The sequence below is a fragment of the Scardinius erythrophthalmus genome (genome assembly GCF_964197995.2).
Source record: "Scardinius erythrophthalmus genome assembly, chromosome: 5".
Lineage (NCBI taxonomy): Eukaryota > Metazoa > Chordata > Actinopteri > Cypriniformes > Leuciscidae > Scardinius > Scardinius erythrophthalmus.
The window spans coordinates 22,690,265-22,819,975 of NC_138225.1; the positions used below are offsets into that span (position 1 = coordinate 22,690,265).

The 129,711-nt window shown below is 37.6% G+C and overlaps 10 protein-coding genes across 30 annotated transcripts; 3 read left to right on the plus strand and 7 right to left on the minus strand.

Moving 5' to 3' along the window:
- Nucleotides 1–21,066: 21,066 nt before the first annotated feature.
- Nucleotides 21,067–27,751, minus strand: LOC308690562 (putative global transcription activator SNF2L2). Of its 2 annotated transcripts, none has more exons than XM_081365108.1 (6): nt 27,289–27,751; nt 24,776–25,005; nt 24,512–24,617; nt 24,035–24,136; nt 23,271–23,403; nt 21,067–22,028 (listed from the first exon to the last, which is right to left on the minus strand). In XM_081365108.1, the coding sequence occupies exons 1-6, from the start codon at nt 27,370–27,372 to the stop codon at nt 21,886–21,888; spliced, it is 798 nt and encodes a 265-aa protein (XP_081221234.1). In that variant the 5' UTR covers nt 27,373–27,751; the 3' UTR covers nt 21,067–21,885. The 2 variants fall into 2 exon arrangements, with proteins under 2 accessions (XP_081221234.1, XP_081221235.1); XM_081365109.1 differs by lacking the exon at nt 27,289–27,751 and adding an exon at nt 26,815–26,926.
- Nucleotides 27,752–35,216: 7,465 nt separating this feature from the next.
- kank1b (KN motif and ankyrin repeat domains 1b) lies at nt 35,217–46,310 on the minus strand. 2 transcript variants are annotated; one of them, XM_081366217.1, is made up of 12 exons: nt 46,119–46,310; nt 44,280–44,372; nt 41,023–43,473; nt 40,842–40,928; nt 39,972–40,059; nt 39,673–39,801; nt 39,492–39,579; nt 38,560–38,779; nt 36,403–36,545; nt 36,109–36,309; nt 35,860–35,958; nt 35,217–35,752 (listed from the first exon to the last, which is right to left on the minus strand). In XM_081366217.1, the coding sequence occupies exons 2-12, from the start codon at nt 44,314–44,316 to the stop codon at nt 35,699–35,701; spliced, it is 3,597 nt and encodes a 1,198-aa protein (XP_081222343.1). In that variant the 5' UTR covers nt 44,317–44,372; nt 46,119–46,310; the 3' UTR covers nt 35,217–35,698. The 2 variants fall into 2 exon arrangements, with proteins under 2 accessions (XP_081222343.1, XP_081222344.1); XM_081366218.1 differs by lacking the exons at nt 44,280–44,372; nt 46,119–46,310 and adding an exon at nt 43,909–44,033.
- A 1,811-nt stretch (nt 46,311–48,121) lies between these two features.
- Nucleotides 48,122–65,464, minus strand: prkaa1 (protein kinase, AMP-activated, alpha 1 catalytic subunit). The gene is made up of 10 exons (XM_081366525.1): nt 65,267–65,464; nt 62,895–63,036; nt 59,466–59,559; nt 57,239–57,383; nt 57,062–57,149; nt 56,638–56,862; nt 56,357–56,506; nt 53,895–54,243; nt 52,291–52,417; nt 48,122–50,915 (listed from the first exon to the last, which is right to left on the minus strand). Exons 1-10 carry the CDS (start codon nt 65,361–65,363, stop codon nt 50,620–50,622), a joined length of 1,713 nt encoding a protein of 570 aa, XP_081222651.1. The 5' UTR covers nt 65,364–65,464; the 3' UTR covers nt 48,122–50,619.
- A 5,785-nt stretch (nt 65,465–71,249) lies between these two features.
- kyat1 (kynurenine aminotransferase 1) lies at nt 71,250–77,732 on the minus strand. Of its 3 annotated transcripts, XR_014030165.1 has the most exons (15): nt 77,675–77,732; nt 77,338–77,513; nt 77,172–77,230; nt 76,552–76,699; nt 76,291–76,440; nt 76,047–76,133; nt 75,833–75,958; nt 75,263–75,383; nt 75,107–75,183; nt 74,884–74,973; nt 74,611–74,797; nt 73,985–74,061; nt 73,802–73,888; nt 72,993–73,129; nt 71,250–71,892 (listed from the first exon to the last, which is right to left on the minus strand). XR_014030165.1 is itself a non-coding variant. In XM_081365139.1 (14 exons), the coding sequence occupies exons 2-14, from the start codon at nt 77,473–77,475 to the stop codon at nt 71,833–71,835; spliced, it is 1,407 nt and encodes a 468-aa protein (XP_081221265.1). In that variant the 5' UTR covers nt 77,476–77,513; nt 77,675–77,732; the 3' UTR covers nt 71,250–71,832. The 3 variants fall into 3 exon arrangements, 2 of the variants coding, with proteins under 2 accessions (XP_081221265.1, XP_081221266.1); XM_081365139.1 differs by lacking the exon at nt 72,993–73,129; XM_081365140.1 differs by lacking the exon at nt 72,993–73,129 and having other exon boundaries at nt 77,680–77,715.
- Nucleotides 77,733–78,243: 511 nt separating this feature from the next.
- surf6 (surfeit 6) lies at nt 78,244–80,345 on the minus strand. 2 transcript variants are annotated; one of them, XM_081365834.1, is made up of 5 exons: nt 80,074–80,345; nt 79,876–79,974; nt 79,492–79,686; nt 79,337–79,416; nt 78,244–79,123 (listed from the first exon to the last, which is right to left on the minus strand). In XM_081365834.1, the coding sequence occupies exons 2-5, from the start codon at nt 79,967–79,969 to the stop codon at nt 78,410–78,412; spliced, it is 1,083 nt and encodes a 360-aa protein (XP_081221960.1). In that variant the 5' UTR covers nt 79,970–79,974; nt 80,074–80,345; the 3' UTR covers nt 78,244–78,409. The 2 variants fall into 2 exon arrangements, with proteins under 2 accessions (XP_081221960.1, XP_081221961.1); XM_081365835.1 differs by having other exon boundaries at nt 79,876–79,996.
- On the plus strand, nt 80,322–82,550 carry surf1 (SURF1 cytochrome c oxidase assembly factor). 2 transcript variants are annotated; one of them, XM_081365836.1, is made up of 9 exons: nt 80,322–80,483; nt 80,619–80,697; nt 80,921–81,048; nt 81,127–81,209; nt 81,307–81,498; nt 81,591–81,663; nt 81,840–82,002; nt 82,134–82,215; nt 82,418–82,550. In XM_081365836.1, exons 1-9 carry the CDS (start codon nt 80,421–80,423, stop codon nt 82,482–82,484), a joined length of 930 nt encoding a protein of 309 aa, XP_081221962.1. In that variant the 5' UTR covers nt 80,322–80,420; the 3' UTR covers nt 82,485–82,550. The 2 variants fall into 2 exon arrangements, 1 of the variants encoding a protein (XP_081221962.1); XR_014030228.1 differs by having other exon boundaries at nt 80,334–80,483; nt 81,840–82,033.
- A 1,224-nt stretch (nt 82,551–83,774) lies between these two features.
- rpl7a (ribosomal protein L7a) lies at nt 83,775–87,747 on the minus strand. The gene is made up of 8 exons (XM_081365837.1): nt 87,644–87,747; nt 86,794–86,914; nt 86,430–86,579; nt 84,994–85,134; nt 84,731–84,810; nt 84,350–84,480; nt 84,071–84,140; nt 83,775–83,917 (listed from the first exon to the last, which is right to left on the minus strand). Exons 1-8 carry the CDS (start codon nt 87,644–87,646, stop codon nt 83,813–83,815), a joined length of 801 nt encoding a protein of 266 aa, XP_081221963.1. The 5' UTR covers nt 87,647–87,747; the 3' UTR covers nt 83,775–83,812.
- med22 (mediator complex subunit 22) lies at nt 87,696–92,282 on the plus strand. Of its 10 annotated transcripts, none has more exons than XM_081365838.1 (6): nt 87,696–87,806; nt 88,086–88,164; nt 88,774–88,934; nt 89,024–89,104; nt 89,810–90,018; nt 91,857–92,282. In XM_081365838.1, exons 3-6 carry the CDS (start codon nt 88,812–88,814, stop codon nt 92,026–92,028), a joined length of 585 nt encoding a protein of 194 aa, XP_081221964.1. In that variant the 5' UTR covers nt 87,696–87,806; nt 88,086–88,164; nt 88,774–88,811; the 3' UTR covers nt 92,029–92,282. The 10 variants fall into 10 exon arrangements, with proteins under 10 accessions (XP_081221964.1, XP_081221970.1, XP_081221971.1 ...); XM_081365842.1 differs by having other exon boundaries at nt 87,729–87,806; nt 88,083–88,164; nt 88,763–88,934; XM_081365841.1 differs by having other exon boundaries at nt 87,729–87,806; nt 88,083–88,164.
- A 428-nt stretch (nt 92,283–92,710) lies between these two features.
- Nucleotides 92,711–95,456, minus strand: cUnh9orf78 (chromosome Un C9orf78 homolog). Its single transcript, XM_081366912.1, has 9 exons — nt 95,199–95,456; nt 94,952–95,011; nt 94,741–94,792; nt 94,547–94,617; nt 94,377–94,454; nt 94,045–94,242; nt 93,784–93,920; nt 93,040–93,141; nt 92,711–92,946 (listed from the first exon to the last, which is right to left on the minus strand). Exons 1-9 carry the CDS (start codon nt 95,276–95,278, stop codon nt 92,852–92,854), a joined length of 873 nt encoding a protein of 290 aa, XP_081223038.1. The 5' UTR covers nt 95,279–95,456; the 3' UTR covers nt 92,711–92,851.
- Nucleotides 95,457–95,527: 71 nt separating this feature from the next.
- Nucleotides 95,528–118,954, plus strand: usp20 (ubiquitin specific peptidase 20). Of its 6 annotated transcripts, none has more exons than XR_014030277.1 (26): nt 95,528–95,830; nt 96,800–96,898; nt 96,984–97,037; nt 98,052–98,114; nt 98,267–98,401; nt 98,589–98,673; nt 99,530–99,599; nt 99,752–99,865; nt 100,024–100,102; nt 100,708–101,140; nt 102,178–102,324; nt 102,429–102,541; nt 105,300–105,472; nt 105,844–105,938; nt 106,079–106,112; nt 106,329–106,374; nt 106,460–106,640; nt 106,804–106,930; nt 109,799–109,968; nt 111,478–111,559; nt 111,847–111,955; nt 112,568–112,670; nt 114,326–114,360; nt 114,744–114,812; nt 114,926–115,084; nt 117,412–118,952. XR_014030277.1 is itself a non-coding variant. In XM_081367323.1 (25 exons), the coding sequence occupies exons 2-24, from the start codon at nt 96,818–96,820 to the stop codon at nt 115,078–115,080; spliced, it is 2,718 nt and encodes a 905-aa protein (XP_081223449.1). In that variant the 5' UTR covers nt 95,528–95,830; nt 96,800–96,817; the 3' UTR covers nt 115,081–115,084; nt 117,412–118,954. The 6 variants fall into 6 exon arrangements, 4 of the variants coding, with proteins under 4 accessions (XP_081223449.1, XP_081223448.1, XP_081223450.1 ...); XR_014030278.1 differs by having other exon boundaries at nt 95,718–95,830; nt 98,574–98,673; XM_081367323.1 differs by lacking the exon at nt 114,326–114,360 and having other exon boundaries at nt 117,412–118,954.
- The last annotated feature ends 10,757 nt before the right edge of the window (nt 118,955–129,711 follow it).

Sequence of the window (129,711 nt, forward strand, 5' to 3'; positions counted from 1 at the left end):
CATCCTCCTGGCTGTGGTCAGTTTCCTGCCACATATCAAGCACCAGCCTCATATAACCCCATGCACCCAGCCTATCCACTGCCAAACCAACCTTTGCCTGGTGTTTTGTCCTATGCTTTCCAGCCGGCATACCAGCCTCTCAATGTGCAGCCCCACCACCTGACATCAGCTGCCCCTCTAAACCAGCTAGTTCCTCCTATTGGCCCCCTGCAGTTAAACCATAGGAGGGTAGAAGGTCCTTCTTTCCCTGATCTCACAAGAGAGGATGAATGTCAGTACATGATGTTAAAGATGGCCCTATCCAACTTGTTAGATCCAAGAGAATCAGAGCAATATAAATACCACATCCTGTTGGATCATCTAAAGGTAGACCAGGCGAGGAGACTTGCTTTTGCTTATGTTTATGCCCCAGATCCTTACACTCAAGCTATACGAGCCCTACATGAGCGTTATGGTCAACCTAGACAGCTTGCTTTGAAGGAGCTCCGAACCATAATGGAGATGCCTGTTATTCGGACAGGTGATGGTACAGGCTTAGACCAATTTTCGCTCCGAGTGCAGGCATTAGTGGGCCTCCTTCAGTCCATGGGCCCTGAAGGTCTCTCTGAGCTTACCTGTGGCTCACATGTTGAGCGACTTCTAGAGAAGCTTCCCCATGAGCAGTTCTGCCAGTTTAAGAGATGGATATGTTTGAGTAGACCAGGTTCCCTTTCCTATAACCTCCTAGATTTTTCCAACTGGCTACAACAAGAAGCCCGCTGCCAGCCTAGGAGAGAAAGGTCATTTCAGCCTATCCGGCAGAGGCCTCCTCCACCTCCTCACCCATTAAGAGGTACAACCATATTCCATGGTGTTAAAACCTCCTCTCACATGACCTCCTCCAAAGCCCAAGTTCCCTCACCGAAAGTTATTCGGCCTCCTCCTAACAACTTGGCTGAATCCTATCCAGTGTGCGCTTACTGCAATTCTGCCGAACATCATGTCAGTAAGTGTGGTGATTTCCTCCAGCTCACCAAAGACCAGATAACTAATTGGATCAAGGAACAGAGACGTTGTTGGCGAGGTTTACGAGATCACTTTACAACCCAATGTGACCTGAAGGGACGCTGCAGCCAGTTCAATGGGAAACACCTACACATCCTATGCAACATGAACCAGAGGCAAGTGCAAAATCTATATCTTGACCACCCTAGTGACTGCAATAAAGTACTACTGAAGGTAGTTGAAGTGACCCTGCACAATGGAGACAGATCCTTAGATACTTATGCCATACTGGATGATGGGTCCGAAAGAACAATCCTCCTTTACCCTGCTGCCCAAACACTTCAGCTAAAAGGTAAATCTGAGAGTCTACAGCTGAGAACTGTGAGACAGGATGTTCAGACTCTTAATGGAGCTTCTGTATCCTTCACCCTTATTCCTAAAGTGCATCCTAATAAGTCCTATGTCATCAGTCAAGCCTTCACTGCTGAACAACTATCCTTGTCAGAACATTCTCACCCAGTGAAATTCCTCCAGCGGCGCTACTCACACCTCCGTCAGCTCCCTCTCAAACAGCTTAATAGAGTAAGACCACTTCTCCTTCTAGAGGCTGATCATACACACCTTATCATCCCAACGCAACCTGTCAAATTAGGCCCTCCTGGAACCCCTGTAGGAATCAAGACCTGGCTCGGCTGGACACTGCAGGGTCCTGCAAGAGATCTTTCTAGCTTACCTTCTACTTGTTCTCATTATATCTCCTTTAAATGCCCACCTGATGACATCCACCATATTGTTCAGAAACTATGGCAGATTGATGCGTTACCTCAGAGAAGCATGAATGCAGTGGTGCGGTCCAAACAGGATCAAGAGGCAATGCACCAGCTTGAGACCCAAACTATCAGAATACCTGTTGACGGCGTCCTACGATATGCGGCACCCCTCCTCCGTGTAGACCCCTGGCCCCCTCTGAAGGCCCCTAAGGAGGCAGTAATGTCCCGTCTCCGCAGCTGTGAAAGGCGACTTCTTCAAAATCCACAACAGGCAGAGACCTATACTGGCGAGATCCAGAAATTAGTTGATGCTGGATATGTCAAGTTGTCATCCTCTGAAATAGAAGATACTCCTGAGTCCTGGTTCATACCCCACCACAATGTGCATCACAATGGTAAAGATCGCATTGTGTTTGATTGTTCCTTCTCCTACCGAAATCAGTGTCTGAACTCACAGTTACTTCCTGGACCAATCCTCGGGCCTTCCCTCCTTGGAGTTTTGCTCCGTTTTAGGCAGCACAAGATTGCAATCAGTGGAGACATTAAATCAATGTTTCATCAGGTGCGCCTATTGCCCCAGGATAAACCTCTCCATGCGATTCCTCTGGCGTGACCTGGACTGTAAAGCTCCTCCAACTGTGTATGAATGGCAAGTCCTCCCCTTTGGCACAACCTCAAGCCCTTGCTGCACCATTTACATCCTTCAGAGGATCATCAAAGATGCTCAGGCAGATGAGTACATTCACAATTACATACACAGTAACTTCTACGTGGATAACTGTTTAAAGAGTTTCCCTACCCCAGAGGAAGCCAGAGATCTCCTTCATAGCCTTCGCACTACCCTCTCCTCTGGTGGCTTCGAAATCAGACAATGGGCCAGTAATGATCCTCAGGTCATCTGTCACCTACCTCCTGAAGCCAGGTCAAAACAAACAGGGCTCTGGTTATCACACCATCCTTCTCTTGATCCCTTAGAGTCTACTCTAGGCCTCCTCTGGAACTGCCATACAGATACTCTCAGATACAGGCACAGAGCCATTGAATCTACTACTCCAACTATGCGTCATATTTACAGAGTCCTTGCTAGCCAGTATGATCCTCTTGGCTATATCCTCCCTTACACCACAAGAGCCAAAATCATCGTCCAGCACTTATGGGGAAAGGCACGAGAATGGGATGACCCTAATCTCCCTCATGATCTCTTAGAAGCCTGGCTTTCATGGGAGAATGAACTCCCTAACCTCTCCACCATCACTTTGCCTTGCTGCCTCACACCTCATTCAGTAGACACCTCCTTAGCTACTCAAGACCTCCACATCTTCTGTGATGCATCAGAGAAGTCCTATGGTGCAGTTGCCTACATGCGCACAGAAGATGGTCAGCACCAAGGGAATGTGTCCTTCCTCATGGCAAGGTCCCGCGTTGCTCCCAAAAAACAACTATCCATTCCACAACTTGAATTATGTGCTGCCCTCATAGGAGCTCAGCTATTCAGTCCCCTCCAAACAGAGCTCACCCTCCGTATCAGAAAGACTATTCTGTGGACTGACTCTACCACTGTACTCCAATGGCTCACCTCTGACTCTTGCCGTTACAAAGTTTTCGTTGGAACCAGGGTAGCTGAGATTCAAGAGCTCACTAAAGGCCTGGAGTGGTGTTATGTGGATTCTAAGAACAACCCAGCGGACGACCTAACTAGAGGAAAGCTACTTGCTGAACTTAGTAGGCCCTGCAGGTGGAACCAAGGACCTGCCTTCATGTTCCAATCCCCCGAACTGTGGTCCACTAGCCCTGTTTTAGATCAATCTGATGACGCTGAAGAGTGCCGTAAGCCCAGTTTTTGTGGTGCTGTATCTCTCAGTCCATACCCTTCCATCCCTGACCCCAGTCAATTTGCCACCCTCCAAGATCTCCTTGACTGCATGGCTGCATCCCTTCATGGAGCAACAAAGCCTCCATCAGCAGAAACCTACCGTGAGTCAGAAACCGCCATCCTAAGACAAGCCCAGGTGGATTCCTTCAGGGATGATTTAGCCTGCCTTCAAACCCAAAAGCCCCTTCTTCCTTCAAGTCGTTTACTCTCCCTCGCCCCAGAGTTAGACCCAGCATCAGGGCTCATTCGAGTTGGCGGAAGGTTACGGCGAAGTAGTGATCTACCCCCTGATGCCATTCATCCAGTAGTCCTGGACCCTGCCCATCCAATCACAACGCTTATAATTAAGGATTGTGATGACCACTTACAACATCCTGGGCGAGAGAGGCTATTCGCTGAGTTAAGGAGGCGGTACTGGATCCTGAGGGGTCGTGAGGCAGTAAAAAAATATCAGCATAGGTGCCCGAAATGCCAACAGTTCCGAGCACATCCTATTATTCCCCAAATGGCGGACCTCCCTCCCGCTCGCCTTCGCCTTAACCTGTTAACCGTTGCCAGAGCGCGGGCGCACTGAAGCGGTTTTATTTATATATAGTTCAAAGTTACTATCAGATTTAATGTTATACCTTGACAAACTATACATCATTAAAAAGATATAAGACTCAAGTTTCAGAATTTGACCACTATTGTATTCTGAGAAGCTTATAGCGACAGTTATTTCTTAATTTGTGTCAGGAGTTATGAAATGAAAAAATGAGTCGATACCTTTGATATGAATTATGCGTGTCAGCCGCTTTCATTCATAAAAAAACTCCCGTGCCGTCGTCATGACAGCGATACACAAAACACCGTCCTTCTAGGCTTTAGCTCAAAAATGTGCAGATTTGGAGAAATATTGATATATTCTCATAGGTTTACATCAGATTTCTATAGACAGGAATAATATTTATTGAATTTATACCCAAATGCGTCGATGTAATCATTATGAGCGTTTGTATACTCTGTTAATGTGTTTTCAATTCATACCAAAAGCCTGAGGGCGCCCTCGCCGCCCTGTGCACAGTATTAGAACATGAAGAAGTGCCATAATCATGTGACAATCCAGGAAGCCTCGAACACACACACAGCCAGGGGCGTAGCAACCGGGGGGGACACGTCCCCCTCACTTTTAGAAACCGGTGATTCTGTCCCCCGCATTTTTTTTTTCGGACAAATGCACTGATTAAAACAATTTTTAATATAAAAATAAAAAATAACCAGGCAATCACCGAAAACGTGTGTGGATGGATGGATGGATGGATGCGTGTGGAGGAATGGATGATTCTGTTTTATTTCATTTGATGTAAGTGGCGATTGATAGCCTATAGTTGATAATAATATAGGCCTAATGTGCGCTGTCGAGGCTCGTGAAGTTATAACATTTTAGAAACAATATAGCCTAGTTAAGAAACAATATATAGCTAGGCTACACACGACCAGCTGTTTTCCTGAATGCCATCAAGATTGAAACCGTGACTGGTTTCATAACAGTTCAATAAACAAACAGTTAAAATTAACTTACAATAATTTTACTTGATGTACTCAAAAATGTACTCACTTACATTTTAGTCGCAATGACTGTTTTTGCTCTGTTTCATCAGCGAAAATAGTCCCAAACAAAGATCACAGCAGAACGCGCATCTCACAGCAACACTCGTTGCATTACTGAATGATTCAGCGTTTTGAACAAATCGGTTGAGTCAAAGATTCAATTACCCATTCATAAACTGCCTCATTCTGAATAAATCAGCCGTTTGAACGAATCGTTTGAATGAATGACTCAATGACTCGCTCATTAAGACGGTCGCCTGCCGCCTCCTACTGGCGGTTTAGTTTCATAAAGTATCATTCTTTTCAACATTCCTTATTTGTATATTCAAAAATATTTAAAATAATCTAATTTAATACAGTTATATTTTTTCAATGTAAATTATTTAATTTGATTGGTAACAGCCTAGTGTCTTATTATTTTAATTGAATATATTGATCAAATTTAAGAATTTAAAATGAAAGATGGAGCATAAAATTAGGGGGAAAATGCCTTTATAAAATGTACAAAAAAAATTGTGTTTTCAAACAGTGATGTAATGAAACATTGACAATTTAAGTTTGAAGGGAGTAAAGCCTCTGTTTAGGCTATAAGGAAATGTAATTTTGCCAAAAGAAGAACTTTTATTTTAAATAAATGTTCATTTTAAATCAGCCTACTTCAGTGTGATATGTTACCATAATTTGAATAATTTGATACCAGAATTTGAATAATTGTAATGTGATGATCAGATGCAGATATCTAAATCAGAGAATATCATCGGGCGGTTTGCGGGTGGATTATTTATTTTTAACAGTGGATTCGGGTGACTCAAAGTGCACCAGATTAATGAATTTATCTTTAAAATGTACAAAATTTTCTTCCGGGGGGGCATGCCCGCGGACCCCCCTAGAGGTACCAAGCTCCACCAACAAAAATAATGTGGGAAACACATTAGGGTATATGATGATCTACAAAAAAATAGCCTACACATTTAATTATCTTATTATTAAACATTATTAGGATTTTACCACCTCCGCCTCGTTTTGAGCCAGGAAAATGAACATCACCTTTGGGTCACGTCCATATGGTCACATACAGCTTTTGTCCCCCCCACTTTTATAATGGCTGCTACGCCCCTGCACACAGCTAACAACAGATCGCGCTGTAACATGGAGAAACAGTCGTTTTGAAGACAATAAACATGTTTGCTATGATATTTGAGTTACCTGTGTTTTTCAATCCATGCCAGGTATTTCCATAATAATAGATTATATTTATAATGTAATGCTAATCTATATAGAATCGTTGTGCAGAACAGTATTAGACATTCTCTGACAATAGTATATTTTCTGTCTGATTTTTTATCTGAAGCCAAATTAGATCACAGAAAATTATTTAAAATACTCGATTTGCTTTATAAAGTAAGTTTATAAGCACAAACATGGTTTTAATCTCATAAATTGTCATGTATTGATGGTGTGCTAAGCTAACATGCTAGCTAGCCCTAGGTGCACCTGCCACCTAGAAGTTATATTTTTTTTATTTTTTGAAAGCTTACTGAAATGTTTCTTTATTCAAGAAATGCATTAGATACAGTTTAAAATGTAAGGGTGAACTTTGAGAAAAGAAATTGGTGATTGAAAGTGAAACCATATGAATAGCCTGTGAATAGCCAGTCGTTAGTAACTATAATGCAGACAAAAGAAATGCATATTTACAGCCATAACCAGGCTGGAGAGGTGTGAATGTGTTCAGGGGGAGACTGAGACTGAATGGGGCTCGTTTGCGCCACAAAACAATAAAGACAATATACTGGATAGATGGTTAGAAGATGGCAATAAACATCAGAAGCATCTTAGCGTCAAATCAAAATAAGGTCACATGACATGGTCTTGAAAAACATTTCACTAAATACAGAGTTTTGGACTTACTATCTTAAGATTTTAAACATAAAATGTTTAGACATGTGGCATTAGCTGTAGTGCATTTCTAGATTGCTCCAGTGCCAACTTCAATTTTATTTTCATGAGGATATTTCATAAAAAATAATTTCTAATAACTTTACAAAACTTTGAAGCTATTTATAACAATTTTTGTCATTATGACAATAATTAATTCTACATTTACAATAAACTGCCAGGTGTCAGCTTTCAAATGAGATCATACTTGTGCTTTTAGTACAAAGGGTTCATGAACTGTATCTGTTTCAGTTTGGGTATGTCATTTCTTGGGATTTTTCAAAAGTGGGGTTGCAGCTTAACAGGTTAACACACCTCCATTCTATTCCACTGGGATGGATTGTTTTGGGCCCTATACAGTAAAGATTGGCAGACGAGCTGAGAAAAGGTGGGGAATAATTTTCAAATGTCTGACGACTAGGTGCGTGCATCTTGATCTACTCAGTCACATAAATACAGATTCCTTCCTGATGGCGCTCAGGCGCTTTATTGCTCGCAGAGGTAAACCATTTGAACTACTCTCTGACAGAGATACCAACTTCATTGGCGGTAAGAGAGAGTTACTAGATGCCTATCAATCCCTGACCCCTGACCTTCAGGAAGCTCTAGCTAAGCAGAGGATTTCCTTCAAATTCAATCCTCCATACGCACCTCACTTTGGTGGAACCTGGGAGCGTGAAATACGCTCCATCAAAATCGCTCTGGAGACTACCCTTGGTGCTCAAATTGTCAGTGAGGAGGTATTACGCACAGTAATGATTGAAATTGAAGGCATCTTAAATTCCAAACCCATAGGCTATGTGTCTTCTGACATTGCTGACCCTGACCCAGTGACCCCTAACTTGCTGCTGATGGGGCGGCATGATGCTTCCCTTCCTCTGGTTACATATCCAGACTCTGAGCTGCACAGTCGCCGTCAATGGCGTCACAGCCAGATCCTTTCTGATCATTTTTGGGCCCATTTCCTTCGAAATTATCTTCCCTCTCTCCAGTCCAGACAGAAGTGGTGCACAGATCATCCTAACCTACAACCTAACACTGCTGTTCTAATACTAGATCCTCAACTTCCCAGATCCCAATGGTCAGTGGGTAAGGTCATCTCCCTTCATTCCAGCAAGGATGGCCGTTGTAGGGTTGCTGATGTCCAAGTCAAGGACAGGACATATACAAGGCCCATTGCCCGCCTCATTCCTCTTCCTGCCCTGCCTGATCTCCCCTGATTGATCAAATTTGCTATACAAATTTGGGGGCGGCTGTTGAGAAGTTGTGTGTCCCTAAGCGTCAAGGTGCCAAGCATGTGCCACACCCCACTTAGCTTGTTAATTTTCCTATTAAGTTTAGCTCCACCCACCTAATCTCAAGCCAATTAGGACACTATCAGGCCTTATAAATTGCACCTGTGCCCACAGCACCTTCATTCTGGTGCACATGGATGCACTGTGCAGAGGACTGAGTTCTTCCTTTGTTTTTCCCTGCGTGTGTGTATTTGACCATGTAAGTGCTTTATTTGACACTTAAATATTATTCTGTATTAAGTTTATCCTAAATGTGTTTATTTTGCTGTATTTCCTGCTTAGGCATGTTCTTTAGTTATTTACATATGTATTTGAGAGTATATTATGAGTAGATGGCTTCATGTATTGTTTAAATTCCTTTATTTTCTGTGGATTCCATGTTATGTTTATTGTGAACTAAAACATTGTATTTCTGTTCTTGTAGAAACCACACGCTCACACATACACCCCTACATACACACCCATATCCAATACCTGATTTGGAAGGGAAATAAAAGACCTTAACATCAGAGTGACTAGACTGGACCTGTTTTTATTGACAGCCCCATTGGCTTCAAGCCAGCCACCTACACATCTCTCTCAATCCTCCTTTTCAGATTTATTAAGGTCGAATGTCATGCAAACTATAAACTATACTTCTAATCACAGGGCGAGCACTGTCGTTCCAACCACACAAGTTTGCCATGCTGTTTGCGAATGTTCGTTGGAACGACGGTTTTGGGAAACACCGACTGGAACTATGCTAATAACGACGGAACTTGCGACCATAGCTGGCTAACGATGCTTTTGGGAAACACACCCCAGAATGATCTTTTTTAAAAATCTAAAATAGCAGAAAGTTTAGGTGTTGGGTTAGGGGGATAGAATAATAAAAAAAAACATTACGCCTAAAGTCCCGATAAAACATGGAAACAACGTGTGTGTACTGGTTTGACATTATGAGTAGCCTACTTAAAGACCTTATACTGTAGTGTCCATTTGAGGTTTCAGGCAACATGTAGGGGACATGAGTCAAATCGCTAAATAAATACTAAACGATTTTTATTAAGAATGTAAAAATGCTGAAAGTTTTCTGTGATGGGTATAGGCTTAGGGTCTAGAAAAATGTCATTATCTCAGTATAAAAACAAATACGCCTATGGAATGTCCTCATAATGATAGGAGCAGAGGTGGACAAAGTAGGCTACACAATTTCCTTACTTGAGAGAAAGTACAGATACTACTGGTCGAATATTACTCCGTTACAAGTAAAAGTTTTAAAGACCGATTTTTAATTAAGTAAAAGAACAGAAGTGCTCATTTTTGAAAGTACTTAGGCCTATTAGTAAAAAGTAAATGTCAGTGCATTGTTTTATTATTGTTGCCTTGTTGTATGTAATAGTTACAGTACCTTATGCCTCTGAATATATGCCTGTCCACCTACCCTCATATCAATATCAAATTTATGTCTAGAAGACAGTTCCAGTAGTGGGATTGAATGTAAGATTGAATGAGTGCACTCAGTATCGTCCACAATGGTTTCGGACACCCAAATGGCTGTTCCCTCAAGTAGTATAGGCTACCCAATTTAAAGTTTTTTGGCTTTTAGTACAGTATGAATATGTTATCTTACTGTTATCTATGTTACCAACGTTGAAAATGAAAATCAAGCTGATGTCGGTTTCTGACGTCAAGTAAAGATACTCAAAAAGTGTACTTAAGAACAGTCCTCAAGTAAATGTTCTTTGTCCACCTCTGGATAGGAGTACCAACAGGCCTAAGGTGGTACAGTATGTAAATATAATTTAACAACACATGCACATATTCACGTTTTTTTGGGGGTCGGTTAATAGTCACATGACATGCTTAAACAAATCAAATATTTTATCTTTTTAGTAAGTGTTTTAATTTGATTTGTTAATTTTGTATGTTTTATGATTTAATTAATCATTTGCTTTTCTCAAAGCCCCTGCAGTTCCTTCCCAAACCCCAGTTTGGGAAAACTTGACGTAAGCACTTCATGTTGTTTCTTTCACTTTGTATTTTTATATCAATATAAAAAAATCCCATTCAAATGTTTTATTAAATGTTATAAACAAGTAAAAACAAAAATTATAAACTCAACTACAAATAAAGCAGGTGATCAGCAGCTAAAGCGCCAAATGGCCAAAAAAAGCAAATCTATAACCCCATTAGGTCTCAGATCTCCTTCATGCTTGTGGATATTCAAACTAAGTGAAATTATGTTGATTATTCTCCTCTTCATGATTTTTTTCCACTCCTTCCCTGCTGCACAACACATTGCACAAGGCAAAGAAATTGCATAAGTTCTCTTCATTTTGATGTCTCAGTTCCTTTTATTTACCTGTTTCTAATATCACCACACAATTGCATCATGAAATTCCATTTTCTTTCTATTACATGTGCTTTACCCATCTTGACCAAAATGTTTTAGAATGACTGCAAAAAAGTATAGGGTTCTGTCAGGTGCTTCATATTAAGAACCTTTAGGGGTTCCCATAACGGGGTTCCCATAATTTTATGGATTTCGTTTTATTTATTTTTGAATCACCTTGTATGATTCATTTAAATACTTTCTTCCCAGACATTTTGCATCTGAAAGGGAAACTCCTATGAATGCATATATGCAATATGGTTAGCCACAAATATAACTCTGCCTTTTCAGCACAAATTTTTCACTGCGTGTCTTTAGTAAATCCTGATTAACACGTTCCACCTGTTTTCACTCACAATACAATTTTCTTAATGGTTTCTGCAAAACTCTACACAAAAATACTCTCCTTTTACACAGGTTTAACCTGTGTATTCTTATTCTTAAAGGTGCTCCAAGCGATGTTGGGTGACGTCACTTCTTGTTGACGTTCGAAGTACTGTCAAACAAAACGGAGGCTAGCTCGACCCTCCCTTCTCCTCATCCCGTCCCCTCCCCCTCCCTTCCGTGCTTCCTGAAACAGAAATTTCCGATGTAAATTCGGGACTTTTCCCTCTTCTTTGCTATCTGTACATCGGAACGTCGTCTCTTTGGTCGTGTGTCGGCCATATCAAAATTCAAGAGAATATAATTCTGACGTTAGTCGTTGTCTAGTTTAGGACATCTCTCCTCTAGCTAACTTCCCTCTTCATGCTTCTTTCTCCTCCACTCCCCACACCCCCCTTCATGTGCACGCGCACTAACCCCCCAACCCCCAGCCCCAAATCATTCTTGTCGGTTATTGGCTGCAACTGGCCCAGTTTGTTTTTGTTGCCATTTGTGGAGCCTGGGCTGTCTACAGAGACCGCGTTTGGGGACAGGTAGCTAGCGGATAGTGAGGAGATGTTTGCTGTATGTGACAAAAAAAAATTTCAGCCTAAAAAACGAGTGACATCACTTAGAACACCACAGACACATAATATTATTAACTGAAGCATCACAGTGTGAACTAAAATAGCACATATTTATCCATGAGTAAACATTAAGTAGCAAAACTGATGACACACTAATCAGAATCTCAGAATAATATAAATAGGGCCACAGGTGACGTCACATCTGCCAGTTGGAGTGCCCATGATGATCTCCACCAGAGGGCACTCCTTCCGTCTCCTTTGCTACCTCATCGAGTAGGTACTTAATTTCAATAAGTACTTACTTAACGAGCGCTAAAAGAGTAGGTACTATACATAGACAGTAAAAGAAATGGACACAGCGACCCCATTGGAACTCAATTGAGACAAGTGAAGCCCGTTTTCAGCGATTTCTTAGCACTTCCTTTCCTGACGCGCAGACTCAAACCGAGCAAAGCGTTACACGGACCACGTGAGCAACCCGTCTGTCTTCTAGTAGCTGTGCCAAGAGAAATCTGAATCATTCCCTTCCGAATCTTGCAGAGACGGAGAGTGTGATTAGGAGCTGTCCATGAGCTTGGAGCAGGAGAAACTTTTGCTAAGTATTCTGATTAATTATATTGTCATTTTGCCTCCACGTCTCCCCGATTGCCCGCGAGCTTCTCCTCCCGTCCATACGGTAATCTCTCTAGTGTGCGACAGAGAGTCGCGTGGTTATGACGCAATCGTTAGCCTACTTTTACAAAAACTGCTTCTACGGGGCCATAACATAAGCTACAAGGTAATGGAGCATTTTATACATTGTCGTGTTTCTTTAGAAATAAAAAATGGACAAATGGAGTCTTCAAACGCCTCAGATGTAAAGTTATTCGCTGTCAAAGTGACGCCAAAATGAATGGAAGTCAATGGGATTGCTAACGCAAGTGAAGTTCTGCTACAAGATGGCGGCACCCGGTCGACTTCAACTTCCGGTCGACTTCCTTCCCGCTTGGTACTATATAGCCAGATCTCATTAAGTATGGATGCGATCCGACTTCAGCCATGTTGACGTTATCATGTGTTATCACACGCGTTATCACATGTCGACGCGTTATCACAAGCGCAACAACTTAAAAGATACAAACGACACGTCAATTCATCTATCTGTAATTATCTTGATATTGATGAAACTTGCTCATTTTGTAGTATTGTTGAAGAAACAGCTGCCCATTTATTTTGTGAATTCATTTAGGGTTGATTTAAGTTGTTATATTTTAAACCCTACTAATGTGACCCACAGTTTTATCCTTATAACGATATAATTTTTTATTAAGAAACCCCAAAATCGTCATCCCTTGAATATGTTGTTATATCCAAAAAATTTCTCCTTTAAGTTTTCCTCTTTTTCTTGTTGAATTTACCTCTCGTTTCATCCCCCAGGCTTATAAATTATTAAAAAAAATCATTATTTTTTACAACAATAAGAAACATGAATAAATTAGTAAAAGAACAAATAAAAGTAACCATCACAATAAAACAAATGCATATACAAGTCAACAACACTTGAAACAAAGCTTTACTCAAACTACAAGCATGTATTTACAGTCGTTGAACCCCACATCCTACTGCCATCTCAACCCAGAGGTTCCCATTCTGCAGCTTTATTCTGATGAATCAGCCGACCACCAGAGGTGAGCCGTGCCTTTGTGCCTGAGGTTGTTGCGTGATGTGTTGTGCTTCACAATCTGAGGCAATAAGGGCAGGTGGAGTGATGGAGGGTCTCTCTCATCCATGGCACCGTTTCCAGGATTCAGCTCTGGGCTCCTCGTCCTCAGTGCACACACCAGTCTGCTGACATTTCAGATCCTACAAAAATACACAACCATAATACAAAAGCAGTCATTTTAACAGCACAATGTCATTTGATTTCTGTATTAAAAGTAACACACTGTAAATGATCTTACTTTATATTTGAGTAAAATCCCTAAACCCCCCCCCCCCCCCCCCACACACACACACACACACACACACACACAAATGCAGCCATCATCTTCCTTTGCAGTTCCAAGAATCAAGAATCTGAAAAGTTTTGTAATATCTCTGTTTGAAATTACAATAATTAAAATAAACTACAACTTAATATTTACCTTAGAGACGTACGTGTGCTTACTGGAGCTCAAATCACAACTATACTACTGTCCTTTACACCTTCAACAGTTAAAAAGTTTAGGCTACTCTACAGTAGTTTAGCACATGCGATTTTAACACAAGGAACCATGTTTACACACATTTGAAAGCACCCACGTCACTGATCTCCCAACACATGACGCATATCTCCCGTGGCCTCTGGATAGAAAAGTATCCATCGGACGATCACTTGAAAATCTGGGCGGAGGCAGTAGGTCATCCGGGAACTTCTCGCCTACTCTTTTATGAATACTGATGTTTCGAACGTACTACTCCTTTCACGTACTGTTTTCTCCTACCATATAGTAGGAAGGCTTAATCGAAACGCACTATGAGTCTACGATCCGAATCTCGCAAGAATTAGTAGGCCTACGTCTCCCAGGTATCTCACCTATAGGCTACTCTTTTATGAATACTAAGGATTCTAACATACTTTTTCACTCACCTACTGCTTTTCCCATACTATATTGTAAGGAAGAATGCAGTTTCGAACGCAGCCATAGCCTGACTCATTATGTGTGATTACCCATATAGCAATAGTAGGCTTGTTTGAGATGAGCAAAATCTGCGCAGAATCGATCACCGGTGATCAGCGCGAGATGCATGCCGGTTAGAAATGTGTCCGCCTTGCTCTGATGTCATGCTGACGCATAGATATAAACACTAGATGTCGCCTTGGGGTTCTAAACATGCGTCAAAACCGCCGCCATCTTTGAACAGGGGTCTTGCCATATGAAGTAGCTAGGTAACGCTGCAATCTCCGCCTATACTTCGATTTTATGGATGATACCGGACTTTTGTGCTGCGTATGGATGTTCACACGAGCGAAATCTAAACCAGACAGCATGGGATTACATTTACTCTGTGGATGGTAGTAAAGTTGTTTTTTTATAAGTTCAGTGTACATTTCTCTGCTTGGAGGAAGAAAATGAACTGTGATTCTCGCACAGCTAATGAACTGTGAATATTCTTTAGATATTATTTGAAATAACTCTTGTGTTTAAAATGTACAATATGCAGGAGTTGATCCTCAATACCCATTTTTGGCTGCATGTGCTGTGTTGTTCCTAACTTTTGATTTTTTTACCGATTGTACTCAAACCTTTTAATAAAAAAAAAAACCAAAAAAAAACCTGTAAGTACAGTCCTAATAGTATGCTGGTCCTCTCCCTGTCAATCTTCAAACAGTAGCTACATCCATGATTATTATACATAGAATTCCGCAAATCTTATGTAGGCTATGTGTGCGTTTTGCACAAGGACAGTGGGCTCAAGGGCTTGTTTCTTTTCCTTGCAAACTGGGGATGGAGGTGTGGAAGGAGTCGAAGGACACTGAAATTTGTGAAAATGTCAACTGTTTAAAGCCTTTCTTTAAAGTGAATTTCGTTTTGTATAAATTGTATCTTAATTTTAATAAATTTTATTCATCAACAAATTGCTTGTTGATATAATCATGGAGGCGTCCGCGCGGTAACTTACTTATTGCACGTTAACTGGAGCGCATCTCATCCTAACTTAACGAAACTCAGCCTATGCCTCACACAGACATGAGAAATACATCAAATACACAAAGCTTAAATAGTCTTTAAACGAAATAATTTAAAACGAAAGAAAAAAGCTAGGCTACTCTCTGATTATGTAATCCATTATGTGCATTTCTCTCTCTAGGCGCGTTCACTACGGAGATGGCGATCGTCAACTTCATCTTTGCAGCCGAGTCGACACTGTCAGAAGTTTATTAATAAAAATCAATGCACGCGTCACCGGATTTACAAATGCACTTCTTGCTTGTTGCACGCACACATATTATGTCGAAATAACGAGATATTATGTTGAAATAACATTATTCTTAATAAAACATCTTTTAGAATATTTGATTGAATGCTGAATGTTGCGCTTGTTCAATTTAATAAAATAAAAAATTTAATTGTGATCATTAAAATAATTGAATATTAAATATTTAGTGGCCAAGTTTTGCTCATTTATATATGTATTATATAGCAATAGTTTATTCTAAGTTTACTCAAGTGGAAGAATGTGACTAATAAACGTAGGCCTACTAGCACTATGCATTATATTTTGAAAAAGAAGTAATTATCTTAATATCAAAACCTTAAATTTCCTCTGGACTCAATGATAAATACATGACTGACCGTTGGAACGAACCATAAAAACTAGAAAATCGCATTTCATGACGATTTATGGTGATTTTATTTCCGTTAGACCTTTGCCTACATTGACGCTGATGCATTAAAGAGGAGGGGCTCCCCTGTTCCAAGATGGCGGCTCTATTGACGCATTCGTTCCAATGAACTGCCGTATACAAGGCGACATCTAGTGTTTATATCTATGATGCTGACGTATGTCAAAAAAACTCTCGCGACCGCAAGGCGCACCTGTCGGATTCTGCAGTCGAGCGCAGTTGCTCTCCACCGACTGCGCTGATCAAAAGCATGATGGGAAACGACTTGCTGACGACACAGCTTAATGTTCATTGGTTTAAACAACCGTGATGTATCGTTCTCTTTTAAAATGTTTGATTTTAAAACTCTGATCATGTTTTATGAGTATACGTTATGTGTGAATATTCCCAAACTATCTGACAGTGCGATCTCTTTGGGTTATGCAATGTAAATTTTATTTTTAAAAAAATAATAATTAAACACATATGTCTGTATTAAATAAAAAAAGATTGATAAACATGTAGCCTATTTGGAATGGAATTAAATAAGTAGGCTACTTTGGGTGACTTGTTTATCATATTTATTTTCATATAAAAGCAACAGAACTTAAATTCCATCCAGTTTATTAGCAACACTGTGCACGAGCGTGAATCCCGCGATATCCATCTTTGATCTCACAGGTGCCAGATCCACTGCGAGAAGAGAGAACTGTCCGGCTTGCCTGCGCTTTTTTCACTCCTCCTCTAACTGCAGCCGCCTACTCTCGCATACATTTCAGGCGAGGCAAGGCGCATCTCAAACAAGCCTATTGTGTTGGCCCAGAATCCACGTTTACCAGATGTGGGCCGGATCTGGGCCGACACTATATTGTTGTCTGGGTGTGTGTGATTACCTTGTTTAGCTCTGCCTTTAAAAGTCCTGTGTTTCCACTCAATCTTTGCCGTGTCGTTTGTGTTCCTGTAGGTTTCCTTGTGTTATGGTTTTGACACTGCTTTGTTTTCCTGGATTTCCCTGTTTGTCTGTGTTTTGGACTCTGTTATCATTTGGATTGTTTTCCCTGTGGTTATTGACCCTCTGTTTTTTCAGATTTCGATTGGATTACCCTCAATAAAGATGCATTTGGATCTTCACCCGTGTGTCAGAGCAATGCTTTACATGTGTTTATGTGCTTTAGAAAATGCATCCTAACTGGAGAAAGAACTGAAAGAATCATCTACGGGTTTATACTTACACATACAGTGCAATTACAGTAAACAGTAGTACTTTGTATGAGGGAAATTTCACTACTTTATGTATAGGCTGCTGTAGAACGCTATAGATACACCCAAAATCTCTTAGTTTTAGCTAGGCTAGCTATAGGCAGAAAAAATATTTTGTCAGAAGACCAAGAAACTATACTGTAGTGCTATATACTGTAATGAGATATGGCTGAAGGTGCAGAGGATGCTGAATGTTTTTTTTTTTACTGTAATTGACAGTAGGTATACTGTATTCTGTATCATAGCGAGTTCATGCTTCATGTTCAATTTTATGGCATTTGAGCTTTTCTTTTCAAGTGCTTTGCATCAACCGTAAGATCATTTTACAGTACTGCAATTCATTTTCCCTAAAGCTCATTGTTGTATTTTATGGTTTATGCACTCTTTCATTTGTTGTATACTGTAATAGACATTGAGCTACAAACGTATTCCTAAATCATAGGAAGAGGTTTTTGTTACAGTGGTTTGAACTGATCTCACTAGTGTTCACTGCAGGAAAGTAGTTTGTGTATTTTTAGGTTTTGTTTGTCATCTGAGACCAAGTTTGATTCTGACAAAAGAGCGACTGTAAGTTTTGTTTGTTGGCGCCATCTAGTGGAATATTCTTCATCATTATACAAATAATTACAAATAATTGTTCGAAAAAAGCTGGTTTATAGCATGATATCATGGGAGTCTATTATGATTCCATAAAATTACTTAGTTCCATTTAGTTCCAGGTGCTGCAAAATATCAAAATAACCTTTATTTTTAAAAGTGCACCATTTTCCCCAAGACAAGACTATCATTTTTGGTCATAATGCTCTGTGACACTAAAATGACCTTACAAATATTAAATGCTTGATTAAATCACTAATGTGTTTAAATCATTATATGAACAGAGCAATGCAAATAGGCATTTTGGAAAAGTCTTTTTTTCCCCCCAAGGAATAACAAACTAAACACCCAACGTAAGTAACATATTTATGTCAACATTAGAAAAGGAGTAACTTTTGCATTTGAAGATGATGTACAGCTTATTTAAAAAAAATTCCCCCTTAATACATTTCAAATAAAAATGTACTACAACGTCCAAGCAACAGCTTCATTAAAACCTTTGGTTAATAAAACCTTATTAACAACTGCTGTAAATTGTACAATTAGGCTACTACAAATGTCTACAATGGCTCTAACAAACTCTACAAATAGCTAATTTATCCTCTGTGCTTCACCAGTTCTAACCTGAATTAATTGAAACCTTAAATTATTCTCTAGATTTTAATGACTTAACTCTATTGTACTCTGTTGTACAATTTGTACATCCACTGCTGTACAGCTCAGGTCATTAAGCAATAATACCAGACCAACATTTTGTAATTATATTACTAGCAGCCTGCTAACATCACTTTTGGCAGTGCCAATTAGCCTATTTCACAGTTCATGCAGGATAATAATTAGTTTGATTATTATATCCCAATAAGATAAAAAAAAAAAAAAAAAAAACTAAACCTACTAAATTAAAGTTTGCAGGTTTAGCTATAACAGTAGGCCTATAATTATTAAAAAATTTCAGCAAACATAATCAAATGTTATTTATGCCTCAGAGCAAATTAGATTGCCAAAAATATTTGTAATACATAACAAACATACTCAAATCAATTAATAAGAAAAATATTTTCTTACATAGAAATACTGCACACAAAACAATAAGTGGATATAATGTGTTCATATTGTAAAAAAAAATATTATTGGTTTAACTTAAAGTAATTTGAAGTAATTAAGCAAAATATGAGATTTTAATCAACAGAAACTCAAAATATTATGTTAAGTTGATAAAAAAAAAAATATATATATATTGTGTGTGTGTGTGTGTGTGTGTCTGTGTGTGAAATCATTACAATAATTTTAGGAGAGTCTTTGCATCCTGGTTCATGCATATTCTTCTTCTTGGACCTTTTCTAGGCTTACACATCATGCATGGTCTCTGCATTTAAAAAAAAAAAAAATTGATAATTTTTTAGTAAACAAGGTTAGCAACCCCCAACCCTGATTTGTTAAAACGGTGTCTTATTAAGGTTTTTAACCTAAAAACAACTGTTCTGAGATTATATTTCATGTCTTGCACAATACATAGAAAGTGAGGCCTAATTGCACATCTGCCCTGAAGTGTCACAGAGAAAAAATATTTTTTACAAAACTGTCAGTGTTTCCCATTATGTATCACAATAACCATGCACCGTTTCTGGCCATTGCACCGAAAAACAAAAAAAAATAGTCCTGTGTTAATAACCAATATCTGTCCTGGACTGTGCTTAAAATATGTGAGGGCCATCTTCTGTGCTTGTCAGCTTCAAATCAGTAACCAAATCAGCACTGAAACCATTTGAAGTGCATTAACTGCCAGATGAGAATACAAAGAGTGTTTGCATCAAAAGTGAAGATTACACATAAAATAAAGGCAATACAGTTAGATGCCTTATACAAATGCTATATTGACATATGCTCTGAGTGAGATTTACAACCAAGTGACAAACTCAATTCTCAATTTAGTTTTATAGGAGAGACTGTTATGAGAACTTAATATTATTAATCAATTTTTTATTATTTTCCTATCTTTTATGCTGAATAAAATTATCAATTTATAAAAAAACCTTAACAATATAATGTATAGTTTGCATCAATAATGATTAATAATAATGATGATCATACATATATTATTTATCATTACTGTCACTGATGCATTCTTAAATTAATTTAATACATTAATATTTTTTATTTTACTAATACAGTCCATGTAAAAATGAAATAAAAAATTGGCTACAAATACATTTTGACAATCACGAGTTTGAGGGTGTAGAACGTGTTCCAGTTGGTAACACTTTATTTTATTGGTCCCTTTTGAAGAGTATTAGTAGACTGGCTGCTTAATATCTGCTAACTCTTTATTGTGATGCTCCCTCAACAGACATTCTACTAACTATAAGTAACTTTGCAACTATATGTCAATTTATTCTAACCCTAACCCTATACCAGTCTAGTTAGTAGACATGGTGCAACGTAGTCAACAAAAATGTGTTAAAGGGGCCATCAAAATAAAGTGAAACCCTTCAGTTTACTGTAGAATAGTAAAATTTACTGTAATTATACTGCATGTGTAATTAGTATAAAACCCGCTGATGATTCTTTCAGTTCTCTCTTTTTAGGATTCATCTTCTAAAGCACAATCACCTTTGGCCCTATATTATCCTGAGCTTCTCTATGTGTGTCATCAGTTTTGCTATAATGTTTACTCATGGTTAAATGTATGCTATTTGAGTTCACATTGTGATGCTTGAGTTATGTTTGTGCTTTATGAATGAGATCATGGTTATATCTGTGGAAAAGGAGGGTATGTTGTGTAGATTTTTGCAGAAATCAAGAAATGTGTGTGAAAACAGTTGAAATGAATTAAACCTTTTGAGAAATGTGTCTTTGTTTTGAGAACTGAATGAATGGTTTGGGAAACTGTGCCAACTGAATCAGTTATAGTGTGTTAGCAATCGAGAAAAACTGTTAGAAAGCCAGATTACTAACAGGAACTCGTAGCGTATTGTTGTACTGCTTAAAGTTCACAGTTTATAAAACCTGCTTTGAAGAATCCGAAGTCTGCCGTAAAACAGCTTTTGATTACCGACAAAGCAAGAGAAGAAATTGAACCTCGTTAGGCCTGTGGTTTCATAAAAATGTTTATTTCAAGATGATGTCTCAAACCTTTTTGCCCTTTAACATCATATAAACCACATACATTTTCATGTCAGAATCTGTCCACAAACACACAACTCTGCCATCCATCATAAACTGAACACACAAGCGTTTATCATCAATAGGTGCCTCTCTTTGAGGGCAGTATCTGATCTGTCACCAAAGAATACATTGCCATTATGCCCCAAGGTCCTCTATGTACAGATAGTTACGATCCTGTGAAAACTTAAGAGAGATAAAGAGCTGCTGGATAAAAAAAATCGTAACTTTTTTTTTCTCAAAGATGTTGACAGGTAATGAAAGAAAGGGAAACGTACAAAGAGATGATGACCAAGTTCTCATAGTCACAAAAACCACAGATTAAAAATTCTCTGAAACAGAGACATAATAGCTTGCAAATTTAGCACAGCTTATCGCATCTTAAAAGATTGAATGTTTTTTTTTTTTTTTTTAATGATCATACAATATCATACCACCATTTCCCATCCTTGGGGGGAAAAAGAATGTTTTTTTATCATGATTTATCTATTTTGGGTTTATGATTTATTTACATTATATAAATGCATGAAAACAATGCCAATTTTAAATGCATCACTGCAGAAGCACTGCAATACTAATGTTGTTTTTAGAATAAAAAGGGTTTTATAAAGGTGTTGAAAGCAACCAATATAATGAGAGATCAAATTTGGAGCAAATCCTTGAGCGAAACATCAAGGAAAATTGGACTGAAATGGCCACACAATGTTCTTAAAATGGCATACAATATATGAGGCTGTCATTTGGGGTCTAATTCAATAGTCCTCTTGTGTTATTCTCACATTCTTGGCCAATGTCTTCATCACTGTTTGTGACCATCTCCTTTGGGCTGGAATTACTAGGATTGGTTTTATTTTTCTCCTTTTTTTTGTCCAGCTTGGGATTTGACGTCTCTGAAACAGAAGCATTTAAGACAAAAACATTTTTACTTACATGATACCTTAAACACTTTATCCTTAAAGGAACCATATGTAAGAAATGTATTTCAATTAATCATAAAATGGCCCTGATATGTCACTAGACATTAAGAAATCATGTTCATTTCAAATACTTATATCACTGACAACAGTAGTCCGGCCAGGATATTGTCATTAGAGTTCTCAACGGGTCGGGTCGGCCCGACAAACCCGACGGGACCCGCGGGTTCGGGTCGAAAATATAATCAAATGACTCGGGTCGGGTCGGACCTCGGGCTTAATCTTTTCCGCTCAGTAAAAAAACAAAAAACAAACATTTATTAATCATCGCTGCTGTTCACCGTAAAGAAAGTCTGGCTGCTGCGTGTAACGTGCATCATGGAGAGGGGCGGGGGCAGACCTGACGCCGCTGCGTGCACGCCTTTAGCCTGGAGAAGATGATGGAGTTGGTGAGAAGTAAACTTGCCGCAGGTGAATTCACCGTCGCTACTACAGCCTATTTATATATTTAAAGTTTATTGTTTCAGTTGTTTGTATTGTTAAAAGGCGTGAACATTAAAGGTTGATTTGAATTCCCATCTGCTGGTCATGATAATACGTGTATGAGAGAAAAAAAAATCCGACGCGGCATCGGGCCGCGGGCCGGGTTCGGGCAGATAATTCATGTTTATGTGTCGGGTTACATCGGGTCCGGGCTTTAAAAGCCACGGGTCGGGTCGGGTTGTAATTTTCAGGCCCGTTGAGAACTCTAATTGTCATTTAAAAAGTGAAGTTGCAGCCCTCAACTGATGTTGATGTTGTCATGTTGTGTTTTGGCCTGATGCTCCACCCTCCACCTATCTACCAATCACAAAGTCAGTAGTGTTTCGGCATCCGGGTTGCCAGCTCTGCTCTAGTTCCCACAGCTGCAGCTAGAAACGTTCCTGCTGGATCCTGCAGCCTATCTGGCAACCTCGAGTCAGGGGGAGGGGGAGGGGATACACCGCTCTACAGTCATTTGAAAGTGATTGCAGTACCAGTTTTGGCCACAATCTTGCATACGGTTCCTTTAATAATTTGAGTGATTTTGATTCAGAGTCGTAAAGAGAGACTATTTCAAGCATTTATGTTTTTTTGGTTTGCACTGATTATCATCTATTTGCACCCGTCAGAATTCAACATATTTTAATAAGCATTTTATCTCAATCTGGACAAGGCAAAGCATGCGTTTTGAATTACCCTCTAGATTAAAATGATGGCCACCAATTGCTTCACTGCTTCCGACAGCATCATTGTCTTCCTCACTGAGTTCCACTATTCGCTGTCTTGCACTTTCAAAAACAGACTTCAAAACAATGGAGTCTTCAAAGATCTAAGATATAGAGAGACATTTAACGATCTCGATACAATTCATCCGCTATATTCACTGATAGAAACAGTTTTTTGCCTTGCAAAAATATTCAGACCCATTTATCACACCTGTTAACTGCTAAAGTAATTGTTTTAATGTTTAATGTGAATATTGACAGCTAAAAAAGTGTTAAAGCGATAGTTCACCCAAAAATTCTGTCATCATTTACTCCCCTTCAAGTTATTCCAAACCTGTATACATTTCTTTGTTCTGTTGAACACAAAGGAAGATATTTTAAAGAAAGTTTGTAACCAGGCCACTTTGGGGCACCATTGACTTCCATTGAAAAAAAAATACTATGGAAGTCAACTGTTCCCACATTCTTTAAAATATCTTTCTTTGTGTTCAACAGAACAAAGAAATGTATACAGGTTTGGAACATAGATAGGTCAAAAGGTCATAGATACAGTAAATAATACATCTGTGTAAACTTCTGCTACATGAAAATACCAATGTGGTATTTTTAATCAAGTGAGAACATTTCAGGGTATAAATACTATTGCAATGCAGAGAAAATTCTAAAGATTTTGAAATGTTTTTAGAAAGTATTTTTAAAGGTTGAATGACCCAAGAACATGTTCTTCAGGCACACCTGAGATCCTTCCAGATTAAACGTCTGAGCGTTGTGACACATCTGCATGATATCCTTTTCCAGGTCTGCAATGCTCCTGTATTTGTGATTACGCACTCTCTCCTGCATTTAAACAAAACCAGGATCAATTCAAAGGAATTAGTTTAAGAGAGCAGAAGACAGAAACAAAAGTCATTCATAAATTTCCTGCTTTATCCATTTCAATGCAAACACCTACGGAACATTTAAAGTAATGACAAATTATTATTTTATTTTTTATCGAACCTGTAAAAATTCTGCCTCCTGCATATCACTCTAAAACCCAATCAGCAAAAACACACAACCTGTGTGACAGAAGCAAAATCAATGTGTTTCTTAATCTGAAAGAGGTGTCAGTGTGGAGATGAGAATGGGAAAAAGTGAAGAATGGTCTGGTGGAAAAGGGAGTGATGGAAGCAGAAGGTGAGATTTGTGTAATTGGTAACGATTCAAGTTCACCCTGATCCTCCTGAAGTCGACTGGCTTGCGGATGAGCTCGTAATACTCTGGCACCTCTTTTCTTGACGGCAGCTGGACAAAACCTTTACTGATCTGTCGGCCCAACCTGTATAACGGAGGTGTATTCAAGAAAAGGCACAAAAAAAGACCTGTTACGCATCATCGTACGCATCAACGCATTATCGTCAAGTTGTAGCGTCATGATTTATTTGTCATGAAATAAAAACAGAACAACCGATTAAGTCTGTGTGTTTAAGTACTGACGTGTCCTTGTAGTTGATGACCATGTCTACGATGGTGTTCATCTGTTTTGTGAGCTTGGGAGGGTTGGGGGGCAGCTTCTCGGCAGGAGGGCGGCCCCGTCGCTTTTTTACTTTCTCCACCACCTCCTGACCAGTCTCAGAGCCCTGGTTGCCTTGTTGATCGCTTTTTCGTTTCTTCAAGTTGCTTTCCTCCTCCATAACCTCAGACACTCCGTTTTGGATAGCCTGAGACTGAGGAGAAGACATGATCCATGGGAACACTGATGAGCACTACTGGGTGTGACAGAAATAGGGATTTGGACATGAACTAGAACTGAAAAGTATCCTCACTATGCACATTCTAAGATCAAAAATAAAATAATACCTTTAACTAAGAATTGTCTTGGTTCTCTTCAATAACCTGCTTAATGTTAGCCAGTTAACAAAAAAAGAGAAGTGATTTTTGGTTAAATTTTCTTTTAGATAAGGTTAACTTTATAAGTATGAACTAATAATGAATAATTAGTGGATTTAATAATCTAGGTGACTGTTAACTTACTGTTCATTGTAAATTCATGTTCTTCCATAATACATTTAATAAAGATGTATAAATTATGTATAAATGAACCAAAATTAATAAATAAAATGGCTGTTCATTCATGGTACCTAATGCATTAACAAATGCAAAGTAAATAGCTACTGAGTTACAGTTTAGGACATGATTTCTAAAATAGAGGATATAATGCATGTAAGGGACATTATTGTGCAAATTTTTATTAAATGCATGGCGCATGTGAATTTGCAACTACAGTTACAGTATATTCTTAAGACATATGGAGGGATTAATAATCATGGCAGAAGTTCATTTTAATTCCGTGTTTGGTTAGCTTTGTGCCATCAACATTATGCCATGGATTGCCACTAATAACACAGTTGAAAGATTTTCTGGCAATTCATGCACTATGAACATGTAGAAGTTTGCAGGAGTTAGGATATTTGCATTGGTGCATTTTAAACACTCTTAAAAATAGTTTCCAAAGGGGATTTTTGTTTTTTATTTATTTATATTTGCAGCGAATACCATAGATTAACTATTTTTGGTTAACCAAAAAAGTTTTCAGAACATGTTAATAATCTAAATAACCTTTTGTGTAATGGAAAGGTTCAATGTTAAAAGCTTCATCACTGAACCACAGCTGTGAATAAAATAATCTTTATTTTTAAGAGTGAATAATAATCAAACCAAGATAGTTCACATTAAATAACTAATCAGTTTAAATTAAACTTTCTGGCCTTTCATCCGACCACTTCCAGGTCCAAATTGACACAGATCATCATTATCTTGGCTGTACGTCTCACCAGGCAAGATGCCTTCAATCTTCAGTCCCCTCTAACCTCCTTTTAAATTTGATAAAGCATCACTTAGTTAGCAATATATTACGAGTTCTGTACAGCACACGGGTTTTGGGGGAGGCAAGAGATGCTGGTACACTGAACTTCACTCCCATTGTGAATGAAATGATTGAGGTGTACGACAATGCCCATCTCCGCCTGACATCACTTCACCATACACAGCGTCCAGTGAACGTGTTCCAGTAAACACGAGACGAGGCTCCACGCCGCCGCTTATGAACATGCACACGCCTCACGTGTGAGAATAAGCAAAAGCATAATTCACTGTGTGTGTGTGTGCGTGCGTGCGCGCGCGCTGCCGAGTCTGTGTTTTACACAAAGGCAATTAAAGTGTAGTGATATTCCTGCCGTAGCAAGTGCTGGCGCAGAGAGCATATGAGAGGGATGAAAATATGAATTCTGAGTATGACGCTATGCGGGCAGCGCCATCCATTGATGTCTACATCAAACACACACGCACACAGAACGCTCTCAAATACTTAAAATGCAAAGAAAGCAGACAAAACAATACGCAAATGTACTAAAGTGAGAGAACAGCCCCTCACAGTACGCGAGCATTTCATGCAAACATCCTCAACACGGGCGTAAGAGAAATGTGAAAGCGCGAGAGCGCAGAGAAACACACGGAAAGCATTTATTCACACGTACCCCAGGGGACCATGTGGAAGGAAGGAGGCCTAATAATCAACAGCATAATAATGGAATGCAGAATGCACACACACACACGCTTGCATGCACAGGCGCACAACTGAACCGCTGCACACAAAACATGCAGGGTGTTTGCAAAAAGCACATTCAGAAAAGTCTCTATTTGGTGCAACATGCAAAAAAAAAAAAAAAACCTTGTTACACTACACAAGCCTGTTCCCATAACCTCTAGAAAGAAAAAAAGAGGTGTCAGGACGCACACAACCGATTTGTCAGGGCAATGTTTTCCTTCAGCAGACACAGATCACACCTACACACACACACACACATTCTCTCTCTCACTTTCTGTCTGTGTGCCCATGTGCTGAAGCCTGGTGTGATTGTGTGCTCTATGCAGGAGAGAGAGCAAGTGAGAAGGAGAGAGAGAGAGGGTGAGAGAGTGAGTGAGAGAGAGAAAGCAAGAGGGCGATTTACCTGACTGTGGTCTCCAGGCTGGCTCCAGTCTGGAGGAGAGAGAATTAGCAAACCAGCATTGCAGCGCGCAGCCAGTCTCTTCATCAGCTGATCACTCAAAACGCACAGCCCAAAAGGGGGGCGAAAAGCGCCCAGCTTTTCATACACAAATCAATTGCCGTTAGGATGTTGAGAGAGAGGGAGAGAGAGAGAGAGCAGAAAGAAAGAGAGAGAGAGAAAGCAGAACTGCGAGAAGCCTTTCTGTTAGTTTGTCCCCGTGGAAAGGCCTGCAGCTCGTTTTCCTCTCTCTCTCCCCCCGCTCTCTCTCTCCTTTTCTCTCTCACTCACTGCATGTTTTAATATCGACTGTCGCAATCTGGTTTCTTTTCCTTTTTTCCTTTTCCCCTCTCCCTTTCTTTTATGCTCTTGTTCAGTCTTTTTTAAACGCCCCTCTGTTAAAAGAACCGGGCTCCATTTTTATGCTGTATGCAGATGGTTTTTTGCAAGCTTTTCTGACATCTTGTGAGGATTCCAGGGTAGTTAATATTGTGTTGCACACACTCTCAAACACACACACACACACACACACACACACACACACACACACACACACACACACACACACACACACTGGCTAATGGCATGTTTGTATCTGCGTCTGGTAGCTTTTAAAACATAAAAGAGCATAGAGATTCTGGTGAAATCATTTGGGGCTATAAATATTACCAGATAGTCTAAAACATAAAAGTTTCTGTCTGCTTCCCATTGAGAATTGAGACATTTAACTTATAAATTAGCTTCACATTGAGCTCAAAGTCATGCCCTACACTTAATTATTTGTATGCTGTATTATTGTAGGGGGTCAGCAGTGTCATATATAGAATTCTATTCTTGGTCAAATATGATCGGTTGATGTCAGACCTGAGAGGTGTAATGCTGTGCCTGAATTGGGACGGGTGTGAAAATGTGCTGAAAGGAGATGTTATGCATTTTTATTCACTCAAGTCTGTTTATTAATAACTAAATAAATAATAAGCAGTAGATAATTGAAAAAGACAAAACAGACCTTGAGATAAAGCTGATAAATTTGTGTCAGGGTCACATACACCAATAAAAAAAACTGATCACGTGTTTTGCATATTTCTACTAGAAATGAATCTTAACAGTATAGTATAACCGCAAATAAACTTTTTACAAGTATAGGTTATAATAGTAAGTAATATCCACTCTACATAATGTCATGTGCTATTTTGTAAACTGATTTTAAATTTATTATGAAAGTTCAGTTTAAAAAAATTGCCAACCTTTCCTATGAGGTGACATTGCCATCTGCCATCGGAGATCCCTGTATGGAGTCATATTCCTGCTTTTACTATTCTCCATCATTTTCATGAATGAAATGTGCCTCTCAAGTGTCCGTTTAAAATAAGATGCAGTTTTAAGATGCAACATTGTTCATGTATATTTGCCATGGCAACAGTTTCATTATAGAAGCCATTGTTTAATTAATCAAATAAGTTTATCACATGTAATCAAATATCTGACAAGCTTCTGAGAAGTATTTAAATGCTGTTTGACCATGGAAGAGCAGATCATTAGTGTGCTGTGGTATGATTACATGCTGTCATAATTTTACATTTCATATGCATGTTTTGCTATCAGGTCGACAAGGGCATTTCGGTAAAACATCTCAGGCGGTTACTATGGCAACACCACGTTTTACTGGCTGCAGACCGCACTGAGCTGTAATGCTATAGCATTTCATCACAAAACACAGACACACACTTTGTCGTACAGACACACTGAGCTGAACATTCTCAAACACAATGAGCCACTGAGCTACATAAAAATGAGCTAAAATCCACTAAAATGACCTAAAATAAGAGATGCAATGAAGTTAATGTAATTACATGCATGCATCTACAGTATATAAGTGATGTATCCTGCGTCTGTACTCCGACACAAAAACATGCATGTAAGACGTCATGTCACACAAAAGACAAAAAAGTAATCTTCTAACCTAACCTCAATTAATGCAGCCTTCTAAATTCATTTCTCACCACAAGATATTGTTTGCTGTCTTTTATCTGACAGCCATCTATTTTCCCTTTCAGTACAGCTGAACTGATTCTACATAACAAGCATTGAATATCATTTGTTATGCTCTCCTTATTCTTAAAGAAAAGTGGCCTTCATTTTGTGAAAAAATCTCTTTTATCATGTTAACAATTGCAAACATGATTGTCTAACCTAAAAAATGGGTGCAGACTGTCATTATGCAGCAGAACGCATTAATATCACATAGGATTTCATCTGAAAGATTAGTTCACACAATAATGAATAAAAAAAATCTTTCATCAGTTACTCACCTCATGTGGTTTCAAACCTGTAAGACTTTTTTTTCTGTGGAGCACAAAATAATTTGTTTTGAAAAATGTACTGGAGAATGCAGTTACAATGAATGGGGAATTAATCCTTCAAGCTACCATCTATCTATCTATCTATCTATCTATCTATCTATCTATCTATCTATCTATCTATCTATCTATCTATCTATCTATCTATCTATCTATCTATCTATCTATATAGGTAAAGTTCGGTTTGCGATTAACCTCTCCAAAGATGTGGTATGCGGGGTTAAAAAGAGTAGATCAGTCTAATGGCATAGGTTCACATTCACATCCAGACCAGTTTCTATAAAAAGCATTCTAAGCAACTGTATCAGTGTCTGGTGTGGGAGCTGCTCCCCTGTGAGCAGACACTAGCAGAGGCTGGTAAAATTAGCTCATCACCGGCTGTGCTAAGAAGGCCAGGTGTGTTTTCAAAAGTCACATGTCCTGTTCTTCGATCTACATTTTTTATTTTCATTTTCATTATAGTCAAGTCAAGTCACCTTCATTTATAGGCTAGCGCTTTTAACAATTCAGATGCTTCAAAAGCATGCTACAGTGATAATAGGAAATGAATGCAACTTATTGTTTTGGCTGTGGGCTACAGCAGCAGAAGAAAGTCATTGTCCAGCTTAAGTACGTTTTTAAACCAGCGGCGGTTTCTTCATTAGGGCGATCGGGCGACGCACCACCTAAGTGTGAAAGGGACTTTCTATCACTATCTCATTCAACCACAGAGTTACGCTAGCAGTCACTCACTGTTGTTCTGCCTCTGGATATAGTCCAATCAGCGCCGAGTCACGTTCTGTGGAGTACCGCCTCTTTTTGGGCGATTTCACTCTGGCTGAGAATCGCCCAGAGTCTTCCCATAGACTTACATTCAAAGATTTTTTTTTTCGAACTGCAGGCACTGCAATGCATTCTCTATGGGTTCCGGGAGGGCTCGCACTAACGTGCTTTCGTCATCATACGTAACCTTAAACTTGTGCAGCGATTGGTGGAAACAAATGTACCTCTATTAGTATTTAGCCATAAGCTGAAGTGACATCCAATAATTTCCTCAGTGCATAACTTACATTTCACGGACATATTCTCCATCTGTAAATGTTAGAAAGTCCAGTTTGCCGTCATGAGTGGGCGAGCTTTCTGCAAGCTATACTTCCGTGAACGAGCGCCCCCGCGTGCATGCGCGCCGAACAGACGGAGCGCAATAGAATAGTCTGAGCGCAATTATTCTGACTAATATACATTAGCACTAAATTATAAATATATTTAGCTAAAACATTTGTTGTTGAATATTTGTTGTTGTTGTTGGTGAACATAAATGTGCTAGATAATTTCAAACCTACCTGTGTATTTTTATGATATTAGCTTTTTTTTTTTTTGGTTTAGAAAATTTAACTACTTCTTTAAAAAACATTATTTTGTTTTTAGATTGTAATGTTGCAATGTTAGAATGTAATGTGATTCATTTGACCCCTTTTTTGGATAGACTGCAGATAGACAGCAAGGTTGCACTATGTTTGTTTTTATAACCTTCAATATAAACATTGTTTGTAGGACAATATCGATCAGGATATTAAATATTAAAAAAAAAAATACAGGTTTTTTTTTATTCAAATAGAAAAATAATAATTAAATACTCAGATTATACCATTTATGCCATTTAGCCCAAAAATTCAGATTTATTTGGCAATTGGCTATTTCCCAACCCTACCGGCTGAAGTTTTAGCTAAACTTTAGGCTTATGATAGCTACATTATTATCACTGTTAAATTGTTATTTAACAATAAGCCTACATTCAGTCCTGAATTAAAAATTCAGTTTGTTGTGCCCCCCCAAAAAATTTTAGCACCAGCCGCCACTGTTTTAAACGATTCATTTCCGTTGTAATCATTGGTTATTAACTTTGGGGCCGCTTACACAACAGCGTTTTCAATTGAAAACAGAAAACTTTTAATGCGTTTTGGACGTTTATTTACACGACAACGGCGTTTTGGTGACCTGAGAACTTTGTTTTAAACACGGCAGGCGTAACCGTAGCAAAAGTTATGCGTTTTAAAACGAAAACGCACTAGTGTAAACGTAGCAGCTAGTTCTTTCACAGTCTGCTCGGTAAGTTGGAACCCAATGCTCTCGAGCCAAAAAATGTGGTTTCAGTGAGTAGCCTACATATGGCTCGACGGTAGGAAAAATAAACCAATTTTTACAACGTTTTTTTTTTCTGTTTCTGCATTAATCAAAGTGTGTCGATTGGATTAAAAATCAACGTATCACATTTTAAATTGATGCCTGTTTGTCATGTATAGGCTAATAGCTACACCGACCAAACGTCTTCTGACATAAGTTCAAATTTCATTGGACAATGTGAAGTGGAATGGTGATTGGTGACATAAAATTACTTTATTATATTACTATTTTTGGTAATTATGCAGCAATAGTAGGCCTATATATATAATAGTATGTAGGCCTACAGTACCGGTCAAAAAATCTGGAGACATTACTATTTAAAAAAAAAAAGTTTTTAAAGAAGTATGCTCATAAAGTCTGCATTTATTTGATCAAAAATAGCCTACAGAAAAAAAAATTACAATGTAAAATAATGGTTTTCTTTTTTTAATATACTTTACAATATAATTTATTTCTGTGATGCAAAGCTGAATTTTCATCAGCCATTACTCCAGTTTTCAGTGTCACATGATCCTTCAAAAATCATTCTAATATGCTGATTTATTATCAATGTTATAAACAGTTATGCTGCTCAATATATATCTATATATATATATATATATATATATATTGGAACCTGTGATACTTTTTTCAGGATTCATTGTTGAATAAAAAATGTAAAAGAACATAATTTAATTCAAATGGAAATTATTCTTTAAGTCTTTACAATCACTTTTTATCAATTTAGCACATCCTTGCTGAATATAATTAGCCTATTCATTTCTTTCAAAAAAGAAAAGAAAAAGAAAATTACCCCAAACTTTTGAACAGTATATATATATATATATATTGATACAAAATATTTATATTTTAAATAAACGCTGTTCTTTTTTTAAAAGTTTTTATTCATCAAAGAATCCTGAAAAAAGTATTAAAGGTAAAAAGAAAGAAAATCATAATTTTAAATAATAATATATCACAATATTACAGTTTTTTTATGTATTAATCAAATAAATGTATGCTTGATGAGCAAAAGATACTTCTTTCAAAAGCATTAAAAATAGTAATGTGTCCAAACATTGACCGGTACCAATACTTACTTTGACCGGTAGGCTACACAATATATAGGCCTATATATGGGCCATTCCACCGAATGGGTGACATTTGCTTGTTGTAACTCTTAAAAATTAAACTTAATTTTTTGATTTTTTTCAACACTGAATCTAATACTCAAATATTTACCTATTCAAAATGTGTATTGGTCAATCTCAGGCTACTTTATTTAATTTTTTACAAGGTTTCTAAGCAGAAGATGGATGCATGTTTTCACAGTCCTGTTACCGAAACTCATGTGACATTTAAAAAGCATGTTTAAAAGCATGTCAATTATTCCTTTGTTTTCCCCACAAGAAAGTGTTTATTTTAAAGATATTGTTGGTTATATGTTCAAATAACTGATATTTGTGACAAAAAAAATCACTATATTAAGGCAAAGTGTATTTTAATAAAAAACACAAAGCCATTTTTTCATTTTAAAGAAGACCGAAGCCTCAAGTTTATAATTTTTTTTTTATAATTTAATTTATTAAACAATTGTATAAATGATGGACCAAACAAAACTGATAAAAAAAGTGGTTTAACTTTATTTTTTTAGAAAATAAATAAATAATAGTAACAGGAATGAACACTTGGTAACAGGAATGAACTATTTCATAACAGGAATGAGGAACAGGTAACAGGAATGAGTGTCCATATGTGTGTGCACGAGAGAGAGTGTACATGACTGTGTGTGCATTAGATTTCTATGTTGAAGTGATGTACTATATGCTAGTAGTACTTCACAGCAAAGGAGGTGGAAAGAGAAATAAAATTTACAGTATTAAATCATCAAAACAGAGGACTCTACTCACTCCTGTTACGTTAACTCACTCCTGTTATTTTTTCATATAAGTAACAGGACTGAAAGTAACAGGATTGAGTTTTTAAGCAAAAAGTTCTCAAATACATGACATATGGCCACATAGCATACATGCTAATAGCATGAGGACACTGAGCAAATTCTAGTAACTTAACAAAAGTTAATATCTTTAAAATAAACAAATACATTCTAAGAAATTATTTAGGTAACAGGATAGTATGTTGAGATTGACCTTCTCAGTCATAGTTACAATTTCATCAAATATACAGAAATTAAAATAAGAGGACTAACTTATGATCTTCCCATTGCCTTTAGAAGATCAAGATGATGCAATTTCCTGTTGAAAATGTGTCTTGTGGAATATTCCAAGTTTTTCAGAGGGGGGGATGTGTTAGGGTAACAGGACTGAGTGAAAACCCGGGGACATGACTAAAATGTGTATTTTATCTAAAATATTAGATAAAATATTTTTTTCTCATAAAAATAAACAAACATTTTAAATACATTGGATATTAAGTCATACAACAATCCCCAAAACTTAAGATTTCTGAAGGATTTTAATCATTATATTTCATGGCAAAGTTTAGAGACAGAGAGTGGGGACATGCAGAAAATGCTATTTTTTTGTGTTATATGTAGTTTTTATTAATGTTTTTAATTATAAATTTTATAATTTGTAGTTAGCTTAATATGCAGGACATTTTGCTTAATAATAAAATGTATTTTAGAGTTAATTTTCATGCAATTTTTTACATATGATGTTCTGGGGACATAAATGTCACCCATTCGGTGGAATGGCTCATATACCTTTTTCTCTTTACATTTGAGCCCCTGTAGATCTGCTGCTATAACACGCTACTTTGACCCCTTGTTATAACACTCCCCTTTCTCCCCTAATGTTTAATTACCAGCATAGACTGTAACAAACAGATGTTTACATGGTAATATTATGGTACCTGCTGTCGTTCACCGCATATGCAGGTGTTGAACTTGATGAAGACCTTCTTCATCAATGCCAAACAATATATTGCAGGTTTGTTTTTTTAATAATTGTAGGTAAATCCACTTCATCCAGCGCTCTTATTGTTCTCTGTTATTGTTAAAGTGTCCGTCTCACGGAGTGAGAAACAATTGAGTCCGTGATTGAGCTGTCCGAATGATTTAGACTGAAGCGCGAAACGATTCAGGTCCTTAACCAGTTTGTCCGATTCATTTGAAAAAAGAATAATACTAATAATAATTCATTCACGAATGATCACTGTTTTTTTTTTTGTTTTGTTTTTTTTTGACCCATATGTTATTCCAACTGTATTATGAATAATAATAACAATAATAATATTTTTGGCAAATTTGTTCCTCAGAGATGCAACATTTTTCACCTGCAGTTCAGCTTTTCGTCATTAGATGGCATAACTGTTCAGATCTAAAATACTACAAGATAAGTAATGCAATTTTTTAAATAAACACAAGGTGGTGATGTAAGCACATATTTATTTACGTATATATGAACATGATATTTACATTTAATTCATTTTTATAAAGAGTTGCTAAAATCTAGATTTTAGATATTGAAATGCATAGAACAAGTGTAATATATATTACAAGAAATTAAATCAAGCTTTTAAAAGTAAAATCAATTGTATACAGTATCATAAAATGCATACAATTTATATATTACCTAAAATGAAGACATAAAACTGTTCTGACATGCAGTTTCCTAAGTATAACAGTTGAATTTAAAATATAGGTTTTTATTAGTAAACTGCATAACATTTTTATATTTGAGAAAGATAACTGCCAACAGTTAGTGCACTGCATATTTAGAACTACGGCTCTCTTTAATATTACATTTGTTTGAAGAGATAATGTGTAATATTCATCTCAGTCATATGATTGAACAGGTTGTTCAGAGGGGATGTTTGAATAGATGAAGAGCGCATGGGAAAATGTCATATTAATCAGAAAAGCTTATGCGTGAAGCGGGTGGAGTCTTGCTTCGAGGGGATCCCTGTGGATGAGCATGAAAACAGTTGTGCTGCTAATTTGAGTAATTAATTGGTAACATAAAATGAAATGCTATGAGAGAGTACAGGCATAGATAAGAAAGAGTCATACCCTAGGTTGGCCCTTTGAGTAGTTGACATGGGCATAGAGGAGCATAGCAATGTCTTTGTGTCCGGCCTCCAGAGCTATAGACAGAGCAGTGCTCTCATCCTACCAGCACACAGACACAAAACATACCAAACAAACACACAGACACAAATGTCATAGACACATTTAAACAAGAACACACATTTAAATCACAAATGGGAAGAATAATACACATTCAATCTTTTCTGTCAGATAGCCCATGAGGTTACTCACATTGTCAGTCAGTGTGGCATCACAGCCTGGCTGGGCCAGTAAGAGTTTGACAATGTCAGCATGGCCGTGTTCACCAGCACACATCAGAGCGGTTGACCCCTCATCATCCTGGATGTTGACCTCTGCCCCCGCAGCCAGTAGAGCCCGGACCATATCAATACGCCCATGACTGACTGCTAGCATGAGAGCGGTCTGACCAGCCTGTGAAGAAAATAGGCCAGTAAGCACAAAAGAATACTCTTAGGGAGAAACAGTTTTCTTAGTTTAAATACTCATATAAACTGAGACAGATACCTGGCTGGCCTTGGCATTAACATCGCCTCTGCTGAAGAGTTCTCGCACCACCATCATGTCTTCTTTTGCTTCCACGGCAGCCAGGGAGGCAAGCATTATGGGAGTATAGCCAGCCTTATTCTGATGATCAATATTACACACTCCTGCATGAGAAGGAATCCAATTAAGTTTGTCCACAAAACATTAAAGGATCCATAATTTTAACCTTTTTTAACAATCGAGTGTCTCTTTATAGTTTATTTAAACTGTGCTCAAGAAACAGATGCATTTAACACTCTTTCTGTGTCTAGTCTCTGAAATCTTGGATAAACATTTATATTAAACAAACCACAACCATTCAGAGGGGCAGTACAATGTTTAAATGTTTTTTAAAGAAGTCTCTTATTCTCACCAAGACAACATTTATTTGTTCAAACATACAGTATGAACAGTAATATTCTGAAATATTATTACAATTTAAAATAACTGGGTATCACCTTATTTTAAAGTGTCATTGTTACATATGTTACATGTAGTTACTATAGTAATAACTATTACAAATTGCATGCAAATAACCCATGCAATGTAGTTACTTACAGGCACAATATGTAACAATATGTAAGTTTTTAGATTCAAATATCCCAAAATCACTAGAACAATGTTACATATTTTGTTAACTTGTGTACTTACATTATCCCAAACGTTTCCAACATTTTAAATCCAGAGAAATCTGCTATTTTAACCTGGACACAGACCATGTGTCACCTGTCAATGATGTCATATCCGCGCTACCCTTGATTTCCGTAGAAACCATGGAAACACCAAAGACGCTTTATGTTATGCGTTTTATTAGACAGGTGAGCAACTGTTTGGATACATTTATGAACAGAAAACTAATCATTGTTATATAGCTGAACACGGTTAGTCTTATTGTATCAATAGGTTGTTTTCTTGATTTACCACGACTCACAAGTACCATGTTTTTACCTCAGAGACACTATTTTGTCAAGTGGCTAACATAGCATAATCAGAAAGAGCTTTCTCCATTCTCTAAAATTAATTGCAAGTCATTTAGCAACAGAAGTCATCCAGTTTTTATTAATATGACATTCTAATATCGAACTAGATTACTACAGTGCAACAAGTCTGTTATACCCGCCACCAAGCTAACGCAAAAAGTAACATTATAACATAATTTCAACACACTCATTTATTTAGCCATGTAAAACAGCTCCGCTGGACTCAACCGGCATGTATCGCAGATGTCTTTCATTAGCATTCGCTCCAGCGGTCTCGTTCATATTGAATACATTAGCATCCATGAACATGATTTCTGCCCGAATCCGTTGGATTGCTTTCCGTCGGCTGTGGAGGAGAAGAGTCAAGACGACAATTCCCAAAATTCCACGCTCAGTCACGGCGTCATCAAGCTACGCCTTTGTTTTGAACAAGCAACCTCAAGAGGTGAAAATTACATATTGTGCCTTTAATATTACTCGGTACTTAAATGTATAATTACAGTGTAACAAAGACACCTTAAAACAAAGTGTAACCAATAACTGTGTTCTATTTTAATATATGTTAAAAACTAATTTATTCCTGTAATGGAAAGCTGTCTTTACTGTCACTTTTGATTAATTTAATCAATTAAAAACAACAAAAAAAAAAAAAAAAAACAAATACTGACCACAAACTTTTGATCGATAGAGTAATGTTTGGTTGTGAAATATTCAATGCAGATCCTGCAAGCATATTAGTAATACAGCTAAATTAAGGTATAGAGAAGTAACAAACAGAGAAGTTTAATCTGGTGTTCTACTTTACATTGGATTAATCAAGGATTATGTGTTAACCCACCTTATTTTTAATGTAACAGCAGCACAGCCATTTGTAAATTGAATGTGTCAGACTTCCGGTGTCATCTGCTTCCAGTTATTTGTAGCTGTTCAAAACAGCTTGTTATGCTGCTTGATATTGCAAAATGGTAATTCTTACCATATAATTTTAATATATTGTCATGGTTATAAACTCACTGGTTTGTAGCACAAATAGTTTTAGTGCACTTTGTTATTCTTCTAGTTATTTAACTATAGCGGCTAATGAATCAGAAGTCTCGAACATTCACAGGAAATAGCTTACTTCTGCACTGAAAAATAAGGTGGATAGGTTTCAGGGTACCTGCAGCAAGTAGAATCTTTACTACGCTGAAATTAGAGTGAGACACACTGTAGTGAAGGGCTGTGTTGCCATTTTGGTCAGCCATGTTGGCCACATAGCACAGCACATCTGGCGAGACATGGCGGCAAGCGAAGAGGAAGTCCTCCACCATCTGTGGACATGCCCTCTTCTGACTGGACACACAGAACCACTCCTGCTGCACTGTGCTTAGACAGGAGCGCTTTTGCAAAGACAAACAGATAAAATGCAGAAAAAACAAATCAAGAAGTTGGGTAGAGTATTCGTGTAAACTACATGGACACTTTCTAGACATACTATGCCAAGAACAAAATGACACCAAATAAATGAATGCAGGCGTCGCAAGCAGGCTTTTAACACAAACAAAATACAGCAACGCTATAATTTGAAACTTCCCAAAACCCACAGAGTACCGAACAATCTGATCTATATGCCAGTGGGTAATTATGGGAGGAGGAGAAGACTGAGTAAACATAGAAAACATCAACAACTGAGTTTTTTTCCGACTGTGAAATGCAGCGCCACAATACATCATAAACTAAGTTTGGTTTGCCCTTCTTTTGCTTTCCTGTTGTTGAGTTATATATTTTTGAACCTTGAGAATTCATTCCCACATGTTGTTGTTGTGTGTGACAAAGCGACTGGAAAAAATAGAAGCCACTAACAATGTAGGTGAAATGAATAATTACAAAGCAAAAGCCATGGAAACAAGCCTATTAAACAATAGTGATTCAAAGTATTGGAATCCATCTCTGATAATAAAGGACATAAAAAACACATTCATACAATATGCTGTAAATGTTACAGACACTTCTTAGAAAGCCTCTACTAAATGCAGAGTATAGAAAAATACACTGAAACAGTAAAAGAACTGACATTAAAAGACAGATCTCAGTTATTGTTCTGTAACTCACCAGTTCTCTGTTGGATAGGACCTTGCTACCATTAAGGTGAACCTCCAGAGTTTGGCAGGCAGAAAGCATCTTCTCACTAAATATATACCTATAGAGTAGAAAACAAATGTACCATGATAACTTTGGCTGAACAGTTTCATCTTGCACTGAAAAAACAAAACTTGTTATTATGAGCATGAACCTTTCGTTTCTTTTAGGAATCTTCACTTTATCTTTGGTGCTGCCCTCTTTCTCTCTCTTTTCTCTTTTTTTCTTTTCATTTTCAGAATCGCCACTCTCAGACAAGAGGTCCACAATACCTCTCTGTGTACTGTATATTGACAGACAGAGAGAGAGATGTACAATTAAATGTACAATGCATATAGCAAAGTATATTATTCAAAAAGACCAATCTGGTAAAAGAGCTCTAGCTCAACAAAACAATGCGACACTGAGCTGAATTTATTAGTAATTTAATAAATAATGAAAACTTTTATTTACCCTAGCGATGCAGTCGTAGGGTTCGTACTATCTGTGGTGCTTTTCCTTTTCATGATAGACCTAAGACAGCGGTCATCACTGGGTGAGCCTGAAGGAAATGGATGAAGGATAAAAACAAATTTGCATAGAGTTGATGTTCATCCCCCTTCTTTGGAACTAATATATATTAAGAAAAGAAGCTCTGTGGAAGGGAATCATCATATTTGCGGGTCCTTGACATGAAGAAGCTTGAAAACCCCAGAAAACATTCCCTGGCCCTGGTTTGTAATGACATCACCTAAGCACACACACACTTCTGTATACACCAAAAACACCTGCTAAAGACTCATTTTTTCTTTAATAAGGACTTCTGATAGACAAGCACTCCTGCCTTTCAGAAACCATGCACAGCGCAGGCTTCCAGTGTGGATGTTATTCATGTCTGTGTCTGCCACATACCAAAGGACATTAGAGAATTCCACAAACCAACAGCAGCCCAAATATTCTAAGTGTAGGGCTTATTCAGCCAAAAGACAAACCAGAGAGAGAGAGAGAGGGAGAGAGAGAGAAAGAGAGAGAGAGGGAGAGAGAGAGCGAGAGAGAGAGAGAGAGGGAGAGAGAGAGAGAGAGAGAGAGAGAGAGAGAGAGAGAGAGAGAGAGAGAGAGAGAGAGAGAGAGAGAGAGAGAGAGAGAGAGAGAGAGAGAGAGAGAGAGCTATTTTCACCTCCTGTTCAAATTCCACAGCAGAAAGATTGCTCTGAAAAAAGTCTCCTCTTTTCTGCTTATTTTTGTATCTTACATGCACTTCTTTGTCGGGTGGAGTCATTTCGACCAGGATGAAATACTTTTGCTTGCTAACTTGAGGTACCTTTGACACATGTAAATACAAACCATGAAGAGCAGCGGACATCTGCAATTCCATTTGATTCTTCTGTTTAACCATTGAAGTCTCATTTGATGACTGGCTTTGTGCAGTGACTGGAAATTAGAAAGAAAAAGCATAAAGCATCTAAATCTAAATTTGACCAAAAATGCTTTTAAAAGGTAGATACACAAATATACACATCCTTACCTTTAACTTGTTCATCTAAGTGACCGTGGGACTGGAGAGTGACCCCATGTTTTGACCCAGGGTGGCTGTCGGTTAACAGGTCCTGTTGTTCTTTAAGTAATTTCTGCATGCGATCTATATAATGATCAAGTCCAGGCTCAGTCTGCACAAACATCTGGCCCTCCGTGTCGCGTATCCTCCCGTCCCCCACTTCCACGCCGATGCTCCGTGTCTTGACCGGATCTGGTAGACGGGATGGACCACATGCAATGTTTCGTGTATGGAGACCAATGAGGATATTCTCATTGATATTTGCCATTCCGATACCAACATCTCGTGTTATCACATTAGGGACAGCAGAGGTGTTTGTGTCTCTACCTAAGCATGTTGTGGTTCCAACAGAGTGCATCTGAACAGCAGCCATTCGGTCGCAAACCTTCCCATCCCCAACCGCCAGAGATCGAGTGATCGTATGTGCTGTGTTGGTATGTCTTTCCCTGGTGAGTGTGTGCTTTGTGTTGGTGCTGGCTTCAGAGATACAGGCCTGCAAAGTGCTGGTGCTGCGCGAGACGGTGCAAAAGGCTGTGCTGGTACGCTGTGACAAAGTCTGTGGGATTGCCATTACACTAAAGTCAATGCTTCGCACTGGGTCAGTGACAGTTCCTTGGGAAATTAGCGATTTGACAGCTATGACATCCATGTCGACCGTGCAGTCACCACAGCCTACCGTTTTGTGGGAAATGTTCTTCTTCTTCTCAATTGTCTCCAAAGTAATTGTGGCAGTGTCACACATGTACATTGTTGTCCCAACACCTTGATTTCGTGTTGCTGCACGTTTGCTTCCAACACATTGATCTTTTTGCGTCACTCTTTGTCGTACTTCCCAATCTTCCATAGGTGTATCTGGGCCAGATGAAACAACCTTAACTTCCGGTTTGCAGGAGACTCCAACAGCAATGGAAATCTTCTCTAGTCCTCCCCCAACAGCAGAATGCACATGGTTGGTGTGGTTTCCAACCCCAAGGGTGCGAGTTCGCAACCCGGTCTGGGTTGCGACGCAGTTCACTTGTGGTTGTGCGGAGGAACTCTTGTCAGCATGGTTTCTTGCTTCTGCTTCCCGCAATTCACTTCTTAGCTTGCCCATTTCTGCCTTGAGCATTGCTTCTTTAAGCTCAGCCTCCAGTATCTGAACCCGGTCACTTAAATGTTGGATGGTTTGCTGTTGCAACTCTGTATCTGCTTCCTCGTTGGATACAACCCCCAGCATAGTCTCAGTGACACTGACAGCCACTGACTGAGTCTCAGGTTTTGCACCAACAGCAAAATCCTTACAAAAGTTTAATTTGTGTTGATGAATAACATCAACTTCATCAATGGACCTGTCATCTCCAACTGCAACAGATTTTTGATCTCTCGTCTCGAAGGCAGAGGATTCAAGACGTGCATCTTGGATCTTCCTTTCAAGCAGTTGCATTTCAACACTAAGCTGTTGAAAATCCGTCAGACCAGAGATGGCACCGTGCTCCCAACCCTCCATCGCTGGTTTGCTGCTAAAATCTTTGTCAATGATAGAGCCTGATTTTTGATCTTCATCTTGCCTCTTGACCAAGGCGGTCAGTTGTCTCTTTTCTTCCTGCAAAACAGAAATCTTCACCTGTAGGACAGGAATGGCCTTTACTTGTTCCTCCAGGTCCTTTAACCTTCGCAAAGCAGCTGCCATCTGATCCCTGACCATCTGCAGGTGGAGTGGGCTCACACCGCTCACTGGAGATGCTCGGCCAGAGCTTGAGGGGCTGATTTTAAGGGTGTTCCCCAATAACAAGGAACTTTGTCGGGGCTGGTCTAGGACTGTCATCTTAGCACCTTGATTTAGGGCACTCCAGCTTGTATACGGAGATAGGGTACCACTAGAGCCAAGACCACCAAAACTGGCCAGTCTACGCCGTGGCTGTGGTTCTGGAGGTCCTTGCTGCGACGAGCCTTTCTCGTGTTCCAAACGTTTGCATGTTTCCATCAAAGTTTTTTCCACTAGAGGATTTGGTTTGGTTGGGGTAGGATGTTGTGTGGCTGGGGCAGACGTCCCATCTACATACCTCTGAGAGGTGACTAGGTCTTGAGGGACCTCAGGTCTTGGACATGAGGATTTAGGTTTGGAATGGGGAAGTGGGGGTCTTCTTCTGTTGACAGAAGAAGAGGAAGAGGATGAAGACGGAGACGTTTTCTTGGCTTCATCACTGCTCACTGAGGACAAAGACTCTGAAGAATTCCAGTGTGTGGGGTTTAAGATGCGTTGCGACTCAGAGGCAGCGTTTGCCGCTCCGGGTCGCTTGTTAAAATGCAGCCGTCGAATGGTGTCACTTCGCTCAATATCATCCACGTATTTAACAAAGTCTAAGTCGAGCTGGTACCCGTATGGTGTATCGATGCTGAATGGGCTACTCTGAAAAGTGTCAGCAGTGATCTCACTCCAGTCTGTTTAAACAAAGAAAACCAAATTATTTTGGTAGAGGAGATTGGAGAGTTCATATTCAAAGTTCATATTTATAAAGTGAATGTCTACTTTTTTGTGAGTAAAACTGTTCAATAATAAGATAAAAATATACTTCCAAGCCAAGAACATGAAAATTTATGACTGTGGACTGTTTATAACTAACATGCCTAAAAACACTATTTAAAGTCACAGAATGAAACTGAGACGGAAAGAAAAAGACGAAAAATATTTCGAAATTCAGAATAAAATAGTACATACATATACTTCATATTCACAGTATTGCAGGCACATTTCAAGTCGTGACATTCTCAGCTTTCAAAATGTATCTGATCTCCATAAAAATATGCATTCTTTACTAAAAAAAAAAACTCAGCAGCAAATGTCTTTCAAAACAAAATAAGGCTTAACTTTCTTACCTGCAGATTAGAATTTTCACCAAAAAGAAAATGTTGTAGACAGGAAAAAAAGTTCTAGTAAAGTTTGTTCGCTTTCTCCTCTCTGCCCTTGTCTTACTCATTCTGCTCTCCGCTTCCAGGCCTTCAGTCTCTTATTTTGTTTCTCTCCTCCCACTGCTTTTTTATTCCCTTTCTCTTTCATCAACTCAAGCATTCAAAAACTTTTCTATTTAAAAGTAAAAAAAAAAAAAAACATGCCTTTACACTGAAAAAACTTCCAAATATAAATAAAGATATCCCCCTGCATTCAGAAACTGGGAGCATGCAAGTCAAAACCATTTTATTATAATTTATATGTAATTTAAGAAAACTGCAGAGTTGCTGATTCTTACCTTGTTGATTCAGGTGGAAGTGTGTTTTCTGAGTCATGGCAGCTTTTTATAGACGATACCAACACTAAAATGTCTTTCTCAGCCGTGGAAACACTAGAAAAAGCAAAAACAGACAAGAGCACATTAAACATATCACCTAAGACATGTTTAGCTGAGAAACTGTATTATACTACATCAAGGACACCGCTAATAATCTCAATTGTTATAATAACAACAATAAACTGGTACATTTAGGGTTGTGTTCAAATTGCTAATTTTATTCCATGTATCAATTTAAAATTTATGGCACTTGGATTTAAAAAAAAAATATATATATATATATATTTTGCATTTGGTTATTTGTGGTTAACAGATAAAAGTAAGGGAAACCTTTCAATCATGAACCTCACATGATTTATCTTTTCATATACTGCCCCCTACTGAAGATAAAGGTAAGCAGTCTCATGTAGATCTGCAATACACCACCTGAAAAAAGTGAGGCTGAAAAGCGAAGAAAAAAATTTGGATCTTTTGAATAAACTGGTTTGAATGAATCAAAACCTTTATATTATTTTAAAATATATAATTTTGTGTTACATGGAAAAAAGAAAGTCAAAAGGGTATGGAATGACATGAGGGTGCGTAACTCATGATTGATTTTTTTTTTCCTTTTATAAGACAAACTGTCCCTTTAATGCATAGTTTTTACAGTTTCTGCAGATGCAAGCAGGAGTTATAGCTTAGTGACACACAACAACAAGCAAAACCATGTGTGTCTGCCACATAATGTCAAAATTCCATCTGATTAAGGAAAGGAAGAGGGGGAGAAACCCTGCAAACCAGGAGAAGCTTACACTGTCACTGCAGACAGATATCTGAAACATGAGACCTGCATTGTGTCAGCTGAATTGCTTGGCAGTGAGAGGACATGGACACATCGACACAACACGCACGAACGGACACACACTGATCCATGAACACACACGTATATCTGATATGAACAAAGGCTTTAGGGCATAAAGTAAAACTGAGAATAACAACCAAGAAAATGATTGATGAAAAAGAGAAAAGGAGATTAATTATTTAGAAATATTTTTTTTGTTACAAATGTTTCGTTTTATTTGTTTTTTACTGCAGAATAACAAATATGACCTGAAATAACTACTAATTGATTAATAATTTGTGCATCTAATATACATATAATTAGCACAAAATGTCCTTTATTATAGTACAAAATATACTTAACAGACTATGGAAACACAAAAAAACAAAAATAAGTTTGATTACTAAATATAATCAAATGTCCATGTTGTTGACTGTTACGTACACTAACAGAACAACTAACATTTTCTATTTATTCCATATGTTGGATCCTTACATACAAACAAGGGATGTTTTGTTGGAATTCAATGAAAGAGGATAAACCAATCTGGTTAGGTTTACTGGAAATAGCATTCTCAAGATTTACTTCGTTATAAGAGGGAAATATATGTGTGCATTAATGGATATAATCTGCTCCTGGTACAGCCCAGTATATCTTCGGTTTACTGGATTACACACTGCCTGGAGACTAGCTGTACCACATCTTCAACAAATAGCACAGGCCATTAAACATTCTTGTAAACATAACTTGAAAAAAGTGTGCAATAACTAATAAAGTGTATTTTGGTAGCACTAATAAATACTCCACCTTAACTTGTTTTAAAACATTTCTATGAAACATTATTGTTATTTACATATGCTACATGTCATGTCTGCAGCAAAGTATTCTTTGACCGTCCAAAGTGACAACAAATGCAGTGAATGACATCAATAAGATATCATATCCACACTGTGCAGGTGAGTCTGTTGTTTACATACCAGAGCGAAGCGCAACTTCAGAGATGAACTACGTTTCTTCCGCGTTTACATCTGAACATTTTTGTTTATCTTGAAACAGTGCTCCCGTAATGAATGCTTAGCGTAAACAGCCAGTCCTGGAGTAACTTTACCATGCTGTTCTGCATGCGCATAGAGGAGTTGCTGCTTACGCCATGACGCACTACGGCAGGTGTGCAGTAAGCTAACGTTACTACTTTTCATTTTGCATGACATTTTGGAAAAGTGTTGAAAGTTATCTGGCATTTAAAACAAAACATTCAATAACACTTGAAGGGAAACAGATTATTACATATTTTGATTGTAGAGATAGAAGTTTATGTAATATTGTAAATATTAAAGCTGAATTTCATAAAGCTAAATTTTCAAAATCAAGACCATGCTATGTCAGCAATTGATATATATTCCAAACTTTTCAATTAAAAATAGAAAAATACTTTTATTTACAAATAATAAAGTTTGTAAGTCTGTTTTAACTTTATATTTATGTAATTATTATATATATATATATGTTTTTAGTATTATTTTTTAATATTAAATGTGTATTTGATGGCTCTATGTTTTGTATTTGTATTTTTGTATTGTATATTGTATTTTTTATTATTATTTATTTATTTATTTTATTTTTATGTGTACTATTTGTTTACGAACTGTGATGTTTGTATGTTTGTTAATTGAATTCTAATAAAAATAAAATAAAAAAAAGTTTACTACTTTTACTATTTTTTTTCTGCCATATAAAGAAAAAGTAAGAGTAGTTTGCTAGTTCCCTCTTGACTTATAACTGAATTTAATAGAAAATGAGGCGTGAAGTATGGGGGGGGGGGGGGATAAAATATTGAAAACAATTATACTAAACATAGGCTAAAATAACTACATGCATGGTTACAAGCCATTTATTTGATTTAAAATAGCAGTTTTTAATCAACAAAATTATTTAAATTCAGCCCAATACAGTAGCAGATCCTCTGCAAAAATTAAGGAGTTAGAAATCAGAAAATGTTCAGTAGGCTATCAGTTAACGCTGTTAATGACATATGTTCTTAAGATTAGAGCGACATCTCTTGGTCATGACAGATCCTATAAAAAAATTAAGGAGTTAGAAATCAGAAAAGGTTCATTATCAGTTAACGCTTATAACATATGTTTTCAAGATTACAGCGACCTCTGCTGGTAGTTTTTTTTTTTTTGAAGTATAGACCTGTATGTGCGCATAAGGGAGATGCCTACTTTTTACTCAAGTGAATATTTTTCAAAGTGGGGAGTTTAGAAAGTGAGAAAGTCATGTCTGTATATACTTGTAACTTATGTTCTGCAAAAGTCTACAGAAAAGCTACTGGGCTTGGGTATATACCGCACACACACAAGCGCTTTCATGTTTTATGGGGACTTTCCATAGACAAAATGATTTTTATACTGTACAAACTGTATATTCTATCCCCTAACCCTAAACCTGCCAATCACAGAAAACTTTCTGCATCCCATTCATTATATCATGTCCCTCCCTGTATGATTTATATATATATATATATATATATATATATATATATATATGAAGAGTTCAGATGCAAAAGCCTCTAAGTGCCATCTGAAATTTTCTTCTAGAATGATCATTTTTATGAAGTTCAGTAATTTCACTTAAATGGCAATGAAAATGACCTATTAATTGCCATTTAAGTGAAATCACTGAACTTAAATAAACAAGCATGATAAAAATGATCATTCTAGAAGAAAATTTCAGATGGCACTTAGAGGTTTTTGCATCTGAATATATATATATATATATTATATAAGTAATTCTAAGTTTAATATATTTTAATTTAATTAATATAATGTATTATTAATGTAATACTACTGTTATTAACTAATGTTGTGAAATATTACCCACATACAGTAATGTACATATTAGAGTGATATAATGAACTTTTTTTTTTTTTAAATAAATAGTCACAACATACACCATGTTTTCACAAGACACAGAACAATCCTGTCTTCGTGTATTATTTTATTAGGCAGTTGTATTTACAAATCATCTTTTTAATTGTAAATTATCAGTAATTTTCTGTAAATGTACATTGGCAAGCCTCTGTCAGGTGCATCTCTTCACAGATAATCAACATAAATGCAGTTAAGAGAAGTACATCAACAGATTTTCTAAACTTGTTTTCAAAGGCTGAAATTGTTCCCTAATGATAAGGAAGAGTAATCATTTGAATGAGACTACTGCGCGGGGAAATACATTTCGAAAGAAAGAAAAAAGGTAAAGGGGACAGCGCAAAACCAAACAATTTCTCTGGATTTGTCTTAAGCTGGCTTACAAAGCATAGATTGTCAAGTTTTAGCTTTAAAGTCTCATTGATAAAGAATTTGAAATGACAGTTGAAGTGCAGATTTGAACAAAAAAGACAATCTTTTTTTTTTTTAAATATATATATATATAGGAAACTAAACATGAACATGTAACAAATACGCAAGAATTCCATCAGTCAAATCAGAGATTTACAGGCCCATTTTTCCTTTTTCTTTTTGAGAATATGATGTTGCTGCATTTGTTAGGACCAATCAAGTTATCCTCATCAATCAAGTTATACTTTGTGGTAAGAATGTGCATTAAGACATTCTTCTTGCTTAAATCACATGACTTGTAAATGAGCTGTGCCAAACAAATAAAAGTATGAATTTATTGTTTAAAAACTATTAATTATATAATCAATTTGAACAGCTGGAGCTCCAGACAGGCAAATAAACTATTTAAAAACCATATTGTTTTCATTGCATTCTGTGGAACATAAAAAACTGATCTGAAGGAGGATTTCTCCAGTCAGTAAGCTCCTACGTAAATTTTTTTTTTTTATTCATGTTGACATGTTGACCTTTCTTTGTGGACTTACGATGGCACATGAAGCCACATGCATGTAGGAGGAGCTTTCCGATTTTCAGATCTTTCAGATTATGAATTCACACTGGCTTTCAAACACAGGAATAAGACAAAACTATGTGGCTCACTCAGCCACAGTTTGTCAATTATTTTTAAAGGATATCTGCATATATGAGTTAATACATAAACTCATTCATTGTGGTGATTAACTATATTGGACACCTCAGCGGCACTTATCTTTGTAGCCTACATTTAAAACAAAAAAACGAAAGAAAGCCAAAGAAAGCTAAAGAAGGGGGGTACAGAAACATTTGATTTAAGGAGTACTTAATGTTGAAGCAACCATTGTTTTGTAAAACAACTAAAATAATAGTAAAAAAAAAAAGTTTTTGATAAAGCAGTGTATGGAATAAAACATCTTACAGCGATATAATCAAACATTTCTTTAAAAAAAAAAAATCCAGTCCAATATCACAATTTCAGTACAATCTACAACCCCATTTAAAGCACTGAAAAACATAAATCTGAATGCATGTTTAAATTCTTTATATACTTAAATTTATGTAAAATGTGAGCGAATAGAAAAAAAGTCTAAGGTGTGACAAACAAACAAACAAAAATCTATGAAACAGAGGCAAGAACATTGCACTCCCTCAGGATAAATGGGTCTTACATTGGTCTCTTCCTTAAGAAAGGCTGACTTATCAAGTTGTCCCTTTGCGTTAAAGTGCCCACCATGTTAAATTGGCCCGTCCCAGCAGTGGCCCGCTATTTAAGTAGGCTCCTCTTAATCGAGTGCCCTTCCCAGTAGGCTGTGTCAATGGGATAACCAGTCATGACACTGGTCTACAAAAACTTGCAGGTAAAACTGTGCAAAAGCGCTTTGTCTCACTTGTCGGCCCACATGCCCACAAGGGCTCTTTCTCTATAGATCTCTTGGTCCACCAAGAATTGCAACAGCATTGTGTACAGTACAGCTAGCTCAGTGTATAACTCTATGCCTCACTCTCTGCAAGGAAATACTTGCTATAAAACCCGAAAAAGAATTGTAAAACCATCTCTAAAAGAGTATAGATACTATAAAGTGGCTTAGCAATCTTTCTGACACCTTGACTGTGGCACAAAAAACAACCTCCATCCTTTTCCCTTTTGCACCTTTTCTCAGTCCCCTTAAACAGGCTGATGCTGGCGACTGTACGGCCACAGACCATTCAGCTTGTTCATGCAAGTGGGATGCATGGAGTCATGAGTCTGTCTGCATGCTTATTGCTCTAAAGACACTGAGAGAGAAAAAGAGAGACAAAAGAATAGAGATAGGAGGACTGCTGTGGATGAAGACAGACATCTGAGGATGAAGAGGTAGAGAGTATTCTAGAAGAAAGAGAAATCAAGCCAGAGAGTGAGAAGGAAGACGAGAGAGAGAGAGAGAGAGAGAGAGAGAGAGAGAGAGAGAGAGAGAGAGAGAGAGAGAGAGAGAGAGAGAGAGAGAGAGAGAGAGAGAGAGAGAGAGAGAGAGAGAGAGAGAGAGAGAGAGAGAGAGAGAGAGAGAGAGAGAGAGAGAGAGAGAGAGAGAGAGAGAGAGAAAGGCATCAGAGGAACCACAAGTTATCGCGCTAGCAGCTTGATGAGGTTGGCGCACATCTCAAAGAACTCTATGGTGTGACTTCCCGGCCGGGGGAGGATCTCTCCCCCAGTGGAATCCACTGAGGAGGTAAGAGAAGAAGCCAGAGAGCTTTCCACCCCTTTCCCTCCAGATATCGGAGGTGTGGAGGGTGCGGACGCATCGCCCTTTGTTGCGTCCTCACATTCATTTTTCTCGTTCTTTAGGGTAGTCCGGTAGTTACCGACTGAGCCAGAGCGGTGAGGCGTGGCAGTCCCTGATTTTACTTCCATCATATCATCTGAAAGTAATAGAAGACATCAGATGGTGAAGTATGCAGAAAACACACCAGAACACACCACAACAGGGATGAGAATTGTAGGGAATTTTTCCTTTTAATGGTTCTGGTTCCATTTAGAACAGTTAATAAAACAATAAAAAAAAAAAAAAAAAAAAAAAAAAAAATTCTTAACATTTACAATTAGGGGTTGAATGACTTCAGACTTTTTTAATCTAAATTTATGCGATGAAAGTCAGGTCAACGTCGACTAGTCGCTGATGACGTCATGAATGAACAAATAAGCCTGAACCTCAAGCTGAGACTCGAACGCTGGTTGCCTTGTGCGCAGCTATGTCAAATGTGCACTGCTCTCAAGACTATTGCTCCTACATAACTAACAGCTTATTTTTTATCAGTTCTTTTGTCTTTGGGTTATATTTCTCACTTCTGCTCATTCTAAATCAGATACAGAAAAAGTAGCACAGTAAAGATTATTACATGTATATGAATGCATTAGTGAGAGAGCGATTGCATGTGAATTAATTCTTCCTGGCAGCGTCTCTAATAATAGTGAAGTTGTGGTTTTTAATTACTAAGATTATATGATAGAACTTTTCAGTTACTAAGCTATTTTATTGATAAATCACAGAACAGTGTTGACAAAAAATTTCAGATTACACAAATACAAACTAAATACAAACTGAATGTTTCTGTGTGCGAGTAACAATGCAGCATTAGTTTAGAACGGTGATTAACTCGCATGTACAATAAGCTGTGCATACATAAAACGTGCATTCACCTGATCAATTTTGAGCATCGAGATGGTATAATCAAACATGTATTGTGGAGGACTCTCGCAGTATGCATTTGTCATGTTGACTGTTGGAAATGGAGCGTAAAAGTGGACCTCAAATATTTATTATCCTGTAGCGCACTCTATAGGCCATGACGACATCAAGCTTAAAAGAGTCATGGCAGAGCATTAAAGTCAACTAGTCTGTGCAACCCCTATTTACAATAAGAAACTTTGTTTACCTAAGCAGTATGTTGCCAGATCATGAGATTTTAGCAGAATAGACATCAATCAGAAGTAAATTAAATATTTTATTTAAATTTTAATTTAATTTTAAGTTTCTTGCTTATGTAATTAACTACAACACCACAATGGCAATCCAATAATTGCTCCAACATATTAAGTAAAAATATTACATTTAAAAACATTTTATAAGATACCACTGACTACAAAACTCATAATGTTGTCTACTTTATGTACTTGTCTACTTTATGTAATTGTCTATTTTAAATTTTTTATTGGTTATTGGTAAATGAAAGCAGTTATAAACAAATAATAAAACTAAACACTTAATAAAATTACACATAAGAGTGACAATTTTACCATCTATGCTCCTGAAGTCTAGTAAATATGTCCTGCTGTCCACCTGGTAGAGCTGGAGGCTCATCTTTGTATGTATGCCAGTGACTGGGTTCTTCCTCCGCACTCGCAAGTAATAAGGATTCACTACCTATCAAACCAAAAAGGAAAAAAAAAAAGAGGAGAGTTAACAAATCTGACTGTAAAAGACATTCATATTTACCAGCATTTAACTTTAAAAAGGACTGTGCCGACAGGCTCATTGCACTGTAACATTTGAACTGTTTTGAGGAGGTCTGAATGGCATACTCCTGAACAGCAGTAAACACTGTTCAACTTGATAAGAGAGGCCGCTAAGAGATAATACAAAGAATGAACGCTCTTATAAACAAAGACGAAGGCCATTTCCGTCAAAAACTGATGACTCACTCAGTCAAACATGCTTGAACTTCAGCCAGTTGAATTAAGACACACAAACCATATAACGCCTTCAGCCACAGGCTAACATCAAAGAAGGTCTTTCTACGACGGCGGCAGATACATTACTTTGTCAGACAACATTTAATAGATATTCCTTTTATAGGATTTCCTCTTACTATAAACATAACTGACATAAAAAAAAAAAACAATCCTCTGTGATTTTGTTTCAACCATAGATGTCAACAGAGACCAGAATTCCACAGTGTACCTTTAATTTACACAATCATTCAAAAGTCTGAGGTTATTTTAAAAAACAATAATAATTTATTCAGCAAGGACCCACTAAATCGATCAAATGTGACAATAAAGACATTTAAAATGTTACAAAAGATTTCTATTTTAAATAAAATGCTGTTCTTTTGAGCTTTCTATTCATCAAACAATCCTGGAAAAAAATTATCAAATGCCATCACAGCAATAAATAAAACTTTTTTTAAAAAAATTACCAAAAACTGTTATTTTAAATTGTAAATGTAACATAACTACAGCCAAGATAAATGCAGCCAAGAGACAAATTTCAAAAAACTTATATGAACAAAATATGAAGATACCATACTGTAAAGTTTGTTGTTAACATTCTATTTGCTTACTCTGTAAGTTTGTGTGTGCGCGTGTGAGAAAGAGAGAAAGCGGTCAAGTCTTTTCTATTTATAGAATTTACCAGAAGCCCCAAAACTCTTTCCCACAAGGAAGAGATGGAATTTACCCTAAGATCATGAACCTCAGGAGGATAAGCAGAAAAAATGCATAGCAAGACATGCATTCGCTCCATTTATCTATTTTTACCACTCCTCCACCCTTTATTACTGCAATTTGTATATTCTGGCCTAAACGGACTAACAGTTTTTTTGTCTGGATGCAATTTATTCACATAATCTGTTCCAAAACATGGCATCGCCATATGACTTGCCTTAAAGGAATAGTTATGCTGGACACCACTGACTGTTATTGTATGACTTTTATTTCAGTTGAAAAGCTCAAAATAACTTCTTTTGAGTTCCGTAGAGGTCAGTCAGTCATAACAGGTTTAGGATGACATGACGGTAAATTATGACAACTTTCATTTTTGGGTGAACTATCCCTTTAAATGCTGCAGTGATCTGAGAATTCGGAGAAGTCCAAATCAAACCACATGCACAGATGCTTACCTTCCACTCATAATCCAGCTGCTTCATAGCACGACAGACCTCACTCATGATATCATTCGGTCTGCTCTGGCTACGGATTCCCAGGTGCCACTTTGCCCGCCGAACACCAAGATGCTTTGACTTTTGGGGGTTAAGCTCATCCAGCGTGTGTCGAGGACGCGGTTGAGACTCGGCCACTAGGAATGGCACTCTTTCAGGATGAATCTTAGCAGAGTGATGAGCGGGCAGATCGTCTAGAAAGCTGTCTGGGGGGCTGGAGGCCAAATAGAAGTCTTTGGCCTCACTCATAATGCGGCGGTTGTCTATGATCAAGTGATAGGCCACAGCAAGAGGATCCTGGTGATTGCGACTGCAAAACAGGGGAGGATAAATATTAGAAAAACTAACACATATATGAAACAACAACCAGAACCCATGTATTTGTACAAGGTTTTGACATGTGGTTTGTTGAAGTGCCTTTGCACAGAATCCATCTTTCCTCAGTGATAGTATCTGGTGATGTTGCGGTTGGTGTTCGTTTGGCACTTTCAGGGCCAGGAATTGCGTTTATTTTAAGAAATGATTTAGCTGGGAGGGAATGTTCAGGGAGAGAGTATTGTGGTAGCTCCACCGATAGTAGTATCTGTACCCATAAAATATGAGGTTGAAAAGGCAACGAAGAATTCCCTGATTTGTTTCCAGCTTGTGCAGTCATTTGATCAATGGCTAAACAACTATCTGAACATCAAGTTGTAGAGGTTCCACTAAATGATATCCTCTTTTCCTTGTCAGTTCAGGCAAACCAGAATCTAACGATGTGTTTGTGTCTGGAAGAATCTAGTGTAAAGCAATGATCGAATCTGTTAAAACACCTGAGGTTAATGTTCACTCCTGAGAATATTAGTTGTGCTGACCTTTCTAATGTTGATGGTTGTTCTCTAACCCCTTTTTTTACAGATCTCTCAAGAGGAGTTAATTACAGCACAAGACACACGACATTCTTAAGCCTTTATTTTCTGCAGCAAGGTCTAAGGAGGGATCCGACAATCATTCTGAATCGCATTTCCTTGAAGATGGTCGACTTTGTCAAAAGTAGGAAATTCTTTGATGGAACCTAAAACACAGATTGTAGTTCCCTTACACTTAGAGAACCTATATTGCAATTGGCTCATCAAGGACTTGCTGGTCATACCGGGGTCTGAAAAACGGATTATGCGAAAGTTTTCAGTTTTTAGAACAAGATTGACTGTGTTGGTCCTTTGCCACGGTCTAGGACTGGTCATCATTATCGTCTTACAATAATGTGCCAGACTACCCGTTATCCTGCAGCTTACCCATTAAGGTCCATCAATACTAATATCTTGAAAGCACTCACTAACTTGTCTATTTTTGGTATCCCAAAGCAATTCAATCTGATAAGGGTTCGAAGACAAGTATGTCGAGAGTTCTCAAAAGCCCTGCATCAACTTCAAGTTTCCCACAATATTTCTAGTGCTTACCATCCACAGAGTCGGGGGGCTCTTGAAAGGTTTCATCAAACCTTGAAATCTCTTAAGATCATATTGTGTGAAACTTGATACTGATTGGGAAGAGGGCCTGCCGTGGATGTTATTGGCTATACGAAGTAACCAAAGACAGCATTGGTTTTAATCCAAATGAACTGGTGTTTGGGCATACAGTATGATGACCTACTGCTATTTTAGCTGATGAATGGCAGACCTCAAAGCCTCCCGAAAATGTTGTAGACTACGTGAGTGGGTTTCGCTGTAGACTTTATGAGGCACAAGCTGTTGCTCAAAAGAAGTTGTGTAAATCTCAAACTAAAATGCAACAACTTTTTGGCAAAGTTTGCTTTTCAAGCTAAGTTTAAAGGACCTTACACTATAGCTAAGCGCCTTTCAGTTAATAATTATCTGCTGAATATTCTCAGGGGAAAGTAGATGGACGCCTTAACAACTCTGAAATTCTTACTGATTTGCCCTGTCATCTGTCTTATTTGGCAGAGAAAGAGAGGAATGACATTTTTTTGTTGGATTCATTGCAGAATCTTTTTGAGGAGAGGTGTTATGGCCCCATTTTCCACATTCTGCCTCCTGGGGACAGTATGGTGTTGAAATGTGATTGGCAGGACCTGTGGAAGACTTCATTGTTAATTGATTGATTTGTGGGTGGAGAGTATAAAAGTGTATGGTGTCCTTCTCAACAGTACTTCCTCTTAAGGAACTGTTCTCCGGAGAAGTCATTTGCGCCAACTTGCTGTTTTTTCTTTTGTTTAATGCTTATTGATGTTTGTCACTCCAATGGATTACTATTTTTCCTGTTATTGTTTAAACCTCTTGACATGGTGTTATTTTTGTAATAAATCATTTCTGCATAAATAAAGAATCTAATTCAAACAGTTTGTTTGTGAATGTGATCCTCTTTATGTGACGGTCAAGAACGAGTTGCCCATTACAGATTAAAATAAATAAATTAGCACAAACCTGTACAAGCAGTTGAGCACCTCCTCCTCAGTGCACTCAAACTTCTCACACACCTCCTTCAGCGCCTCCTCATCAATCATATTACTACTGTAAGCAGCGTCCTCCGGGAACAGATACTTGGGGAGATCTAGCTTGAACCACTCATCATCCCTGAGAATGGAGAGCAATGAACAGATAAAGAGAGATAATGTTGATTTGGACTTTTACAAATCTTACTCTCCACATCCTAATAGTTATGGAATTACTAAATGAAATAGACAGTGCTTGGTGTAGTTTCTGACCGGATCTCTTTGATGGTGGCTCTCTTCATGGGGTCCACTTGGAGCATGTGTTTCAAAAGGCTAATAACGGAGGGGTTCAGGTACTGAGGCGTGAAGAAGATTCCATCACAGATCTTCTTGAACAGTGTTGGCACGTGGTCGTCGTCAAACGGCAGCGTTCCGCACAACAGGGCATACAAAATCACTCCGCTGCTCCAGATGTCCACCTCAGGGCCTGCGTATAACCTGGATCAGAACAGCAAGATCCGTCAAGAGATAATCTGAATGAACTTTACAAAGCCATTTGAAACCGCACAGGGCATCATCTTAGAGGATGAGAGCAGGTTTTTGAGGAAATCATTTAAAAAAAAAAAAATATATATATATATATATATATAATAATTAAAAATAAAATAAAAATTACAGCCACAGAGTTAAAAAGTACCTTCCAGAGATGACTTCCGGAGCAGCATAATTAGGAGAGCCGCAACTCGTCCTCAAGAATTCTCCATCCGACATCATGTTTGACAAGCCTGCATGAGGAAAAGTCGAAGTCTGTATAGCTTATGATATAAACATTAAAACAACCACCATGTTTCACAAATATGAAGAGTTCACATACCAAAGTCTGCAATCTTGGCGTTCATGTGCGCATCCAGCAGGACATTCTCAGGCTTGAGGTCTCTGTGCACCACCATATGTCTGTGGCAGTAATCCACCCCTGAGATGATTTGCTGGAACAGCCGCCTGCTTTCCTTCTCATCCAACTGACCAGAGAGACAGGACCATGTATTATTTTAATATCTCCCATGTGGCCTAAACTGAACATTCTGCATTTAATGTTCCCCTGTTGCAACTTACTGTGCCGATTTCATGGACCCTGATATACACCACTGTTCAAATGTTTGGGGTTGGAAAGATTTTTTTATTTCTTATTAGTCTTATGTTCACCCAGGCTGCATTTATTTGATCAAAAATACAGTTAAAACTATATTATTGTGAAATATAATTACAATTATTATTATTTTTCTAGGATTCTTTGATAAATAGAAAAGTGTTTGCCGTGGAAACGAACAACAATGCCATAATGTGCTGAGTGACTTATGTGGACAAACTAATATTTGAGGAAATCTGTTTATAATAGATTATAAGGTTTGAACTTTTTGGTCCTATTGATTCAGTTGATTTGAATAAATGTCTATGGCTAACATATTTTAAGTGAACGCTTAAAGGGTTAGTTTACCCAAAATTTTTAATTCGGTCATTGATTACTCACCCTTATGTCATTTCAAACCCATAACACTTTCGTTCATCGTAGGAACACAAATTAAATCTGAGAGCTTTCTGTCTAGACTTCTACGCAAATACCACTTTGATGCTTCAAAAAGTTCATAAAAAGATCGTAAAACTAATCCATATGAATTGAGTGGTTTAGTCCAAATTTTTCTGAAGAGACACAAGTGCTTTATATGATGAACAGATTGAATTTAGGCTTTTATTCACATATAAACTTTGATCAGCGAACATAAACCGGAGCTTTGCTCAACCGAACCTGCTTGACGTGCGAGAACAAACCTCTTGCTGAAGCTCAAACGTGCTGCATAATACGTGAGAATGAACCTCATAGGTTTTTGCTGAAGCTCAGACTGATGTGTGAGTTGATGAATGTTTATATGTGAATAAAAGCCTAAATTCACACTGTTCATCATATAAAGTGATTGTGTGTCTTCAGAAAATTTGGACTAAACTGCTCAATTCATATGGATTAGTTTTACAATCTCTTTATGAAGTGTCAGTTGTGTAGCTGTCTTTGGAGGGACAGAAAGCTCTCAGATTTCAATTTCGTCAAAAAGATCTTCATTTGTGTTCTGAAGATGAACGGAAGTCTTATGGGTTGGAATGACATGATGGTGAGTAATTAATGACAGAATTTTCCTTTTTGTGGTGATCTAAGTATGTATTTGACCTGTTTTAGCGGCATTCATAGATTAACTAATTCAAATAGTGGGATATAAAGACTGCCTCCGGGGTCGAGGGGGGGTTACACTAGTCTGTTGCAAAATTTCCATTTCACCATTGATGGAGTTGGTCATTGCCCACATCCCTAGATTGTACTTCCTCTTTCAGCAGAACTATGATGCTTTAGCAATTACAGTGGCATTTAATCTCTCACTTCCTGCTGGACTCTGCTTTGCAAAACTGAAATGCTTGAATTATAAGATGATATAATTTCAAAAAAGTAAATGTTTTTTTTTTTCACTGTATACGCTGATTTCACGCAGCCGCCATTTTGAAATCGAAAGTGAGGCTCCGGTGGGAAAAACCCCGGAAGTAAAGATAAACAACAATGGCTTTGGACTACCAACCTAAAGCTGCTGCCGCGATTTACACTTTTGGATGTTAATATCCAATATAGGATATTTATATAGTTCATTCCTGCTTCTTTTTTTACTTTCTGAATAATATAAAAAAAATATTTTATTTATAAATGAATTTCACTGTATATAGTCTAAAGTATGAAAGAAATGTATGTACAGTTATAGAATTGACAAAACATCATTAAACACGACAATACGCCATCGCATTCACGACTCTCCTATGATTAAAGGCGACACTTCCGGTTTTCTTCCCACCGGAGCCTCGCTTTCGATTTCAAAATAACGGCTGCGTGAAATCAGCGTATTGCATTTTTTACTACACTTAGGTGGCATCACTGATGGAGGTTCTCCAGTGACAGCACAAAAGACTCAACTATACAACAATTAAATGAACAGTTGATTGTTTTTATCATCAATATAAGCAATTCATTTTCCAGTCTTAATCATAACCTACAAATTAAAAAGCTGTACCTTTCCATTTTTACAGATGTAGTCGAAGAGTTCTCCTCCTGAAACATATTCCATTACCATGAAGATGTCTGTTGGTGTGCTGATGACTTGGTAACTGCCAAACAAAACACAACAACAACAAAAAAGCTGAAATTTGTAAAGAATACATGTGTTTGCTTCTGCAGTCACAGCAAAATTCATCTGAATGATGAAAACATCTGAAATGTAAATGTAAAGCTTTTAAGATCTACAACACTCTAAACAAGAAAACACATTTCCTTTCTTGTACTGGTTGAGTGATGAATTTAGGCATATTTTAACAGTTAGGTTTTTAATGCTAGATTGCATTAGTAATGCTAGATTGTACACTTACTATTTTTTTATGTGTGTATATTTACTGAATAATAAAATAAAATAAACAATAAACTATTCACTATTCATTTTTATGGAAAATGTCAATGAATCCCTAATGGTTTTGGAGCAAGTCTGGATAGCTTCGACACTTCCTTGTATTATCTGGCCAGGGTAAAGGTATGTGTCTTTATTATTGACACTGACCTAAAAATAAAACATCAACAGACAAACAGCTCACACGTAAATACACAGACCAAAATCAAGGAGACAGACAGAAAAAAAATGTTCAGAACATGAAAGACAAAGATTTTCTGATTCTCTATAATGGGAGGAAATGAAAATCCTCCCTTCTCTTTTCCATCCACTTTAATTCTGTGACTGCCTTGCCTCATTCCATGCCACAAAAGAAAAAAGAGGAAAAATAGAAGCATGGTCACCAGAGAAGCAAAACCAGTCTACAGATGCTGGGTCTCATTCACACGCACATCAAGTTTGTTCCTCTTTTACTTATGACTCTGGGATAGATATACATAAAAAATAAAATAAACTCAAAATGATTATCTGTAGGCCAAATAGGTGCGCATTCTAGCCCCTAAATAAAATACTGCATTATCTGTGAATTAGAATTCAGAGGGAATGAATCTGCCAGAGAAACAGAAATGCGTTTGGTGATTTTTCATTGCAGGGGAAACGAGAGAAAGGGAATGAAGGGAAAAAATGATCAATTTGAGAAAAACAAATCCGCTAAAGCCTCTAAATCAAGGGAAGAGATACACAGACACTAACTTTATCTGCCGATACAATTGAGAAAAAAAAGAAAAACTCTGCCAAATAATGCTGTTAACTTTACAGGGAACCCTCTCATTTGGTAGCCTGGCAAGCCAGACCTACATCAAGATGTTAGGTCTGGAAACTCACCATAGTCACGGCTCAATCCGAGGGGCGGGATAAACGGCTGTCTTTCAAATTCCCTCTGCACGCAATAGGACAGCGCTTCAACCAACCAGAGCGTTTTCCCTACAGCGGAGCTAGTTGATAGATTCAACTTTTGCCATATATCTGACGAACACATCTTCCTTTTTTTAAGAATGACTTAAGTGCCGTTCTTTGCTCTTTTCTCAAAGAAAAACTTAACTCCAAGTCCTCCAGAGTCGCGGCCAAAGCCGATTCGAAAGACCGTTGTTCTCCATCAGCAGCCGTCATTCTTTGTTTTCAAGTGGCAGCCAGGTAACCGTCGCAACTCTGTCGTCATATGTTAAGCCCGCCCCGCCTACTCTATACACGACGTGATTGGCCTGACCCAATTTGGGTTTTTGTAGCTAGAAGGTTTATTGAGAGTGTCTAGACTACCCTGGCTGCGAAATACATTTTGCTGCCGCTAGGGTGCATCTAGATTTCTAGGCTACTCATTTGGTAACTTGCTATAATATTAGAGGTTAGAATTAGCCCAAACTATTATATTGAACTGGTATTTATTTTCATATATAATAATTACACTCAAATAAAAACAGTTGCACATAAGGTAGTTTTTATAAATACTTAAATTTACAATTCATTACGAAATTCAAACAATAAACACCGTTTTGGCACTTGTAAATTTGACGTGACAGATTGCTGACAGATCTCAGTTCAAGCGGCACGTGAACAGATCATCTGTTACTCTTTACTACTAGTTAACAGTAAAAACACACAAATGATCAATAGGTCATTTGAAAGATACAGTTCAACTTACCGAAATTTCATAAAATCGATCGATCAGTGTTTTTCACCCACAGAAAGAGGTCCATAAAACAGCTGGAGAACAATACGACATGTAACATTACATTTACCTCAGGAAAGCCATTTAATTACCATAGCATGTTAGTTGGACTTAAAATTTTGCTAAATATGATAATATTTCATATTTATTATATTTATATCTATATCATTAAAGTATTATAACGTTGTTATTATAAAAAAAAACGCATTATATTTCATTTGAGATGTTATATTTAACCTTTAATAATAATAACAGCTGACAGGGCTCTGTACGTTTACAGCATTAGGTGAAATATTTTGTTTTGGAGAAAAATTAACATAACACATTAACGTATATACTGTACCTAATATTTATCCAAAGGAATCGATATTGAATCAAGATCAGAATCAAATCACAAGAATTGAATTGAAATTGTGAAATTTGTGTCAAGCAATAATAAAAACAGTAGCATACCAGTCATTGTTGTCACTAAACTTAATAAAATTCAGTTTAGTTACCAAATGTTTGACAAACACAATACACTTTTTTTTTTTTTTTTTACACATCCCCCCAATCCCAATCCACCCATTTTGTATTATGTTATGTTACATTTTCACTGTTTACAAAGGCAGGGCCTGCCATCTTGTCTTTTTGGCCTGTTGTTTCTGATTGCACTTTAACCCCAAGGAGGAAATCCAGATCAAATCCCAGAAGGGAAATCAAAACAAAATAAAGTTAAAACTTGACCATATCGCCCAGCCCTACTTTTTGATGTTTATGCATGTTGCTATATCCTATATTAAGTGGAAGAAAAGACTTGCTCCACGCTGCCATCTGAACTAAGGCAATACAGCAATCTGTCAAGTCACATTTAAGAGCGTCAAAACCCCATTTGTTGTTTGAATTTTGTGATAAAATGGACAGAATCTGAAAGCTAAGACTGTTTCTTATCAGAAGTAACAGAGCACAACGCTTTTTGCGGGTGAATTATAACCGCAACAAATTATGTTTGGTGTAGGGAAATACCATGTACCTGACAACCCTGGCTTAAACCAAGGGTGATTCATAGAGACAAAAAGATTCCTGCTTTAACGTTGATATTTTCGAACTGTTTATGCGTTATTAACAGCCTTAGACAGGCTAGAATTCAATGCAAGATATTTCTTCACACACAGTATGAGTTGACACGTTTTTTCCGCCCCCTTTTGATTGACAGGATATAAGCAGCTCTGATCATCGACTGTTTTTAAAAAAAATCGACCGATAGTGAAAATAATTGCTTTTATTGGCCCGGTACATCGGTGCATCCCTGATCAAGGGTACACGTTCTTAACAAATAGGTCATGGATGTTACTCACAGTTTGATTATATGCGGGTGGCGGAAGAGTTTGAGGTTCTGGATCTCACGTCGAATCTTCCCCACCACATCCAGACTGCGAATCTTCTGCCGGTTTAGAATCTTTACCGCCACCTGGTGCTTGGTCAACTCATGCTGGCCAACTGCACAGACAGATAGAAGGTCAATGAAAAATATACAATAAAATTCACAATGTATTTATGAAAAAGACTTCAATGTAGAAGCAACTGTCCTATCAATCTTTAAAGAAGATCTTCTAGAATAACCCATTTACTCTAACTCAAAATCAATGCCGGTGGGTTGCATGTCTCTTCTGAGAAGGAAAAATATTTTTTTTTTGTAAATAATAAAATGCAACCAACCATGTAATCATGCATAGTTACAATGTAAAAAAAGAGAGCAAAAAGCATTTCCTGTATATTTTTTGCTGTTGCTGTCCAAATTGTACAAACTCATCTGTCAATATAATACTAGCCCAATACTTTAATTCACCCAGTGTTTGTGCCATGCTGGTAAATCACTAGTTTGCTGTTGTTTACATAGTAGGTCCATTTTACTTGTCAGCCTAATCAGTTTTCAGATTGTTAAGCCAATGTTGCTTATGCTAATAAAAAAAAAGAAAAAAAAAGAAAAGTTTTTTATATATTAGATACAACTTTGGTACTGCCCTGGGTTGAGGATAAATGACACTAAAATACTGTCAAACTGCTGAAAAGCAGAATGTGTGATGTAAAGGAGTCAACAACTTTGAAGCGTGCATTAACATTACAGTGCCAGTAATGTGTAAAGTGCGCCGCATCTATTAAATGTGTCCATGTACTGTTTTTATATGGACAAATGCCTTGCAAACCAGCTTCTGATAAGGCTGGATTTTTCTGCATTAGTAAGTTCTGTAAGCTGTACATTGAAGTTTGAACTGTTCCCAGAAGCTGTATATGGTTTCAGTCAACTTGCAACATTTAAAACAGCCTGCCTGCTTTAACTAGACTGCTCTAGTTATGCATTAACACAACACCCAGTCATGCAGAGGGAACTGTGTGTGTGAGTGTCCTAGACCCCGTAGCCCTAACAGAGCACTATTAGTAGTTTCCATGTTTTGTCAGCAATGTACATGTATCAACTTCTCTGTTTCCCAAAGACCCTTATTTATGAAATATTCGCCTTAAACAACATACTTCCTTTCTTGAAAGGTTGGCATCATGTATTGCCCCACACAATACAGTAAGATTCATTGACGATTCAATAATTGCATTGCTCTGAGGGGCACAACAAGCTGGAAGCCATGATTTACTATTTTCTCACTGTTGTTCAGCAGGCATTTCATTATTGCATCAGACTTTGTGGGGGGGGGGGACATGATTGAGAAAGAATGGGATTTTAGAAATGCCATCAACTGCTGAGTGCTTCTGGGCAAGGTTAGTCATAAGTAGGGTTACAAATATTTAAACTAATCTGTTGATTCTGTCTTCAATTAAACAGATTTAAAAATAAATTATTTTAGAGAAAGTTTGTTCATCCTGCCTGCTGTTGTCCTTCAAACAGTGTGCAAACTAAATAATTTATGTAGGCTGTTATACATGTGAAAATAATGGTTTAAAATATACACATTCCATTCTAAAGCTTGAGCACCACAATAGAGTCAAACGAAATAAAAGATGCATATTACCCATAGATATGCGTTGTTCGCTACTATAAAGTCACGTGACTGGCGGATGATTTCCCTGCGCAGGAGTGATTAAACCATAATAAATTTCGTTATCTATTATTATCGATTAGTTGTTGCAGCCCTATATATAAGATAAACCTAGCCTGACTAATACGAATGTCATTAACCTGGCAGGAATATACAGTAGGCTACATTCTGGATTAATTAAGTTACAAAAACACGATCATTTTAATTCATCTTACTCACAGCATGCAAACTGAGTTTTGACAAATAACTAATTTCTCTCGTCATGTTGACAGACTTTCTGAAAGCTGCATCTGCGGTTGGCGTTTGGCCTGTGCACGAGCGCATCCATCAGTCCCCACCAACTGCAACTTCAGAGCACTAATAATCACTCCATAAACCGTGAAGCTAACCATGTTAGCTGCGACCAATCCATCTACAAACCAGAAACCACACAAACACAAACGCATGCGTGCGACTATTCAGAAAACAACGGAAGCATCGATCGGCTGACACTATCAACAGCGACAAACGCAGAGAGCTCCGTTGTTTAGGCTAATGTTTGTTTCATGACTAACGTTACACTGTTATTAGCCAACAAGTGCTGCTGCTGCTGCTTTAGCCGCATTTAAAGACTCGACCATCTCGTTTAGCTTTACCGTCTTTACTACAGCAATAACCCAAAACATCTGGGACAGTTTTACCTTTGACTTTTCCAAACGTTCCCACTCCTAGCGTGTCTCCAAGAATATAATGTCCAATTTTCACCCTGCCTTCATGTTTCTGTTTGTCCGTCGCCATCTTCGCTCTGTCTGAGGCCCTACCTGAGAGAGGCGGCAGCGGGACGGGGACGGGAGGGAGCGGCGTCTCTACTGACAACTACCGGTACAGCAGAGCGCGCCAAAATACCCAGCTCCAAACACTTGGATTAATGTTGAAGACATTATTACAAAATGTTAACTAATTATAATTATTAAAATAAACGATTTAATTATTATTATTATTATTATTATTATTATTATTATTGATATTATTATAGCTGGAATAAGTGATTAACTGTCTGGCAACATTTGCTTTTTTTACTGAGGGATTCCAAAGATGTAGGTTCTTTTGAGATAATCACAAACAATAAATAAATAAACCCACCATAAAATGTCCTGAAAAAATAAATTAAAAAAATTGGGTAAAAAAACAACAACAACAACAACAACAACAACAAAAAACACAACTTTACTCAAACGTTTTATTTGGTTCCCAAAATAACCAAATGGGGACCATAACATTCAGTGTTTTCTGGGATGTGTGTGTGTGTGTGTGTGTGTGTATACATACATATTTCTTGTTAATATCTTGCATTACTCTTGCAAGACCAATATGCTAGCCCACTGAATGTTATAGATATAAGTGATTTAATAACAAGCCTTAAAAGGCATTCAGACATTAATTCTTTGGAGGAGTTAAAGACGATTAAATCTTGATTTGTTGCCACGTCTGGGAAAAGATAATGATGACGGTAATCACAAAGATGACACCAATAATGATGGCAGCAACATTTAGGTGTCGAGCTGTCCTGCCATAAGACCGTGCCGATGCGTAGTCTCCAAGCAGTCTGCTGTCCCTGGCCTGACACACATGAAACGTATATTACTTTAAGGTATTTGAAAAGCAGCAGGAAAATTATATATTGAAATAGGCCTATATGTTTTACTTACCTTTATTGAGTTGTAAAATGCTCCAAACCCAAGGCAGCATGGGTTACAGAAGTGAAGATTGAATGTGGAAAAAACTATATCATCATTGAGTTTTTGCTCAGGCATGGACAGTATCACTGGCTGAGCAGCGCAGACTCTATTGTCCTGCATCGGGATCCCGCCAGCTGCTGGGTAGTTCTGCATCGCCATGTCAATTCAAGGACAACAAGTTGCTCACAGTGAGGTCTGTAAGTGTTCAGCTTTCTTTTATAAAGAGCTCCAACTGGTATGTGTGTGTGTGTGTGTGTGTGTGTGTTTTGCAGTTTTAAGGAACATTGGGTGGAGATAAAGTGAAGTTTCCCCAAAAACATTGTCTCAGAGTAGCTGATCTTTGTGTGTGTGTGTGTGTGTGTGATGCTTTCATTTTTGGCTGAACTATCTCTTTGAAAAAATACTTAATGTTTTTGACACAACACACCAACAAAAATGTTGTTTATACACAAATATTTTCTATGTGTGTAATGTATAAACATCTTTGTTGGCACTGAATTTTTTTTTTCAACAATGGTCAGTGGTTCCACACAATGGAAACATGTTATCTCTACTCAAATACTCAGTGTAAAATGAACTTAAACTCAACTAAACTTAGACATGTCCAAACTTGATTGAATCAAATATTTTTGAGGCAAACTGTTTAGTGTAAATTCCATTGTTTGGTGAAAATATGTGTCAGTAAAGTATCTGCACGGAAAAGATTTTTTTTTCTTTACATATATGTTTTAGGAGTTGATGTTAAGAGTTGACAAACAGAAGATAATTTTAATGTCAGTAGTACTTATGTAGGATAAAAATAAAATGATTTTTTAAATAAAAAAAGTATAATATCTAATTTATATTTAGTACACATGAATGAATTACAATAGTGTTTACCTGGGTTTTTAACAGTAATTGCACTGTATTACATAATTACAGTACCATGTAGTTATACCTTTGGAATGTCTCACAGTGTGATCCAGCCCCATGCAAAGTATGATGGGAAGTAGAAATCCTGTTCCTAGTTTCTAATGCTATACTTTAACACAACAAAAAATCATTAATTTAATCTAAACACAAATCTATAGAAGTAAATTGGTTGAACAAGATAAAATTAAGTTGTGATAACATCCTGAAAGAATTTAAAGAATTTTTAACTTGTTTTGTCTTAAAACATTTTTTTAGTGTGTTTAGCTGCTGTGTCAGTGTTGTGGGTGTGATCAATGCAGCACATATTAATTTTGTAATTGTAATTGGTAAAAAAAAAAAAAAAAATTGTACAGCACAATTTGTCAGGTTCCATGTGAACACATTATTTGAACAGTTTAAAATAAGAAAAAAAAGTCACAAAGTAATTTTTTTGATCTCCATGCAAAGTAAACCCATGCATGAGTTTAGTAAGTAAAGTAAAATGTAAATGTAAAATGTAAGTTAAATGTATTTTTTTTTAAGAAAAAGGAATTGTACTTCCCAAATACATTCTTCACTACAAGTATCACTTCCCAAATACAATTTTATGTTTCCTGTGGTAATGTTTCTATTTGGCAATACTGATGGGAATTTGACAGTTTTTAGAAACAACTCGAACAATTAAGGCAGTCTGCTTTACTTATTATATGCAAGCATTTAGTGTGCAAAAAAATGACCACAGAGGAGTATGTTTAAATTTAAAATTTATTTTTATTAAGATTCAACAGTAAGTGCGCACATCTAACAGGCAAAAAGCTCAATGAGGGCTCAACCACGAAAAATTTTAAAAAAGGAAGGAAAAGTTCACCACTCCAAAAGTAAAAATAAATACACAACAGGTGACATTTTGAGTCCGATGGCTCTTCATCAAATTTGTTTTATTACAATTACGCTGCAATCAATATAGTGTGTTCTTTATTTAAAACAAATCAGTGTGTGACAATGACACTTTATTGCGTCCTCCTGCAGCAATGAACATATTTATGTAAATGGTGACAGTGCCTAGATCGTCTATAAAAAAAAATGTTTTACATGCAAATGCATGAGGTAGTTTGGCATATTTTATAAGAAAATTTGCTGAACATAATACTTACATTGAGTAGGCTGTTGATAAACAGTTTAACATTAAAAGAAATCTATTAATGTGTCATTTGTAACTTGGAGTGGAGCCAGACATTAATAACAGGCAGTGTTGCAGTTTAAAGTATAATCCAAATGGCAGCAATTATATGCCAACATGATGACAAACAACAGCAAATGAGAACATGACAATCAAAGGACAACAATGCTTAACCGACTAAAAAGATTCCACCCACTATTCTGTTTTTGAGCCCAAAATTGAATGAATGAATTTTATTCTTTTTTTCTTTTTCTTCTTCAGAACATGATCATTAAATTAATACATGATATTGAATATTATCAAGGCAGCAATGATTCTCAATTGCACATTCAATGACATTCATTAGTTCACTCCGCCTTGCCAAGAAAAACACAAAAGTTGTGAGAAATCAAGAATAATAAAAAAAAACACGACATGAAATACAATACTTAGAATTCCCAAAAAAGTATTTTCTTCACTGATCAGTCAGAATGACAATTTGACAGATGTGATAAGTTGTTGTGATGAACACAAAGGATATATTTCACCTTAGAGTAGAAAGTACATGGATTATTTTTCATGTCGTGATTTACTAGGTCTTGATTTACAACAACTATTGTGCTTTTTTTCTGGGTGAGTTGGAGTGAACTGCGGCCCTATCAGAGTCTCATGAATGTGCACCGTGCACAGAAGAAGAAAGGCCAAAGTCAGGATTTTCGGTAAATAATACATTAAATTCCGGTTTGTTTTTTACTAAACCCTATCATATACCCCAGAATATTTGAAACACATGAAACATCGGACCATACTATGATCCTTTTGAGTCTTTTTTTTAAAAGCTTGATTCGGGTCACAATATTCGCTGCCATTATATGTACGAGTGCGATCAGGACTTTTTTTTTTTGTTATTTCTTCTTTTGTGGTCCGATAAAGAAAGAATGGCATATGGCATTAGAACAACACCAGTAAATGATGACTTCATTTTCATTTTAGGGGTGAACTATCCCTAACCCTAATAACAAATGCTTTTTAAACTAGATGTACCGCATCGCGGTACAAAATATGACCGCCGCTCAGGCCTGCACTGGCTTTCCACAAAAATAAATGACGTGGAGTAATTTGGCTGTATTGCGTGTTTATGTATATACCTAAAAAAAGTAATAGTATGTGCATGTCTGTCTGTGTGTGTGTGTGTGTGTGTGTGTGTGTGTATGTGTGTGTGTGTTTGTGTATGTGTGTGTCTGTGTGTGTGTGTGTGTGTCTGTGCGTGTATGTATGTGTGCGTACATGTGTGCGCGTGTGTGTTTGTGTGTGTGTGTCTGTGCATGTGGATTTGTATGTGTGTGTATGGGTGTGTGTCTGTGCGTGTGGATGTCAGTGTGTGTGCATGCTTGCGTTTCTTTGTATTCCTGCATGTGTGTGTGTGACAGTATCATCCTAAACCAGCAACCCTTCGCTCAACAGCACCATCTACAGGCCGATGAGTGTACAGTCACTAAATGTGCACATAAATGAATTTATTTTATACCCCCCCATGGATGAAATTCTACAAAACTTAGCAGAGGATACCCCCAGAGGATGTCAAGTTAATCATACACATGAAATATGGTGCAGTTCTGAACATCTCCACTGAAGATAGGGGCGATTAAAGCAGAATAATATTGCATTTTCATTTTTTATGGGAGGGGCGCAAATCACAAATGAGTGATTATGGGCTAGGTTGATGTGGGCCCTTAAGAGCAACATACCATAAAAATTTCTTCATCCTCGTTGCCACGGTTCAGGTAGTTATTTAGGAAAAACTGCATTTTTTTGGGTTTGGGGGGGCCCAGCGCGGGGGGGGGAGTGGCCCCCGGGGACCAAACGAAATTTTTCCGTAGAAGTCTAGTGGGGCTACATGCCCACCAAATTTCATGTTCCCCGGTGCTTCGGTGTCCCTGGTATCGTTGACGAAAAATTTACGGGGGCCCCAGCTCAGGGGGGGAAGTGGCAAACGAAATGAAATTTTTCCGTAAAAGTCTAGTAGACCAACATACCATAAAAATTTCTTCATCCTCGGTGCCACGGTTCAGGTAGTTATTTAGGAAAAACTGCATTTTTTGGGGTTTGGGGGGGCCCAGCGCGGGGGGGGAGTGGCCCCCGGGGACCAAACGAAATTTTGCCTTAGAAGTCTAGTGGGGCTACATGCCCACCAAATTTCATGTTCCCCGGTGCTTCAGTGTCCCTGGTATCGTTGACAAAAAATTTACGGGGGCCCCAGCGCGGGGGGGGGAAGTGGCCCCCGGGGACCAAACGAAATTTTTCCTTAGAAGTCTAGTGGGGCTACATGCCCACCAAATTTCATGTTCCCCGGTGCTTCAGTGTCCCTGGTATCGTTGACAAAAAATTTACGGGGGCCCCAGCGCGGGGGGGGGAAGTGGCCCCCGGGGACCAAACGAAATTTTTCCTTAGAAGTCTAGTGGGGCTACATGCCCACCAAATTTCATGTTCCCCGGTGCTTCGGTGTCCCTGGTATCGTTCACGAAAAATTTACGGGGGCCCCAGCGCGGGGGGGGAAGTGGCCCCCGGGGACCAAACGAAATTTTTCCGTAAAAGTCTAGTAGACCAACATACCATAAAAATTTCTTCATCCTCGGTGCCACGGTTCAGGTAGTTATTTAGGAAAAACTGCATTTTTTGGGGTTTGGGGGGGCCCAGCGCGGGGGGGGAGTGGCCCCCGGGGACCAAACGAAATTTTTCCTTAGAAGTCTAGTGGGGCTACATGCCCACCAAATTTCATGTTCCCAGGTGCTTCGGTGTCCCTGGTATCGTTGACGAAAAATTTACAGGGGCCCCAGCGCGGGGGGGGGGGGGGGGGGAGTGGCCCCCGGGGACCAAATGAAATTTTTCCGTAAAAGTCTAGTAGACGAACATACCATAAAAATTTCTTCATCCTCGGTGCCACGGTTCAGGTAGTTATTTAGGAAAAACTGCATTTTTTGGGGTTTGGGGGGGCCCAGCGCGGGGGGGGAGTGGCCCCCGGGGACCAAACGAAATTTTGCCTTAGAAGTCTAGTGGGGCTACATGCCCACCAAATTTCATGTTCCCCGGTGCTTCAGTGTCCCTGGTATCGTTGACAAAAAATTTACGGGGGCCCCAGCGCGGGGGGGGGAAGTGGCCCCCGGGGACCAAACGAAATTTTTCCTTAGAAGTCTAGTGGGGCTACATGCCCACCAAATTTCATGTTCCCCGGTGTTTCGGTGTCCCTGGTATCGTTGACGAAAAATTCAGTAAGGTGACGGAAAAAAAAAAAAAAAAAAACTTTGACAATCCCTATATGACCGCTTTCGCTAGCTACGCTAGCGGCGGTCATAATAACTATTCATATCCCAAACTGCTACCAGTCTCATTTTAGCTTTGCTATGTCTTTACAAAAAAATCGAGCGATCACTTGCTTCTCACATTGTTTGAAGGCCTATACTGTCAAGATTTTGAATTTTCATTTGCTTTCACTCCACTGCCTCAGGATGTCCTCTGCTGCTTGCAGAGTAGAGTCCTCCTAGAAAATATGAATGAAATAATATAAAACAACATCTTAACAAGGTGAACTACAGATCACAATGGCATTCACTTTTCCTGCAATAATGTATGATTCACCTATATAAAGCAACCTATTTTGGATCTAAAATTATAAGGGCTGTCAAAATTAAAGAGCAACTTGCAGGTAAAAAAAAAATCTAAATGAATATATAACCGTGTATGAAAATACCATATGAAAAGATAATGCAGGATTTAAAATGTTTTAAAACGACATAATGACACCAATTTAGTAGATAAAGTGAGCGTTTCTTTGACTGCTCGTACAAGCCGCTTTTTTTTCAACATCGCGTCATTTTACGTCACACGAGGGAGACGTGTGCTGTGCTCTGCCGCAGCTCAGTGCAGAGTAGGTTGGTATTCAGTAAGAGCGGTCGTGAGACAGTGTGTTTTCAGTAATTTTTGTATTTCAATTTATCATCGTCATGGTAAATGTATGTGTTTGTGGAGCTTGCAAAAACTCCAGCCTGTCAGGACATCGAGTCCACCGGTTTCCTAACAGGAAAAAGGACGGTGCTATCTTTCGTGCCTGGGTGCGGGTTGTGCAGGTGAAGAGACGGGATTTCTCTTCCGCGTCGGCTTCGGAAAACGCGGTCGTGTGTAGCGTTCACTTCAGATCGGATGATTATCGTCCCGGCGATATGAAGGAGTTCAACATGGGATACCGAAGTAAGAACCGGGTGAGACTCAGAGCTAGTGCGGTTCCTTCAGTGCACGCATCTTCGGGTTCTCCCGCTGGATGTAGGCGCGAGCACAACATCAACTGGCAAACGCAATGTAAGCGGAACGAAACTGAGCTAACAGTTACTCGTTATTGTGTTTGTGTGGACCGTTTATCAGTTTGGACCAGTGCAGCGCGAGCCTGATCAAGCAACACTAGCCTAACTGCGAGGTAAATAAAGAGTTCGCCACTGAAGTAATAACATCGCTGCGAGATCTAGTGAGAAATATTCACATTTCTCCGTTATTAACGAATCAAACAGCGCTGACGTGAAAACCAGGAATAAACATTGTGCAATGAATGAACGAACTATCCAGTGTCCACAGATCAGCAACATTCACCATGGCTTTACTGTAGTAACATTAACTGCAACCATGGAAGTTTGGCATTTTCCACTAAGGCCCAGTATGCATCCACCTCCCTGTAACACTGACTTTCCTCAGCTGTAAACATTGCCTCGCATTTCCCACACAAGCACCTGTGGAACAAAAAATGTATCATGAATAAATATCTCTCTGTCTCTCCATGAGAAACTGCTAAGTTATATCACGTAACGTTAGTCTGGGCGGATATTAATGAGCATGACAAACGCCTGATCAAAGCTTAGTTTCTGTTATTGTAAGTTCCAATATGTTCTGTCTAACATTAATCCTGGCCTGTCCCTGCTCTCTTGGCAGCCTAGCAGGCTCATAATTGTATGGCTGTGGTCCGTAAACAATTTCCTCAGCGTCCGAAATGTCATTGCAATCCATATTTCCCTGTTGTGTGAATCGACCGCTCTCCCTCGTGCTACGTCACGACTCTCGCCCGTCACGCCCATTTTCAGATGCGGAAGTAAAATTTTCTCACAAAAACGACTCCAGAAGCCACTGTAGCATATTTATAATTTTTTTTAAAAGAAAATCTAGTTCCTACATTATTTTTCTATTCATTGACTTGTTGGGTATTCTAACCTGCAAGTTGCTCTGAGTTGATTAAAAAAAAAGAAAACTTAAAAAAACTAGTCATGGTGATAAATAAACTTGATAACAGTCTCTAAAGCATAAAATTGGCATCCCATAAAACATTGACATCCCAAATAATTAAGCAATTTTATTTCTAAAATGCCTATTTCAAATGATTTCATGTTTCATTTCTGTTTTAAAAATACCTTTACGAAGCAGAATCTGATGTATTTCTGGAATTCTTCTCTGTGTTCCGGGCTGTAGAATGCAGACACAGGGATGGTTGCCAGTCCCTATTCAGAAGTGAAGAACTTGCTTTAATAATTTTAAACATATTTTGCTATATAGATTATTAAAGATTTTATAACAGTAAATACTCATGCTTGTACCTTCTCTTTGATGAGCCATTTCACAAATCTGTAGTCATAGAGTTCATCTTTAGTACTAGGGTCAGTAAGGTTGATATCTTAAAGAAAAACATTTAAAATCAAAAAGCAATAGTCATAGTCATGTCAAAACATGAATTGCTTTCACAGAGTGTAGCCTTGTTGTACTTAGATTTCTTATAATATGAGGATTCCTCTAATCATGGAAAACCTGGAAATATCTAAACATTTTAAACGTACAGGCCTGGGAATGTATAAAATCTTTAAAAATAATAATAATAATAATCTGTATAAAATTATAGAAATATTCTAGAATGTATATTTATTTATAATTATGCATATTGTATATTTTATTTTATTATATTTTATATACATTTATATTTGTATATTTTATTTTATTATTACTGGAAAAGACAATAAAATGAAAGAACACTGCAATAAATAAATAAATAAACAAATAAATTAACAAGCTCAAAAAGATAATTTTCAGAACAAAATAAACATGAAATCTACTCATCTCAGGCAGATGGATCGGGAATTCACAGATGTGAAAATTGTATTTCTATAATCCATATTTAAATCTGAGTTCCTGTTTTAATACTTTGTTCTTCACTTTCTCTGTTACTTACTAAGTTTTGAGATATCTGCAATCATGAAGTATCCTCCCTGGGGCAGAATAGGTTTTAGGCCAACGCTCTTCAGACAATCTGCCAGTCTCAGTCGCTTTTCATGAAGATGGAGGGGTAACTGGAGGAAATAGCTGTCCTCGGTTCCAAATAAATCATATTCCCTCTGAAAACCTACTGCTACGGCTTCCTTAAGAAACAATAATTGACAATGTCAGTCCACTGAAAATAAAATGACACAAACTTTATATTTAAAACACAGGAGCATTGTTTTACCTGGGCAGCTGTAGCACAGTGGTACACTGAGTTCTGATGGACGGTTTTTAAGTGCTTTAGGATATGCCCTGATCCCATTGCCCAACCTACCTACATTAAAATAAAGTAATGTGATGACCAAAAAAAGAGATAATCTAAAATAATCTACTGCTGAGGCACTTTCAGCCAGCCAAAGACAATTGATATAGCAAAAAACAAACCCTGTTGAATTTGACCAGCTCACCTTCCACCCTGTGGCACTGAAAGTCTTGCCAGCACTCCCGATGGTGACAGTGCGTTCCCACATACCTGGCAGACTGGCTGTCAAAAAAAAGTTATTTTTCTTTAAAAGTCCACAAAACTGTGATATATTGCATTATTCGCACAGTTCTGCTCTTACCGATCTTCACATGTTTTGTTCCATCATATGTGAGCCACTCGTACACCTCGTCGCTGATGCAAATGACATCATGTTTAATGCATAAGTCAGCAATCACCTGAAGTTCCTCCTGCTGATAGACCTGCAAGAAACCAGTTAGGGTTAGGCTGAGCATATAGGCATGTGTATCTGTGGCTAACCTTAAAAACCTTTCAGCTCAGTTTCAGCTTCAGCTCTGAATGATCGGAATTTAAATTTGTATATAAATTACACTACCATTTTGGGGTCAGTTTAAAAAAAAATACTGCAGCATACAGTAAAGGCATTTCTATTTCAAATAAATTATGTTCTTCTGCACTTTCTATTCATCAAAGAATCATGAATTGTTATTTTATTTTGTAGTCTCTATCAAAATATTAAGTCAACAGTCAATATCTCAGTCAACACGCCACACACACAACCAACCTAAACCTAGGTTACCTGCTTAACCCTCCGATTTCTTGACAGATTTCGTGAAATTCGCTTGTTAAAAAATATATTGGATAAAGCATAAGGATGGGTAAAATTGTCTTCTGTTTGTTGGTGACTCACCTTGCCAAGAGGGTTATTAGGAGTGTTAATGACAATGGCTTTGGTACGAGGACTAAATTTACTCGCCAACTCTTCAGGAGACAACACCCAGTCAGCACTGGATAAAGCAGGACCACAGCCTTCCCTCTGTCATTACACATCAAGTATTATTCAAAAGAAACATGTTAATCTCAGATCAAGTTGACAGATCTTGTCACATGATGTAAGAACATACTGGTTTAAGGGGCACATATATAGCTGTTCCTCCCGCCATCTTTACCATTGGCTGATAACAGTCAAAGAATGGCTCCACAATTATCACCTGCTCATGAAAAGGAAAAAAGGGGCATTCTGATATCACACATGAACATAAGGAACAGACATTGAGTGACTTTTTTTATTCTCTACTAACAATGTATCGCAGTATAAAATTTATAATTTTATGAACATGAACATTGCCTTGACAATGATAACTTTACCTCATCACCCTCATCAATAAGAGCCTGGAAAGTGCAGAAAAGTGCTTGATATGCTCCAACAGAAACCAAGATATCCTCCATTGGGTCTATTTCCCGGCCAACAATCCTACTAAAGAACTTGGCCAGGATCTTCACAAGATTTGGGTGGCCCTGTATGACAGCATGTTGTTAGACTCTTTAACAAAGCTTTACTAATATACTTATATTAGGCAGCAGTTGTACATTTAGTAAACAATCAAATCGTTCCTTCTAATATCTTACAAAAGCACGTGTGTACTGGTGCATGGGGAAACCTCCATTCAGTGCTTTGCAGAAGGCTTCCTGAATGAAGCTAGGAGGGGGGAAATCAGGAAACCCTTGACCCAGGTTCACAGCCTTATAATCGGCAGCCAGTTGAGTGAATTCAACCCTACACAAAAGGAATACCATGGATTTTAAAACATAAAAATGAATTTACTTTACTTCAATATGTGGGATGCAGAACGGTAAGGTAGAAAAGATTTATCATTACTGTAACCAGATAATTACACAGCTCCCTTTAATACTATAGCGCCATCTTGCGACTCAAAACTGTTATTGCGACTACCAAATATAAAAATGGAGGACAGTACTTTGAATATTTATTATAAGCATAAAACCTTTAAATATATATAATATAATAAACACTATAAGTGTAACTACATTTTAAATATATATAAGAATATTTTGCAGTGTTTGTTGTTGCTTGACCAATTCTTTTTCTACGTAAGATAATATAATAACTTAATATTTATGTCCATGTATTTCCTTGTTTAGTAAATGCCGAGTTGTAAGCCGAATGTACAGCACTATGGATACAGTCTTATACTTTCACTTGCTTTATAGGCTACGAAACTACTTACCATATATTTTTGTCAATTCCTTCAATCCTTCTCGCGTGCAATTTACGATACATTTTGCCCTGCATGATAAATCAGAAAAGAATGTAATAAGACAAAACGTTTTCACATTACACCACTAAACCACAACATGATCAGGAATACCGATCGAGCGTAAAACGTCTCCTACCTTCTCATGAAAACCTGCGATTGCTAATCTGTTTGACAGCAAAGGTCCAGTTACCGCCGTTCTTCTCCACATGCAGTTTTCTAATAACTTGACTGCAGGTTTTCTAAAGCCGTAAATCAGTAACTCCCAGTAACACATTAGAATCAGGCCACATCTCTAGCAACTGAACTGTCAACCTGAAAAGGACGTGCAGTCAATGATTCAGTGACATGACAGTATAGTCTTGTCTTTGGGATTGAGAGATTCAAGAGACAAACGAAACAACGATAATGTGGTAAATATCGATTTAACTCTGTATTCTAAAAACTAATGCATTGCACAAAACTTTGTTTCTCACCAAACCTTGATTGTTTACTTCCCCCAGCTATTAAAGACGTCACACATTTACTTCTTCGAGCCAATGAACCTGCGAAAAGAGCTCCTCCTCCAGTGAGGAGACTTCCCTTAAAGGGAGATATGGGAAGTAGATAGGACATCTTCAAAATATCGTCTTTTGTGTTGAGCAGAAGAAATAAATTCGTACAGGTTGGGAACAACTTGAAAATGAGTAAATGAGAACAGAATTTTCACCGCTGTAAGCGGGGCCAGTGACTGCTAGCACTAACGCTGTCAACATAAACATTGTAATTTGTAATGATCATTCTTAATGTACAATGTTTAAACACACAAAATGAGAACAAAAGAGTAAAAAAAAAAAAGCATTTTTTTCTTTTCTCTTGCTTGTTTCCCAATCTAGCATTCTAATAATCCTTGCATAGCACACCATGAATAGTGTTGGCTCTGTGACAATTTGCTTGTACCTCTACTGTAGTCACTTTGGAAAAAAAGTGTCTGCTAAATCAATAAATGCAAATGTAGATAAAAGTCTCCAACCTTGGCTTGGCAGAATAATAAAGACACAAAATATGGACACAAATTCTCTTTATAAAGATAAACTCTTAAAAGTGACAACAGATACAAACAATTTCTTCACATTGAAATTTTGTGAAAAATTTGTACATTTTTTATGTCTCTTTCGGTCCAAAGCACAAGGCAAAGTCCCCCCCCCCATTCCGCCTTTCACCCTTTCTGCCTATAAGTCAACCTTCTTGAGATCCCCAGGCAGCACACGACCCTTTTTTCTTGCCCTCTGTTTGCGTTTCTCTATCTTGGCATCCTTGCGTTGCTTAATATTCCTTTTCCTCTTGTCTTGTCTCTTTTGCATTTTCTCCACAACTTGCTGGCTCCTCTTTGTCCACTTCTTTTTCTTCTGAGTTTTCATTTTCTCCTTCTTCTTCAATGATTTGTGCAAGAGTTCCTCATTGTCTTTGATCTTCATACCTTCGGCTTTGTAGAGCACATTGGTCCACCTCATCTTCTCTTCCTCTTTTTCTGCTTTGCTTTCATCCTTCTCCCTAAGCTGCTCCAGGTAATCTTTCCTCGCCTCAATGCGTGTTAAAAGCTGCTTGTAATTCTTACCAGTGAGCGGAGTCAGCATTCCTTTCACTTTCCTTTTTTGTTTTTTCAGGATCAGCTTTGTTCCTTTGTCCACATAGTCTTCTCCAACATCCATCTTATTGAAGACGATGGAGCTCTGCTCCTTTTTGGCAGGCGTGCTCGATGTTGAGGTGACTTGCAGTTGAGGTTTTGCTGTTTCTTTGTCATCTTCTCCTGCCTGCAATGCTGCGGCATCTGCTAACTTTTTAATTCGAAACGCTTTCCTTTTCCTCTTACGACGCTCCCTTTCTTGTTTTCGTTTTTCTCGTTTTTTCTTTACCTCCTCCGAGGAAGGATCTTTAGGAGTGCCCTGAAAAAAAGCACATATGAATATTTGGCTTCAAATCTCCTAAATGTGTAATATAATACATTTCTTATTTTATTCATGTAATACAATTTCTCTGACCCGTAGAAAACATATGCTCTTAAGTAAAGAGATTCAGCATTTTAACACTTAATATCCCTCTGACAGACATGGCATTTTCTTCCGTTTTTAATCTTTTAGTCCAACTGGAGCATGTACCTGTCCACGAGACTCCTCAATCTTCTGGTGGAGCCTCTGACGAAGAATGTCTACTGCATTAAATTCCTGTGATGTTCCACCTAACAGGGATGATTCAGTTCAAATAAAGTATTCTGAATGAACTAATATTCTCTCTTTACAAACCGCTTTTTTACCCTCAGTCTTCTTTTGTGTCTCTGAAATCCCATTCTGAACATTTTTTCTCTGAGCTGGAGGTACTGCAGGCTGAGTGCTCTTTGAAACTGGTTTATTGTTGCTTGCATTCATATTATCTCCTTTTGTTGGCTTTTGCTTGTTCTTTTTCTTCTTTGGAGGCGCACCATCTTTAACCACACTGCCTTGGAATGGAACTAAAAGGGGATTAATACAAATTTAATAATTATAATTATTAACAAAAAGATTATTTTGTGCTTCTTCTTGAAAATTAAAACTTTGCATGAATAAATAAATAAACCAACAGTAACAATTTCACCACTGCTGCAGGTGACTATTCAATATTAATAATCCATTAATGTGCAATTAACAATGCAGAACATTACCATAGGGTCTTTTCTTTGGCTCCTTGTTCTGAGACACACATACTTTACGTGTCAACTTCTCCAGGTAATCATACTTCGCAGCAAGGCTGGCCATGATTCCTATTACAAACACACAAACAAACTAATAAATAACAAATACATCAATTAATAAATGTAGTAAGCGTATCATTATGCGTTTAACTTGTTCGAAATATTTACCTCGCACAATAAAAATAAACGTCGAAATTTCACCGCACAACTTCGTTCTGTGATGTTTTAACTGTGTTTCATCAACTGGAGAATAAATATAAAGGCATTTTACCTCCCTATAATTACACACACTGAATCGGATAGAAGCCTTCAAATGTGGACTGAATGCGACAGCCCTAATAACTTCACCAAATGTGTATTCAGAAACATGCCGCACGTGTTTTTGATGTTGCGCATGCGCATGGTGGTTCAGAATCCCCGGAAATGGTTACATTGAAAGCATTCCCCTCAAGCACAAGCCATGTTATGTAGTCGACCTGACAGATGCTGTTTAGGTTACAACAATCCCAGCTATCATGAGCAGTTTTAGATTAATGCTGATGTTCTCTCATAATACATTTAAGATCATTCGAGGAAGTGTAAGTTCATTTTCATTTTTTACCCCACCTCATAAAGCAGATTTCCATTAAAACAATGTTTATTTACTATCAAAATGTTTGTAATTTATTCTTGACAGTTAAAGTGTAACGTTAGTTCATTTGTTCTTTTCTCAGATTCTCATCTCACCCAAGAGGACGCTGTTTGTGACGCGACAGGGTTTATTCAGACGGCAGGATGCCCCAGTGCTCCGGTGTAATTCTCTTTACAAAATTCTTAATTCTCAATAGACTACCGTTCAAAACATTTTTTTCTTTTCTTTTTTTTTTTTTTTTTTTTTTTTTAAATAACTGTGTTCTATTGGAATTTATTTAAAATATAGCATCATTACTCCAGTCATGATCCTTCAGAAATCATTCTAATATGCTGCAAAAAAACTTCTGATTTAAATTTTTTTTTTTTTTACATTTTTTTATAGGTAACCTATCCAGATTTATTCAGCGCTCAAGTTCCACTGTTGCGGGAACAAATAAAGGAGAAGACTCCTTCCTGAAGTGGTTACTCTTGTTAATACCTGCCACCACCTTTGGCCTTGGAACATGGCAGGTACGTGCATGAGGGTGGTGTTTATCTGTAAAAAAATAAAATCAAAACTAAAACTGCAATTAGCTTTTGATTTTGTAGTTAAAACGCAGAGAGTGGAAGTTGGAGCTGATCCGTGATCTTAAGAGCCTGACGACTTCAGAGCCTATCCCGCTGCCTGTAGAGTGAGTCTGTGCCTTCTCCACATCTGAGTGCCATACTCTCCAGTGTTATTAAGCTTAGACGTTGTGATGAAGTGCTAATGTAATCTGTGTGTGACAGTTCTATGGAAATCAAACAGCTGGAGTACAGGCGAGTGAAGGTGCGTGGGCGTTTTGATCACTCAAAAGAGCTGTATGTCCTGCCGCGCTCCCCTGTGGACCCTGAGAGAGAGACCCGTGAGGCAGGCAGGATTTCCTCCAGCGCTGAGAGCGGAGCTAATGTCATTACTCCATTCTACTGCACTGATCTGGGGTAAAAACACAATCAATTTAGATTCCACTGAATTATGTACACTTGCCTTGCACTCTAATATGGGTGTAACAACTTTCTGGATCAATTTTTAGGATCACTATCTTGGTAAACAGAGGTTATGTACCCAAAGCTAAGATCAGACCAGAAACCAGGATGAAGGGACAGGTAATAATGTCTTCATTAATCTCTACTGAATCAAATCCATGCATAAACATGATCAACTCACATCAGGGTCTTACTGGATTCATTTTTCTCTGAGACTTTAGTTTTTTTATTTACTATATAATCTTAATCTTTTTACATGTTAAATAATTTTTGAGGTTGTTTATATTTTCTAAAAGGTGACTGAGGATGTGGATCTTGTTGGCGTGGTGCGTTTAACCGAGCAGCGGAAACCATTTGTCCCTCAAAACAATGTGAAGGCAAATAGTTGGCACTATCGGGATCTGGAGGCCATGGCGAATGTCACTGGTGCTGAGGAGATCTTCATTGATGCTGTGTTTGGTTAGAGCTGCTCTTAATATACCAGCTTTTGGTGAATATCTAGTATAAACCCATAAAACGTTTTGCCCAGTGATCACATCAATTGTAATGAATGTAAGTCAGTTAAAATCTTTTTCTATTCTTTCATTCAGAGTGCACAATACCTGGTGGGCCAATAGGAGGGCAGACAAGAGTGGCGTTGAGAAATGAACACATGCAATATGTCATCACATGGTTTGTTAAACACATTTTTACTCATTCATTGTCATGCCTCAAAACATGCCTTACTAGTCTGGATTGCTAAATGGACAGTCCTCATGCATTACCCTTGAATTGAAAAAGAAACAAAATTGCTTTAAAATTATTTAGGAACTATTTGATTGAGGTGAACCGTTTTTTGTTAACAACTGAATATTTGTATTATTTTTTTTTTTAGGTATGGACTGTGTGCTGCCACCTCCTACATGTGGTATGCAAAATTCATCAAGCGTATTGCTTTATAAAAAATGTCAGCACTTTGCCCTTGTGGAATATTCACTGTAGAATAATAAAGCTCTTTTAATGTTGAACCCAATACTGTTAATAAATATGTGGATCTGTTGTCTGATAAAATAATTAAAAAAACCTTCATGCTATGATACAGAGGTTACAATGGGGAATTATCAACCAGGGGGCCTCAGCAAACTTCAAAGGAGGCCACAGGATAAAACAAAATTCTGTAAACTGAAATACATTTTTATTTTGAAAAACAGTAAGAATCACAATTTTTTTTTTTATCAAAACAAAACTTTGTTTGTTAATAAAAAGTCCAGCAGGAATTCTGGAGTAAGTAGGTATGCAACTGCTCTTGCGGTACTTTGATGTCATACACTGTTTGGACTATGCAGCGCCGCTTCAAGTCAACCACAGATATTATGTTAGCCAATAAGGACATTTAACCTTCTGGTGCTCTTCATGTGGCAGTCAAAAAAATTTTTTTTTAAATTAAATGTACTATATTGTTTTGTATTTTTAGTGGATTTTACTGTACAAAATTATATGTATGCAGCAGTTATAATCCATTTATTCACTGAGCATAAACTTAATTTCCAACTTAAACTTTTATGAATTTTAAATGCTTTGGAGCACAGACTTAAGTTTAACAAAGTCTCTTTTTGAAGATGACACTTGGCAGAATATTCCTGAAGTGAATTTTTTTTAAGTGAACTTAAGGTTATAGAATTTTACATTTATGATAAATTCACAATACTATTTTATGAAATTTACCATCCAAAACACGTTACTCAAACTGCAAGAAAAATCAAGCCATAAATCTAAACTAGTTGAGTTTCAAATTTGAGCTTGATATTTCAAAGAATGAGCTTTCAGCAAGATTGTTTGCACAGTACCAAAAGCTTCCACTAGATGAAATTAGATTCCCATTCATTTCCAATGCAGTACTAGTGACTTTCAGAATAACCTTTTTAATCATGTCCATGATTGTGTTCACATAACCTTTACCAAGGTTTGTACCATTCTGATAAAGTAAAAATTCAGTCAAATTATCAAAGAGCACCAGAGGGCTATTTATGGACATTAATGGGATGCCCTTGAGTATAAATACTGAAACCTATTTTTTACAGTCTGTGGTTGAAACCCAGCTCTATATGGTGGTTTAATTTAAATAAAACATTTTTAGAGATTTGTATAAAGGTTATACAAATTTGTATAAATAGTACCTGAAATCATTCAGTTGAATGTATCGACTAAGATGAAATATTGAAAGTTTAAAAAGAACAAGCCAAACAAGATACTTGTGTGAACATTTTTATTTATTAAACAAGATGGGAACTCAACCCAGTTTAGTAGCCAGCTCCTTGGCCTTTGCCTTCTCGATTTTAGCAATGCGAGCAGTTGACTTGGAACCCAGGACATTGCCTCCCCAGTGACGACGGATCTGAAGAGAGAATTGAAATGGGAGAAAGAAATTAGACTCAGAAATCAGTTAGCAGAAAGCAATTTGGTTATACAAAGTTAAATAAGTTAACTGAAAATAAAAGTGTAGTGTATTCGTTTCAGCAATTGCAACCACAGCAGGAAACAAACTGACCTCCTCGTATCTGTCATTGTAGTTGGTCTTGATCGCTTCCACCAGTTTAGCAAGAGCTGCTTTGTCTTCACTAAAGAGTGGGAGAGAAGGACAGAAACAAAACATTAACCCCAAAGGTCATGTCCATAATGCCCAAATTAGTGAGAAACTGCAAATCACTTTGCTCAGGGTTAAAAAGCTCTTTGAAACCACATGGTTGTTCAGTTGAAGAAATTCAGACATCATAGCAATAGGATGTGCAGCACAGGAAAGTCAAACATGAATGTGTGTGTTACTCACGGGTTTGTCTGTGTGAAGGCAACAGAAGTGCAGGTCTTTCTGTGCACAAGTCTGCCCAGTCTGGCCTTGCCCTTGACAATGCAGTATGGGACACCCATCTTACGGCACAGAGCAGGCAAGAACACCACCAGCTACGGATGACAAATTAAACCAATTAATAATCGACAACAATCCCCACATATACAAAATCAAGCCAGAAGCCAAAACAAATTGTTACAGAAATGCTCCTGAGAGACATTGAGTGGTTGTTGCTCAGGGTTAAAAAGCTCGTATTTTTAATCTTCATTTTGAATTCAGGTGAAGAAATTCAAGACATCATTGCAGACAACCACAACAATTTATGACAATGTCCATTCTGTACAAAAAGAAAGAGAAACACACCTCAATGGGATCCACATCGTGTGCAATAACGACCAGCTGTGCCTTCTTGCTCTCCACTAGTGTGGTCACTGTGTTCACACCTGAGAAATAACGAGAGAATTTAAAAAAATATATATTTATAGCACTGGACAAAGGGAGGTCTTGAAGTCAAAAAGGTTGAGAACAACTGATGGATGCCATGTACAAATGACAAACTCATAACTCAGGATTTTTTTTTTTAACCTTTCAGTGTCTTGAAGGAAAAGACACTTGAAAAGACCCACCTGCACGGAGGACTGGTGGCCTCTTAGTGGGCACGTCTCCCTTTCCAGCTGCCTTCTGTTCAGCACGAGCCAGCAGTCTCTGTTTCTTCTCCTGCTTGGTCTCTGGCCTGTACTTGTGGGCCAGCTTGAACAGCTGGGTAGCTACAGAAAGTTACATTTAAACAATTTTAAGTGTAAACGTAAAAGCCAGTTTAGTTTTTCAGCAATCAATTCTTGCATCAATGCCAGGTCCCTTTAAGCTTACAACTTAGGACAAACTTAAGCCAACACTAATTTTAAAGTACAATTCCTAGGCAGCATTATATAACATACTACAGTGCATCAGTGATCTTGGTGGAAACTGTCATCAACTTTTCAGATAGCAAATATTCTTCACATCATCTGCACATCCACAAAAAGTCAAATGCCACAAGTCTAATAAAACATTTAGAGGACGATCAATGTAGTTTTTACTGATTACCTGGTTGAACTATTGGTTCTTTGTTATACTTTTTTTTAAATTTAATTCCCTCCAAGATAAACAATGAGACTTGAAAGTTACATTCAAATTGGATAGTTCAAAAAATTAAAAAATAAAACAAAGTCAGTGATTACTCACCCTCTTGTCGTTCCAAACCCGTAAGACTTTCGTACATCTTCAGAACACAAATTAAGATCTTTTTAATGAAATCTGAGACTGTTCTGTCCCACCATTGACAGCCTATACAACTACTTTCCAGTCCCAGAAAGGCTATAAAGACAACATTGAAGTAATCCTTGTGATTTTATTGGTTTTCCCTCAATTCTATTAAGCGAAGCGAGTGCTGTTTGCGCCAACCTTTTTCACACCATCTACAAAATATTATCTCCAACGCGCGTTCACACAACATCTGCTCTCACATCGACATGCATGTGGTGCTCTTGTGAACGTGTAGGAGATGAATATTTTGTAAAAGTAGTGAATTGTGCTTTTTGCGCAAACAAAAGGACTCTTGTTGCTTCATAAAATTGAGGTTAAACCACTGGAGGCACATGGATTAACTTAATGTCTTTACTACCTTTCTGGGGCTTGATAGTGGTCATTGCATAGAGCGTCAATGGAGGAACAGAAATCTCTCAGATTTCATTAAGATCTTCATTTGTGTTTTAAAGATAAATGAAAATCTTACAGGTTTGGAATGACATGAGCAAGTAAAAGACAGAATTAAAATTTTTGGGTGAACTATCCCTTTAATCATATTGTGAAATATTTATATTATCAGGGTTAATTCATTGTTAATTTTCTAGTCAAGCACTTTTACACTAAGCAGAAATTTTCCTTCACATTACAGATTAAAAACTAATTAATCTTACCAGCACATTTTCCATTTTTAGTTATCGTATCGGCAAAATCCACGATCGTCGGCCTCTACATGCATTGTTGTACAGACAGCATCAGAATGTCAAAAGAGACTCACCAGTCTGGCGGTCCAGAGCCTGGGTGAACTGGTTGATCGCAGGGGGAACCTTCAGACGCTTGTAGAGAATAGCCCGCTGCCTCTGTAGCCGGACATAACGTGGCCATTTCACAAATCGGGTCAGATCACGCTTCGGCTGGATGTCCTGACCTGAAGATTAAAGCGCATGACTTTCATTTGCAATAAATGGCAAAATTGTCTATTGATATCCAGACATTTGTGCATCAGCGATCTTGGTGGGAGATTGTCAGCATTACTGTTAAGATAGCAAATATTCATTACATCATCTGCACTTATTTGACTGTCTCACACTTCAAGCGACTGTGTGGACTCAAATCTCATCAGCGGTCCAGTTGTTACTCACCAATGCCAAAGTTCTTAGGCCTCTTCTCAAACAGGGGGTTCACAACTTTCTTGGCCTCATGCTTCTTGGCCACTGAAGGGGCTGGTGCCACCTTCTTCCCCTTAGCCTTCTTCCCCTTAGGCTGTGAAGAGACACAACATTACTTAATTTGAGTCCACAAACAGCAGAACATTCAACAGAAACAGCAGTTTACAGCTCTTGCTCAGTTTAAAAGATGAGTTCTACACAATGTTCAGGTGAAGAAATTCAAGTCATCACTGCAAAAGCCCCAAAAGAAAAAAACTCAATGTTGTGACATGCGCTGTAGCAACTTAACTGCTCACACAATTTAACATTGCAGATATAAACGCTTACCCAACACTGCATTTTCATTAATCATAATTGGCTAATTATTTGACAAACGGGCGTGAAATACTGTAAACTTCAACAACGCATGCGTTTAAGAAACACCAGCGGGCCGATCCGATTCATTTTTGGCCTACAAATCAATACGCTAACATTAGCATTAGAGTTAGGGTCCATTATTGAATTACTCATAATAATAAACATGTTATTAAAAAATATATATTTTTTAACCGTTTTAAACCATCGGACAATTAAAGGCTTATGGTCTAAATGCGCCACATCTCGAGTCGTCTAGCTGACATAAAGCGGACACTACACCTTATAGAAGTTCACATAATTCTTCATCTACATACTTAAAATGATCACAATTCTCGTTCAGAGAGCAAGCGCTGGTGCTTTATTTTCCATAACCGATTTACTATGAGTCCTACAACAGCCTACAAAATAGGATGCTTAAGGATTTTAAGAAGTGTAGGCTTCCAAGTCAAAACCATCCGACACTCACCATGTTGGTTCAGACGGAAAGGAAGAAGAAGAGGATTGTGGGAAATATAACTACCGCGACAATTGGTAATGACATCATCTGTACGCGCCAGAACTAAAGCTCATGCATGTTTATTTCCTGTCTATGGTTTATTTGAAGCGATATTCGAAAAAACACGAATCCGGTCAGTGTAATTATTGTGGACTTCCAGAAACAGTAAATTATGTGCTGATTAACTGTAGGGCGTATGAAAGTGAAAGACTCCAATTAAAAGAGGAATTAAAATTCTCTGACATTACAGAATGTGCTAAACAGTTCTTATAAAGGTTATAAAGCTCTGTTAAGTTTCCTGAAAATAACAAAGTTATATAATAGAATATAGGTAGATTTTTCTTCTTTTCCCCCCTCTTTAAATATTATTATTTTTCCTTTGATATCATTGCCTCACACTCCATCCCAGTAGGTGGCGGACTAAAAGGCGGACATAAGCTGGTTTGCCAACCAAAAGAAGAAGAAGCGATATTAGAAGAATGCTTGCCGGTGTAAGTAGCGATTTTATATATTTAAGCTATAGTACCTACACTGTTCTTAACTCATTAATTATTAATGCGAGATGTACTGTCGCAGAAATATTTACGCGCTGTTAAGTTACAGCGTTTGAGTGAAATAAAATAAATCTCGAATGGAGACATTCGCAAATGCATTGATCTAACGTTAACTGTGTTGAAGAATAGAGACAGTACGCTTGGTTCCACTTTTATGTGTTTCTTAAAATAGCCAGAATAGACATTTTCACAGATGGACGAGCTGTTATTAAATGAAGTTGCGTCGCCATCACGAGCACATTTGTCCATTGATATCTTAATTATGCAGATAAGAACGTTACAAAAGGATTTACAAGTGTACAATATGAAATGTAAAAACTGACTACATATGGATATTACTAACGACAAAGCTATACAGTATAAACTGTATTAAACATGTAATAACCAGTATTATTAAGGGTTAAAAATTAGAACATACTTTCAAAAAAATGTCATAATTTTTGAGAGCACAATATCATATAAAATGCAATAATGCCTGTTTATTATATGTGCTTAGTAGCGGTTTGTGTGAAAATTAATTGCAATTCTAATAAAGTTTTGTTTCAGATCTTTACTAAGTAGAGAGTGACCCGAAAAGTGCAGAGATGACCTCACAGAGAGTCCTCCCGCAAAGCAAAGAGACTCTGCTGCAGAATTACAACAAGAGACTTAAAGATGACATCAGGTCAATTCTAGACAATTTTACAGAAATAATCAAAACTGCCAAGGTATGTTAGCATGCATGCATTGTGCTGGATGACATTCATATTGATATGATTTAGCTCCAAAACAATAATCTGGTTATGTCATCGATCAGGTGGAAGATGAGACTCAGGTTTTCAGGGCGACACAAGCTGAGCAGGACCACTATGAAATGCACGTGCGAGCCGCCAACATTGTAAGATCTACAGTGATAAACAGACACCTCAGAAACCAGTTAACACAGGACAGTTCACCCCAAAATAAAAATTCGGTCATCAATTACTCACGCTTGCGTCATTCCAAATCCGTAAGATTTTCGTTCATCTTCAAACACAAATAAGGATTTAAAAAAAATAATCTGTAAGATTTCTGTCCCTCCATTGAAAGTCTAATCGCCCAAAACTTTGACGTTTCAAAACGTTCATAACGAGATTGTAAAACGTTGATCAGCAGATATATACATAGGGCACTCACATATGGTAAACAGAATCTCAGTTGCACTTGCTTTACACGCGAGAAGAAAAATCATTGGTTCTTGCATGTCAAGCTTCCGTATACCATATTTGATTTGCTGTATGTGCGTTCGCTGATCAATGTTTATATGTGAATAAAAGCCTAAATTAAATCTGTTTGTCATATAAAGCGACCGTGTCTCTTCAGAAGACTTGGATTAAACCGCTCGTTTCATATGGATTTATTTTACTATCCCTTTACATTTTGAAGCGACTAGACTTTAAATGAAGGGACATAAATCTCTCAGATTTCATTAAAAATATCTTCATTTTGTGTTGAATGAAGTCGAATGAAAGTTTCGTGGGTTTGTGATAACATGAGGGTGAGTAATTGAAAACAGAATTTTCCTTTTTGTGTGTACTATACCTTCAATGTGTTTGTGTTTTAGGTACGTGCAGGAGAGTCTCTCATGAAGCTTGTCTCAGACCTGAAGCAGTTCCTCATCCTAAATGACTTCCCCTCTGTCAACGAGGCCATCAGTCTCCGCAACCAGCAGCTGCGCACGCTGCAGGAAGAGTGCGACAAGAAGCTCATCTCCCTGCGTGATGAGATTGCCATCGACCTGTATGAGCTCGAGGAAGAGTATTACTCCTCCAGGTACAAATAGACCAGTGATCCCAAACGTGTGCAGTTACCGCTGCCTTCCATTGCTTACAAACGTGATGCATATGTACATCATAAGAACATAACACAGGTTGATTTATGGAGCCGGGCATTAATATGTCTATAAAGATATTTTTAATTTACTTGCACAACCAATTATTGGCTCCAACCATTGATCATTTTATAATATGCGCTAACCTTGTTGGTTTGCCGTATTTGTTGTATTACATCTTGCTAGTTTGGTCCTCCATACACATACACACATTCATATCATACCATTGTGCCTTAATAAGAGTATTCGTTCTTGCAGGTAAGCCTATAGCTAATGAAAGAGTGTATTCCCCTCTCACACACCTCAGTCATGTAGTAAGACTCACTTACAGTTTAGATACTGTAGACCTTTGGGTTTTATTCCACTTGTCATGTTTATAACAAGCCAGACATCATCATATATGTTTCTGCTATGCTTCTAATATAGTAAAATCCATATATCCATATTGTCATATCCATCCATATTGCAGTCACCCCAAAGACATTATAAAGCACTTTCCATATAACTGGTTTTGTACAAGAAACCCTTCTGTTATACATATAGAAGTGCATGTAAATATTTCCCCTCCGGGTGCCTTAATCAATTATGTTTTAGAAGATTTACTTCATTTTGCAGTCAGGAATCAGGATGTGTATTTACTTTTATTAATGGTGCTGGTCAGATACATTTTTTATAGAGATTAGTAATAAATCTGGATCTTTATTGCTATTTAAAGATTTTTAGATACATTTAAGCTGTCTTTGAAGCGCAAACATTGTAACCATTAATAGTTATATGTGAAGAGAACATTTCTTTGGGTTATAATGGAAATTAATTTTAATGTCATTTGATATTTGATTGGACACAATGTTGGATGAGCTTCAAAATTCAAAGACTTTAGAATAAAAAAAAAAAAGAAAATAGGGTGCTTTAAGTATTGTATAAATTACTTTTAAAGAATCATATTAATTTGCTTACTGGAAGAAAATGGTTAAGATCAAGAAACAATTTTTTTTTTTTTCTGAGAATTCATAAATGCCATTTTTTTTCTTTTTCTGTTAAATTAATTGAATATTGTGCAACTGGCAAAATATTTTAGCTTTCGGTGGCATATGTCAATTTCAAAATGTAATATTTATCATTTTAAAAAGCATTTGTTTTCCTCAGTGGTTTAAAATCGCACTATATTATGTTTCTTTGTGGTGACGTATTTAGTAGAAACAGTGTTGGTCACATAAGTGCCTGTTTAAAATGTATCAGATTATTTGTCAGGTTTTCCACAAACCATTTTAAATTCCATAAATAAACCAGATAGAAACGAGAGCACATTTAGTGTCCGATCTATTATTTGCTCGTCTCCGATTTGGAATTTATGTTCTGCCTCTGTCTGTTGAATTCATAGTCTAAAATCTCTACTGCTTACAGCCTTTCGCTTTTCATCTATTAAGCAATTCTATTATTAAACTCTACACACATCTGTTCAATGCACAGAAACACAGCAAACAGAAGAGTAATGTGATCTGACTTATCAAAACTCAAAGGACATCATGTGACCACACGTTTCCAATCAATAAGTTAGTGGCAATCCTGAATAATGCTTTTCACAACTTCCTTTCCCTGCTTGGGCTTCCTTTCCCAGTTCTTTCATGTTTTGTGAGTTTGTCTGTGTATGTGTCCTTTATGAATATTTATTATTCATATATACTCCTAATTGTTTACTGAGTGTGTTTTTAGGCAGAAGTGGACAGTAGAAATGCTAGTTTGTGTGCTTGTGTGTAACGTGTGTGTATAACGTTTCTAGCTGTGGACAGTGGGATGGTGTTGAGTTGCCACTTTGTGAGGCCTTTCATCGGCGGGACAGTTGGGGGTCCCCCGAGACGACCTCTGACCTTTCACATGCCAACCCAGAGGATTCAGACCATTTGGGGACCCAGGAGTCCATGCACGGCAGCAGCACTAGTGAGCAGTCGTGAAATACTGGCGGCTTCCTTCATGGACCAGTTAGATTACACAGCCAAGAAACTTTCCATCTAAATAAGCCCCATCTAAAACCTCCAGCTGTAGACTGCAAATCTAGAGAACTACTTGAATTGATGAGATTTTTTTTTTTCTGCAAAAATGACACTGAATTAATACTGAGAACATTTCTTCTAAATAGTATTTCAGTATTGAAGCTGGGTAACTTAGTTCTGGGTAACGGTGGTATAATAAAGTGTTTTTCTTTCGATCTGTTTATTGGTTACATTTAATGCCTTTAGTTTGAGTAATAATGCAACTATTCTCTACATTATTTTCATTATTGTTCTGCAAAAAAAAAGTAGAATTAAAATGATTCTGTAATTAAACTTGTTTAATGGAAGTGGTGTTTTTTATGCTAATAGAAAATTAGACTTCTTTGTAAACATGCTGTAATGCTCTTCATAACTGCCAAGGAAGTGTTCTTTGTCATTTTAATCACATACACATAATTATTTATATTTATTTATATATATATATATATATATATATATATAAAATTGTATTGCTGTGATACCTTAGGGTGATCTTTCCATTTTAGGTTGTTACAAGACTTCCAAGCAAAAACTGTAATAGAGATTAAAATGTTACTTTTATTTCATTAGGAAATTCTGTGAAAAAAAGTTTGCAAAAACGATCAATGTTTTGGGGAAAGTTTTATTGTAAAATGTTTGATTGTAAGCTATGGGGAAATTTTTACCGGTAAAAAATATTTACATCACTCAGTTTACAGAGAGGAAAAAAAGTGTACATCTAGTTGACTATAACAAAGGTGGAGGATTAGTATCGTCGGTTCATCTTCTTGAATTTCTCATAGTGGTAGTCATCTGTGGCCTTCTCGTTATTCGGTCTCTTGCGGAAGTTGGGTGGTGAGGCTGGAGAACAAAAAAAAAAAAAACATCAACATAAATTCATTAATGAAATTCAATCTGTCAATTAAGCAAAATAGGTTGTCATCCTGATCTTACGCTCAGGTGCCGGATTCTCAGTGTCTCCTACTCGTAGCGGCCTGGCTTTGGGCTCTTCTCTGTGGGCTCTTCTCTGGGGAGCGTTCACATCCTCGTGATAGACTTGAGAGAAGAACAGAAAATGACTTAACATTTCTCATTTAGGGAAGGACAGGAAATGTTTCAAATATTCCTAGTTAGTAATCTACATGTTTAAACATTAGGCATAGATGAAGCTGTAATTCAAAAAACTGTTAACTGAATCTTGATGTGATGGACAAAACAATACTTCTGAATATAAAATACACATAGGTTTACTGATACAGTGAATTGGTTTATGTAAAGAAATAATTGTAGAATTATTTATTGAAGGACAAATACATTTGTTACAAAAAATTCTATTTAAGATAAAATGTTTTGTAATTTCGATTCATATAGGAATAAGGAATCCTGGAAAAATAAAATAAAAAATTAAGTAGCACAACTGCTGTCAACATTGCTAACAAGACAAGTTTCTAGAGTAGCAAATCAACAATGATTTCTGAAGGATCATGTGACACTGAAGACGAGTAATGGCTGCTGAAAATCACAGAAATAAATTACATTTTAAATGATTAAAATAGAAAAGAGCTATTTATTATTAAATTGTAATAATATTTCACAGTACTGTTTTACAGTATTTGGTGAACATAAGAGACTTCAGAAACATTACAAACTTACTGACCCCCAACTTTTGAAGGAACGGTAGTATGTGTGTACACTTACAGCGATTATGCTGGACGTAATTCACAGCAATGTTAGTGGGAACAAAGGAGGTCCCGTTGTCTTTCTTCTTATTCCTCTGCTCAGCAAGCAGCTTTGCTTTGGCATCTTCTGTGCTGATGATGTTCTTTATCTTCGCACTTAAAAGGATTGAAAAAAAGAGGGGTTTGGAGTTGGCATCCATAGCTAAGTAGGTCTAATCAGCCAGACTACAGATAAAAATATCTGAAGCGATCAATGGAAATAGTTTTGGTCTTTACTTACTCTATCCCCAGGTCCACCTCTGGAATTCCACTCAGCATCTGATTGGACAACATCTCTTCTGTCTTTTTGGCAGAATTGACACGGATGCTCTCTGGAAGCTCGTACAGGAGGTCCTCTGGATTCTTCACCTTCACCTTCTGCACCTCTGCCTCCACCATGCCTTTCTTTTTCTTTAACTCAGTCTCAATGTACTTCATCCTGAATGAAATCACATACAAGGAGAGAGAAGATATAGACATAAACTGAGGCAAAAACACCAGTGAAGAAAGACCATCATGCAGAAACTTGAATGCAGATGGTTTGCCCACACACATTGTCTGCACCGAACTTACATGTCTGCATCTTCATCTCGTCTGTTAGTCTCTGCAGAAAAGGATGTACCAAGATTCAGGTCGTTTTCATCAGCTGTCCTATAGTGGAGGAAAAGTTAACTATTTAAGTTGTAAAATACAAAAACATCAACTTTAAACTTGAAAAGCAAACATGATATCATAACACTTACATGTCTCGGTTTCTGTCTTTAACTTTCTTCATGTCAACAACACCCCCAGTCTTCAGTTTAAACGGGTCGTCCTAACGCACAAAACATACATTATTTGTTCATTAGTTATTAGATACACAAACTAAAACACTACAAGACCTTCATTATACTACAAAATGTAGTTTGATTAAAGTAAAAATAAAATAAAAACATACCTCAAGCTCAGCATCCAAAGGAAGCTTCTCTCCTACAAGTAACGTTGCAATGCTGGAGGAATAGAATGAAAGAGTAGCATGTATTATTCCGAAAATAATTCAGCATAATTGAAAATGATTTTGTATACAAAAATTAGAAATTAAAAATTAAACACTGTACAAAAATAGTACTTGTGCAAACGTTTAAGATTGACTAGACATCTTGACCAACCTCACTCCATGCTGCCTTTTTCGTAGACTTTGAAGCTCTTTGGCTTCATCCAGTTTGGACCTTGGAAACAAATTTAAATGTAACATATTTAAAAATATTTACATTATATATTGTTTATAAAAAGGCATCTGCATGTAACATCTGAATAATTCTGACACAAAATAAATGCTTTTCTGTAACGTTAGTTCGGTTGGTCTATTATGGCAAAATTTTGTGTATTTGGCCTTAATGTGATAAACATATCTACCTGACCACGGCTTTCGTCTCATCGTCTTCCTCGTCGGATGAATCCTCTTTCTTCCTCCTAAAATTCTTACCCGGCGGCATGATTTCAAAGAACTATTTAAATCTATATATTTAATGTTTATTTTACCCCTTCACACGCCAGTACGCAACGTCGGCGGTCTGTATTTAGTGACGGACCTCTTTCTCCACATTTCCCGAAACTTCCGCTGACATCACAATTACTGTATTAACAGCTGATCTAAGATCAGCTCATCCGTTTTCCATATAACCGTTTAACGGAGTAAAGCGACTGTGGGGGATAAAGAGACTGGTTGAAGATCAGCTACTTTTATGAATAAAAAAAAAATAAAAAAAAAAAAACCCGAGGTAAAAACAATAACAAAAACAATTAAAAACAGGAACAGCCCAAACAAGTAGTACGTACATTTTAATAGTGTAAGTAAATAAAAAATAGTTTTTGATCAGATGAAAGAGCTGAAGGCATTCATTGGCTCTGGTCAAAGCTGTGACGCACACTATTGCTATATTCAGTATGGATGCTGTTTAGTGCACTGTTACCCACCTCTGTTACAAACACCACAGATTGGCCTAAAATGATCATCTATGAGTGTTATTTTTGTTTATGTCTGACAGGTAAATAACTGTTTTTATCTTTCCTTCGGTTAAAGCGAAGTGTCACTGTTTATTTGTCAAGATAACATCATGTCGACTGAGCGTATGAAAAGTGTCTTGCAGCCCGAGTGGAAATATGGCCTGTTTATTCTGCAAGATCGTGTGATGTAAAACAGCTTTTGAGTGGTTGACGATGACATTTAGTGGAATTGTATTGTGTTGAAGAGCAAGATAATTACCGAAGCCGCAGAAAGTATCCGTATGTTTTGAGATTATTTGTTCTAATAAGATGAATAGACTCTGGTTCATATTATTATTGTTTTTCAGTTTCTCTTCGGATAAGTTAAAGCTACTTTTCGTGCGAAAAGCAGATTTACAGATTATTTGTATAATGTATTATTGTGCATTTTTCCCACTGTAACAATGGATGGAGTGATATGCGATGAATTCACCATTCAGTCGTGCTAGGCGCATGAAACAGCAGTTTTGGGCTCCTCAGTCCTGAGAGTTTCAGGCACCGACTCACATTGTCATCTCATATTAAGCAGATGTAACGTACTAGAAATCAGTATCAGTTTTTTTTCTATAATTATTATTTAAAATAATTTATTCAATGATGGCAGATTTTCTCTTTCACACTGATATTGAGAGTGTAAGTTTATTTTAGAAGGTTAAAGGGACAGTTCAACAAACAATTTACTCACCCTCATATTTTGCTTTCTTCTGTAGAAAACAAATTGATATGTTTGGCAGAATCTTTTGTGAGAGTGTGTGTGTGTGTGTGCATAGAATAAATGTGAATGGTGATTGACTAAGTATTTCTTTTTGTTTACCACAGAAGTTAGAAAGTCAAAAACAATTTGAGTCTAAATAGATGATTTCATTCCTTTTTTGGGGTGTACTTTAACCCCACAACTTCACAGCTGTTTATTGTATTGATGCTGTGCAGAGCTGTATCAGTAGTTGTCAATTCTTTGTGCTCTGTAATAGAGTGACGTCAAAATCAAGATGACTGAGAGCGGGGATCTTTGTCCTCACTTGGACTTTATTGGTGAAGTAACTAAGGAGGAACTTATTCAGAAATCTAAGGTTAGAATTGCTTTTGCTGATATTTAAGTCTTAAATGTATTATGAGTGCTGTGTATTGAATTTTATTATGTTATTTTTACTCAAGGGCACGTGCCAGTCATGTGGGGTAGGTGGACCAAACCTCTGGGCATGTCTACAGGTAAGGAGCCTTTTCTCTAGCAAACATACAAGCACAATAGACTTTAAGCATGTAGAAAGATTTATGAATGCAATCTTTAAGATTAGGCCCAGAACATGTTTTTAAAATCAGCATGAAATCAAATATTCACAGTTCATATTTTTAATGGAATATTTCAGTATCTTATTTAACCGTGCACATTATTATTTGTTTAATTCATGTGCCCTCATAATCTTAAATCAAAATAACTTCCCTTTCTCTTGCAACAACATTTCTTCTCTTCTCTGATTATGGCTTTAAATGATGGACAAAACAGAGCAAGTGCATGAACACCAGGACACAAGTGAATTACAGCAGTGTGAGCACAGTGAAAAAGCTTGCACGTAAAATGAAAACTTAAAGATATCACAAATCCCAAACTCAAGCACAAAAAAATATGATTGTGCACACAAATCAGTTTCCCAAACCTTTGTGTTAACAATGCTATTGGCGGCTGGCCTTCTCTGGAACTCTTATTTTGATTGGCTGTTTGTATTACATTAGCAATGTCCCCCTGTTGTGATTGGCAGTTGTTGGCCCTCTCTGAACAAAGACACTCAAAACGGGCTGTGTTGGTAATGGTATGGCAGACAAGAAAGTTTTCTGTCCAAGTTCATACACGTCTTAATGGTGGTAAGATTCTTCTTGAATTGGGGCAGCGGCATTCTACGGAAGCCCTAAGAGGCCATGCATTATTATTTCTTCCTTCTTGTTTTCTCATGATCTTGACATAAAAGTTGTTTTCTCTTGATCTAAACAGGACAACCTGTAACTCATTTTAGATTGCAGCATTAGCAAACAACAACGGTCCAATCAATTACCGATGGACAACATCAAGTCCCGCCCTGCATTTTTCTTTTTTGAGAGGCAGTTTCACTCAGATATACGTCACAAAAAGAAACAAAAGACTATTGCAACTTCTGTTTCATGTCGACTTCAAAGTAAATCATATATTTCTTGAAAATCATTCATCTCTTTGTCCTGTTTTGCCCACAGTGTGACTGTCCCTATGTAGGCTGCGGAGAATCATATTCTGATCACAGTACTATACACGCACAGGTGACTTTCTTACAGTTTGCTTAATCATTTTAATATTTTGTGCACACTTTCTTTCTATCTAAGCATTCATTCGATTTCTATCTAGGTATCATCCATATATGATTTTTTTGTTCTTTTGTACATGTGTGCATCTTCTTTTGACCCTTTTCCAGGCCAGAAAACACAATCTGACAGTAAACTTGACCACATTCAGGGTGTGGTGTTATGTCTGTGAGAGGGAGGTGTTTCTGGAACCAAAACCTGTTACTCCTATATCATTAGCTCACTGCTGCAAACCACATGAACAGGTAAATTCATCTGAATATTTAAGAAATCGACACTTTCTGTTGTCTAAGATCGTATAAACATGATTAAGATGGTACTTCCTGTTTCTGCATTATTAATATCAGTCTGAAGATCTCATTTAGAATTTATAAAGCACATGTACAACACAAAATACACATTTCACTCATTTTTAAGGATCATCTTCCCCAGACATATCACCCACTGAAGGCGGTTCCTATCGCAGTGGCGGATGAGGAAGGCTCAGAATCTGAGGAGGATGAGCTTAAACCTAGAGGTATAATCATGTAGACAGGAAGCTAGTACATATTGCATGGCATTTCAAATCCTCTAATAAATGATAAATGGCAAGGACACCCACCTAGGCATTGATGGGGACACATGCACTACCATTCAAAAGTTTGAGATCAGTATGATTTTTAAATGTTTTTGAAAGTCTTTTATGTGATTAAATACACAGTAAGAATCGTAATATTTTGAAATATTATTACAGTTCAAAATACCTGTTTTCTCTTTTTTTTATATATATTTTAAAAGAGCCATCTGCCATTTCTCCAGTCTTCAGAAATCATTCTAATACGTTGATTTGCTGCTCAATTTGTTGAAAACTTAGTATTTTTGTGGAAACTGTGATACCTTTTGTCAGGATTCTTTGATAAATAGAAAGATAAAAAGAACAGCATTTATTTTAAATATAATTTTTTGTAAAATATAAAACATTTTACTGTCATTTGATAAATTTAATGCATTCTTGTTAAATAAAAGTATTAATTATTATTATTGATATCATAAAAAAAATCTTATTGATGACCTTTTATATAAACTTCTACATTTGTGTTTACTAACAGATGTGACTATCTTGCTCTGTTTATAAAACAGCTTAAATGTGCGGATTCAATAATGAACGAATAACCAGACAATTTCCTTTTCTGTTTTTTTAATATGAAAATATGGAAGTACATAGCCTGAATTAAATTGAATCTCATTGTCATCGATTATGTGTAATGACTAAGATTCTATTCCACACTGCAAAATTTGAGGGTCATCTGTCATTTCCAAAAGCAATATTTAGCAAAGTTGTAGGCTGGTGTTTGCATTACTCGTTATGCTTAATACTCTTTATTCTATCTCAGGTCTCACAGGGATGAAGAACATTGGGAACTCCTGTTACATGAACGCTGCGCTGCAGGCCCTGTCCAACTGGTGAGCTCACAACTTGTGCAGCATAAATAGGCATTATCCAGACAGCACAGATTGGAAGTGTGACTGATTCAACTGATTTGTTTTTCAGTTCTGTGCATCATGCCCCTTAAATTGACGATGGTTTTCTCGTTTATTTTTATTTTTCTCTTCAGTCCTCCTTTGACTCAGTTTTTCCTGGATTGCAGTGGGTTGGTGCGTACGGATAAGAAGCCGGCGTTGTGTAAAAGCTTTCAGAAGCTTATCTCTGAGCTCTGGCACAAGAAACGGTAACAAACACTGACTTGCCAAACCGCTAAACTAGATCTGGCCAGTTCTAGCGAGCCTAATTTTAATCTATTGAGCTTGGTCCTAATTATCTGAACCATACCGTTCTCTGTTGGTTTTCTTTTTCCCTCTTCTGTACTTTCTTTTGCTTTCTGTCTAGGCCAAGCTATGTTGTTCCCACTAGTCTGTTTCATGGAATCAAACTGGTGAACCCCATGTTTCGTGGCTATGCTCAACAGGTATATAAAGCAGTGTTATTTTAGTATTATTTAATATTATATAGTAATTATTTGTTTATTGAATTGGCTTTATTTTGTATTTTCAGTTTTCATTGCAATTTTTGTTTATTTTAGTAATTTTTTTATGTGCTTTTATCATTTATATTGAGTTTATAAATATTTCTATTTAGCTTTATTTTATTTTTACTTCAGTAATTTTAGTATGTCAACTTCAACTTATTTTTTTTTGAGTAATTTGCCAAGTTGCTAATTTTCGTCTTATATTTATAAGTTTAAGTTTTTCCTAATATTTTTATTTTATTTTAGCTTTATTTCAATTAACAATATTTTAGTTTTAATTAACAGTAACAACGCTTTCCTATCGCTCAAACAGTAGAGTGTTGGCGCTTGCAACGCCAAGGTCATGGGTTCGATTCCCAGGGAAAGCAAGAACTGATAAGAATGTAAATGTGTACCTTGAAATGAAATGTAAGTCACTTTGGATAAAAGCGTCTGCCAAATGCATAAATGTAAATATGAAGATTACTATGCAACCTTTCAAGACTGTAGTTGTGTTTTTCATATAAGCCCCATAAAGTACACACTTCTTGCTTCTGTGTTTTTAGGACACTCAGGAGTTTTTGCGATGTCTGATGGACCAGCTTCATGAGGAGCTGAAGGAGCCTTTGACCGACTGCAGCATTGCGATCTCAGATGTCGACCCTGATCACAACCTTGACAACCTTAACCATGTCGATGGAGACCGAAGCCCCTCTGAGGATGAGTTCCTGTCGTGTGACTCTGGATCAGGAAGCGAGAAAGGAGATGTAGAGAGGGCAGGAGGAGAAGCAGAGCTGCTCATCCAAGATGAGTGCGCTGGAGTGAGAGGAAACGGAGGGATCTCGGAGAAAGAGAGGCTGAAGGAGAGAAGAGGAGAAGAGAGGACACGGGAAATGGATGAGGATGCAGATGTGGATACGGCCGCACAAGAGGGACAGGCAGAGAGAGAAACAGAGGCAACCACTACAACCACAACTGTGCCGACATCAGGAAATACAGGTATGATGTTCTTATAATCTTGGTACGTTCACACTGTCAGTTTTTGGGATTGCCCACCACATTTACTTACAGTAGCGTCTCGAATACTCTCTGTATGAATGTGCAACGTGAGTCAAGCCTGTGTTCTCTTACCAGTAACCATAATGACAGTGACCAAAGTAATATTAAAGATGGCAACGTCCATAAAACTGAAAAGTCTTATCACTTCTGACACGACAAGAGTTCCATCGAGCCGCGAGTTCACCCGTCAAATCTTCATTAACTGACAGCAGCTTTTATATCTGGATGGAGAGCGGGGAATTTGAGTCGCACGTACAACACAAAACTGATATGAGCAGCTCCACTGGAGAACAGTGACTGGATCTAAATCCCTCAGATCACACACAGCTCACATCTGCATCGCTGTGAGCTACCGAAACCACTCATGAAAACCCGTAACACACAGTAGACACACATTTGTGAAGCGCAGAGCGGCTCTTTGATTTTTGATATTCCGCTGCTGTGTGAACGTGACCTTACACTAACAAAAGTTTGGGGACAACTAATGTTTTTGTGTTTTTGAAAGAGTTCACTTTGATCAAAAATACAGCAAAAACAGTAATACTAAGAAATGCTATTATGTTTTTAAAGAACTGTTAAGATGTATTCCGACAAAGCAAAATTTTCATCAGTCATTACTCCAGTCTTCAGTGCCACATGATCCTTCAGAAATGAGTATAATATGCTGATTTGATGCTCAACAAACTATTTCTTATTATTATCTATGTATAAACAGCTGTGCTGGTTAATATTTTTGTGGAAACCATGATAATATTTTTCGATTTCTTTTGGAATAATGCAAAAGTCTTTAGTCTTGCAAAAGACAAAAACTGTTGTCACTTTTGATCAATTTAAGCATCTATGCTGCATAAAAGTATTAATTTCTCTTTTTACTGACTCCAAACTTTTAAACAGTAGAGAGTATGTTAACAGAGTTCATGAAGTGTTTGGATGTGAAAACCAATCTTTTCACTTCCTGATCCCTCTTTTTCTTGCAGAACCTGATAATGAAGCTTCCATGCACTGTCCGTCCTCTCATCCTTCTAGCCCCGCTCACAGTTTGCAGGAGCTTCACTCCAGACTCCCCAGCAGCCCACCAAGATCCAGCCCCCTCAGAACTGGACCCACTTATACTTTCAAGAAAGGTTTGCTTCTCTCATATAGACAAATACATATGCATATCATTTTTTTTTTGTAAAGTTGGATTTTGCTTTACACTAAATAACCATTATGTTTGTTTGTCTTGTAGCTCAGATGCTCCTTAGCACCAAGAAGAAGAAGCAGTCCTGTTTCCGCAGTGTTATTTCAGATACCTTTGACGGATCCATTCTGAGTCTGGTTCAGTGTTTGACATGTGACCGGGTGAGGAAGGATGCAAGGAGTTTTTCTGTCTCTAGAGGGCACCAAGCATCAAATCACATTCATTACACTTAAAAATATACCACTACAGTAGAGATGGGAAGTTCGTATCATTTTACTGACTTGAATCTTTGAATCTCTTTCATCAAAATGAATGAACCTTTTTTTCAATTCATTTTGTTCATTTCAGCAGAATATAATTAAAATGTTGCATGTTAATGGGCAAATACCCCAACACATCTACTATAAAAAAACCTATAATGCAACCAAATTCTGAGAAACAGAAAATAATTAATTTATTGCTTAGCTGGGTCTTCAGGCAAAGCATTCAGTTAGTTTACCTCACCTCCCGATCTAAGTGGTTTGTTTTTTTGTCACATCACATCCCCATAAGCTGAGCTGTGCAGGTTACCGGAAACAGAATTTATTAGTTCACCTCTCTAGTCTTCAGATTCAAGTCGTTCGTTCATCCCGTGACAGCCCAGAAGCTGAGGTAATGATTAGTTTACCTCTCGAGTCTTCGAGTTTGAGTCGTTTGCTCTAGAGCCCGACCAATAAAGGATTTTTAAGGCCGATACCGATACGAATATTTGGTGATTTAAAAATCCGATATTCCGATATATCGGCCGATATATATATTTTTTAAAAATCCAGAAACGCGTAACAAAACATGAACAGTTCTGATAAATATAATATATAAAAATACAAACTTAAGATATGAAAACAACCTTTGAAAAAAAAAAATCAACTATTATTATTAATATTGACAGTAATAATTAAAAAAAATCAATGATGATATTATTATCATCATCATTTGTATTATTATTAAACAAGACAAAGGTCATTCCGTGTGTGTGTGTGTGTGTGTGTGTGTGTGTGTGTGTGGTCATGGGTTCAAAGCAAGAACTGATAAGATTGTAAATGTGTACCTTGAAATGCAATGTAAGTCGCTTTTGATAAAAGCGTCTGTCAAATGTCCGTTTGCATTTTGATTATTTCGAGAACCGTTCATCCAGTCGACTTCACAAGGGAGTGTAGTGTCGCATTTGGTGCAATAGCCTATAGATGGACACGCGAGACGCCACACGTTCAGAATTAATAAACTTTTAGTAAACTACAGAACAGCGCGAGCGGGAAGCGGTGCACCTCACGCGGGCAGGGCTTATGCTCCGAGAACGGACACTTCAGTGATATAAAACGCACACGTCTGTTAAATTAAGCAATACTTTTAAGGTAGTCTAATATTTTTCTGACTAACAAATTACTGACACAGTAAAGGGTAGATTTAAATAAAGAGAAACGAAATTTAAATAAAGAAAAACGAAATTTAAATAAAGGAAACCGAAATTTAAATAAAGAAAAAACGATATTTAAATAAAGAAAAACGAAATTTGAATAAAGAAAAAACGAAATTTAAATAAAGAAAAACGAAATTTAAATAAAGAAAAACGAAATTAAGTTAAATTAAAAACGAGATTAATTTAGATTGATAATAAGGGGTAAAAAGGCTAATACATTTTGTTTCTACTATTATTCTATTTTCCACAATGTCAAAGCAACGCAGCTTAACCCAAAACACAAGCTCAGGCATGCAATTCGGTCCATACAAACTCCGCTGTTCTGCGCTCTAGCCAGAGAACAGTCCATTTCTAGCATGCACGCGTTTTCCGCGTGGCTCGAGCCGCATTTGAGACGCATGTCTCACACAGGCAATGTGCAAACTCCAACCTGTTAACATGGGAGCGGAAATAAAAACGGACACGCCACGCAGCTGAGATGCTCACGCCACGCAGCCAGTGTGTCGCCGCCTTATTCAAGCGCGAATGAGAACCGTTTCGCGGGGATCCCAGGTGTGCAAAAAAAAACAACGAATATTCAAATGTCAAATTTTCAAATCGAATACCAACCCACCGAATGAATATTCGAATATTCGGGTCCAGCCCTAGCTGCTTTTATTTTATTTTTTAAATATTCATTTATCGGCCATTATAAATGCCGATACTGATAGTTTGGAAAATGCCTAATATCGGCCGGGCTCTAGTTTGCTCTTTTGTCACGTAACTGTATGTTGTTATTATATGTAGGTATCTTTGCTTTATCAAAGTGATTTTACCCATCATACGGTAAAGATAACGTTTAAAGCATTAACCGGCTCTTTACCACATTCAATGTTATGGAAAAGAAACATCATAACAGAAATTCACAAATTTAAAAATTGTAAGAAATAAGAAAGCTACAATTTGAGACCAGAAACGCAGCATTAACTGTAAGAGGAAGAAAACTGATTACGCTCTTGTTTGTAAGGAAGATTGGGAATTATTAACTAATTTCATTATCCAATACAGCTGTCACGTCATGTGACAAAAGAATAAATGACTAACCTAACTAATCATTTCTGTTTCCTGTACAGAACCAATAGGATGTTGCGCATGTGCTGTCAACACAAAATGAACAAATCACTCTCTGAGGCAACTCGTTCCCGAGTCAATTTAAAGAGTTGTTCAAAATGAACAAATCGTTTATTATCAAACTACAATGTACTGCAGGGAAGTCAGTGATGCACCATGTGGTTTCTGAGGTCCTCCACTTTCTCTACAGGTCATTCTAGAAGAATATAGCAATTCATAGCTGCACAAAACAGACTGTGTTCATATCACATAAACCAAATGTTATGTAACTGTAGAAGGATATATTTCAATGGTACAGTATGTGTAAGACTGCAGAAATAGCAATGTTTTAAAGAAAATATCTGCCTTTGTAGGTTTCGACAACTGTGGAGACCTTTCAGGACTTGTCTTTGCCTATTCCGGGTAAAGAAGATTTGGCCAAGCTCCATTCCTCTATCCACCAGTGCGCTCCAGTTAAAGCTGGTGTCTGCACGGATGCTTATGCGCCACAAGGCTGGATCTCCTACATCATGGATTCTATAAGAAGGTATAGTGAGTGTGGTTGAGGCTGAGAATTAACTAGTAGTCTCTAAGACTGAAAGAAGTCTCTTATGCTTACCAAGGCTGCATTTATTTGAACAAATATACAGTAAAAAGTCAATGTGAAATATTATTACAATTTAAAATTAGTTTTCTAATTTCATATATTTTTTAATTGTAATTTATTCCTGTGATGACAGCTGAATTTTTAGATACCATTACTCCAGTCATCAGTGTCACATGATCCTTTATAAATCATTCTAATATGCTGATTTGGTGCTCAAAACCTTATTATTATTGATGTTTAAAATTGTTGTGCTGCTCAGTATTTTTGTTGAAACCTTGCTAAAAAATGTGTGTTTTTTTTTTTTTGTGCAGGTTTGTAGTGTCTTGTATTCCCAGTTGGTTTTGGGGTCCAATGGTAACGCTGGAGGACTGCCTGGCAGCCTTCTTTGCTGCTGATGAGCTGAAAGGTAAGCACACCATGTTTGACAGTTATGAATGTGGAATTATGAATGTGACAGCAAAGGGTAAAAAAATAATATTCACTTTCCACACTGTTGTATTGTTTGGAAACCCTTGGTTGATGTTTTTCTTTCTTTCCGCCAAACAGGAGACAACATGTACAGCTGTGAACGATGTAAAAAGTAAGATTTCTTATATATATATATATATATATATATATATATATATATATATATATATATATATATATATATATATATATATATATATATATATATATAAAAGGCTAAAATGTAATCTAATCTAAATAGTAATTATGGTTTTACAGCCAAAACCATACTGTAGCTGTTAGGTTTACTTGTTTAGAAACATGCTAATTTACTCTACCTGCTTCCCAGATTGAGAAATGGTGTGAAATATTGTAAAGTTCTGCGTCTACCAGAAGTAAGTACACCCTCCATTTCGATCTGCTCTTTTCAATACAACTTGTATTCCTAGTTTGTTTGTTTATGTGTGATCTCCTTTGCAGATATTGTGTGTTCACCTGAAGCGTTTCAGGCATGAAGTCATGTACTCGTTCAAGATAAATAGTCATGTGTCATTTCCATTGGAGGGTTTGGATCTCAAGCCCTTCTTGGCTAAGGAGAGCCCGTCGCAGATTACTACCTACGACCTGCTGTCTGTCATCTGTCATCACGGAACTGCTGGGAGTAAGTTACTTTTGTGTAATATTGCGAAATATAGCTGGAGTTTTGAAGTTTTGATAAATGGCCTGGTATTTGTTAATTGCTGGCGCTTTTCCCAGATGAAAAAAAAAAAGTAATTTTGGGTTAAATTTGAGTGAAATAAAAGGTTTTTCCCCCTTTTGAACAGGTGGTCACTACATAGCGTACTGTCAGAATGTGATCAATGGACAGTGGTACGAGTTTGATGATCAGTATGTAACAGAAGTGCACGAGACAGTAGTGCAGAATGCTGAAGCATATGTCCTTTTCTACAGGTACTTTTTTTGTGCTATTTTATTGATTTTGTAATGTTTGTTTAAAGAGCATACTAATGTTTTTCTTATTAAAGTTGGCTTGAAATGAAAATTCACCCTTTTTTACGCACCGTATTGTTTATGATTCATCCTTGAATATTTCATTTAAAAAAAAAATTTTGACCTCATAATTTTTTATCAAAATGTTATAACTCAATCTTCCAGTCAACCGGCAGACTTCTCTCTGGTGATGTACAGTTAGGTCCATATATATTTGGATACCGGCACAATTTTCATCATTTTGGCTCTGTATGCCATAGAATAGAATTAACATAAAACTATCAAGATGAAATTGAAGTGCAGACTTTTAGATTTAATATCTAAACAAAAATATCATGTGAAACGTTAAGGAATTGCAACCGTTTTTAAACACAGTCCCTCTATTTTCAAAGGCTCAAATGTAATTGGACAAATAATCATAAATAAATTGTTAATTTTTATATCTTGTTGAGAATCCTTTGCAGGAAATGACTGCCTGAAGTCTGGAACCCATGGACATCACCTTTTTATGTTGCTGGGCTCACCTGTGCATTCTTTTTTCTCTCTCAGAATGTAACAAACTGTTGGCCAATCCTAATGTTCCTGCTATCTCTCTTATAGACCCCTTTTGCGCCTACGTCACGGCGCTAGCTGGAGGCAAAACAAACGGAAAACTGGAGGCGGCCAATACAAACCAGCACAGATTCGGCTACATAATAAGGAGCTTAAATTATTATTTTTATTATTAAAAGTCATCTTGTTGTGTTCTTGGGTGCAAGAATCAATGAAAAATGAGTATGCTGTATCTGGAATTTTTATTTCTAGAAAATATTCATATCATTAAAATTGCACCGTAGTGTCACTCTTTACATTGTCGTCTTGGCGCTGGCTAGACAGAATTGCGGATTGAACCACACAAGTCTTTACATGACCATTCAGCACATAGTTATATTATAGGCATCTAAATATATTTATATGTCCTCAGTTTCTCTTTACCCTCGGTTTCTCTATCGGGTAGGTGTAGAAGTCAGGCCACTCAACCGGAGGTAGCGTTAACGTTAATCCTGTCCGTTAGTCCATTGACTGAGCGTGTACGGTCATCTGGTTCCGTCCGTTAAAATTAACTTTTGCAAATAACAATCGGCATCCTGGACAGTGAGTGACCTTGCACATTAAGACAAAATCGGATTTTCTCCAGTCATTGTTAAAAAACAAGCTAACAAAACTTGCAAACTAACGTTAGTGAAGCGGCCAGAGGGATCTTTCTGCCTCCAGCTAAGCTCCGCCCACACAAATACGTCACCGTGTTTACCAACTGTAAAAGGGTCTATAGGTTTGTTTTGTTTTTGAAACAGCCTAATGATGGCCTGTTTCACTTGCATGGAGAGCTACTTTGACCACATGATCCAAATGCAAATGCCACACTTAGGGGCTGTTTACACGACACCATTTTCAACTAAAAACGTAAAACTTTTTATGCGTTTTGGCCGTTCGTTTACACAACAGCAGCGTTTTGGGTGCCTGGAAACGGGTTTCAAACTGCAAGTTTTTGAAAACGGTCTTTGTGTAAACAACAAAGGCTGGATCCCAAATGGCACACTCCGGCCTTGTGGACCTCCTTCGAGTTCACACTTGGTGACGTCAGGAGGTGCAGACCTAAGGGGCGCTAGCCTTGAGTCCACGAGGGCAAGCGAGAGTGTATTTTGGGACAGGCTTGATGACATCATGCCACTGAAACCCAAACAGCCACGAAACTCCTCCCCTCATTTATCTGATTGGGCGTTCGCAATGATTTCTGGGTAGGTAACTCATGTGGAGGGTGCGAAAGTGCGGGCTTCGCATCGAGGGCTCAAAGGCGGCGCTCGCAAGCACACTTCTAAGCGCTAAAATGGCGAATGGGACACCCTACGGACTCATACACTTGGCGAGCACGCTCAGTTTAAGGCCACGAGACCATGAGTCCAAATGAAGTGTGCTATTTGGGATCCAGCCTAAAACGCGAATCTCTGAAGACAATGACGTCATGCACATGTATTACGTGTTCAGTCTATAGTGTTTCATCGCCATCTAATGGCCTGGCAGCAGAATATAGGGTTTTTAGTCGTTTTCGCGGATCCGTGTGAATTGGGGAATGGGGGATCCATTCGTCTGTACGCCGAAAACTCAAAGGAAAAACGTCCCCATTTTAAGCGTATCATTGTCGTGTAAACGTACACTTAGAATCAACTCCTGCTTAAGCAATGAAGAAATAATGAAGGAATAACCCACACCTGTCCATGAAACAGCTTTTGAGTCAATTGTCTAATTACTTGTGGTCCCTTGAAAAGGGGTGATGCGAATACCCTCAAATTAAAGCTGAGAGTGTGCACATTAAGCCCATTCATTAAATAACTGTAACTTGAATATGTTTTGGCAAATGGCTAAAATAACAAAAATTGTGCCTGTGTCCAAATCTATGGACCTGACTGTGTGCCAGACTTATCATTTAGTCCGCATAAACCCACCCCTTTTCTTACAATCACAGGCTTACATTTAGATCTGCCTCCATCCAATCAACAACGGATGGATAGAACCAAGTCCCTGGCCTACATTTTTGTGAGAATCTGTTTCACTTGTATGTACGTCACGATACGTAAGAAAAGATCTGTCGCTACTTATGTTACTCTGCAACTGTTTTACATATAATTAAATGAATAGAATTAAAAAAAAAATTTAAATGACTAAAACAATGTATGCTAAGTTCATTAGGTTCCATGCCAATAGATATCAGAATAAAATCCAATACTATTGGGACATATAGTGCTGAGTGCACTTTTAAATGGTTGTAATTTCATATTAATTTTCTTTTAGGAAGAGCAGTGAAGAATCTGTGAGAGAGAGACAGAAGATTGTTGCACTGGCTAATTTAAAGGAGCCCAGTCTGCTTCAGTTCTACATTTCCAGAGAATGGCTCAACAAGTTCAACACATTCACTGAGCCTGGACCCATCGCCAACCACACTTTCCTCTGTCAGCATGGAGGTATAAGCACACACAAATAATGTCGTATATATCTAAAACCTATCCAAACTGGACCAATTTAGGTTGAATGAATTACATGACTGTAATATTAATTTACCTACATCAAGGTTTTGTCAGACCATAGGTTCAGAAGAGTTTAGGGGGTGCCAGGGGGCACTTCTGAGCCTTACTCTGTCATAAAGTTTGCTGCTCTAATGAAAGCACACATTTTCTTCTCTGTACTGTGATTACTGTGTAAGTATGAAGAGCTGAATGTGAGAATTTGACTTTAGTGGGTGAGTAAATGGATTTACCGGCTACAATATGTGGTATGTGGCTGCAGTTTGTAAACTTCCACATAATAGATTGTTTAAATTGCTAGACCCTAGGGGTGTGTGATATTGACAAAAAAATATTTCAATATTTTGTGGCATTTAGAAGTTTTTTTTCTGTTTAATGCAGCTCATAAATGCATTTACACCGTGATTACAATTGCATAAATAATTCTGTGAGGGTAATATTTAAAAAAAAAAAAAACATTTTGAGTTATGAAATATGAAATGGTTTAAAAAATGAAATGATACTTTAAATATGAAATAAATACCGCCAGTAGGTAGCAGTAAGTTGTTGGCTTAATGGGTGAGCCATTGCATTATTGCATTATTTTAAAGGATTTGTTCAAAATGGTGAATCCATATGATTCACTTTAATGATTCATTCAACACTGAAAATTTGTACGATGACGAAACACCACTGTCTTGTTCTCAGAGACAAGCAATGGTTCTGCTCAGGTAGGCTTTGTTTTAGACTATTTTCGTTGACAATTTAACTGCATTCTAACAGGCTACATCACACAGTGAAAGCATGCACACTCAAGGCACGATTTTGTTCGGTTTTTGCATAATGAGTGACATACTCAACAGTGTTTGCTCACACATCATTAAAACAACAATTACGAGATTAACGTAGACAATACATAATCACACACCCCTGTCTGACCCTCACAGTTTTGTTTTTTGTTTTTTTGCTTGACATAAGTGAAATACAGTCTTAAAATTTTTATATTAAAAAAAAGTTGTATTTTCTTCTCTTCTGTCTGCATGTAAAGACTCGTGCGGCTGTCACAACTCGCACATCTTCTTACAACTTTTTCCTCAGTGGAAAAATGATTTTCCACCAAAGTTTATCTAGGATGGCCGGAAGTTTTTTTTATTTTCCTCTTCTAGAGCTCCATGTGATGACTCATGTGAACTATTAATTGCATTAAGCCACCGAATCTAGCCGTGTAAATGTTTTTATGAGAGACAACATTTCACGTAGAAAGTATATTACAACAAGTGATACAGTTTATAGCAAAAATAATCCTATAATTAATCACCTTTTTTATTTTTTTATTTTACTCATTTTTCGCAAATAGCTAATTTTCAACCCAGTATATGCCCCACTATGGTTTGCACATTGGTTGATATTTTTGAATCTTTTTCACTTGCTGTAGCAGTAAAAACTTAATTCAGGTATGATTTTATACAGGAATCCCTCCTACTAAGTACCATTATGTGGACGATCTGGTCGTGATCCTTCCTCAGAATGTGTGGGAATATCTCTACAACAGGTGAGTCATGCATAGCAAAGCACATTTTTGACCTTTAGGAAGTCCTCAGGTCAGGACATTTATCACCTCAGTGGAACATGGATTATTTTTGAGCTTTTAATCTGTTGAAGTCAACAAAACCTCAGTCCAACCCTGAACTCACAAGATGTGTATGGCGTTCTGTCGGTTCGAGGCATTTGATGTCATGTTTAAAGAACTACACCAGCAGTGCAATGTAAACATTGTCGAGTTATGTGTTTGCGCTTTTCACTGGCCATACTTTGAACATTTTTTCATCCCTTTCACAGGTTTGGGGGAGGCCCAGCCGTGAATCACTTATATGTGTGTGCCATCTGCCAAGTAGAGATCGAGACCTTAGCCAAACGTCGGAAGCTGGAGATCGACACCTTCATCAAGGTGAAAAAATGACTTCACACAGACAGATAAGAGTTCTCTAATGTTTGCGAAAATAAGTGCCGTTCATGTACAGACAAATAAGTTTGCTCTTGCGGGTTTAATATGTTGCCATCTATTGTAGCCCACTTAAAAGTAAACAATGAGGTGCTGTCCATCACCACAACACTCACTGTGAATCACATATAGGAGGAAGTGCATTTGAATACTGTTCTTCTAGGTTATCCACTCAGATAAACAGCATTTTAGGTAACGTAGTGCGGAAACTCCTCTTGGAAGGAGCATAATGTTCTTGGAAGCGTTTGCTGCTCGTAAAGCCAGAGAACTGATGAAAAACAGACTGCATACTGAACAGATCAAGGATGTGACCTTTACTGGAATCTTATCAGGAGTGCAGCATCTTATCAGGTGCATCAACAGACATGTTTTGAAGCTTTGGAAAAATTTGGAGGTCATGTTTGAAACTCAACAGTTTTTAAAGGGGCGCATCAATATTAAATGCAGCTATAACTCTTATACCAAAGAGTACAGAAACACTCAGATTGTTTAGAGGGAGTTTGAAGTTGATAGTGGTCATATCCCTCTCTGTTTCTTTTTTTCTCTGTCTGTCTGTAGTTAAATAAAGAGTTTCAGGCTGAAGAAGCACCTACGGTTATCCTGTGTATCAGCATGCAGTGGTTCAGAGAATGGGAGAACTTTGTCAAGGGCAAAGACAACGGTACACTCTTATACAAACGCACAAACATGTGATACTGCTTATTTTATTATTTAAAAAAAAATATATGTTCAAAATGAATAATAATGTAAATCTGTGGCATTTAGTTCACTGACATGAGGGAGGAATTTAAGTGTCTGTTTATATTGCACAGCTATTTTTAAGCATTATATTTGTATTAAAACAGTCACTAATAGGGGTGCAATGGATCACAGTTGATCCGTGATCCATACGGACCAGGCATGCATGTGATTCGTGGATTATTTGCTAAGTTTAACCATCATAGACTGAAAGTTTATCATTTGCATGTGTTTTTTTCTTGACAGTTTACACATTCAGGTGATTTAAACCATTCAAAGAGGCGAAAGAAAACTTGATCATGCACTGTTTTCTGAGTGTACAGCCACACGCACCCAAAGCGTGCACACACAAAGAAAACACAGAATTGATTCCTCTTTCACGTCTCCTTGCGCTTGAACGGAAACATACTCACAAAATGATGTTAAAATACCCGTCTTGGCAAGTATTCTCGTAAACAGTCGGTTATGTCTTAAGTGAATATGAACAGTTGAGAAAGAAATCAGATGTGTATCATTATATTGGATCCGTTCATTAGGTCTTAAAGTGACAGCAGCCTATAAAAATCTACTGATGTCTATGTCATTAATGTTAAACAAACAACAAAACACATCTGAAACAAAGATTAATCTGTATTTAATTTATACAGTGAACACTATAGTGTTAATTTACATTTAATGATTACATTTCTGTACCTGAATACTACTCTTAGACCTTACTTTATTTGTAACTTTGTTATATTGTATTTATAAAAAAAATTATATATATATATATATATATATATATATATATATATATATATATATATTTATATTTATATATATATATATATTTTATGTATCAAAAGGAATGTTACATTACACCTACCCCACCCCCCAATTATTATTTTTTTTGTTTTTTTTTGCTGATCTGCAAAATGATACGATCTGTGACTCAAAAACTGTAATATGATCCGAGTTTAGTGATCAGTTTCACCACTAGTCACTATGGTCACTATGAAATCAACACTGACAATTCTTATTCTTATTATTTTTAATGAAAAATTGCAGTATTCAATAAAAGTAATTTATCCATGCACATCATTCTTTTTTTTTTATTCACATGCCCTCATAATCTTTAATCAAAAACATTAACGTCCCCTTCCCCTTACAATGACATCTCTTCTCTGTTGACGTGTAAACCAGCACAAGGACTTGGCAATAAGGTTGTCCAATGGCCTGACGAGTTTCAATTCCTCCCCTCCAGCAATTTGTCACTCACATGAAACAATCGCAGCAATTAGCAAATGGCAACAATCCAATCAATTCCTGATGGACAAAATGAAGTCCCAATTATTATTATTTTTCTTGCTCAAGGTGCCCTTTACTTGCATTTACGTCACAGGGGAAGAAAATTCCATTGCATTTTCCAGTTAATGCTGACTTTAAAGGGATAGTTTACCTCAAATTTGTTGTCATGCTGTTACAAACCTGTATGACTTTCTTTTTTTCTTTACACAAAAGAAGTCATTTTCATTATATGGACAAAAAACACAGACATTTTTCAAAATATCTTCTTTATCTTTTTCTTGTGTTCCACAGAAGAAAGAAATGCATACAAGTTGAATGACATGAGAGTGAGTAAATGATGACAGAATTTTCATTTTTGGGGGAACTATCCCTTTAAGACTTTGTGTAAAATACATTACAAAAGTCCATGTTACATTTAGGTGATGTGTGTAATTTTTATCTGATGTTATAGTTCTCCCTAAAATTTTTAAACACTGTGGCTCTGAAACGCATTCAAAACATCCCTCTGTATGTTTGAGTGTTCCGACCAGCCTGACTTTCCAACATTGACTCAACCAATGGCGGGATTTCTTGTCAGCTCGGCCAAGACCACCCTCTGTATTTTCAAGGGAATGTTTGCTTATGCACTGTAAAGGTCATTATTATTATTTCCTCCCTCTCTCTCTCTCTCTCTCTCTCTCTCTCTCTCTCTCTCTCTCTGATGGTTTAGAGCCGCCCGGCCCCATTGACAACAGCAAGATTGCAGTAATGAAAGGCGGACATATCCAGCTTAAACAGGGTATTTCCTGTCCAAAAATTGACGTGTCTGTGACTCATCTTGTGTCAAAACTTTGTCTGACTCGTATGTGTGTATCTTTGTATATAGTTCATTATCTACGGTTTGGTTTGCAGGAGCAGACTACGGGCAGATATCTGAAGAAACGTGGCAGTACTTGTTAAGTATTTATGGCGGTGGGCCAGAAATTGCAGTGCGGCAAACAATCAGCCCCCCAGACACTGACACGCATGGTGAGAGGAAGATAGAGGCAGAGACCAGAGCCCTCTGAAATGGTAAGAGTGACCTCAAAAAACGATTTGAACACTAAGCCACGCTTGTATGTATGTTTGGGCCAAGAAGCATTAAATTGGTTAAAAGTGATATATTGTTTAAAATTAATAAAAGTATTTTGACATTTTTTTTGTTTTTTTATTATAGATTTTGTAGAATATATAGAATATGTCTGTAGTTAAAGCATTGAACTATACCTACTCTTCTGTGGAACCTGTGTAAACCCTTTATAAACCCTCTTGTCTGAGAAAGTGAAGTTAGTTCTGAGAAAAGCTCAAGCATCATTAATTCCAGACATTTGTCAGCATATGGTACAGACTGGTATGATCCAGACAGGCTGATTAATCACATCTACGTACATCGCCCTTGTGTCTGGCTGATTCTTCAATTAGGGGCACTTTTACTACTTGAAATCCTGAAAAATGCAAGTTCATAAAAAAAATCAAAAAAAATCTTAATGAAATTATTTATCACATGTCGTGCAATAAAGATCTGATCAAGGTTTTGGTGAAGCTTCAGGTGGATTTGGGTATAATGTGTAATCTAGTCATTTGTAACGACATGACTATGGTGACATATTCAACAAGCTTTGGACTTGCTAATAAGCTACTAACTAACTTATTGTGTTAACTTAAAGGGATAGTTCACCCAAAAATGAAAATGCTGTCATCATTTACTCTTCCTCAAGTTGTTCCAAACCTGTATGACTTTCTTTCTTCTGCTGAACACAAAAGAAGATATTTTAAAGAAGGTTGGTAATTAAACAGTTGCTGGTCCCCATTGACTTCCATAGTATTTTTTTTTTTCCTACTATGGAAGTCAATGGGGTCCATCAGTCGTTTGGTTACCGACTTTCTTCAAAATATCTTCTTTTGTGTTCAGCAGAAGAAAGAAAGTCATACAGGTTTGGAACAACTTGAGGAAGAGTAAATGATGACAGCATTTTCATTTTTGGGTGAACTATCCCTTTAAACTACAAAATAACAAAACCTCAGAAATGAAAATAAAATACAAATTTAAATTCTCAAATAACTGGATTAGTAATGGTTTGATTTGATCTCAGATCAAAGTGTAAAACATAAATAAAATGAGTAATAAAACATGAATGAAATGTGAAGCAAGCGTAGCAGACAAACACTATAATCTTAATTTTATATACCAAATAGAAACTTTGCCGTTGTTTTGGGGAAAGTGAATTTTCGTTATTTTTTCATTTTAATTTTGTTTTTTATACAAATTGTTCAAGAAATGAATAGTTTTGTTAAACACTTTAGAAAAAAAATATCTTTCTTTTAAAATCAATTAATAAGAAACGGCCAAAAATAGTTTCATCTAAAAGTAACCTTTTAAAAATGTTAAAAAATTAGGGTTATGGTTAAAGGCACACTATGCATTTTCCGTTTTTCTCAAACAGCGACCCCTAGAGTCGGTGTGGAGTACTTGTTTTTAAAGTTAAGGTCCTTGCACACTGAGTCCGAAATTTTCGCATGCGCTTTTTCGTATTTGTGATTCGGTGGCTCTGAATTGTCAAAACACCATTCAAAATGATTGCTACGAATGCGAAAAACGCAGAAAATCGATCCTGGTCCGAATTTCTTTATGACGGACGAAAGTTTCGGAGGCAGTGTGCAAGCATGATTGACATAACGTGAGGTCGTATTTATTTTTTAATGTGTAAAAATTTCGGATGCGAATTTCAGACTCATTGTGCAAGGGTCTTTACTGTCGTAAATACCACTCACGCAGAGCCGTCTCTGCGCTCTTCCGACCGCGCTTTCTTTGTTTTCTTTGTCAACTCTGCCACAATTCACGTTTGAAATCTGTGCTAGTGTCTTCCATAGAGGCTGCTTCTTATGTTGTTGATGTATGTGACGTCGTGCCTTAAAGCAAGTCATGATTCTCGCGAGATTTGTCTGGGCACCACCTCTCAAACTTGCATTGCTGGTTTTGCCAGCTGTGTCCCCCCCCCCGCCCCGCTTTGCTATCAGGATGATTCGTACTACTATGAGTTCGTTTACTATCAAAATTATTTGGAAGCTGTTATATTAAGGTGTAAATCTTACATAGTGTGCCTTTAACATGCACTATAAATGTTTAGAGCTATTATAATCTATCCTTTAACACTACATTGATTTTTTTTAAATTTGTTTAACTGGAGCTTCTCTGTCCCCTAGATGATTTTCCATGAAAAAGTTATATTTTTATATTTAAATCATCCTAGAAGACAGAACAACTACCGTAGTTGAAAAATCACCCATATATTTGAATACAGGAATGAAACATTCACTTGTTATTGATGGGTTTTGTTTGTTTCTTTGCTCTACTGTAGGTGATGAAGACCAACGTGTGGATGACAGTCACGCACTGCGCTTACTGTCTTACAAGCATTTCGTGAGCATTTCTGTGGATCTGTTTTCTGTGACTGACAGAGCTCTCCTAGTGTAGGAAAGGGTCTTATTTATTAGATGAATAAATATATTATCAGACACACACATAAAACATATTTAACATTCATGAAGAAGCTTCATACATGTGTGCTGGTGATATGCTTGTTTCTGTTGTCATTGGGATTAAGGGCAGTGACGTAAGCCTTTCTCAGTAGTGCAGAGGTAAATACATGATGCATCAAGCAGGACATATTCAAACTCTCACTCAATTTTTGTTAGAGCTCTTTACTGACGTCTGCCTAGGAAAAATAAGGCTTGAACTTAGTATCTGCATGTTCAAAGAAGCTTTCTTTGTCACCCAACTCCACTATATCACAATAATTCACAGTACAAATGTGATGAAATTGAGCATGTTGGCACTGAGGTTTTTTTTTTTTGTGATGAATAGTTGTTGAAGGCTTAATCTTTTCAGCATTATTTTACAGCGAGTTGTGTTTACATTCCTACCTCCGGGATCTACGAAAACTTTTTCCATCAATACTCAACAATCAAATGTTTATGTTCACGCTAGCCACTAAATCATGTTCTCTGGAAACTATAGGAGGGATACGATTTGATGTTACAGATATGTGCCGGTACCAGCACTTTTGCTTCGGAAGTTAATTCAGGCATTAAAATAATTCCTCTTAAGTAGCAACATGATGTGATGCCATGGGTGAATTTGCCTTTTCATGTTGAATCTAGGGCTGTTTACTCAATGCTACTTAAAGTCGACCGAAACTGTCATTACACAATGTAAGATTTCAATATTAAAAGCTCAGGATGTGTTTGCCATTAATATTACATTTTGTTTTAATGCACTTTAAAATCCTCAGTTTTGACATAGCTCCATGCTCTGTCCCAATAGAAGGAAATGAATCCTTCACGGATATCCCCATCTCGGCGCCCCAGCTCTGACACAGGGTTGCGTAAGCTACTATGTTTGACGTATTCACTAATAAATGGTCTTCACATTTTTCACAATTTCCTCAGACTGGCAAAAACGTACAGTAACTGCTTACTCAATTGCTTGGTGTGCTGTCTGTTGAAAGCTGCATCATTTATATGACACAATGGTTTAATGATGCAGCTCCACAGTCTCAAATGAAACTAAACTATTTTTCCAAGGGAACGTGCAATGAGGCGAATCAGATGTGTTGGAAATGCTAATAGAATGCCGATAAGCTAGCCTAACTGTCATTTCGAACATATTCTTTTTACATAAAAAAATGTAACAGTATTTATTTATGAATGTCTTCTTTTCTCATAAGCAAACGGTCAGAATTGTGGAGAATTGCTTGTGTATAGGACAATAGGGTCTGTTACATATTTTGTTGCAGGAACTTCCAAGGTAACTTCTGATGTAATGCCTTTTTAACTTAAGTGATTTAAATGTTAAGATCTGTCTGATTTGACTTATAGAAATAAAGCCTGTTCTTTCTCCACAGTGTCTATTTCTTTATTTTATTACTTTTTATATAGTTCTGTGATCATATTACTGTGGCTCCCAGACCAGCTTGATCCAGGTATAAACTTCAGATCCGTTTTGCGTAACCTAAAGCCATGCCCACACTTGTTAAGTTGTTTCTTAACCAGAATCATAATCGTCTTTTTTTTTTAAGCTGATGATTTTAAATGAATTCTTAAAAATATATTTTAATTGTTTTGTAATGGACATTGTGAATATACCCATGTTTTTTAACATTTTAATTAGTTTTCATTTTATGTTTTCAGTTTTTATTTGAATGTTAATTTAAGTTTTTAGTAATTTTGCTGTGCTTTTGTAATTGTTGTTTTATTATATATTTCTATATTTCAGTTTTAGTTATTTTAGTACTTCATCTTAAATATTTCTTACATTTTTTACAATTTTTCTGTTTTTCTTAATGCCTTTTATTCTCTACTAGCTACCTATCTAAAATTATATATTTGCTATTACTTTATATAAGAAAAACAAAGCCTAGTTTTTAAGCTATTTCCACAGATCCATCACTTATGGTTAAAAAAATGCGTCTTAAAATGTTCAAGGATCCATATTTGGCTCCCAGAGCCCCAGGCCTTCTTTAAGCATGCTGAGGAACATCTACTCAATGTTACCTTCATGCTCGAGGCTCTGTTCATCTTAATCACCACTCCCTGCATGCCCCCAACCCCCCACCCTTCGTCTCCATCCTCTCTTTGTCCTCACACAGCCCCTGGAATATTGCTTCAACTGCCTTGTGTAAACCAAATAATCTCACAGTAAGGTAAGTATTTATGTGACAGAGCTCATTATCATTGTTGATGTCATTGTAAGTCCTCCTTCTGTCTGCAGGCTGAAGAAAGGAGCGCAGGAGGAGGAGGAGAGAAGGATGCGGAGAGCTGCAGACCACCCATCTGAGCGGCTGTCTTGGCTGCCGTAAAGGATTGTAATTTTCAGCCCAAAGTGAGTCGTCATTCCTCTGTTTTTGCGCAATTGCTGCATCTGGCTTTCATTATCTAAAGGGTCATTTCAGGAAATAAACATGCTTTGTGTATGACGTCTAACATCTTTCTGGTTTGGTTCTGTAAACATTAGCATGTGTGGTACTAGCTGGGCAGCAGAAACATCTGGCAGCTCTTTTGTTTAACACAATAGATAAATATTGAATTGCTGAGTCTAAATGATCAGGTTATTGTTAGTCAAGACTCTTACTGTGTGCTTATTTTAAATGATAATAACATGTGAACCACAGCCTTGGTTCATAAAACCATTAAAAAAATAATAACTGAATGCCAGTTTAAACTGATGTGATAAGAGTAAAATGACTGTACACAGAGGTGAAAAAAACATTTTCACTATAAACATAAACATTGCAGTAACTAGTAACTAAAAAAACACTCCTGCTTTATTAACACTTCAAGAGGTATGGGCTCATATAAAGTTGAAATCTTTACTAAACAAAAGATTGCTGTGCTTTCTGCTCAGATTTGATGCTTGTGAACACCCTGTTTGTTGTGCTATTTTTGAAAGTTTCATATTCATATATGAGTGTATTGAAATGGGCTTTATCTTATAAAATACACCAATATTCATTTAATTTAATTGCTTAAAGTAATTGCATGAATCAATCAACATATCCATGTAATCAGGAGGTAAGTCTGCGGTCTCCCAGAAGTGCATCACCAAACCTCAAATGTCTGCTAAAATGTCTCAAATTCCCTTCAGTTATCTCAGACACAAAGGCATGCAGGCAAGAGGCGTTAACAATGAGTTCAGAGCATGTAAACACACAGTTATGTAAGGATCTAATGGTTTACATTTATATCCATGTAATGGAGTAGCCTATAAAATGTTATCGATATTAAAGATTGAATCGGTCGATATTGGGTGTTTAATTGTGCATTCTCATTTTCCCCTTTTTAACATTTAGATCAAATTTGCTGTCATCTAAATTTATCTTTAAAAACACAAATTATTTAATAACAGTTAAATGTAGTTTTTCAGCCAATCTGAAGATGAATATCCAATTTTCATACTGTACATTCAAATTTACTTGTAGCATGTAGCATGACTTTTAATACAATCAGCATCATCTGACTGCACACCTAGGTATTTTGATACAAGTCTTTTACCCAGAGTTCTTGTAAACCGCAGTCCACATTAGTGTAAAGTTAATTGTTATGAGGTGCAGATTATCTGTGATGCCATCAAACAACACTGCTGAATGTGTTATGTTTCTTTCCCCAGGCTGGATAATGGTCCGAGAGATGTACTCATGACACCACCGAGGCTTTAGCAACAATAGCGACAATGATCAGAGTCACACCCAGGATTCACAGGGTGGGAGAATGCAGCTTCACTGATCTTTGATCAGGGCAAAATGGAGACTTTATTAGCTTCTGATATTCTATCTGTTGATAATGTGAGTTCAAAGCAAAGCAAGTAAGGTGTGGTACTGCATTTTTTAGATAAACACTCACCACTGATACCATATTCCATTTTTTTTGTCATATTTTTAACCAACACTCAGAATCTGACAGAAATATTACTGACCATGTTTCAATATTTTGCACTACACTTACTATTGACCTTGTAACCTTGTGACCTTTCAGTAATTCTGTTGCAGACCTCAGTCTAGCTCTGATCCATTTGTGGTCTGCAAAGCACATGCTATAACAATTTGACTCATAGTCCCTCTGCCTTTTCTTGTCTCAATGTTTCCTTTTCAGTTTTCAGCTTGTACTCCACCTTGTAATTGTCACTACCTCCAGGCGAGGGTTTGAACAAAGCATTCCTAGGAAAGACAGACCTAAGTCTAAATTTACTTTCTCACGCTCTTTTTCTTTCCATATAGCTCTTTTCACACAGACACGCTCACTATTTTCCATCATGTGTTGACTCCAACTGAGTCCTTAAATGACAGCCATTGCTTGAATGAGTAAAGGCCTCTTCACTGCAGACATGTGTTTCAGTGTATACCTGATAAAAGGTTATGTCATTTAGGAAGAAAGTTTTTTAAACAATTTGTATCTGACGACACTCTCAACAATGGGTTGTGCTATTTGCACACAGTTGATTGATATGTGGAGTGTTTCTGGCTCACAAAGAGGCCAAACATCGATGGACATGTCCCGTTTGCCAGAGAATTCTCAGCAGGACTACCACAGACTCTCAGGCCTCCACTACACTTCCTCTTTCTCTGATGCGGAGGACTGCTGCGATGACATCACAAATACAAGCTCCTCCTCCTCCTCGGACTATCTCGGAATAGACTGTTGACACATGTAGTTTTGTACTATTGCAGGTTACTGACACCTTTTGCCAAATATTGCCATTCCCTTTGGCTCTAAATTCAGTTACTCACCCAATGCCAATGAAATACGCTGAGGCCACGACACGTCTATATTAATCCGGATACATTTGAAAACGACATTTTCTTTTCAAAACGCTCTCTTGTCCACACCAGTGTTTTCCAAAAGTTTCTCATCCACGCTGAAACATCGGAAAACGCTATATTCACCTTGCTGTGCACGTGTAAAACCTCATAATAGCTCACTGAGATGATACAGATGGAACAGATTCACAGAACACAGTTCCACACTACAACACGAAAACGGCATTTTCGAGTGTATCCACTTGGGAAAGCGTTTTCAAAAAGCTCAGTTTTTGCTGGACAAAAATGCTGTTTTAGTGTGGACAGAAGGCCAAAATGGAGAGAAAAATATGCATAGGACAAGGCCTTAGTCTGCCTATAAACATGCTTTGTGTATGACGTCTAACATCTTTCTGGTTTGGTTCTGTAAACATTAGCATGTGTGGTACTAGCTGGGCAGCAGAAACATCTGGCAGCTCTTTTGTTTAACACAATAGATAAATATTGAATTGTTGAGTCTAAATGATCAGGTTATTGTTAGTCAAGACTCTGTTTACTGTGTGCTTATTTTAAATGATAATAACATGTGAACCACAGCCTTGGTTCATAAAACCATTAAAAAAAATCATAATAACCACACCTTTTTTATTTATTTATATAAAATATCCATTAATCAGTAAATCAAACAGTCTTAAACACAAAAACAGATTCAGTCTTTATTTATTAATCACTGCCCGAATTAAACCTTGTGTCTTGACAAAGGGTTCTGCTTTCATTATGTCCACAATGTTCCACAATGTAGCAATAACCCAATTTAGTTCCTGCTCTATCATTGTCAGGGAAAAACTATAATAGAATTCTATTATAGAATCACCCTTATTTTTATCATTGTGGATGGAAATTCTGTTTGGAAATATGAATGTACATTCTAAAAAAATAAAGCATTCAATTATGTGAAAATTTTAATGCTGTTGGTTTCTTGTGGGAGGAACAAAATCATTCACAATGAATATTGTGATGAATTTATAGTGTTTTAAGGTGCGGTCAGATTTACTGTTGTTTGGCAAATTTTAAAAGGAATCCATGCGATCTGGAATTTCACGTGAAGTAAAAAAAAAAAAAAGAATTCACTTGCAGAATTTGCAACGGAAATTTGCTTTGGCATAGATCTGGCCCAAATAAACAGAAGTGTAGTTAGATTGTGTTTTGTCTGCCCAAATCTGGCCCACTTCTTCGCCGGAACTAAACCAAAACAGTGCCATAATTCCACCCAAAGTAAGCCAAATGATAAAAACAATATTTGGACCATATGGGAACCTTACATGTAATTCTTGTTTGGTTGAGTTCTGTAAAGGGCGGATGGCCCTTACGTGGCCCAAATGTGGCTGACAGACCCAAAGCCATTATTTAACCACATTTATACCACACCTTTTTTATTTATTTATATAAAATATCCATTAATCAGTAAATCAAACAGTCTTAAACACAAAAACAGATTCAGTCTTTATTTATTAATTAATAATAGCATCTTAAAATGAAAAGAAGTGTGCTAATGCTGCAGTCACATAGTAATCCACCAATAGGAGCTCAAGAAAAAATGCACAAAAAAAGAAGAAAGCAACCAATAGCGAAGTTGAATAGGCTGAGGTGTGGACTCTCACAAACCTGCCGCACATGACTAGCAGCACGTTACATGTGTTTTTCCAAGTATGAACCAAATATTAACCATAAGATAACATTAAATGGTGTGCCATAGCCATACCCCATATGATCCTCAGTTACCTCAGTTTTGTACTGTCATCTGGGCCATATACCACAATACAAATGATAATCCAAAAGAAAATTCCCTCCAATTCTAAAGCCATGGCAAAACATGGTGAAAATTTGGCCCACATGAGCTCAGCCATGCCATATAGGCCAGATGTGCCGACTGTCTTCCACATTTGTCCCAAAAGTCCTTCTCTTTTTAACCATGTACTAAAACAGCCAAAGATGAAAATACAAAAATAAAACAACAAACAGCAACTAAATGCCAAATAGAAACTCATCCCCTTCTTATACTGTCTATGATAATCATAGACAGGCTAGCTATAATGGACAGGCTGCGATGTCAAGTTTGCAATGCTGGAATATGTTGTGTGTGTGCCTGGGTGCGTGTGTGTGTGTGTGTGTTGAGAGAGGCGCAGGCGCGATCGAACAGTGGAAACATAAAAACATTCTCCGTCATTTTGTTCATAGGACAACATTCAAACTGCAAAGTGTTTACTTATATTTGTGTACACTCGCAATAAAACACAACATTGTGCTTTTGTCAAACTGTAAACTCTTGTCAAACTGTAACCTACAACTGTCACCCAACACAGTAAGTTACACATTCTACATTGATTAAAAGAAAATCAAATTTGTTTTTAATAGTAGTATTATTTTATACAGAAATAAATTATCTATAATTCAGATGAGAATAAAGTTAGTGTTAATTAAAATTAAGGAAAACAAATATATTGATCTGAAATAGAGCAAATTACTTTTAAATTCATTCAGGTACAATTACCAAACATATCTCAAGGTCTTTTTGTCTTTTTATTAATTTAATTAATATAAAACTATAGTCCATGCACTACAAATAAACTGATTCTATGCCTTTACTTTATTAATAGAACTTATTTTAAAAATACAAGGCATTGTAAAACTTAAGACATTTATTTTCCTTTGGTAGAACAGCCTACAGACATGCACAATAAAAAAAAAAAAATTGCCATGTTTTTGTTTTGCTTTTCCCTCCATTGTACAAAACCGTGATGTCTGAACCGAGGTATGAACCGAACCGTGACTTCTGTGAACCGTTCCACCCCTAATATATAATTTGAAACTGATTGCAAACACTCTCAATTCCATATCATGCTTCAGCTGTCCTCCAGGTAACATTTTTTTTACGGTACTTTTGATTGAGTAAAATTTGTTAAATTTGTATTCCAATTGACCCTTCCCAGGGAGTTTGATTGACAGGCGACCTGACCAAACATAATCCGCCCTTTTTGTCCGACAAAGCAGTCATGAGACTTAAGTAGATTAAAGTTGGAGAATTTTAACTTTAACGGAGTGTACTGATGTCTTTCACCGATTAAAACAACATTCCTTCTTATGTTAATTCATGTTTATTTGATGCTATAAATTAACTAGAAGGAAGAGATTATCGGTTCACGAGCAACTTTGACTGAGACTCTACAGCGATCTGTCAGACACATTAAAGAGCCACAAAACAGTATTTATTGTTTAAATTTCCTTAAAAAATGACCAAATGTGAAATTTGAGACTTTGTTTCATATCAAAAGTAACCTGGTCTGTCCTGTCTGTCAGCGCGTTGCAATGTCCTCCCTCCTCCGCGATGTATTTTTCACTGCGTGAGAACATGGAGTGGCGTGGCTTGTCGGACATAGAGCTGGTAAGTCCCGCCCATCCGCAAAACCCCAAGTGGACCTTGGTGGACCTCTAGGTTGAAAAATCGTCAATGCAAGTGAATGGGAGAAAATAATTATTTTCTGGTCCCGTTTGAATTGTGCCATGAATGTGAACATATGTTGTCTGTGAATTTTTTTTATAATTTTTCATGTTACGAGTTTGACAGTATGTATGATTCTTCAGCTAGCAGTTGTGGAGAAGGCATAACGAGAAAGACTACATGTCACCTATGTGACGTCACCCCATAAAGTTGACTTACCCGTGGTTTTCGCCAACCTCAACGATTTTGTCCTCTCCCTGAAAGAAGGCAGTGAAGTGCACCAAAGACACAGCCATGTTTAGCGGGATCCGTGAGCTAGTGTCCGTATGCGAGTGGTGTTGACGTTTCAAACGCGTCGAAAGCAGCGAAGAGTTGTAGTCCACAAAGTGCTCTCACACAAAGTCTAACCGTATCAAACTTCTACCCGCTAAATTGTAGCATTCTTTACACGAAAAATTATATAAAAAATTCACAGACAACATATGTTCACATTCATGGCACAATTCAAACGGGACCAGAAAATAATTATTTTCTCCCATTCACTTGCATTGACGATTTTTCAACCTAGAGGTCCAGTGGGGTTAGCGGAAGGGACGGGACTTACCAGCTCTATAGCAACAGTAACTAAAGGGGGGTGGGTCTTTATGAATGGCTGGAAATGTGGTAGAAGTTCTTTTGTTAAAATGAATGTAACATTGTCCTGTCCCTATGTCTCACCCTTACTGTCTCACCCAGGGACGTGCAGACAGTTCCTCAGGGGCTATTACACGTCAAACTAAGATTGCTGCTAGGACAAAAAGTAAGACTGTTAATTTAGAACTTTATCCGCTCACTTAAAAATAAATCACTTCTAGTCAACAACTTAATAACTGCAAACAACCTGGATTTTATGCTTCTAAATGCAACCTGGCTAGAAGACAGCTGCAGTGCAACAGTCCTCAATGAAACATTCCCTCCTAACTTTACTTTTATGAGTGTCTGCAGAGCTGTTAAGAGAGCCGGGGGTCGAGCTGCTCTTTTTAAAGATATCTATCAATGTAAGTAAATATCATTTGGGAATTACCCGTCTTTCGAATATCTGGGTATTGTGTTAAAAGGTGCTCCACGCATTTTACTCATCATTATTTACAGGCCTCCAAAATACTCTCCAGCCTTTGCTGAGGACTTTAAAGAACTGTTATCAATAATTATCTCAGAGTTTGACTGTTTTGCCATTGCTGGAGATTTTAACATTCACATAGATAATGCAGAAACTCTCCTGGGTTTCCCCATGCTGCCTTGAGCGCAGCGCGATTTTATTTACGCTGCTAGGCAGCCTGGATACCATGGACCAGATTTTCCCCTCAAAAAGGGAACCAATCACAGAACGGGGAGGGAGCAGCAAGACGATGACGAGGTCTATGCTACACACCGAAGCAGTTTGTTTATATCTATGGATCCAACATGGCATCAGACGCGAAGTTACCTTTCGATGCAGCCTTAGTTAGTGTTCTAAGTAGTTTAGTCTTCTTCAGCCATCGTCTTCTTCCTCGTCGAATATCTGTCGCTCTACATCTACTGTCTATGCTCTACATATGTCATCTGGTATAATTGAAAGGATTGGCTATGATCTACGTACAGGCGCATTTGATAGACATTCGTAGTGCCCAATAAACGGCTCTGGGCATTCGTAAACCACGCCTCAAATACGAGAAAATGAACATGTGGTTCCCAGACCACGTCTCAATGAGACGAGGTCTGACGTTAGCCATAGGCTAGCAGAAACCAATATGGTAAAATAAATCAAAACTGTTTTAAAAACTTTTGATCTGACTCAGCATGTACATGGACCCATACACAATCGTGGACACACTCTAGATTTACTTATCAGTAAGGGTCAAAACATTTCATCGATTGTTATTAAGGATGTAGCACTGTCTGATCATTTCTCTATTTTCTTTGATATATTGATCTCTCCTGCCATTGAAGCTAGATCAGTGTCTGTCAAGAAGAGATGCTTAAATGAGAACACTAGTGTACTATTTATGAAGGCTATATCCTTAACACCAAGCTTATCTGCTGACTCTGTTGATTTTCTCCTTGATTCTTTTAACTCAGAAGTTAAAAGTGTAATTGATATTGCTCCTGTGAAAGTCAGGAAGAAGAGTGGCAGACAAAAAGCACCTTGGAGAAACTCAACAGCAGTGCAAAATATGAGAGGACAATGTAGAAAAGCAGAGCACATGTGGCGGAAGACAAAACTTGTAGTCCATTATAACATCTACAAATACAGCATCCCTGCTTTCAATATGGAACTAGGCAAAGCTAGACAGACTTTCTTCTCAAATATTATAAACTGCAATTTAAACAACACACACACTCTTTTTGCTACTGTAGAGAGAGACCTCTAGACCCCCCCCCCCTCCCCACCCCAAGCCAGATTCCCAGTGAAATGCTCTCAGACAGCAAGTGCAGTGAGTTTGCTTCTTTCTTCTCTGAGAAAATCAATACTATCAGAAAGGTGATCAGCACATCCTTGAGTTGCTCTGGGGTCAGACAGATCAGACCACCTGAGAAAGTAGTTACTATGTCTGATTTAAAAGAAATTGATGGCAAAATTTTGGAAGAAACCATACAGCACCTTAAAACATCAACCTGCGTTATTGACAGACTTCCCACATCTTTTTTCAAAAGTGTATTAAACAATTTAGAAGCAGATCTTCTAGAAGTGGTAAATGCCTCACTTCTCTCTGGGAGTTCTCTTACTGCGTAAGAGTATCTTATGCTCGGGGAAAATCCTTTTTCCACGAGATATTGAAGCCAAAAATTATCCTTAATTTTGCAATAATGTAAAGCGCGTTGCGGCAGCATACAGACATAGGCAAGACGGCTCGCGCGCCTATTGGCTGGTCTGCTGGCAACTGCGTGAGCCTATCGAGCGAGGCCTAGCGTGACGTCAGACCCAATGGGCACGCTTCGCGCCCTCTGCATGACGTCCCGCCGAAAGAGGCGTGGCTTAGGCCTATAAATACAGCTCGCAGGCGACACATATCTGATTTTTTCATCCTTCAGCGAAGCATTCACATCGCTGGATCCAGAGAGAAGCTGCGCCGTCTGATCAAGCCTCTCAGAGGGACGAGTCGTGAAGTCACTGGCCGCGCCGCCTTCATCGCCTTCCTGCTGCGCTTTCCGACGCCTATATCCTTTGATTCTCTGTTGTGTGTGTGTGTTCGCCGCTGCGCCCCCTGCCCGCACATCGTCAGGTAAAAGAACGAGCATTGAGACGGAGCTCATGCGCGTACTCACACAGGCCGCGGCGAGCCTCGGCCTCGAGTGGTCTACGCCTGAGCAGCCTGCTCACAACCGGCTGGATGGCTATTTTCTGCCCGGGGAATGCGCTTCGCCTGCGTCCAAGCCAGCGCCTTTTCTTCCTGAGTTACATGAAGAAGTCGCTAAGTCTTGGAACGCCCCCTATTCGGCCAGAACGCGCTCTTCTGTCTCTCTGGCATTCTCCGCTGTGGACGGTGCCAAGGACAGAGGATACCATTCCCTGCCACCGGTCGAAGAGGCGATAGCTACCCACTTATGCCCGCCCTCACTCTCCGCGCTACTAAGTCCGCTGCACAGGCCATAGGACGGAGCATGGCCTCTCTCACCGTGACTGAGAGAGTGACTCTGTGGCTGACGCTCATCGACGCTCCGCTTTCTCCCGCTGGCCTCTTTGGATCTTCCGTCAAGGACTTTGCGGAAAGATTCGCTGAGGTAAAGAAAGCGTCTCAGGCCATGAAGCACTTCCGACCGAAGCGCTCCAGTTCTGAAGCAGGCCGTGCGAAACCGTCTGCTCAGAGCTCACAGCCTCAGCCTCTGCCCACCGCCGCCGCTTCACAACG

Coding starts and splice junctions, on each gene's coding strand:
- LOC308690562 (XM_081365108.1), bottom strand. CDS start 27,372: ATGAAGAGACTGGCTGCGCGCTGCAATGCTGGTTTGCTAATTCTCTCT. Junction 24,618..24,775: donor GTCATCAACTACAAGGACAC/GTCAGTACTTAA, acceptor TCCGTTATACAG/GTTGGGCCGACAGATCAGTA. Junction 22,029..23,270: donor CCATCATTTTAATCTAGAGG/GTAATTCAAAAC, acceptor CTTCTGTTTCAG/AGACGTCAAATCCCAAGCTG.
- prkaa1 (XM_081366525.1), bottom strand. CDS start 65,363: ATGGCGACGGACAAACAGAAACATGAAGGCAGGGTGAAAATTGGACAT. Junction 63,037..65,266: donor AACGTTTGGAAAAGTCAAAG/GTAAAACTGTCC, acceptor CTGTCTGTGCAG/TTGGCCAGCATGAGTTGACC. Junction 54,244..56,356: donor GTGCTCAACTGCTTGTACAG/GTTTGTGCTAAT, acceptor CCTGTTTTGCAG/TCGCAATCACCAGGATCCTC.
- surf1 (XM_081365836.1), top strand. CDS start 80,421: ATGAGCAGTTTTAGATTAATGCTGATGTTCTCTCATAATACATTTAAG. Junction 80,484..80,618: donor TTAAGATCATTCGAGGAAGT/GTAAGTTCATTT, acceptor TTCTTTTCTCAG/ATTCTCATCTCACCCAAGAG. Junction 82,216..82,417: donor ATGCAATATGTCATCACATG/GTTTGTTAAACA, acceptor TTTTTTTTTTAG/GTATGGACTGTGTGCTGCCA.
- med22 (XM_081365838.1), top strand. CDS start 88,812: ATGACCTCACAGAGAGTCCTCCCGCAAAGCAAAGAGACTCTGCTGCAG. Junction 89,105..89,809: donor ACGTGCGAGCCGCCAACATT/GTAAGATCTACA, acceptor TTTGTGTTTTAG/GTACGTGCAGGAGAGTCTCT. Junction 90,019..91,856: donor GAAGAGTATTACTCCTCCAG/GTACAAATAGAC, acceptor TAACGTTTCTAG/CTGTGGACAGTGGGATGGTG.
- kank1b (XM_081366217.1), bottom strand. CDS start 44,316: ATGACTCAGAAAACACACTTCCACCTGAATCAACAAG. Junction 40,929..41,022: donor CTTAGATGAACAAGTTAAAG/GTAAGGATGTGT, acceptor TCTAATTTCCAG/TCACTGCACAAAGCCAGTCA. Junction 39,802..39,971: donor CCTACGACTGCATCGCTAGG/GTAAATAAAAGT, acceptor GTCAATATACAG/TACACAGAGAGGTATTGTGG.
- kyat1 (XM_081365139.1), bottom strand. CDS start 77,475: ATGTGTTACTGGGAGTTACTGATTTACGGCTTTAGAAAACCTGCAGTC. Junction 75,184..75,262: donor AACAAAACATGTGAAGATCG/GTAAGAGCAGAA, acceptor TTTTTTTGACAG/CCAGTCTGCCAGGTATGTGG. Junction 74,062..74,610: donor TGCAGATATCTCAAAACTTA/GTAAGTAACAGA, acceptor TTTTTCTTTAAG/ATATCAACCTTACTGACCCT.
- surf6 (XM_081365834.1), bottom strand. CDS start 79,969: ATGGCCAGCCTTGCTGCGAAGTATGATTACCTGGAGAAGTTGACACGT. Junction 79,687..79,875: donor GCCAAAGAAAAGACCCTATG/GTAATGTTCTGC, acceptor ATCCCCTTTTAG/TTCCATTCCAAGGCAGTGTG. Junction 79,417..79,491: donor GACACAAAAGAAGACTGAGG/GTAAAAAAGCGG, acceptor CATCCCTGTTAG/GTGGAACATCACAGGAATTT.
- usp20 (XM_081367322.1), top strand. CDS start 96,818: ATGACTGAGAGCGGGGATCTTTGTCCTCACTTGGACTTTATTGGTGAA. Junction 106,375..106,459: donor AAGTTCTGCGTCTACCAGAA/GTAAGTACACCC, acceptor TCTCCTTTGCAG/ATATTGTGTGTTCACCTGAA. Junction 112,671..114,743: donor TGTCAAGGGCAAAGACAACG/GTACACTCTTAT, acceptor CTGATGGTTTAG/AGCCGCCCGGCCCCATTGAC.
- rpl7a (XM_081365837.1), bottom strand. Junction 86,580..86,793: donor GCCTAAGAACTTTGGCATTG/GTGAGTAACAAC, acceptor TTTAATCTTCAG/GTCAGGACATCCAGCCGAAG. Junction 83,918..84,070: donor ACAATGACAGATACGAGGAG/GTCAGTTTGTTT, acceptor TTCTCTCTTCAG/ATCCGTCGTCACTGGGGAGG.
- cUnh9orf78 (XM_081366912.1), bottom strand. CDS start 95,278: ATGCCGCCGGGTAAGAATTTTAGGAGGAAGAAAGAGGATTCATCCGAC. Junction 93,142..93,783: donor TTACGTCCAGCATAATCGCT/GTAAGTGTACAC, acceptor TCTTCTCTCAAG/TCTATCACGAGGATGTGAAC. Junction 92,947..93,039: donor TGAGAATCCGGCACCTGAGC/GTAAGATCAGGA, acceptor TTTGTTCTCCAG/CCTCACCACCCAACTTCCGC.